The sequence below is a fragment of the Chiloscyllium plagiosum genome, unplaced genomic scaffold (assembly GCF_037043375.1).
Source record: "Chiloscyllium plagiosum isolate Xiang-an unplaced genomic scaffold, Cpla_swu_hap1 HiC_scaffold_38, whole genome shotgun sequence".
In the NCBI taxonomy this organism is placed as follows: domain Eukaryota; kingdom Metazoa; phylum Chordata; class Chondrichthyes; order Orectolobiformes; family Hemiscylliidae; genus Chiloscyllium; species Chiloscyllium plagiosum.
Window position 1 is genome coordinate 18,718,204 of NW_028270176.1, and position 122,549 is coordinate 18,840,752.

At 52.0% G+C, this 122,549-nt stretch overlaps 4 protein-coding genes across 5 annotated transcripts; 1 reads left to right on the plus strand and 3 right to left on the minus strand.

Annotated features, from left to right (window-relative positions):
* The first annotated feature begins 67,029 nt into the window (after positions 1-67,029).
* On the plus strand, positions 67,030-106,494 carry LOC122544235 (uromodulin-like). Of its 2 annotated transcripts, none has more exons than XM_087981009.1 (11): positions 67,030-67,251; positions 73,449-73,503; positions 78,856-78,897; positions 79,446-79,469; positions 80,039-80,167; positions 88,448-88,632; positions 98,895-99,058; positions 100,467-100,715; positions 101,891-102,053; positions 103,140-103,227; positions 103,474-106,494. In XM_087981009.1, exons 1-11 carry the CDS (start codon positions 67,045-67,047, stop codon positions 103,599-103,601), a joined length of 1,434 nt encoding a protein of 477 aa, XP_087837135.1. In that variant the 5' UTR covers positions 67,030-67,044; the 3' UTR covers positions 103,602-106,494. The 2 variants fall into 2 exon arrangements, with proteins under 2 accessions (XP_087837135.1, XP_087837136.1); XM_087981010.1 differs by having other exon boundaries at positions 78,856-78,882.
* Positions 106,311-110,619, minus strand: LOC122544260 (protein FAM187B-like). Its single transcript, XM_043683337.2, has one exon. It carries the CDS (start codon positions 107,891-107,893, stop codon positions 106,700-106,702), a length of 1,194 nt encoding a protein of 397 aa, XP_043539272.2. The 5' UTR covers positions 107,894-110,619; the 3' UTR covers positions 106,311-106,699.
* Positions 110,620-111,978: 1,359 nt separating this feature from the next.
* LOC122544233 (protein FAM187B-like) lies at positions 111,979-115,182 on the minus strand. The gene has a single exon (XM_043683310.2). It carries the CDS (start codon positions 115,140-115,142, stop codon positions 113,583-113,585), a length of 1,560 nt encoding a protein of 519 aa, XP_043539245.2. The 5' UTR covers positions 115,143-115,182; the 3' UTR covers positions 111,979-113,582.
* Positions 115,183-118,210: 3,028 nt separating this feature from the next.
* On the minus strand, positions 118,211-121,502 carry LOC148139014 (uncharacterized). Its single transcript, XM_087981011.1, has 3 exons — positions 121,362-121,502; positions 120,411-121,057; positions 118,211-119,545 (listed from the first exon to the last, which is right to left on the minus strand). The coding sequence occupies exons 1-3, from the start codon at positions 121,444-121,446 to the stop codon at positions 119,510-119,512; spliced, it is 768 nt and encodes a 255-aa protein (XP_087837137.1). The 5' UTR covers positions 121,447-121,502; the 3' UTR covers positions 118,211-119,509.
* Positions 121,503-122,549: the final 1,047 nt, after the last annotated feature.

A 122,549-nucleotide genomic window follows, 5' to 3' on the forward strand; every position in this document is an offset into this window, starting at 1 on the left:
GCTGAGGGTGTGGGCACTGTCGGAGGGTCAGTGCTGAGGGAGTGGGCACTGTTGGAGGGTCAGTGCTGAGGGAGTGCCGCACTGTCGGAGGGTCAGTGCTGAGGGAGTGCCGCACTGTCGGAGGGTCAGTGCTGAGAGAGTGGGCACTGACGGAGGGTCAGTGCTGAGGGATGGGGCACTGTCGGAGGGTCAGTGCTGAGGGAGTGGGCACTGTCGGAGGGTCAGTGCTGAGGGAGTGGGCACTTTCGGAGGGTCAGTGCTGAGGCAGTGCCGCACTGTCGGAGGGTCAGTGCTGAGGGAGTGGGCACTTTCGGAGGGTCAGTGCTGAGGGAGTGCCGTGCTGTCCGAGGGTCAGTGCTGAGGGAGTGCCGCACTGTCGGAGGGTCAGTGCTGAGAGAGTGGGCACTGTCGGAGGGACAATGCTGAGGGAACGGGCACTGTCGGAGGGTCAGTGCTGAGGGAGTGGGCACTGTCGGAGGGTCAGTGCTGAGGCAGTGCCGCACTGTCGGAGGGTCAGTGCTGAGGGAGTGGGCACTGTCGGAGGGTCAGTGCTGAGGCAGTGCCGCACTGTCGGAGGGTCAGTGCTGAGGCAGTGCCGCACTGTTGGAGGGTCAGTGCTGAGGGAGTGGGCTCTGTTGGACGGTCAGTGCTGAGGAAGTGGGCACTGTCGGAAGGTCAGTGCTGAGGGAGTGCCGCACTGTCGGAGGGTCAGTGCTGTGGGAGTGGGCACTGTCCGAGCGTCAGTGCTGAGTGAGTGGGCCCTGTGGGAGGGTCAGTGCTGAGGGAGTGCCTCACTATCAGAGGGTCAGTGCTGAGGGAGTGACACACTGTCAGAGTGTCAATGCTGAGGGAGTGCCCCACTATCAGAGGGTCAGTGCTGAGGGAGTGCCAAACAATCGGAGGGTCAGTGCTGAGGGAGTGCCACATTGTCAGAGGGTCAGTGCTGAGAGAGTGGGCACAGTCAGAGGGGCAGGGAGAGTCACACTGTCAGAGGGTCAGTGCTGAGGGAGTGGGCACTGTCAAAGGGTCAGTGCTGAGGGAGTGCCGCACTGTCAGAGGGTCAGTGCTGAGGGAGCGCTGCACTGTCAGAGGGTCAGTGCTGAGGGAGCGCTGCACTGTCGGAGGGTAAGTGCTGAGGGAGGGCAGCACTGTAGGAGGGTCAGTACTGATTGAGTGCCATAGTGTTGGAGGGTCAGTGTTCAGGGAGTGTCGCGCTGTTTGAGGGTCACTGCTGAGGGAGTGCCGCACGGTCGGAGGATCAGTGTTCAGGGAGTGGGCACTGTCGGAGGGTCAGTGTTCAGGGAGTGGGCACTGCCGGAGGGTCAATGCTGAGTGAGTGCCCCACTGTCACAGGGTCAGTGCTGAGGGAGCGCCGCACTGTAGGAGGGTCAATACTGATTGAGTGCTGTAGTGTTGGAGGATCAGTGTTTAGGGAGTGCCGCAATGTCGGACGGTCAGTGCTGAGAGTGTGGGCACTGTCGGAGGGTCAGTGCTGAGGGAGTGGGCACTGTCAGAGGGTCAGTGCTGAGGGAGTGGGAACTGTCGGAGGGTCAGTGCTGAGGGAGTGGGCACTGTCGGAGGGTCAGTGCTGAGGGAGTGGGCACTGTCAGAGAGTCAGTGCTGAGAGAGTGGGCACTGTCGGAGGGTCAGTGCTGAGGGAGTTGGCACTGTCGGAGTGTCGATGCTGAGGGAGTGGGAACTGTAGGACGGTCAGTACAGAGGGAGTGGGCACTGTAGGACGGTCAGTGCTGAGGGAGTGGGCACTGTCGGAGGGTCAGTGCTGAGGGAGCGCTGCACTGTCAAAGGGTCAGTGCTGAGGGAGTGGGCACTGTCAGAGGTCAGTGCTGAGGGAATGACGCACTGTCAGAGAGTCAGTGCTGAGGGAGTGCTACACTGTCGTAGGGTCAGTGCTGAGGGAATGCCTCACTGTCGGAGGGTCAGTGCTGAGGGAGTGGGCACTGTCAGAGGGTCAGTGCTGAGGGAATGCTGCACTGTCAGAGGGTCAGTGCTGAGGGAATGGGCACTGTCAAAGGGTCAGTGCTGAGGGAGTGCCACACTGTCAGAGGGTCAGTGCTGAAGGAGTGCCACACTTCTCAGAGGGTCAGTGCTGAGGGAGTGCTACACTGTCGTAGGGTCAGTGCTGAGGGAATGCCTCACTGTCGGAGTGTCAGTGCTGAGGGAGTGGGCACTGTCAGAGGGTCAGTGCTGAGGGAATGCTGCACTGTCAGAGAGTCAGTGCTGAGAGAGTGGGCACTGTCGGAGGGTCAGTGCTGAGGGAGTTGGCACTGTCGGAGTGTCGATGCTGAGGGAGTGGGAACTGTAGGACGGTCAGTACAGAGGGAGTGGGCACTGTAGGACGGTCAGTGCTGAGGGAGTGGGCACTGTCGGAGGGTCAGTGCTGAGGGAGTGCTACACTGTCGTAGGGTCAGTGCTGAGGGAATGCCTCACTGTCGGAGGGTCAGTGCTGAGGGAGTGGGCACTGTCAGAGGGTCAGTGCTGAGGGAATGCTGCACTGTCAGAGGGTCAGTGCTGAGGGAATGGGCACTGTCAAAGGGTCAGTGCTGAGGGAGTGCCACACTGTCAGAGGGTCAGTGCTGAAGGAGTGCCACACTTCTCAGAGGGTCAGTGCTGAGAGAGTACCGCACTGTCGGAGGGTCAGTGCTGAGGGAGTGCCGCACTGTCGGAGGGTCAGTGCTGAGGGAGTGCTGCACTGTCGGAGGGTCAGTGCTGTGGGAGCGCTGCACTGTCGGAGGGTCAGCGCTGAGGGAATGCCGCACTGTCGGAGGGTCAGTGCAGAGGGAGCGCTGCACTGTCGGAGGGTCAGCGCTGAGGGAATGCCGCAATGTCAGAGGGTCAGTGCTGAGGGAGTGCTACACTGTAGGAGGTTCAGTACTAACTGAGTGCCGTAGTGGTGGAGGGCCAGTGTTCAGGGAGTGCCGCACTGTCGGGAGTGAGTGCTGAGGGAGTGCCACACGGTCGGAGGGTCAGTGTTCAGTGAGTGGGCACTGTCGCAGGCTCAATGCTGAGCGAGTGCCGCACTGTCAGACGGTCAGTACTGAGGGAGCGCTGCACTGTCGGAGTGTCAGTGCTGAGGGAAAGCCGCACTGTCGGAGGGTCAGTGCTGTGGGAGTGGGCACTGTCGGAGGGTCAGTGCTGATGGAAAGCAGCACTGTCGGAGGGTCAGTGCTGTGGGAGTGGGCACTGTCGGAGGGTCAGTGCTGAGGGAAAGCAGCACTGTCGGAGGGTCAGTGTTCAGGGAGTGGGCACTGATGGACGGTAAGTGTTGAGGGAGTGCAACACTGTCGAAGGGTCAGTGCTGAGGGAATGCCGCACTGTCGGAGGTGCAGTGCTGACGGAGTGCGGCACTGTCAAAGGGTCAGTGCTGAGGGTGTGGGCACTGTCGGAGGGTCAGTGCTGAGGGAGTGGGCACTGTCGGAGGGTCAGTGCTGAGGGAGTGGGCACTGTCAAAGGGTCAGTGCTGAGGGTGTGGGCACTGTCGGAGGGTCAGTGCTGAGGCAGTGCCGCACTGTTGGAGGGTCAGTGCTGAGGGAGTGGGCTCTGTTGGACGGTCAGTGCTGAGGAAGTGGGCACTGTCGGAAGGTCAGTGCTGAGGGAGTGCCGCACTGTCGGAGGGTCAGTGCTGTGGGAGTGGGCACTGTCCGAGCGTCAGTGCTGAGTGAGTGGGCCCTGTGGGAGGGTCAGTGCTGAGGGAGTGCCTCACTATCAGAGGGTCAGTGCTGAGGGAATGACACACTGTCAGAGTGTCAATGCTGAGGGAGTGCCCCACTATCAGAGGGTCAGTGCTGAGGGAGTGCCACACAATCGGAGGGTCAGTGCTGAGGGAGTGCCACATTGTCAGAGGGTCAGTGCTGAGAGAGTGGGCACAGTCAGAGGGGCAGGGAGAGTCACACTGTCAGAGGGTCAGTGCTGAGGGAGTGGGCACTGTCAAAGGGTCAGTGCTGAGGGAGTGCCGCACTGTCAGAGGGTCAGTGCTGAGGGAGCGCTGCACTGTCAGAGGGTCAGTGCTGAGGGAGCGCTGCACTGTCGGAGGGTAAGTGCTGAGGGAGGGCAGCACTGTAGGAGGGTCAGTACTGATTGAGTGCCATAGTGTTGGAGGGTCAGTGTTCAGGGAGTGTCGCGCTGTTTGAGGGTCACTGCTGAGGGAGTGCCGCACGGTCGGAGGATCAGTGTTCAGGGAGTGGGCACTGTCGGAGGGTCAGTGTTCAGGGAGTGGGCACTGCCGGAGGGTCAATGCTGAGTGAGTGCCCCACTGTCACAGGGTCAGTGCTGAGGGAGCGCCGCACTGTAGGAGGGTCAATACTGATTGAGTGCTGTAGTGTTGGAGGATCAGTGTTTAGGGAGTGCCGCAATGTCGGACGGTCAGTGCTGAGAGTGTGGGCACTGTCGGAGGGTCAGTGCTGAGGGAGTGGGCACTGTCAGAGGGTCAGTGCTGAGGGAGTGGGAACTGTCGGAGGGTCAGTGCTGAGGGAGTGGGCACTGTCGGAGGGTCAGTGCTGAGGGAGTGGGCACTGTCAGAGAGTCAGTGCTGAGAGAGTGGGCACTGTCGGAGGGTCAGTGCTGAGGGAGTTGGCACTGTCGGAGTGTCGATGCTGAGGGAGTGGGAACTGTAGGACGGTCAGTACAGAGGGAGTGGGCACTGTAGGACGGTCAGTGCTGAGGGAGTGGGCACTGTCGGAGGGTCAGTGCTGAGGGAGCGCTGCACTGTCAAAGGGTCAGTGCTGAGGGAGTGGGCACTGTCAGAGGTCAGTGCTGAGGGAATGACGCACTGTCAGAGAGTCAGTGCTGAGGGAGTGCTACACTGTCGTAGGGTCAGTGCTGAGGGAATGCCTCACTGTCGGAGGGTCAGTGCTGAGGGAGTGGGCACTGTCAGAGGGTCAGTGCTGAGGGAATGCTGCACTGTCAGAGGGTCAGTGCTGAGGGAATGGGCACTGTCAAAGGGTCAGTGCTGAGGGAGTGCCACACTGTCAGAGGGTCAGTGCTGAAGGAGTGCCACACTTCTCAGAGGGTCAGTGCTGAGGGAGTGCTACACTGTCGTAGGGTCAGTGCTGAGGGAATGCCTCACTGTCGGAGTGTCAGTGCTGAGGGAGTGGGCACTGTCAGAGGGTCAGTGCTGAGGGAATGCTGCACTGTCAGAGAGTCAGTGCTGAGAGAGTGGGCACTGTCGGAGGGTCAGTGCTGAGGGAGTTGGCACTGTCGGAGTGTCGATGCTGAGGGAGTGGGAACTGTAGGACGGTCAGTACAGAGGGAGTGGGCACTGTAGGACGGTCAGTGCTGAGGGAGTGGGCACTGTCGGAGGGTCAGTGCTGAGGGAGTGCTACACTGTCGTAGGGTCAGTGCTGAGGGAATGCCTCACTGTCGGAGGGTCAGTGCTGAGGGAGTGGGCACTGTCAGAGGGTCAGTGCTGAGGGAATGCTGCACTGTCAGAGGGTCAGTGCTGAGGGAATGGGCACTGTCAAAGGGTCAGTGCTGAGGGAGTGCCACACTGTCAGAGGGTCAGTGCTGAAGGAGTGCCACACTTCTCAGAGGGTCAGTGCTGAGAGAGTACCGCACTGTCGGAGGGTCAGTGCTGAGGGAGTGCCGCACTGTCGGAGGGTCAGTGCTGAGGGAGTGCTGCACTGTCGGAGGGTCAGTGCTGTGGGAGCGCTGCACTGTCGGAGGGTCAGCGCTGAGGGAATGCCGCACTGTCGGAGGGTCAGTGCAGAGGGAGCGCTGCACTGTCGGAGGGTCAGCGCTGAGGGAATGCCGCAATGTCAGAGGGTCAGTGCTGAGGGAGTGCTACACTGTAGGAGGTTCAGTACTAACTGAGTGCCGTAGTGGTGGAGGGCCAGTGTTCAGGGAGTGCCGCACTGTCGGGAGTGAGTGCTGAGGGAGTGCCACACGGTCGGAGGGTCAGTGTTCAGTGAGTGGGCACTGTCGCAGGCTCAATGCTGAGCGAGTGCCGCACTGTCAGACGGTCAGTACTGAGGGAGCGCTGCACTGTCGGAGTGTCAGTGCTGAGGGAAAGCCGCACTGTCGGAGGGTCAGTGCTGTGGGAGTGGGCACTGTCGGAGGGTCAGTGCTGATGGAAAGCAGCACTGTCGGAGGGTCAGTGCTGTGGGAGTGGGCACTGTCGGAGGGTCAGTGCTGAGGGAAAGCAGCACTGTCGGAGGGTCAGTGTTCAGGGAGTGGGCACTGATGGACGGTAAGTGTTGAGGGAGTGCAACACTGTCGAAGGGTCAGTGCTGAGGGAATGCCGCACTGTCGGAGGTGCAGTGCTGACGGAGTGCGGCACTGTCAAAGGGTCAGTGCTGAGGGTGTGGGCACTGTCGGAGGGTCAGTGCTGAGGGAGTGGGCACTGTCGGAGGGTCAGTGCTGAGGGAGTGGGCACTGTCAAAGGGTCAGTGCTGAGGGTGTGGGCACTGTCGGAGGGTCAGTGCTGAGGGAGTGGGCACTGTCAAAGGGTCTGTGCTGAGGGAGTGCCGCACTGTCGGAGGGTCAGTGCTGAGGGAGTGGGCATTGTCAGAGTGTCAGTGCTGAGCGAGTGCCGCACTATGGTAGGGTCAGTGCTGAGGGAGTACCGCACGGTCGGAGGGACAGTCCTGAGGGAGTGGGCACTGTCCAAGGGTCAATGCTGATCGTGTGCCGCACTGTCAGAGGATCTGTGCTGAGGGAGTGCCACACTGTTGGAGGGTCAGTGCTGAGGGAGTGCCGCACTGTCGGATGGTCAGTGCTGAGGGCGTGCCTTACTGTTGGAGGGTCAGTGCTGAGGGAGTGCCGCACTGTTGGAGGGTCAGTGCTGAGGGAGTGGGCACTGTCGGAGAGTCAATGCTGAGGGAGTGGGCACTGTCGGAGGTTCAGTGCTGAGGGAGTGGGCACTGTCAGAGGGTCAGTGCTGAGGGAGTGGGAACTGTCGGAGGTTCGGTGTTGAGGGAGTGGGCACTGTCGGAGGGTCAGTGCTGATGGAGCGCTGCGCTGTCGGAGGGTCAGTGCTGAGGGAGTGCTAAACTGTAGGAGGGTCAGTACTGACTGAGTGCCGTAGTGGTGGAGGGCCAGTGTTCAGGGAGTGCCGCACTGTCGGGAGTGAGTGCTGAGGGAGTGCCACACGGTCGGACGGTCAGTGTTCAGTGAGTGGGCACTGTCGAAGGGTCAATGCTGAGCAAGTGCCGCACTGTCAGAAGGTCAGTACTGAGGGAGCGCCGCACTGTCGGAGGGTCAGTGCTGAGGGAAAGCCGCACTGTCCGAGGGTCAGTGCTGTGAGAGTGGGCACTGATGGACGGTAAGTACTGAGGGAGCGCCGCACTGTCGAAGGGACAGTGCTGAGGGAACTGCGCACTGTCGGAGGTGCAGTGCTGACGGAGTGCCGCACTGTCGGAGGGTCAGTGCTGAGGGAGTGGGCACTGTCGGAGGGTCAGTGCTGAGGGAATGCCGCACTGTCAGAGGGTCAGTACTGAGGGAGCGCTGCACTGTCGGAGGGTCAGTGCTGAGCGAGTGCCGCACTATAGGAGGGTCAGTGCTGAGAGAGTGCCGCACTATAGGAGGGTCAGGGCTGAGGGAGTGGGCACTGTCGAAGGGTCAATGCTGAACGTGTGCCCCACTGTCAATGGGTCCGTGCTGAGGGAGTGCCACACTGTCGGAGGGTCAGTGCTGAGGGAGTGCCACACTGTCGGAGGGTCAGTGTTGAGGGAGTGCCGCACTGTGGGAGAGTCAGTGCTGAGGGAGTGCCACACTATCAGAGGGTCAGTGCTGAAGGAGTGGGTACTGTCGGAGGGTCAGTGCTGAGGGAATGCCGCACTGTCGGAGGGTCAGTGCTGAGAGAGTGCCGCACTGTCAGAGGGTCCGTGCTGAGGGAGTGCCACATTGACCGAGGGTCAGTGCTGAGGGAATGCCACACTGTCGGAGGGTCAGTGTTGAGGGAGTGCCGCACTGTCGGAGGGTCAGTGCTGAGGGAATGCCGCACTGTCGGAGGGTCAGTGCTGAGGGAGTGGGCACTGTCGGAGAGTCAGTGCTGAGGGAATGCCGCACTGTCAGAGAGTCAGTGCTGAGGGAGTGCTACACTGTCGGAGGGTCAGTGCTGAGGGAATGCAGCACTGTCGGAGGGTCAGTGCTGAGGGAGTGGGCACTGTCAGAGGGTCGGTGCTGAGGGAGTGCTGCACTGGAGGAGGGTCAGTGCTGAGGGCGTGCCGCACTGTCGGAGGGTCAGTGCTGAGGGAGTGGGCACTGTCGGACAGTCAGTGCTGAGGGAGTGGGCACTGTCGGAGAGTCAGTGCTGAGGGAATGCCGCACTGTCGGAGAGTCAGTGCTGAGGGAGTGCTACACTGTCGGAGGGTCAGTGCTAAGGGAATGCCGCACTGTCGGAGGGTCAGTGCAGAGGGAGCGCTGCACTGTCGGAGGGTCAGCGCTGAGGGAATGCCGCAATGTCAGAGGGTCAGTGCTGAGGGAGTGCTACACTGTAGGAGGTTCAGTACTAACTGAGTGCCGTAGTGGTGGAGGGCCAGTGTTCAGGGAGTGCCGCACTGTCGGGAGTGAGTGCTGAGGGAGTGCCACACGGTCGGAGGGTCAGTGTTCAGTGAGTGGGCACTGTCGCAGGCTCAATGCTGAGCGAGTGCCGCACTGTCAGACGGTCAGTACTGAGGGAGCGCTGCACTGTCGGAGTGTCAGTGCTGAGGGAAAGCCGCACTGTCGGAGGGTCAGTGCTGTGGGAGTGGGCACTGTCGGAGGGTCAGTGCTGATGGAAAGCAGCACTGTCGGAGGGTCAGTGCTGTGGGAGTGGGCACTGTCGGAGGGTCAGTGCTGAGGGAAAGCAGCACTGTCGGAGGGTCAGTGTTCAGGGAGTGGGCACTGATGGACGGTAAGTGTTGAGGGAGTGCAACACTGTCGAAGGGTCAGTGCTGAGGGAATGCCGCACTGTCGGAGGTGCAGTGCTGACGGAGTGCGGCACTGTCAAAGGGTCAGTGCTGAGGGTGTGGGCACTGTCGGAGGGTCAGTGCTGAGGGAGTGGGCACTGTCGGAGGGTCAGTGCTGAGGGAGTGGGCACTGTCAAAGGGTCAGTGCTGAGGGTGTGGGCACTGTCGGAGGGTCAGTGCTGAGGCAGTGCCGCACTGTTGGAGGGTCAGTGCTGAGGGAGTGGGCTCTGTTGGACGGTCAGTGCTGAGGAAGTGGGCACTGTCGGAAGGTCAGTGCTGAGGGAGTGCCGCACTGTCGGAGGGTCAGTGCTGTGGGAGTGGGCACTGTCCGAGCGTCAGTGCTGAGTGAGTGGGCCCTGTGGGAGGGTCAGTGCTGAGGGAGTGCCTCACTATCAGAGGGTCAGTGCTGAGGGAGTGACACACTGTCAGAGTGTCAATGCTGAGGGAGTGCCCCACTATCAGAGGGTCAGTGCTGAGGGAGTGCCACACAATCGGAGGGTCAGTGCTGAGGGAGTGCCACATTGTCAGAGGGTCAGTGCTGAGAGAGTGGGCACAGTCAGAGGGGCAGGGAGAGTCACACTGTCAGAGGGTCAGTGCTGAGGGAGTGGGCACTGTCAAAGGGTCAGTGCTGAGGGAGTGCCGCACTGTCAGAGGGTCAGTGCTGAGGGAGCGCTGCACTGTCAGAGGGTCAGTGCTGAGGGAGCGCTGCACTGTCGGAGGGTAAGTGCTGAGGGAGGGCAGCACTGTAGGAGGGTCAGTACTGATTGAGTGCCATAGTGTTGGAGGGTCAGTGTTCAGGGAGTGTCGCGCTGTTTGAGGGTCACTGCTGAGGGAGTGCCGCACGGTCGGAGGATCAGTGTTCAGGGAGTGGGCACTGTCGGAGGGTCAGTGTTCAGGGAGTGGGCACTGCCGGAGGGTCAATGCTGAGTGAGTGCCCCACTGTCACAGGGTCAGTGCTGAGGGAGCGCCGCACTGTAGGAGGGTCAATACTGATTGAGTGCTGTAGTGTTGGAGGATCAGTGTTTAGGGAGTGCCGCAATGTCGGACGGTCAGTGCTGAGAGTGTGGGCACTGTCGGAGGGTCAGTGCTGAGGGAGTGGGCACTGTCAGAGGGTCAGTGCTGAGGGAGTGGGAACTGTCGGAGGGTCAGTGCTGAGGGAGTGGGCACTGTCGGAGGGTCAGTGCTGAGGGAGTGGGCACTGTCAGAGAGTCAGTGCTGAGAGAGTGGGCACTGTCGGAGGGTCAGTGCTGAGGGAGTTGGCACTGTCGGAGTGTCGATGCTGAGGGAGTGGGAACTGTAGGACGGTCAGTACAGAGGGAGTGGGCACTGTAGGACGGTCAGTGCTGAGGGAGTGGGCACTGTCGGAGGGTCAGTGCTGAGGGAGCGCTGCACTGTCAAAGGGTCAGTGCTGAGGGAGTGGGCACTGTCAGAGGTCAGTGCTGAGGGAATGACGCACTGTCAGAGAGTCAGTGCTGAGGGAGTGCTACACTGTCGTAGGGTCAGTGCTGAGGGAATGCCTCACTGTCGGAGGGTCAGTGCTGAGGGAGTGGGCACTGTCAGAGGGTCAGTGCTGAGGGAATGCTGCACTGTCAGAGGGTCAGTGCTGAGGGAATGGGCACTGTCAAAGGGTCAGTGCTGAGGGAGTGCCACACTGTCAGAGGGTCAGTGCTGAAGGAGTGCCACACTTCTCAGAGGGTCAGTGCTGAGGGAGTGCTACACTGTCGTAGGGTCAGTGCTGAGGGAATGCCTCACTGTCGGAGTGTCAGTGCTGAGGGAGTGGGCACTGTCAGAGGGTCAGTGCTGAGGGAATGCTGCACTGTCAGAGAGTCAGTGCTGAGAGAGTGGGCACTGTCGGAGGGTCAGTGCTGAGGGAGTTGGCACTGTCGGAGTGTCGATGCTGAGGGAGTGGGAACTGTAGGACGGTCAGTACAGAGGGAGTGGGCACTGTAGGACGGTCAGTGCTGAGGGAGTGGGCACTGTCGGAGGGTCAGTGCTGAGGGAGTGCTACACTGTCGTAGGGTCAGTGCTGAGGGAATGCCTCACTGTCGGAGGGTCAGTGCTGAGGGAGTGGGCACTGTCAGAGGGTCAGTGCTGAGGGAATGCTGCACTGTCAGAGGGTCAGTGCTGAGGGAATGGGCACTGTCAAAGGGTCAGTGCTGAGGGAGTGCCACACTGTCAGAGGGTCAGTGCTGAAGGAGTGCCACACTTCTCAGAGGGTCAGTGCTGAGAGAGTACCGCACTGTCGGAGGGTCAGTGCTGAGGGAGTGCCGCACTGTCGGAGGGTCAGTGCTGAGGGAGTGCTGCACTGTCGGAGGGTCAGTGCTGTGGGAGCGCTGCACTGTCGGAGGGTCAGCGCTGAGGGAATGCCGCACTGTCGGAGGGTCAGTGCAGAGGGAGCGCTGCACTGTCGGAGGGTCAGCGCTGAGGGAATGCCGCAATGTCAGAGGGTCAGTGCTGAGGGAGTGCTACACTGTAGGAGGTTCAGTACTAACTGAGTGCCGTAGTGGTGGAGGGCCAGTGTTCAGGGAGTGCCGCACTGTCGGGAGTGAGTGCTGAGGGAGTGCCACACGGTCGGAGGGTCAGTGTTCAGTGAGTGGGCACTGTCGCAGGCTCAATGCTGAGCGAGTGCCGCACTGTCAGACGGTCAGTACTGAGGGAGCGCTGCACTGTCGGAGTGTCAGTGCTGAGGGAAAGCCGCACTGTCGGAGGGTCAGTGCTGTGGGAGTGGGCACTGTCGGAGGGTCAGTGCTGATGGAAAGCAGCACTGTCGGAGGGTCAGTGCTGTGGGAGTGGGCACTGTCGGAGGGTCAGTGCTGAGGGAAAGCAGCACTGTCGGAGGGTCAGTGTTCAGGGAGTGGGCACTGATGGACGGTAAGTGTTGAGGGAGTGCAACACTGTCGAAGGGTCAGTGCTGAGGGAATGCCGCACTGTCGGAGGTGCAGTGCTGACGGAGTGCGGCACTGTCAAAGGGTCAGTGCTGAGGGTGTGGGCACTGTCGGAGGGTCAGTGCTGAGGGAGTGGGCACTGTCGGAGGGTCAGTGCTGAGGGAGTGGGCACTATCAAAGGGTCAGTGCTGAGGGTGTGGGCACTGTCGGAGGGTCAGTGCTGAGGGAGTGGGCACTGTCAAAGGGTCTGTGCTGAGGGAGTGCCGCACTGTCGGAGGGTCAGTGCTGAGGGAGTGGGCATTGTCAGAGTGTCAGTGCTGAGCGAGTGCCGCACTATGGTAGGGTCAGTGCTGAGGGAGTACCGCACGGTCGGAGGGACAGTCCTGAGGGAGTGGGCACTGTCCAAGGGTCAATGCTGATCGTGTGCCGCACTGTCAGAGGATCTGTGCTGAGGGAGTGCCACACTGTTGGAGGGTCAGTGCTGAGGGAGTGCCGCACTGTCGGATGGTCAGTGCTGAGGGCGTGCCTTACTGTTGGAGGGTCAGTGCTGAGGGAGTGCCGCACTGTTGGAGGGTCAGTGCTGAGGGAGTGGGCACTGTCGGAGAGTCAATGCTGAGGGAGTGGGCACTGTCGGAGGTTCAGTGCTGAGGGAGTGGGCACTGTCAGAGGGTCAGTGCTGAGGGAGTGGGAACTGTCGGAGGTTCGGTGTTGAGGGAGTGGGCACTGTCGGAGGGTCAGTGCTGATGGAGCGCTGCGCTGTCGGAGGGTCAGTGCTGAGGGAGTGCTAAACTGTAGGAGGGTCAGTACTGACTGAGTGCCGTAGTGGTGGAGGGCCAGTGTTCAGGGAGTGCCGCACTGTCGGGAGTGAGTGCTGAGGGAGTGCCACACGGTCGGACGGTCAGTGTTCAGTGAGTGGGCACTGTCGAAGGGTCAATGCTGAGCAAGTGCCGCACTGTCAGAAGGTCAGTACTGAGGGAGCGCCGCACTGTCGGAGGGTCAGTGCTGAGGGAAAGCCGCACTGTCCGAGGGTCAGTGCTGTGAGAGTGGGCACTGATGGACGGTAAGTACTGAGGGAGCGCCGCACTGTCGAAGGGACAGTGCTGAGGGAACTGCGCACTGTCGGAGGTGCAGTGCTGACGGAGTGCCGCACTGTCGGAGGGTCAGTGCTGAGGGAGTGGGCACTGTCGGAGGGTCAGTGCTGAGGGAATGCCGCACTGTCAGAGGGTCAGTACTGAGGGAGCGCTGCACTGTCGGAGGGTCAGTGCTGAGCGAGTGCCGCACTATAGGAGGGTCAGTGCTGAGAGAGTGCCGCACTATAGGAGGGTCAGGGCTGAGGGAGTGGGCACTGTCGAAGGGTCAATGCTGAACGTGTGCCCCACTGTCAATGGGTCCGTGCTGAGGGAGTGCCACACTGTCGGAGGGTCAGTGCTGAGGGAGTGCCACACTGTCGGAGGGTCAGTGTTGAGGGAGTGCCGCACTGTGGGAGAGTCAGTGCTGAGGGAGTGCCACACTATCAGAGGGTCAGTGCTGAAGGAGTGGGTACTGTCGGAGGGTCAGTGCTGAGGGAATGCCGCACTGTCGGAGGGTCAGTGCTGAGAGAGTGCCGCACTGTCAGAGGGTCCGTGCTGAGGGAGTGCCACATTGACCGAGGGTCAGTGCTGAGGGAATGCCACACTGTCGGAGGGTCAGTGTTGAGGGAGTGCCGCACTGTCGGAGGGTCAGTGCTGAGGGAATGCCGCACTGTCGGAGGGTCAGTGCTGAGGGAGTGGGCACTGTCGGAGAGTCAGTGCTGAGGGAATGCCGCACTGTCAGAGAGTCAGTGCTGAGGGAGTGCTACACTGTCGGAGGGTCAGTGCTGAGGGAATGCAGCACTGTCGGAGGGTCAGTGCTGAGGGAGTGGGCACTGTCAGAGGGTCGGTGCTGAGGGAGTGCTGCACTGGAGGAGGGTCAGTGCTGAGGGCGTGCCGCACTGTCGGAGGGTCAGTGCTGAGGGAGTGGGCACTGTCGGACAGTCAGTGCTGAGGGAGTGGGCACTGTCGGAGAGTCAGTGCTGAGGGAATGCCGCACTGTCGGAGAGTCAGTGCTGAGGGAGTGCTACACTGTCGGAGGGTCAGTGCTGAGGGAATGCCGCACTGTCGGAGGGTCAGTGCTGAGGGAGTGGGCACTGTCACAGGGTCAGTGCTGAGGGAGTGGGCACTGTCGGAGGGTCAGTGCTGAGGGAGTGGACACTGTCGGAGGGTCAGTGCTGAGGGAGCGCTGCACTATCGGAGGGTCAGTGCTGAGGGAGTGGGAACTGTCGGAGGGTCAGTGCTGAGGGAGCGCTGCACTGTCGGAGGGTCAGCGCTGAGGGAATGGCACAATGTCGGAGGGTCAGTGCTGAGGGAGTGGGCACTGTCGGAGGGTCAGTGCTGAGGGAGTGCTACACTGTCGGAGGGTCAGTGCTGAGTGATTGCCGCACTGTCGGAGGGTCAGTGCTGAGGGAGTGGGCACTGTAGGAGGGTCAGTGCTGAGGGAGTGGGCACTGTCGGAGGGTCAGTGCTGAGGGAGTGGGCACTGTAGTGTGGACAGTGCTGAGGGAGTGGACACTGTCGGAGGGTCAGTGTTGAGGGAGTGGGAACTGTCGGAGGATCAGTGCCGAGGAAGTGCTGCACTGTCGGAGGGTCAGCGCTGAGGGAATGCCGCAATGTCAGAGGGTCAGTGCTGAGGGAGTGCTAAACTGTAGGAGGGTCAGTACTGACTGAGTGCCGTAGTGGTGGTGGGCCAGTGTTCAGGGAGTGCCGCACTGTCAGGAGTGAGTGCTGAGGGAGTGCCACACGGTCGGACGGTCAGTGTTCAATGAGTGGGCACTGTGAAGGGTCAATGCTGAGCGAGTGCCGCACTGTCAGACGGTCAGTACTGAGGGAGTGCCGCACTGTCGGAGGGTCAGTGCTGAGGGAAAGCCGCACTGTCGGAGGGTCAGTGCTGTGGGAGTGGGCACTGTCGGAGGGTCAGTGCTGAGGGAGTGCCGTGCAGTCCGAGGGTCAGTGCTGAGGGAGTGCCGCATTGTCGGAGGGTCAGTGCTGAGAGAGTGGGCACTGTCGGTGGGACAGTGCTGAGGGAGTGGGCACTGTCGGAGGGTCAGTGCTGAGGCAGTGCCGCACTGTCGGAGGGTCAGTGCTGAGGGAGTGGGCACTGTCGGAGGGTCAGTGCTGAGGCAGTGCCGCACTGTTGGAGGGTCAGTGCTGAGGGAGTGGGCTCTGTTGGACGGTCAGTGCTGAGGAAGTGGGCACTGTCGGTAGGTCAGTGCTGAGGGAGTGCCGCACTGTCGGAGGGTCAGTGCTGAGGGAGTGGGCACTGTCCGAGCGTCAGTGCTGAGGGAGTGGGCCCTGTGGGAGGGTCAGTGCTGAGGGAGTGCCACACAATCGGAGGGTCAGTGCTGAGGGAGTGCCACATTGTCAGAGGGTCAGTGCTGAGAGAGTGGGCACAGTCAGAGGGGCAGGGAGTGTCACACTGTCAGAGGGTCAGTGCTGAGAGAGTGGGCCCTGTCAAAGGGTCAGTGCTGAGGGAGTGCCGCACTGTCAGAGCGTCAGTGCTGAGGGAGCGCTGCACTGTCGGAGGGTAAGTGCTGAGGGAGGGCAGCACTGTAGGAGGGTCAGTACTGATTGAGTGCCATAGTGTTGGAGGGTCAGTGTTCAGGGAGTGTCGCGCTGTTTGAGGGACACTGCTGAGGGAGTGCCGCACGGTCGGAGGATCAGTGTTCAGGGAGTGGGCACTGTCAGAGGGTCAGTGTTCAGGGAATGGGCACTGTCGGAGGGTCAATGCTGAGTGAGTGCCCCACTGTCACAGGGTCAGTGCTGAGGGAGCGCCGCACTGTCACAGGGTCAGTGCTGAGGGAGCGCCGCACTGTAGGAGGGTCAATACTGATTGAGTGCTGTAGTGTTGGAGGATCAGTGTTCAGGGAGTGCCGCAATGTCGGACGGTCAGTGCTGAGAGTGTGGGCACTGTCGGAGGGTCAGTGCTGAGGGAGTGGGCACTGTCAGAGGGTCAGTGCTGAGGGAGTGGGCACTGTCGGAGGGTCAGTCCTGAGGGAGTGGGCACTGTCGGATGGTCAGTGCAGAGGGAGTGGGCACTATCGGAGGGTCAGTGATGAGGGAGTGGGCACTGTCAGAGAGTCATTGCTGAGAGAGTGGGCACTGTCGGAGGGTCAGTGCTGAGGGAGTTGGCACTGTCGGAGTGTCGATGCTGAGGGAGTGGGAACTGTAGGACGGTCAGTACTGAGGGAGTGGGCACTGTAGGACGGTCAGTGCTGAGGGAGTGGGCACTGTCGGAGGGTCAGTGCTGAGGGAGCGCTGCACTGTCAAAGGGTCAGTGCTGAGGGAGTGGGCACTGTCAGAGGTCAGTGCTGAGGGAATGACGCACTGTCAGAGAGTCAGTGCTGAGGGAGTGCTACACTGTCGTAGGGTCAGTGCTGAGGGAATGCCTCACTGTCGGAGGGTCAGTGCTGAGGGAATGCCGCACTGTCGGAGGGTCAGTGCTGAGGGAGCGCTGCACTGTCAAAGGGTCAGTGCTGAGGGAGTGGGCACTGTCAGAGGTCAGTGCTGAGGGAATGACGCACTGTCAGAGAGTCAGTGCTGAGGGAGTGCTACACTGTCGTAGGGTCAGTGCTGAGGGAATGCCTCACTGTCGGAGGGTCAGTGCTGAGGGAATGCCGCACTGTCGGAGGGTCAGTGCTGAGGGAATGCTGCACTGTCAGAGGGTCAGTGCTGAGGGAGTGCCACACTGTCAAAGGGTCAGTGCTGAGGGAGTGCCACACTGTCAGAGGGTCAGTGCTGAGGGAGTACCGCACTGTCGGAGGGTCAGTGCTGAGGGAGCGCTGCACTGTCGGAGGGTCAGCGCTGAGGGAATGCCGCACTGTCGGAGGGTCAGTGCTGAGGGAGCGCTGCACTGTCGGAGGGTCAGTGTTGAGGGAGTGCCGCACTGTGGGAGAGTCAGTGCTGAGGGAGTGCCACACTATCAGAGGGTCCGTGCTGAGGGAGTGGGTACTGTCGGAGGGTCAGTGCTGAGGGAATGCCGCACTGTCGGAGGGTCAGTGCTGAGGGAGTGGGCACTGTGGAAGGGTCATTGCTGTGGGAGTGGGCACTGTCAGAGGGTCGGTGCTGAGGGAGTGCTGCACTGTAGGAGGGTCAGTGCTGAGGGCGTGCCTCACTGTCGGAGGGTCAGTGCTGAGGGAGTGCCGCACTGTCGGAGGGTCAGTGCTGAGGGAGTGGGCACTGTCGGAGTGTCAGTGCTGAGGGAATGCCGCACTGTCGGAGAGTCAGTGCTGAGGGAGTGCTACACTGTCGGAGGGTCAGTGCTAAGGGAATGCCGCACTGTCGGAGGGTCAGTGCTGAGGGAGTGGGCACTGTCAGAGGGTCAGTGCTGAGGGAGTGGGCACTGTTGGAGGGTCAGTGCTGAGGGAGTGGGAACTGTCGGAGGGTCAGTGCTGAGGGAGCGCTGCACTGTTGGAGGGTCAGTACTGAGGGAGTGCCACAATGTCGGAGGGTCAGTACTGAGGGAGCGCTGCACTGTCAGAGGGTCAGCGCTGAGGGAATGCCACAATGTCAGAGGGTCAGTGCTGAGGGAGTGCTACACTGTAGGAGGGTCAGTACTGACTGAGTGCCGCAGTGGTGGAGGGCCAGTGTTCAGGGAGTGCCGCACTGTCGGGAGTGAGTGCTGAGGGAGTGCCACACGGTCGGATGGTCAGTGTTCAGGGAGTGGGCACGGTCAGAGGGTCAGTGCTGAGGGAGTGCTACACTGTCGGAGGGTCAGTGCTGAGGGAGAGGGCACTGTCAGAGGGTCAGTGCTGAGGGAGTGGGCACTGTCGGTGGGTCAGTGCTGAGGGAGTGGGCACTGTCGGTGGGTCAGTGCTGAGGGAGCGCTGCACTGTCGGAGGGTCAGCGCTGAGGGAATGCCGCAATGTCAGAGGGTCAGTGCTGAGGGAGTGCTAAACTGTAGGAGGGTCAGTACTGACTGAGTGCCGTAGTGGTGGTGGGCCAGTGTTCAGGGAGTGCCGCACTGTCAGGAGTGAGTGCTGAGGGAGTGCCACACGGTCGGACGGTCAGTGTTCAATGAGTGGGCACTGTGAAGGGTCAATGCTGAGCGAGTGCCGCACTGTCAGACGGTCAGTACTGAGGGAGTGCCGCACTGTCGGAGGGTCAGTGCTGAGGGAAAGCCGCACTGTCGGAAGGTCAGTGCTGTGGGAGTAGGCACTGATGGACGGTAAGTGCTGAGGGAGTGCAACACTGTCGAAGGGTCTGTGCTGAGGGAGTGGACACTGTCGGAGGGTCAGTGCTGAGGGAGTGGACACTGTCGGAGAGTCAGTGCTGAGAGAGTGCCGCACTGTCGGAGGGTCAGTGCTGAGGGAGTGCCGCACTGTTGGAGGGTCAGTGCTGAGGGAATGGGCATTGTCGGAGGGTCAGTGCTGAGGGAGTGCCACGCTGTCAGAGGGTCAGTGCGGATGGAGTGGGCACTGTCGGAGGGTCATTGCTGAGGGAGTGCTGCACTGTCGGAGAGTCAGTGCTGAGGGAGTGTCACACTGTCAGAGGGTCAGTGCTGAGGGAATGCCGCACTGTCAGAGGGTCAGTGCTGAGGGAGTGGGCACTGTCGGAGAGTCAGTGCTGAGGGAGTGGGCACTGTCGGAGAGTCAGTGCTGAGGGAGTGGGCACTGTCGGAGAGTCAGTGCTGAGGGAGTGGGCACTGTCGGAGAGTCAGTGCTGAGGGAGTGCCGCACCGTGGGCAAGTCAGTGCTGAAGGAGTGTCAAACTGTTAGAGGGTCAGTGCTGAGGGAACGCCGCACTTTCAGAGGGTCAGTACTGAGGGAGTGGGCATTGTCAGAGGGTCAGTGCTGGGGAGTGCTGTCTGTAGGAGGGTCAGCACGTTTTGAGTGCCATAGTGTTGGAGGGTCAGTGTTCAGGGAGTGCCCCACTGTCACAGGGTCAGTGCTGAGGGAACGCCACACTGTCGGAGGGTCAGTGCTGTGGGAGTGGGCACTGCAGGACGGTCAGTGCTGAGGGAGTGCCTCACTGTCAGTGGGTCAGTGCTGAGGGAGTGCCGCACTGTCGGAGGGTCAGTGCTGAGGGAACGCCGCACTGTCAGAGGGTCAGTGCTGAGGGAGCGCCGTACTGTCGGACGGTCAGTGCTGAGGGAGTGCCGCACTGTAGGAGGGTCAGTGCTGATTGAGTGCCATAGTGTTTGAGAATCAGTGTTCAGGGAGTGCCGCAATGTCGGAGGGTCAGTGCTGAGGGAGTGCGGCACTGTCGGTGAGTCAGTGCTGAGGTAGTGCCGCTCCGTGAGCGAGTCAGAGGGTCAGTGCTGAGGGAATGTCGCACTGTCAGAGGGGCAGTGCTGAGGGAGTGGGCACTGTCAGAGAGTCAGTGCTGAGGGAGTGGGCACTGTCGGAGGGTCAGTGCTGAGGGAGCGCCGTACTGTCGGAGGGTCAGTGCCGAGGGAATGCTGCACTGTTAGAGGGTCAGTGCTGAGGGAGCGCTGCACTGTCGGAGGGTAAGTGCTGAGGGAGGGCAGCACTGTAGGAGGGTCAGTACTGATTGAGTGCCATAGTGTTGGAGGGTCAGTGTTCAGGGAGTGTCGCGCTGTTTGAGGGACACTGCTGAGGGAGTGCCGCACGGTCGGAGGATCAGTGTTCAGGGAGTGGGCACTGTCAGAGGGTCAGTGTTCAGGGAATGGGCACTGTCGGAGGGTCAATGCTGAGTGAGTGCCCCACTGTCACAGGGTCAGTGCTGAGGGAGCGCCGCACTGTCACAGGGTCAGTGCTGAGGGAGCGCCGCACTGTAGGAGGGTCAATACTGATTGAGTGCTGTAGTGTTGGAGGATCAGTGTTCAGGGAGTGCCGCAATGTCGGACGGTCAGTGCTGAGAGTGTGGGCACTGTCGGAGGGTCAGTGCTGAGGGAGTGGGCACTGTCAGAGGGTCAGTGCTGAGGGAGTGGGCACTGTCGGAGGGTCAGTGCTGAGGGAGTGGGCACTGTCGGAGGGTCAGTGCAGAGGGAGTGGGCACTGTCGGAGGGTCAGTGATGAGGGAGTGGGCACTGTCAGAGAGTCATTGCTGAGAGAGTGGGCACTGTCGGAGGGTCAGTGCTGAGGGAGTTGGCACTGTCGGAGTGTCGATGCTGAGGGAGTGGGAACTGTAGGACGGTCAGTACTGAGGGAGTGGGCACTGTAGGACGGTCAGTGCTGAGGGAGTGGGCACTGTCGGAGGGTCAGTGCTGAGGGAGCGCTGCACTGTCAAAGGGTCAGTGCTGAGGGAGTGGGCACTGTCAGAGGTCAGTGCTGAGGGAATGACGCACTGTCAGAGAGTCAGTGCTGAGGGAGTGCTACACTGTCGTAGGGTCAGTGCTGAGGGAATGCCTCACTGTCGGAGGGTCAGTGCTGAGGGAATGCCGCACTGTCGGAGGGTCAGTGCTGAGGGAATGCTGCACTGTCAGAGGGTCAGTGCTGAGGGAGTGCCACACTGTCAAAGGGTCAGTGCTGAGGGAGTGCCACACTGTCAGAGGGTCAGTGCTGAGGGAGTACCGCACTGTCGGAGGGTCAGTGCTGAGGGAGCGCTGCACTGTCGGAGGGTCAGCGCTGAGGGAATGCCGCACTGTCGGAGGGTCAGTGCTGAGGGAGCGCTGCACTGTCGGAGGGTCAGTGTTGAGGGAGTGCCGCACTGTGGGAGAGTCAGTGCTGAGGGAGTGCCACACTATCAGAGGGTCCGTGCTGAGGGAGTGGGTACTGTCGGAGGGTCAGTGCTGAGGGAATGCCGCACTGTCGGAGGGTCAGTGCTGAGGGAGTGGGCACTGTGGAAGGGTCATTGCTGTGGGAGTGGGCACTGTCAGAGGGTCGGTGCTGAGGGAGTGCTGCACTGTAGGAGGGTCAGTGCTGAGGGCGTGCCTCACTGTCGGAGGGTCAGTGCTGAGGGAGTGCCGCACTGTCGGAGGGTCAGTGCTGAGGGAGTGGGCACTGTCGGAGAGTCAGTGCTGAGGGAATGCCGCACTGTCGGAGAGTCAGTGCTGAGGGAGTGCTACACTGTCGGAGGGTCAGTGCTAAGGGAATGCCGCACTGTCGGAGGGTCAGTGCTGAGGGAGTGGGCACTGTCAGAGGGTCAGTGCTGAGGGAGTGGGCACTGTTGGAGGGTCAGTGCTGAGGGAGTGGGAACTGTCGGAGGGTCAGTGCTGAGGGAGCGCTGCACTGTCGGAGGGTCAGTACTGAGGGAGTGCCACAATGTCGGAGGGTCAGTACTGAGGGAGCGCTGCACTGTCAGAGGGTCAGCGCTGAGGGAATGCCACAATGTCAGAGGGTCAGTGCTGAGGGAGTGCTACACTGTAGGAGGGTCAGTACTGACTGAGTGCCGCAGTGGTGGAGGGCCAGTGTTCAGGGAGTGCCGCACTGTCGGGAGTGAGTGCTGAGGGAGTGCCACACGGTCGGATGGTCAGTGTTCAGGGAGTGGGCACGGTCAGAGGGTCAGTGCTGAGGGAGTGCTACATTGTCGGAGGGTCAGTGCTGAGGGAGTGGGCACTGTCAGAGGGTCAGTGCTGAGGGAGTGGGCACTGTCGGTGGGTCAGTGCTGAGGGAGTGGGCACTGTCGGTGGGTCAGTGCTGAGGGAGCGCTGCACTGTCGGAGGGTCAGCGCTGAGGGAATGCCGCAATGTCAGAGGGTCAGTGCTGAGGGAGTGGGCACTGTCGGAGGGTCAGTGCTGAGGGAGTGGGCACTGTCGGAGGGTCAGTGCAGAGGGAGTGGGCACTGTCGGAGGGTCAGTGATGAGGGAGTGGGCACTGTCAGAGAGTCATTGCTGAGAGAGTGGGCACTGTCGGAGGGTCAATGCTGAGGGAGTTGGCACTGTCGGAGTGTCGATGCTGAGGGAGTGGGAACTGTAGGACGGTCAGTACTGAGGGAGTGGGCACTGTAGGACGGTCAGTGCTGAGGGAGTGGGCACTGTCGGAGGGTCAGTGCTGAGGGAGCGCTGCACTGTCAAAGGGTCAGTGCTGAGGGAGTGGGCACTGTCAGAGGTCAGTGCTGAGGGAATGACGCACTGTCAGAGAGTCAGTGCTGAGGGAGTGCTACACTGTCGTAGGGTCAGTGCTGAGGGAATGCCTCACTGTCGGAGGGTCAGTGCTGAGGGAATGCCGCACTGTCGGAGGGTCAGTGCTGAGGGAATGCTGCACTGTCAGAGGGTCAGTGCTGAGGGAGTGCCACACTGTCAAAGGGTCAGTGCTGAGGGAGTGCCACACTGTCAGAGGGTCAGTGCTGAGGGAGTACCGCACTGTCGGAGGGTCAGTGCTGAGGGAGCGCTGCACTGTCGGAGGGTCAGCGCTGAGGGAATGCCGCACTGTCGGAGGGTCAGTGCTGAGGGAGCGCTGCACTGTCGGAGGGTCAGTGTTGAGGGAGTGCCGCACTGTGGGAGAGTCAGTGCTGAGGGAGTGCCACACTATCAGAGGGTCCGTGCTGAGGGAGTGGGTACTGTCGGAGGGTCAGTGCTGAGGGAATGCCGCACTGTCGGAGGGTCAGTGCTGAGGGAGTGGGCACTGTGGAAGGGTCATTGCTGTGGGAGTGGGCACTGTCAGAGGGTCGGTGCTGAGGGAGTGCTGCACTGTAGGAGGGTCAGTGCTGAGGGCGTGCCTCACTGTCGGAGGGTCAGTGCTGAGGGAGTGCCGCACTGTCGGAGGGTCAGTGCTGAGGGAATGCCGCACTGTCGGAGAGTCAGTGCTGAGGGAGTGCTACACTGTCGGAGGGTCAGTGCTAAGGGAATGCCGCACTGTCGGAGGGTCAGTGCTGAGGGAGTGGGCACTGTCAGAGGGTCAGTGCTGAGGGAGTGGGCACTGTTGGAGGGTCAGTGCTGAGGGAGTGGGAACTGTCGGAGGGTCAGTGCTGAGGGAGCGCTGCACTGTCGGAGGGTCAGTACTGAGGGAGTGCCACAATGTCGGAGGGTCAGTACTGAGGGAGCGCTGCACTGTCAGAGGGTCAGCGCTGAGGGAATGCCACAATGTCAGAGGGTCAGTGCTGAGGGAGTGCTACACTGTAGGAGGGTCAGTACTGACTGAGTGCCGCAGTGGTGGAGGGCCAGTGTTCAGGGAGTGCCGCACTGTCGGGAGTGAGTGCTGAGGGAGTGCCACACGGTCGGATGGTCAGTGTTCAGGGAGTGGGCACGGTCAGAGGGTCAGTGCTGAGGGAGTGCTACATTGTCGGAGGGTCAGTGCTGAGGGAGTGGGCACTGTCAGAGGGTCAGTGCTGAGGGAGTGGGCACTGTCGGTGGGTCAGTGCTGAGGGAGTGGGCACTGTCGGTGGGTCAGTGCTGAGGGAGCGCTGCACTGTCGGAGGGTCAGCGCTGAGGGAATGCCGCAATGTCAGAGGGTCAGTGCTGAGGGAGTGCTAAACTGTAGGAGGGTCAGTACTGACTGAGTGCCGTAGTGGTGGTGGGCCAGTGTTCAGGGAGTGCCGCACTGTCAGGAGTGAGTGCTGAGGGAGTGCCACACGGTCGGACGGTCAGTGTTCAATGAGTGGGCACTGTGAAGGGTCAATGCTGAGTGAGTGCCGCACTGTCAGACGGTCAGTACTGAGGGAGTGCCGCACTGTCGGAGGGTCAGTGCTGAGGGAAAGCCGCACTGTCGGAAGGTCAGTGCTGTGGGAGTAGGCACTGATGGACGGTAAGTGCTGAGGGAGTGCAACACTGTCGAAGGGTCTGTGCTGAGGGAGTGGACACTGTCGGAGGGTCAGTGCTGAGGGAGAGCCGCACTGTCGGAGAGTCAGTGCTGAGAGAGTGCCGCACTGTCGGAGGGTCAGTGCTGAGGGAGTGCCGCACTGTTGGAGGGTCAGTGCTGAGGGAGTGGGCATTGTCGGAGGGTCAGTGCTGAGGGAGTGCCACGCTGTCAGAGGGTCAGTGCGGATGGAGTGGGCACTGTCGGAGGGTCATTGCTGAGGGAGTGCTGCACTGTCGGAGAGTCAGTGCTGAGGGAGTGTCACACTGTCAGAGGGTCAGTGCTGAGGGAATGCCGCACTGTCAGAGGGTCAGTGCTGAGGGAGTGGGCACTGTCGGAGAGTCAGTGCTGAGGGAGTGGGCACTGTCGGAGAGTCAGTGCTGAGGGAGTGGGCACTGTCGGAGAGTCAGTGCTGAGGGAGTGCCGCACCGTGGGCAAGTCAGTGCTGAAGGAGTGTCAAACTGTTAGAGGGTCAGTGCTGAGGGAACGCCGCACTTTCAGAGGGTCAGTACTGAGGGAGTGGGCATTGTCAGAGGGTCAGTGCTGGGGAGTGCTGTCTGTAGGAGGGTCAGCACGTTTTGAGTGCCATAGTGTTGGAGGGTCAGTGTTCAGGGAGTGCCCCACTGTCACAGGGTCAGTGCTGAGGGAACGCCACACTGTCGGAGGGTCAGTGCTGTGGGAGTGGGCACTGCAGGACGGTCAGTGCTGAGGGAGTGCCTCACTGTCAGTGGGTCAGTTCTGAGGGAGTGCCGCACTGTCGGAGGGTCAGTGCTGAGGGAACGCCGCACTGTCAGAGGGTCAGTGCTGAGGGAGCGCCGTACTGTCGGACGGTCAGTGCTGAGGGAGTGCCGCACTGTAGGAGGGTCAGTGCTGATTGAGTGCCATAGTGTTTGAGAATCAGTGTTCAGGGAGTGCCGCAATGTCGGAGGGTCAGTGCTGAGGGAGTGCGGCACTGTCGGTGAGTCAGTGCTGAGGTAGTGCCGCTCCGTGGGCGAGTCAGAGGGTCAGTGCTGAGGGAATGTCGCACTGTCAGAGGGGCAGTGCTGAGGGAGTGGGCACTGTCAGAGAGTCAGTGCTGAGGGAGTGGACACTGTCGGAGGGTCAGTGCTGAGGGAGCGCCGTACTGTCGGAGGGTCAGTGCCGAGGGAATGCTGCACTGTTAGAGGGTCAGTGCTGAAGGAGTGGGCACTTTCAAAGGGTCAGTGCTGAGGGAGTGCCACACTGTCAGAGAGTCAGTGCTGAGGGAGTGCCGCACTGTCGGAGGGTCAGTGCTGAGGGAGCGCTGCACTGTCGGAGGGTCAGCGCTGAGGCAATGCCGCAATGTCAGAGGGTCAGTGCTGAGGGAGTGCTACTCTGTAGGAGGGTCAGTACTGACTGAGTGCCGTAGTGGTGGAGGGCCAGTGTTCAGGGAGTGCCCCACTGTCACAGGGTCAGTGCTGAGAGAACGCCACACTGTCGGAGGGTCAGTGCTGTGGGAGTGGGCACTGCAGGACGGTCAGTGCTGAGGGAGTGCCAAACTGTCGGAGAGTCAGTTCTGAGGGAGTGCCTCACTGTCAGAGGGTCAGTGCTGAGGGAACGCCGCACTGTCAGAGGGTCATTGCTGAGGGAGTGGGCACTGTCAAAGGGTCAGTGCTGAGGGAGTGCCGCACTGTCAGAGGGTCAGTGCTGAGGGAATGCCGCACTGTCAGAGGGTCAGTGCTGAGGGAGTGCTGCACTGTCGGAGGGTCAGTGCTGAGGGAGCACTGCACTGTCGGAGGGTCAGCGCTGAGGGAATGCCGCACTGTTAGAGGGTCAGTGCTGAGGGAGCGCTGCACTGTCAAAGGGTCAGTGCTGAGGGAATGCTGCACTGTCAGAGGGTCAGTGCTGAGGGAGTGGGCACTGTCAAAGGGTCAGTTCTGAGGGAGTGGGCATTGTCAGAGGGTCAGTGCTGAGGGAATGCCGCTCTGTCAGAGGGTCAGTGCTGAGGGAGTGCTACACTGTAGGAGGGTCAGTGCTGAGGGAGTGCCGCACTCTCAGAGGGTCAGTGCTGAGGGAGTGCTACACTGTAGGAGGGTCAGTACTGACTGAGTGCCGTAGTGGTGGTGGGCCAGTGTTCAGGGAGTGTCGCACTGTCGGGAGTGAGTGCTAAGGGAGTGCCGCACGGTCGGACGGTCAGTGTTCAGTGAGTGGGCACTGTCGAAGGGTCAATGCTGACGGAAAGCCGCACTGTCGGAAGGTCTGTGCTATGGGAGTGGACACTGATGGACGGTAAGTGCTGAGGGAGTGCAACACTATCGAAGGGTCAGCGCTGAGGTTGTGCCGCACTGTCGGAGGGTCAGTGCTGAGGGAGCGCCGCACTGTCGGAGGGTCAGTGCTGAGGGAGTGGGCACTGTCGGACATTCAGTGCTAAGGGAGAGCCGCACTGTCGGAGAGTCAGTGCTGAGGGAGTGCCGCACTGTCGGAGGGTCAGTGCTGAGGGAGTGGACACTGTCAGAGGGTCAGTGCTGAGCGTGTGCCGCACTGTCAGAGGGTCAGTGCTGAGGGAGCGCTGCACTGTCGGAGGGTCAGCGCGGAGCGAATGCCGCACTGACAGAGGGTCAGTGCTGAGGGAGCGCTGCACTGTCAAAGGGTCAGTGCTGAGGGAATGCTGCACTGTCAGAGGGTCAGTGCTGAGGGAGTGGGCACTGTCAAATGGTCAGTTCTGAGGGAGTGGGCATTGTCAGAGGGTCAGTGCTGAGGGAATGCCGCACTGTCGGAGGGTCAGTGCTGAGGGAGTGGGCACTATCAGAGGGTCAGTGCTGAGGGAGTGGGCACTGTCAGAGGGTCATTGCTGAGGGAGGGCCGCACTGTCAGAGGGTCAGTGCTGAGGGAGTGGGCACTGTCAAAGGGTCAGTTCTGAGGGAGTGGGCATTGTCAGAGGGTCAGTGCTGAGGGAATGCAGCTCTGTCAGAGGGTCAGTGCTGAGGGAGTGCTACACTGTAGGAGGGTCAGTGCTGAGGGAGCGCTGCACTGTCGGAGGGTCAGTGCTGAGGGAGTGCCGCACTGTCAGAGGGTCAGTGCTGAGGGAGTGGGCACTGTCAGAGGGTCAGTGCTGAGGGAGTGCCGCAATGTCGGAGGGACAGTGCTGAGTGAGTGGGTACTGTCAGAGGGTCAGTGCTGAGGGAGTGCCGCACTGTCGGAGGGTCAGTGGTGAGGGAGTGCCGCACTGTCGGAGGGTCAGTGCTGAGGGAGTGTCGCACTGTCAGAGGGTCAGTGCTGAGGGAGGGCCGCACTGTCGGAGGGTCAGTGCTGAGAGAGTGCCGAACTGTGGGAGGTTCGGTGCTGAGGGAGTGCCACAATATCGGGGGGTCAGTGCTGAGAGAGTGCTGAACTGTCGGAGGGTCAGTGCTGAGGGAGTGCCGCACTGTCGGAGGGTCAGTGCTGATTGAGTGCCTCACTGTGGGAGGGTCAGTGCTGAGGGAGCGCCGCACTGTCGGAGAATCAGTGCTGAGGGAGTGGGCACTGTCAAAGAGTCAGTGCTGAGGGAATGCCGCACTGTCGGAGGTTCAGTGCTAAGAGAGTGCTGCACTGTCAGAGGGTCAGTGCTGAGGGAATGCCGCACTGTCGGAGGGTCAGTGCTGAGAGAGTGTCGCACTGTGGGAGAGACGGTGCTGAGGGAGTGCCACAACGTCGGAGGGTCAGTGCGGAGGGAGTGGGCACTATCAGAGGGTCAGTGCTGAGGGAGTGGGCACTGTCAGAGGGTCATTGCTGAGGGAGGGCCGCACTGTCAGAGGGTCGGTGCTGAGGGAGTGGGCACTGTCAAAGGGTCAGTTCTGAGGGAGTGGGCATTGTCAGAGGGTCAGTGCTGAGGGAATGCCGCTCTGTCAGAGGGTCAGTGCTGAGGGAGTGCTACACTGTAGGAGGGTCAGTGCTGAGGGAATGCCGCACTGTCGGAGGGTCAGTGCTGAGAGAGTGTCGCACTGTGGGAGAGACGGTGCTGAGGGAGTGCCACAACGTCGGAGGGTCAGTGCGGAGGGAGTGGGCACTATCAGAGGGTCAGTGCTGAGGGAGTGGGCACTGTCAGAGGGTCATTGCTGAGGGAGGGCCGCACTGTCAGAGGGTCAGTGCTGAGGGAGTGGGCACTGTCAAAGGGTCAGTTCTGAGGGAGTGGGCATTGTCAGAGGGTCAGTGCTGAGGGAATGCCACTCTGTCAGAGGGTCAGTGCTGAGGGAGTGCTACACTGTAGGAGGGTCAGTGCTGAGGGAATGCCGCACTGTCGGAGGGTCAGTGCTGAGAGAGTGTCGCACTGTGGGAGAGACGGTGCTGAGGGAGTGCCACAACGTCGGAGGGTCAGTGCGGAGGGAGTGACACTCTGTCGGAGGGTCCGTGCTGAGGGAGTGCTGCACTGTCGGAGGGTCAGTCCTGAGGGAATGCCGCTCTGTCAGAGGGTCAGTGCTGAGGGAGTGCCGCACTGTCGGAGGGTCAATGCTGAGAGAGTGGGCACTGTCAGAGGGTCAGTGCTGAGGGAATGGGCATTGTCGGAGGGTCAGTGCTGAGGGAATGCCGCACTGTCGGAGGGTCAATGCTGAGAGAGTGCCGCACTATGCGAGGGTCAGTGCTGAGGGAGTACCGCATGGTCGGAGGGTCAGTGCTGAGAGAGTGCTGCACTGTCGGAGGGACAGTGCTGAGGGAGTGCTGCACTGTCGGAGGGTCAGTGCTGAGGGCGTGCCATACTGTCGGAGAGTCAGTGCTGAGGGAGTGCCACACAATCAGAGGGTCAGTGCGGAGGGAGTGGGCACTGTCGGAGGGTCAGTGCTGAGGGAATGCTGCACTGTCGGAGGGTCAGTGCTGAGAGAGTGCTGCACTGTCGGAGGGTCAATGCTGAGGGAATGGGCATTGTCGGAGGGTCAGTGCTGAGGGAGTGCCGCACTAGGGGAGGGTCAGTGCTGAGGGAGTACCGCACGGTCGGAGGGTCAGTGCTGAGGGAGTGCCGCACTATGGGAGGGACAGTGCTGAGGGAGTGGGCACTGTCGAAGGGTCAATGCTGATCGTGTGCCACAGTGTCAAACGGTCAGTGCTGAGCGAGACGGCACTGTCGGAGTGTCCGTGCTGAGGGAGTGCTGCACTGTCGGAGAGTCAGTGCTGAGGGAGTGCCACACTACCAGAGGGTCAGTGCGGAGGGAGTGGGCACTGTCGGAGGGTCAGTGCTGAGGGAATGCCACACTGTCGGAGGGTCAGTGCTGAGGGAGTGCCTCACTGTCGGAGGGTCAGTGCTGAGGGAGTGCCTCATTGTCAGAGGGTCAGTACTGAGGGAGTGCCGCACTGTCGGAGGGTCAGAGCTGAGGGAACGTCGCTCTGTCGGAGGGTCAGTGCTGAGGGAGTGGGCACTGTCTGTGGGTCAGTGCTGAGGGAGTGGGCACTGTTGGAGGGTCAGTGCTGAGGGAGTGCCGCACTGTCGGAGGGTCAGTGCTGAGAGAGTGGGCACTGTCGAAGGGTCAATGCTGAGCGTGTGCCGCACTGTCAGAGGGTCAGTATTGAGGGAGCGCCACACTGTCGGAGTGTCAGTGCTGAGGGAATGCCGCACTGTCGGAGGATCAGTGCTGAGAGAGTGCCACACTACCAGAGGGTCAGTGCTGAGGGAGTGGGCACTGTCGGAGTGTCAGTGCTGAGGGAATGCCACACTGTCAGAGAGTCAGTACGAAGGCTGTGCCGCACTGTCGGAGGGCCAGTACTGAAGGAACGCTACATGTCGGATGGTCAGTGCTGCAGGAGTGGACACTGTCGGAGGGTCAGTGCTGAGGGATTGGGCACTGTCGGAGGGTCAGTACTGCGGGAGTGGGCACTGTTGGACAATCAGTGCTGAGGGAGTGCCACACTGTCAGAGGGTCAGTACTGAGATGGCGCTGCTCTGTCGGAGGGTCAGTGCTGAGGGAGTGCTACACTGTAGGAGGATGAGTACGTTTTGAGTGCCATAGAGTTGGAGGGTCAGTGTTCAGGGAGTGCCCCACTGTCACAGGGTCAGTGCTGAGGGAACGCCACACTGTCGGAGGGTCAGTGCTGTGGGAGTGGGCACTGCAGGGTGGTCAGTGCTGAGGGAGTGCCAAACTGTCGGAGAGTCAGTTCTGAGGGAGTGCCGCACTGTCGGAGGGTCAATGCTGAGAGAGTGCCTCACTGTCAGAGGGTCAGTGCTGAGGGAGCACCGCACTATTAGAGGGTCAGTGCTGAGGGAGCGCCGTACTGTCGGACGGTCAGTGCTGAGGGAGCGCCGCACTGTAGGAGAGTCAGTGCTGATTGAGTGCCATAGTGTTTGAGGATCAGTGTTCAGGGAGTGCCGCACTGTCAGAGGGTCAGTGCTGATGGAGTGCCGCACTGTCGGAGGGTCAGTGATGAGGGACTGGGCACTGTCGGAGGGTCAGTGCTGAGGGAATGCCATACTGTCAGAGGGTCAGTGCTGAATGAGTGCCGCACTGTCGGAGGGTCAGTGCTGAGGGAGTGGGCACTGTCGAAGGGTCAGTGCTGAGGGAATGGGCACTGTCGAAGGGTCAGTGCTGACGGAGTGGGCACTGTCGAAGGGTCAGTGCTGACGGAGTGGGCACTGTCGGAGTGTCAGTGTTGAGGGAGTGGGCACTGTCGGAGGGTCAGTGCTGAGGGAGTGGGCACTGTTGGATGTGCAGTGCTGAGGGAGTGGGCACTGTCGGAGGGTCACTGCGGAGGGAGTGCCGCACTGTTGGAGGGTCAGTGCTGAGGGAGTGGGCACTGTCGGAGGGTCAGTGCTGAGGGAGTGGGCACTGTCGGAGTGTCAGTGCTGAGGGAATGCCACACGGTCTGAGGGTCAGTACTGAGATGGCGCTGCTCTGTCGGAGGGTCAGTGCTGAGGGAATGTCGTACTGTCAGAGGGTCAGTGCTGAGGGAGTGCTACACTGGGGGAGGGTCAATGCTGAGGGAGTGCCTCACTGTCAGAGGGACAGTGCTGAGAGAGCACCGCACTGTCAGAGGGTCAGTGCTGAGGGAGCGCCGTACTGTCACACGGTCAGTGCTGAGGGAGCGCCGCACTGTAGGAGGGTCAGTGCTGATTGAGTGCCATAGTGTTTGAGGATCAGTGTTCAGGGAGTGCCGCACTGTCAGAGGGTCAGTGCTGATGGAGTGCCGCACTGTCGGAGGGTCAGTGCGGAGGGAGTGGGCACTGTCGGAGGGTCAGTACTGAGGGAGCGCCGTCTTGTCGGAGGGTCAGGGCTGAGGGAATGCTGCACTGTCGGTGGGTCAGTGCTGAGGGACTGGGCACTGTCGGAGGGTCAGTGCTGAGGGAGTGGGCACTGTCGGAGGGTCAGTACTGAGGGAGCGCCGTACTATCGGAGGGTCAGTGCTGAGGGAATGCTGCACTGTCAAAGGGTCAGTGCTGAGGGAGTGCCGCACTGTCAGAGAGTCAGTGCTGAGGGAGCGCTGCACTGTAGGAGGGTCAGTGCTGATTGAGTGCCATAGTGTTTGAGGATCAGTGTTCAGGGAGTGCCGCAATGTCGGAGGGTCAGTGCTGAGGGAGTGGGCAAGGTTGGACAGTCAGTGCTGAGGGAGAGCCACACTGTCGTAGAGTCAGTGCTGAGGGAGTGCCGCACTGTCAGAGAGTCAGTGCTGATGGAGTGCCGCACTGTCGGAGGGTCAGTGCTGAGGGACTGGGCACTGTCGGAGGGTCTATGCTGAGGGAGTGGGCTCTGTCAGAGAGTCAGTACTGAGGGAGTGGGCGCTGTCGGAGGGTCAGTGCTGAGGGTGTGCGCACTGTCGGAGGGTCACTGCGGAGGGAGTGCCGCACTGTCGGAGAGTCAGTGCTGAGGGAGTGCCGCACTGTCGGAGGGTCAGTGCTGAGGGAATGCCATACTGTCAGAGGGTCAGTGCTGAATGAGTGCCGCACTGTTGGAGGGTCAGTGCTGAGGGAGTGCCGCACTGTCGGACAGTCAGTGCTGAGGGAGTGGGCACTGTCGAAGGATCAATGCTGAGCGTGTGCCGCACTGTCAGAGGGTCAGTATTGAGGGAGCACTGCACTGTCGGAGTGTCAGTGCTGAGGGAGTGGGCACTGTCGAAGGGTCAGTGCTGAAGGGATGGGCACTGTCGAAGGGTCAGTGCTGACGGAGTGGGCACTGTCGGAGTGTCAGTGTTGAGGGAGTGGGCACTGCATGGTGGTCAGTGCTGAGAGAGTGCCAAACTGTCGGAGAGTCAGTTCTGAGGGAGTGCCGCACTGTCAGAAGGTCAGTGCTGAGCGGGTGCCGCACTGTCGGAGGGTCAATGCTGAGGGAGTGCCTCACTGTCAGAGGGACAGTGCTGAGAGAGCACCGCACTGTCAGAGGGTCAGTGCTGAGGGAGCGCCTTACTGTCAGACGGTCAGTGCTGAGGGAGCGCCGCACTGTAGGAGGGTCAGTGCTGATTGAGTGCCATAGTGTTTGAGGATCAGTGTTCAGGGAGTGCCGCAATGTCAGAGGGTCAGTGCTGAGGGAATGGGAACTGACGGAGGGTCAGTGCTGAGGGAGAGCCACACTGTCGGAGGGTCAGTGCTGAGGGAGTGCCGCACTGTCGGACAGTCAGTGCTGAGGGAGTGGGCACTGTCGAAGGATCAATGCTGAGCGTGTGCCGCACTGTCAGAGGGTCAGTATTGAGGGAGCACTGCACTGTCAGTGCTGAGGGAGTGGGCACTGTCGAAGGGTCAGTGCTGAGGGGGTGGGCACTGTCGAAGGATCAGTGCTGACGAAAAGCCGCACTGTCGGGGCGTCAGTGCTGTGGGAGTGGGAACAGTTGGAGGGACAGTGCTGAGGGAGTGGGCACTGTCAGAGGGTCAGTGCTGAGGGAGGGCCGCACTGTCAGAGGGTCAGTGCTCAGGGAGTGGGCACTGCCAGAGGGTCAGTGCTGAGTGAGTGCCGCACTGTCGGAGGGTCAGTGTTGACGGAGTGGGCACTGTCGGAGGGTCAGTGCTGGGCGAATGCCGCACTGTCAGAGGGTCAGTACTGAGGTAGTGCCATAGTGTTGGAGGGTCAGTGTTGAGGGAGTGCTGCATTGTCGGGGGGTCAGTGCTGAGGGAGTGCCGCACGATCGGAGTGTCAGTGTTCAGGGAGTGGGCACTGTCGGAGGGTCAATGCTGAGTGAGTGCCGCACTGTCAGAGGGTCAGTGCTGAGGAAACGTTGCACTGTCAGAGGGTCAGTGCTGAGGGAACGCCGCACTGTCGGAGGGTCAGTGCTGAGGGAGCGCCGCACTGTCAGAGGGTCAGTGGTGAGGGAGTGCCACACTGTCGGAGGGTCAATGCTGAGTGAGTGCCGCACTGTCAGAGGGTCAGTGCTGAGGGAACGTTGCACTGTCAGAGAGTCAGTGTTGAGGGAGCGCCGCACTGTCGGAGGGTCAGTGCTGAGGGAGTGGGCACTGTCAGAGGTCAGTGCTGAGGGAGTGGGAACTGTTGGAGGGTCAGTGCTGAGGGAGTGCCGCACTGTCAGAGGAGCAGGGTTAAGGGAGTGTCGCACTGTCGGAGGGTCAATACTGAGGGAGGGCCGCACTGTCGGAGGGTCAGGGCTGAGGGAATGCCGCACTGTGGGAGGGTCAGTGCTGAGAGAGAGCCTCACTGTCGGAGGGTCAGTGCTGAGGGATTGGGCACAGTCGGAGGGTCAGTGCTGAGGGAGTGGTCACTGTCAGAGAGTCAGTGCTGAGGGAATGCCGCACTGTCGGAGGGTCAGTGCTGAGGGAGTGGGCACTGTCAAAGGGTCAGTGTTGAGGGAGTGCCACACTGTCGGAGGGTCAGTACTAAGGGAGCGCTGCACTGTTGGAGTGTCAGTGCTGAGGGAGTGGGCACTATCGGAGGGTCAGTGCTGAGGGATTGCCGCACTGTCGGACAGTCAGTGCTGAGGGAGTGGGCACTGTCGAGGGATCAATGCTGAGCGTGTGCCTCACTGTCAGAGGGTCAGTATTGAGGGAGCGCTGCACTGTCAGAGTGTCAGTGCTGAGGGAGTGGGCACTGTCGAAGGGTCAGTGCTGACGGACTGGGCACTGTCGTAGTGTCAGTGTTGAGGGAGTGAGCACTTTCGAAGGGTCAGTGCTGAGGGAGTGCCGCACTGTCAGAGGGTCCGTGCTGAGGGAGTGCCACACTGTCGGAGGGTCAGTGCTGATGGAGCGCCACACTGTTGAAGGGTCAGTGCTGACGGAGTGGGCACTGTCGGAGTGTCAGAGCTGAGGGAATGCCACACTGTCTGAGGGTCAGTACTGAGGGAGCGTTGCTCTGTCGGAGGGTCAGTGCTGAGGAAGTGCCGCACTGTCGGAGTGTCAGTGCTGAGGGAGTGGACACTGTCGGAGGGTCTATGCTGAGGGAGTGGGCACAGTCAGAGAGTCAGTACTGAGGGAGTGGGCACTGTTGGAGGGTCAGTGCTGAGGGTGTGGGCACTGTCGGATGGTCACTGCGGAGGGAGTGCCGCACTGTTGGAGGGTCAGTGCTGAGGGAGTGCCGCACTGTCGGAGAGTCAGTGCTGAGGGATTGCCGCACTGTCGGACAGTCAGTGCTGAGGGAGTGGGCACTGTCGAGGGATCAATGCTGAGCGTGTGCCTCACTGTCAGAGGGTCAGTATTGAGGGAGCGCTGCACTGTCGGAGGGTCAGTGCTGAAGGAGTGGGCACTGTCGAAGGGTCAGTGCTGACGGACTGGGCACTGTCGTAGTGTCAGTGTTGAGGGAGTGGGCACTTTCGAAGGGTCAGTGTTGAGGGAGTGCCGCACTGTCAGAGGGTCCGTGCTGAGAGAGTGCCTCACTGTCGGAGGGTCAGTGCTGAGGGATGCCGCACTGTTGGAGGGTCAGTGTTGGGGGAGTGCCGCACTGTGGCAGAGTCAGTGCTAAGGGAGTGCCACACTGTCGGAGGGTCAGTGCTGAGGGAGTGCCACACTGTCAGAGGGCCAGTGCGGAGGGAGTGGGCACTGTCGGAAGGTCAGTGCTGAGGGAGTGCCGCACCGTGGGCGAGTCAGTGCTGAGGGAGTGCCACACTGTCGGAGGGTCAGTGCTGAGCGAATGCCGCACTGTCAGAGGGTCAGTGCTGAGAGAGTGTCGCACTGTCGGAGGGTCAGTGCTGAGGGAGTGCCGCACTGTCGGAGGGTCAGTGCTGAGGGTGTGCCGTACTGTCAGAGGGTCAGTGCTGAGGGAGTCGACACTGTCGGAGGGTCAGTGCTGAGGGAGTGGACACTGTCCGAGGGTCAGTGCAGAGGGAGTGGGCACTGTCGGAGGGTCAGTGCTGAGGGAATGCCGCACTGTCGGAGGGTCAGTGCTGAGGGAGTGCCACACTGTCGGAGGGTCAGTACTGCAGGAGTGGGCACTGTCGTAGTGTCAGTGCTGAGGGAATGCCACACTGTCAGAGAGTCAGTACTGAGGCTGTGCCGCACTGTCGGAGGGTCAGTACTGAAGGAACGCTACATGTCGGATGGTCAGTGCTGCAGGAGTGGACACTGTCGGAGGGTCTTTGCTGAGGGAGTGGGCACTGTCGGTGGGTCAGTACTGCGGGAGTGGGCACTGTCGGAGGGTCAGTGCTGAGGGAGTGCCGCACTGTCAGAGGGTCAGTGCTGAGGGAATGGGCATTGTCGGAGAGTCAGTGCTGAGGGAATGGGCATTGTCCGAGAGTCAGTGCTGAGGGAGTGGGCACTGTCGGAGGGTCAGTGCTGAGAGAGTGGGCACTGTCAGAGGGTCAGTGTTGAGAGAGTGCCTCACTGTCTGAGGGTCAGTGCTGAGGGTCTGCTGCACAATAGGAGGGTCAGTGCTGAGGGAGTACCGCACCGTCGGACGGTCAGTGTTGAGGGAGTGGGTACTGTCGAAGGGTCAATGCTGAGCGTGTGCCGCACAGTCAGAGGGTCAGTATTGAGGGAGCGCTGCACTGTCGGAGTGTCAGTGCTGAGGGAGAGGGCACAGTCGGAGGGTCAGTGCTGAGGGAGCGCCGCACTGTCGGAGGGTCAGTGCTGAGGGAATGCCACACTGTCAGAGAGTCAGTACTGAGGCTGTGCCGCACTGTCGGAGGGTCAGTACTGAAGGAACGTTACATGTCGGATGGTCAGTGCTGCAGGAGTGGACACTGTCGGAGGGTCTGTGCTGAGGGAGTGGGCACTGTCGGTGGGTCAGTACTGCGGGAGTGGGCACTGTCGGAGGGTCAGTGCTGAGGGAGTGCCGCACTGTTGGAGATTCAGTGCTGAGGGAGTGCCACACTGTCAGAGGGTCAGTGCTGAGGGAATGGGCATTGTCGGAGAGTCAGTGCTGAGGGAATGGGCATTGTCCGAGAGTCAGTGCTGAGGGAGTGGGCACTGTCGGAGGGTCAGTGCTGAGAGAGTGGGCACTGTCAGAGGGTCAGTGCTGAGAGAGTGCCTCACTGTCTGAGGGTCAGTGCTGAGGGTCTGCTGCACAATAGGAGGGTCAGTGCTGAGGGAGTACCGCACCGTCGGACGGTCAGTGTTGAGGGAGTGGGTACTGTCGAAGGGTCAATGCTGAGCGTGTGCCGCACAGTCAGAGGGTCAGTATTGAGGGAGCGCTGCACTGTCGGAGTGTCAGTGCTGAGGGAGAGGGCACAGTCGGAGGGTCAGTGCTGAGGGAGCGCCGCACTGTCGGAGGGTCAATGCTGAGGAAGCGCCGCACTGTCAGAGGGTCAGTGCTGAGGGAGCGCCGCACTGTCAGAGGGTCAGTGCTGAGGGTCTGCTGCACAATAGGAGGGTCAGTGCTGAGGGAGTACCGCACCGTCGGACGGTCAGTGTTGAGGGAGTGGGCACTGTCGAAGGGTCAATGCTGAGCGTGTGCCGCACTGTCAGAGGGTCAGTATTGAGGGAGTGCTGCACTGTCGGAGTGTCAGTGCTGAGGGAGTGCCGCACTGTCGAAGGGTCAGTGCTGATGGAGTGGGCACTGTCGGAGTGTCAGTGCTGAGGGAGTGCCGCACTGTCGTAGAGTCAGTGCTGAGGGAGTGCCGCACTGTCGAAGGGTCAGTGCGGACGGAGTGGGCACAGTCAGAGGGTCAGTGCTGAGGGAGCGCCGCACTGTCGGAGGGTCAATGCTGAGGAAGCGCCGCACTGTCAGAGGGTCAGTGCTGAGGGAGCGCCGCACTGTCAGAGGGTCAGTGCTGAGGGAGTGCCGCACTGTCGAAGGGTCAGTGCTGACGGAGTGGGCACTGTCGGAGTGTCAGTGCTGAGGGAATGCCGCACTGTCGGAGGGTCAGTGCTGAGGGAGTGGACACTGTCGGAGGGTCTATGCTGAGGGAGTGGGCACTGTCAGAGAGTCAGTACTGAGGGAGTGGGCACTGTCGGAGGGTCAGTGCTGAGGGTGTGGGCACTGTCGGAGGGTCACTGCTGAGGGAGTGCCGCACTGTCGTAGAGTCAGTGCTGAGGGAGTGCCGCACTGTGGGAGAGTCAGTGCTGAGGGAGTGCCACACTGTCAGAGGGTCAGTGCTGAATGAGTGCCGCACTGTTGGAGGGTCAGTACTAAGGGAGTGTTGCACTGTTGGAGGGTCAGTGCTGAGGGAGAGTGAACTATCGGTGGATCAATGCTGGGCGTGTGCCGCACTGTCAGAGGGTCAGTATTGAGGGAGCACTGCACTGTTGGAGGGTCAGTGCTGAGGGAATGGGCACTGTTGGAGGGTCAGTGCTGAGAGAGTGCCTCACTGTCGGAGGGTCAGTGCTGAGGGATACCGCACTGTCGGAGGGTCACTGTTGGGGGAGTGCCGCACTGTGGGAGAATCAGTGCTGAGGGAGTGCCACACTACCAGAGGGTCAGTGCTGAGGGAATGCCGCACTGTCGGAGGGTCAGTGCTGACGGAGTGCCACACTGTCAGAGGGTCAGTGCTGAGGGAGTGCCGCACTGTCGGAGGGTCAGTGCTGAGGGAGTGCCGCACCGTGGGCGAGTCAGTGCTGAGGGAGTGCCACACTGTCGGAGGGTCAGTGCTGAGCGAGTGCCGCACTGTCGGAGGGTCAGTGCTGAGGGAGTGCCGCACTGTCGGAGGGTCAGTGCTGAGGGTGTGCCGTACTGTCAGAGGGTCAGTGCTGAGGGAGTGGACACTGTCGGAGGGTCAGTGCTGAGGGAATGCCTCACTGTCGGAGGGTCAGTGCTGAGGGAGTGCCACACTGTCGGAGGGTCAGTGCTGAGGGAGTGGGCACTGTCGTAGTGTCAGTGCTGAGGGAATGCCACACTGTCAGAGAGTCAGTACTGAGGCTGTGCCGCACTGTCGGAGGGTCAGTACTGAAGGAACGCTACATGTCGGATGGTCAGTGCTGCAGGAGTGGACACTGTCGGAGGGTCTGTGCTGAGGGAGTGGGCACTGTCGGTGGGTCTGTACTGCGGGAGTGGGCACTGTCGGAGGGTCAGTGCTGAGGGAGTGCCGCACTGTGGGAGATTCAGTGCTGAGGGAGTGCCACACTGTCAGAGGGTCAGTGCTGAGGGAATGGGCATTGTCGGAGAGTCAGTGCTGAGGGAATGGGCATTGTCGGAGAGTCAGTGCTGAGGGAGTGGGCACTGTCGGAGGGTCAGTGCTGAGAGAGTGCCTCACTGTCTGAGGGTCAGTGCTGAGGGTCTGCTGCACAATAGGAGGGTCAGTGCTGAGGGAGTACCGCACTGTGGGAGATTCAGTGCTGAGGGAGTGCCACAGTGTCAGAGGGTCAGTGCTGAAGGAATGGGCATTGTCGGAGAGTCAGTGCTGAGGGAATGGGCATTGTCGGAGAGTCAGTGCTGAGGGAGTGGGCACTGTCGGAGGGTCAGTGCTGAGAGAGTGCCTCACTGTCTGAGGGTCAGTGCTGAGGGTCTGCTGCACAATAGGACGGTCAGTGCTGAGGGAGTACCGCACCGTCGGACGGTCAGTGTTGAGGGAGTGGGCACTGTCGAAGGGTCAATGCTGAGCGTGTGCCGCACAGTCAGAGGGTCAGTATTGAGGGAGCGCTGCACTGTCGGAGTGTCAGTGCTGAGGGAGAGGGCACAGTCGGAGGGTCAGTGCTGAGGGAGCGCCGCACTGTCGGAGGGTCAATGCTGAGGAAGCGCCGCACTGTCAGAGAGTCAGTGCTGAGGGAGCGCCGCACTGTCAGAGGGTCAGTGCTGAGGGTCTGCTGCACAATAGGAGGGTCAGTGCTGAGGGAGCACCGCACCGTCGGACGGTCAGTGTTGAGAGAGTGGGCATTGTCGAAGGGTCAGTATTGAGGGAGCGCTGCACTGTTGGAGTGTCAGTGCGGAGCAAGTGGGCACTGTCGAAGAGTCAGTGCTGACGGAGTGGGCACTGTCGGAGTGTCAGTGTTGAGGGAGTGGGCACTGTCAGAGGGTCAGTGCTGAGGGAGTGTGCACTGTCGGAGGGTCAGTGCTGAGGGAATGCCGCACTGTCGAAGGGTCAGTGCTGACGGAGTGGGCACTGTCGGAGTGTCAGTGCTGAGAGAATGCCACACTATCTGAGGGTCAGTGCTGAGGGAGTGCCGCACTGTGGGAGAGTCAGTGCTGAGGGAGTGGGCACTGTCGGAGAGTCAGTGCTGAGGGAGTGCCGCACTGTCGGAGGGTCAGTGCTGAGGGAGTGGGCACAGTCGGAGGGTCAGTGCTGAGGGAGCGCCGCACTGTCGGAGGGTCAATGCTGAGAAAGCGCCGCACTGTCAGAGGGTCAGTGCTGAGGGAGCGCTGCACTGTCAGAGGGCCAGTGCTGAGGGAGTGGGCACTGTCGGAGTATCAGTGCTGAGGGAATGCCACACTGTCTGAGGGTCAGTACTGAGATGGCGCTGCTCTGTCGGAGGTTCAGTGCTGAGGGAGTGCCGCACTGTCTGAGGGTCAGTGCTGAGGGAGTGGACACTGTCGGAGGGTCTATGCTGAGGGAGTGGGCACTGTCAGAGAGTCAGTACTGAGGGAGTGGGCACTGTCGGAGGGTCAGTGCTGAGGGTGTGGGCACTGTCGGAGGGTCACTGCGGAGGGAGTGCCTCACTGTCGGAGGGTCAGTGCTGAGGGAGTGCCGCACTGTCGGAGGGTCAGTGCTGAGGGAGTGCCGAACTGTGGGAGAGTCAGTGCTGAGCGAGTGCCACACTGTCAGAGGGTCAGTGCTGAATGAGTGACGCACTGTCGGAGGTTCAGTGCTAAGGGAGCGTTGCACTGTTGGAGTGTCAGTGCTGAGGGAGAGGGCACTATCGGAGGGTCAGTGCTGAGGGAGTGCCGCACTGTCGGACAGTCAGTGCTGAGGGAGTGGGCACTGTCGAAGGATCAATGCTGAGCGTGTGCCGCACTGTCAGAGGGTCAGTATTGAGGGAGCACTGCACTATCGGAGTGTCAGTGCTGAGGGAGTGGGCACTGTCGAAGGGTCAGTGCTGACGGAGTGGGCACTGTCGGAGTGTCAGTGCTGAGGGAATGCCACACTGTCTGAGGGTCAGTAATGAGGGAGCGTTGCACTGTCGGAGGGTCAGTGCTGAGGGAATGGGCACTGTTGGACGGTCAGTGCTGAGAGAGTGCCTCACTGTCGGAGATTCAGTGCTGAGGGTGTGCCGCACTGTCGGAGGGTCAGTGATGAGGGAATGGGCCCTGTTGGAGGGTCAGTGCTGAGAGAGTGCCTCACTGTGGGAGGGTCAGTGCTCAGGGAGTGCCACACTGTCAGAGGGTCAGTGCTGAATGAGTGGCGCTCTGTCCGAGCGTCTGTGCGGATGGAGTGGACACTGTCGGAGGGTCAGTGCTGAGGGAGTGCCGCACTGTCGGAGGGTCAGTGTTGGGGGAGTGCCGCACTGTCGGAAGGTCAGTGCTGAGGGAGTGCCGCACTGTCGGAGAGTCAGTGCTGAGGGAGTGCCACACTACCAGAGGGTCAGTGCGGAGGGACTGGGCATTGTCGGAGGGTCAGTGCTGAGGGAATGCCGCACAGTCGGAGGGTCAGTGCTGGGGGAATGGGCACTGTCGGAGGGTCAGTGCTGAGGGAGTGGACACTGTCCGAGCGTCTGTGCGGATGGAGTGGGCACTGTCGGAGGGTCAGTGTTGGGGGAGTGCCGCACTACCAGAGGTTCAGTGCGGAGGGACTGGGCACTGTCGGAGGGTCAGTGCTGAGGGAATGCCGCACAGTCGGAGGGTCAGTGCTGAGGGAGTGGGCACTGTCGGAGGGTCAGTGCTGAGGGAGTGGGCACTGTCGGAGGGTCAGTGCTGAGGGAGAGTGAACTATCGGTGGATCAATGCTGGGCGTGTGCCGCACTGTCAGAGGGTCAGTATTGAGGGAGCACTGCACTGTTGGAGGGTCAGTGCTGAGGGAATGGGCACTGTTGGAGGGTCAGTGCTGAGAGAGTGCCTCACTGTCGGAGGGTCAGTGCTGAGGGATACCGCACTGTCGGAGGGTCACTGTTGGGGGAGTGCCGCACTGTGGGAGAATCAGTGCTGAGGGAGTGCCACACTACCAGAGGGTCAGTGCTGAGGGAATGCCGCACTGTCGGAGGGTCAGTGCTGACGGAGTGCCACACTGTCAGAGGGTCAGTGCTGAGGGAATGGGCATTGTCGGAGAGTCAGTGCTGAGGGAATGGGCATTGTCGGAGAGTCAGTGCTGAGGGAGTGGGCACTGTCGGAGGGTCAGTGCTGAGAGAGTGCCTCACTGTCTGAGGGTCAGTGCTGAGGGTCTGCTGCACAATAGGAGGGTCAGTGCTGAGGGAGTACCGCACTGTGGGAGATTCAGTGCTGAGGGAGTGCCACAGTGTCAGAGGGTCAGTGCTGAAGGAATGGGCATTGTCGGAGAGTCAGTGCTGAGGGAATGGGCATTGTCGGAGAGTCAGTGCTGAGGGAGTGGGCACTGTCGGAGGGTCAGTGCTGAGGGTCTGCTGCACAATAGGACGGTCAGTGCTGAGGGAGTACCGCACCGTCGGACGGTCAGTGTTGAGGGAGTGGGCACTGTCGAAGGGTCAATGCTGAGCGTGTGCCGCACAGTCAGAGGGTCAGTATTGAGGGAGCGCTGCACTGTCGGAGTGTCAGTGCTGAGGGAGAGGGCACAGTCGGAGGGTCAGTGCTGAGGGAGCGCCGCACTGTCGGAGGGTCAATGCTGAGGAAGCGCCGCACTGTCAGAGAGTCAGTGCTGAGGGAGCGCCGCACTGTCAGAGGGTCAGTGCTGAGGGTCTGCTGCACAATAGGAGGGTCAGTGCTGAGGGAGCACCGCACCGTCGGACGGTCAGTGTTGAGAGAGTGGGCATTGTCGAAGGGTCAGTATTGAGGGAGCGCTGCACTGTTGGAGTGTCAGTGCGGAGCAAGTGGGCACTGTCGAAGAGTCAGTGCTGACGGAGTGGGCACTGTCGGAGTGTCAGTGTTGAGGGAGTGGGCACTGTCAGAGGGTCAGTGCTGAGGGAGTGTGCACTGTCGGAGGGTCAGTGCTGAGGGAATGCCGCACTGTCGAAGGGTCAGTGCTGACGGAGTGGGCACTGTCGGAGTGTCAGTGCTGAGAGAATGCCACACTATCTGAGGGTCAGTGCTGAGGGAGTGCCGCACTGTGGGAGAGTCAGTGCTGAGGGAGTGGGCACTGTCGGAGAGTCAGTGCTGAGGGAGTGCCGCACTGTCGGAGGGTCAGTGCTGAGGGAGTGGGCACAGTCGGAGGGTCAGTGCTGAGGGAGCGCCGCACTGTCGGAGGGTCAATGCTGAGAAAGCGCCGCACTGTCAGAGGGTCAGTGCTGAGGGAGCGCTGCACTGTCAGAGGGCCAGTGCTGAGGGAGTGGGCACTGTCGGAGTATCAGTGCTGAGGGAATGCCACACTGTCTGAGGGTCAGTACTGAGATGGCGCTGCTCTGTCGGAGGTTCAGTGCTGAGGGAGTGCCGCACTGTCTGAGGGTCAGTGCTGAGGGAGTGGACACTGTCGGAGGGTCTATGCTGAGGGAGTGGGCACTGTCAGAGAGTCAGTACTGAGGGAGTGGGCACTGTCGGAGGGTCAGTGCTGAGGGTGTGGGCACTGTCGGAGGGTCACTGCGGAGGGAGTGCCTCACTGTCGGAGGGTCAGTGCTGAGGGAGTGCCGCACTGTCGGAGGGTCAGTGCTGAGGGAGTGCCGAACTGTGGGAGAGTCAGTGCTGAGCGAGTGCCACACTGTCAGAGGGTCAGTGCTGAATGAGTGACGCACTGTCGGAGGTTCAGTGCTAAGGGAGCGTTGCACTGTTGGAGTGTCAGTGCTGAGGGAGAGGGCACTATCGGAGGGTCAGTGCTGAGGGAGTGCCGCACTGTCGGACAGTCAGTGCTGAGGGAGTGGGCACTGTCGAAGGATCAATGCTGAGCGTGTGCCGCACTGTCAGAGGGTCAGTATTGAGGGAGCACTGCACTATCGGAGTGTCAGTGCTGAGGGAGTGGGCACTGTCGAAGGGTCAGTGCTGACGGAGTGGGCACTGTCGGAGTGTCAGTGCTGAGGGAATGCCACACTGTCTGAGGGTCAGTAATGAGGGAGCGTTGCACTGTCGGAGGGTCAGTGCTGAGGGAATGGGCACTGTTGGACGGTCAGTGCTGAGAGAGTGCCTCACTGTCGGAGATTCAGTGCTGAGGGTGTGCCGCACTGTCGGAGGGTCAGTGATGAGGGAATGGGCCCTGTTGGAGGGTCAGTGCTGAGAGAGTGCCTCACTGTGGGAGGGTCAGTGCTCAGGGAGTGCCACACTGTCAGAGGGTCAGTGCTGAATGAGTGGCGCTCTGTCCGAGCGTCTGTGCGGATGGAGTGGACACTGTCGGAGGGTCAGTGCTGAGGGAGTGCCGCACTGTCGGAGGGTCAGTGTTGGGGGAGTGCCGCACTGTCGGAAGGTCAGTGCTGAGGGAGTGCCGCACTGTCGGAGAGTCAGTGCTGAGGGAGTGCCACACTACCAGAGGGTCAGTGCGGAGGGACTGGGCATTGTCGGAGGGTCAGTGCTGAGGGAATGCCGCACAGTCGGAGGGTCAGTGCTGGGGGAATGGGCACTGTCGGAGGGTCAGTGCTGAGGGAGTGGACACTGTCCGAGCGTCTGTGCGGATGGAGTGGGCACTGTCGGAGGGTCAGTGTTGGGGGAGTGCCGCACTACCAGAGGTTCAGTGCGGAGGGACTGGGCACTGTCGGAGGGTCAGTGCTGAGGGAATGCCGCACAGTCGGAGGGTCAGTGCTGAGGGAGTGGGCACTGTCGGAGGGTCAGTGCTGAGGGAGTGGGCACTGTCGGAGGGTCAGTGCTGAGGGAGAGCCGCACTGTCGGAGGGTCAGTGCTGACAGAGTGCCGCACTGTCGGAGGGTCAGTGCTGAGGGAGTGCCACACTGTCAGAGGGCCAGTGCGGAGGGAGTGGGCACTGTCGGAGTGTCAGTGCTGAGGGAGTGCCGCACTGTGGGAGAGTCAGTGCTGAGGGAGTGCCACACTATCAGAGGGTCAGTGCGGAGGGAGTGGGCACTGTCGGAGGGTCAGTGCTGAGGAAATGCCACACTGTCAGAGGGTCAGTGCTGAATGAGTGCCGCACTGTGAGAGGGTGAGTACTAATAGAGCGTTGCACTGTTTGTTTGTCAGTGCTGAGGGAGAGGGCACTATCGGAGGGTCATGCTGAGGGAGTGGGCACTGTCGGACGGTCAGTGCTGAGGGAGTGGGCACTGTCGAAGGATCAATGCTGAGCGTGTGCCGCACTGTCAGAGGGTCAGTATTGAGGGAGCGCTGCACTGTTGGAGTGTCAGTGCGGAGCAAGTGGGCACTGTCGAAGGGTCAGTGCTGACGGAGTGGGCACTGTCGGAGTGTCAGTGTTGAGGGAGTGGGCACTGTCAGAGGGTCAGTGCTGAGGGAGTGTGCACTGTCGGAGGGTCAGTGCTGAGGGAATGCCGCACTGTCGAAGGGTCAGTGCTGACGGAGTGGGCACTGTCGGAGTGTCAGTGCTGAGAGAATGCCACACTATCTGAGGGTCAGTGCTGAGGGAGTGCCGCACTGTCAGAGAGTCAGTGCTGAGGGAGTGGGCACTGTCGGAGGTTCAGTGCTGATGGAGTGCCGCACTGTGGGAGAGTCAGTGCTGAGGGAGTGCCACACTGTCAGAGGGTCAGTGCTGAATGAGTGCCCCACTGTCGGAGGGTCAGTGCTGAGGGAATGGGCACTGTTGGAGGGTCAGTGCTGAGAGAGTGCCTCACAGACGGAGGGTCAGTGCTGAGGGATGCCGCACTGTCGGAGGGTCAGTGCTGAGGGAGTGGGCACTGTCGGAGTGTCAGTGCTGAGGGATGCCGCACTGTCGGAGGGTCAGTGCTGAGAGAGTGCCTCACTGTCGGAGGGTCTGTGCTGAGGGAGTGCCGCACTGTAGGACAGTCAGTGCTGAGGGAGTGCCACACTGTCAGAGGGTCAGTGCTGAATGAGTGGCGCACTGTCGGAGGGTCAGTGCTGAGGGAATGGGCACTGTCGGAGAGTCAGTGCTGAGGGAGTGCCGCACTGTCGGAGGGTCAGTGCTGAGGATGTGCCGCACTGTCGGAGGGTCAAAACTGAGGGTTTGCCGTACTGTCAGAGGGTCAGTGCTGAGGGAGTGGACACTGTCCGAGGGTCAGTGCGGATGGAGTGGGCACTGTCGGAGGGTCAGTGCTGACAGAGTGCCGCACTGTCGGAGGGTCAGTGCTGAGGGAGTGCCACACTGTCAGAGGGCCAGTGCGGAGGGAGTGGGCACTGTCGGAGGGTCTATGCTGAGGGAGTGGGCACTGTCAGAGAGTCAGTACTGAGGGAGTGCCACACTGTCGGAGGGTCAGTGCTGACGGAGTGGGCACTGTCGGAGTGTCAGTGCTGAGGGAATGCCACACTGTCAGAGGGTCAGTACTGAGATGGCGCTGCACTGTCGGAGGGTCAGTGCTGAGGGAGTGGGCACTGTTGGAGAGTCAGTGCTGAGGGAGTGCCGCACTGTCGGAGGGTCAGTGCTGAGGGAACTCCGCACTGTCGGAGGGTCAGTGCAGAAGGAATGCCGCACTGTCGGAGGGTCAGTGCTGAGGGAACTCCACACTGTCGGAGAGTCAGTGCTGAGGGAATGCCACACTGTCAGAGGGTCAGTGCTGAATGAGTGCCGCACTGTCGGAGGGTCAGTGCTGAGGGAGTGGGCACTGTCGAAGGATCAATGCTGAGCATGTGCCGCACTATCAGAGGGTCAGTATTGAGGGAGCGCTGCACTGTCGGAGTGTCAGTGCGGAGCAAGTGGGCACTGTCGAAGGGTCAGTGTTGACGGACTGGGCACTGTCGGAGTGTCAGTGTTGAGGGAGTGGGCACTGTCGGAGGGTCAGTGCTGAGGGATTGGGCACTGTTGGAGGTGCAATGCTGACGGAGTGCCGCACTGTCGAAGGGTCAGTGCTGACGGAGTGGGCACTGTCGGAGTGTCAGTGCTGAGGGAATGCCACACTGTCTGAGGGTCAGTACTGAGGGAGTGTTGCACTGTCGGAGGGTCAGTACTGAGGGAGTGGGCACTGTGGGAGAGTCAGTGCTGATGGAGTGCCACACTGTCGGAGGGTCAGTGCTGAGGCTGTGCCGCACTGTCGGAGGTCTGTGCTGAGGGTGTGCCGTACTGTCAGAGGGTCAGTGCTGAGGGAGTGGACATTGTCCGATGGTCAGTGCGGATGGAGTGGGCACTGTTGGAGGGTCAGTGCTGAGGGAGTGGGCACTGTCGGAGGGTCGGTGCTGACAGAGTGCCGCACTGTCGGAGGGTCAGTGCTGACAGAGTGCCGCACTGTCGGAGGGTCAGTGCTGAGGGAGTGCCACACTATCAGAGGGCCAGTGCGGAGGGTGTGGGCACTGTCGGAGGGTCTATGCTGAGGGAGTGGGCACTGTCAGAGAATCAGTACTGAGGGAGTGCCACACTGTCGGAGGGTCAGTGCTGACGGAGTGGGCACTGTTGGAGGGCCAGTGCTGAGGGAGCGCCGCACTGTCGGAGGGTCAGTGCCGAGGGAGTGCCGCACTGTCGGAGGGTCAGTGCTGAGGGAGCGCGGCACTGTCGGAGGGTCAGTGCTGAGGGAGTGCCACACTGTCGAAGGGTCAGTGCTGAGGGAGTGGGCACTGTTGGAGAGTCAGTGCTGAGGGAGTGCCGCACTGTCAGAGGGTCCGTGCTGAGGGAGTGCCACACTGTCGGAGGGTCAGTGCTGTGGGAGCGCCGCACTGTCGGAGGGTCAGTGCTGAGGGAGTGCCGCACTGTTGAAGGGTCAGTGTTGAGGGAGTGGGCACTGTGGGAGAGTCAGTGCTGAGGGAGTGCCACACTATCAGAGGGTCAGTGCGGAGGGAGTGGGCACTGTCGGAGGGTCAGTGCTGAAGGAATGCCGCACTGTCGGAGGGTCAGTGCTGAGGGAACTCCGCACTGTCGGAGGGTCATTGCTGTGGGAGTGCCGCACTGTCAGAAGGTCAGTGCTGAGGGAGCGCTGCATGTTGGAGGGTCAGTGCGGAGGGAGTGCCGCACTATCGGAGGGTCTGTACTGAGGGAGTGCCTCACTGTCAGAGGGTCAGTGCTGACGGAGCGCCGTACTGTCGGATGGTCAGTGCTGAGGGAGCGCCGCACTGTCAGAAGGTCTGTGCTGAGGGTTAGGGCTAACGGAATGTCGTACTATCAGAGTGTCAATGCTGAGGCAGTACCACACTCTCGGAGGGTCCATGCTGAGAGATTGGGCACTGTCGGAGGGTCAGTGCTGAGGGACTGGGCACTGTCGAAGGGTCAATGCTGATGGAGTGGGCACTGTCGGAGGGTCAGTGCTGAGGGAGTGCCGCATTATCGGAGGGTCAGTGCTGAGGGAGTGCCGCACTGTCGGAGGGTCAGTGCTGAGGGAGCGCCGCACTATCGGAGAGTCCGTGCTGAGGGAGTGCTGCACTGTCAGAGTGTCAATGCTGAGGCAGTGCCACACTCTTGGAGGTTCCATGCTGAGAGAGTGGGCACTGTCGGAGGGTCAGTGCTGAGGGAGTGCCGCACTGTCGGAGGGTCAGTGCTGAGGGAGTGCCGCACTGTTGGAGGGTCAGTGCTGAGGGAGCGCCGTACTGTCGGATAGTCAGTGCTGAGGGAGTGCTGCACTGTCAGAGGGTCTGTGCTGAGGGATTGCCGCACTGTCAGAGGATCAGTGCTGAGATAATGCCGCACTGTCGGAGGGTCAGTGCGGAGGGAGTGGCCACTGTCAGAGGGTCAGTGCTGAGGGAATGCCGCACTGTCCGAGGGTCAGTGCTGAGGGTGTGCCGCACTGTCGGAGGGTCAGTGCTGAGCGAGCGCTGCACTGTTGGAGGGTCAGTGTTGAGGGAGTGGGCACTGTCAGAAGGTCAGTGCTGAGGGAATGCCGCACTGTCCGAGGGTCAGTGCTGAGGGTGTGCCGCACTGTCGGATGGTCAAATCTGAGGGAGTTGGCACTGTCAGACGGTCAGAGCTGAGGGAGTACCGGATGGTTGGAGGGTCAGTGCTGAGGGAGTGGGCACTGTCGGATGTCAATGCTGAGGCAGTGGGCACTCTCGGAGGGTCAGTACTGAGGGAGCGCCATGCTCTCAGAGGGTCACTGCTGACCGAGTGTTGTACTGTGGAGGGTTAGGGCTAACGGAACGTCGCATTGTCAGAGTGTCAATGCTGAGGCAGTGCCACACTCTCGGAGGGTTCATGCTGAGAGAGTGGGCACTGTCGACGGGTCAATGCTGATGGAGTGGGCACTCTCAGAGGGTCAGTGCTGAGCGAGCACCGCACTGTCGGAAGGTCAGTGCTGAGGGAGTGCCGCATTGTCGGAGGGTCAGTGCTGAGGGAATGGGCACTGTCGGAGGGTCAGTGCTGAGGGAATGGGCACTGCCGGAGGGTCAGTGCTGAGGGAGCGCCGCACTGTCGGAGGCTCAATGATGAGGGAGTGGGCACTGTCGGAGAGTCCTTGCTGAGGGAGTGCTGCCCTGTCAGAGTATCAATGCTGAGGCAGTGCCACACTCTCGGAGGGTCCATGCTGAGAGAGTGGGCACTGTCGGAGGGTCAGTGCTGAGGGATTGACGCACTGTCGGAGGGTCAGTGCTGAGGGAGTAGGCACTGTCGGAGGGTCAGTTCTGAGGGAGCGCTGCACTGTCGGAGGGTTGGTGCTGAGGGAGTGGGCACTGTTGGAAGGTCAGTGCTGAGGGAGCGCCGCACTGTCGGAGGGTCAGTGCTGAGGGAGCGCCGTACTGTCGGAGGGTCAGTGCTGAGGGAGCGCCGTACTGTCGGAGGGTCAGTGCTGAGGGAGCGCCGCACTGTCGGAGGGTCAGTGCTGAGGGAGTGCCGCACTGTCGGAGGGTCAGTGCTGAGAGAGTGGGCACTGTCGGAGGGTCAGTTCTGAGGGAGCGCCGCACTGTCGGAGGGTCAGTGCTGAGGGAGCGCCGCACAGTCGGAGGGTCAGTGCTGAGGGAGCGCCGCACTGTTGGAGGGTCAGTTCTGAGGGAGCACCGCAATGTAGGAGGCTCAGTGCTGAGGGAGTGCCGCACTGTCGGAGGGTCGGTGCTGAGGGAGTGCCGCACTGTTGGAGGGTCAGTTCTGAGGGAGCACCGCAATGTAGGAGGCTCAGTGCTGAGGGGGTGCCGCACTGTCGGAGGGTCGGTGCTGAGGGAGCGCCACACTCTCGGGGAGTTTCAGTGCTGAGAGAGTCCTGCAATGTCAGAGGGTCAGTTTTGAGTGAGTCCTGACATTGTTTGAAAGAAGTTTAGATCAGAGTGCTGCTGGAAAAGCACAGCAGATCAGGCAGCATCCGAGGAGCAGGAAAATCGACGTTTCTGGCAAAGCCCTTCCTCAAAAACAGAGGGAAGAAGTTAATGAGTGATATGGTTTGCCTCCTACAGGCATTATCTATTGCCAACAAAATTTTGAAAACCTATTGTCAAGATTTTAATCATTTTCTGACTATCTTTGGCAGGACTTTCCAGACTATTCATTCTCAACATTACATAAATATCTCACTTTTCAAAAAGCATTCTTTGTAAAAGCTGTTGTGCTATTTAAGTGACAGTTTCCCAACATGTCCAAAATCCGCAGATGTGAGCAGCAGACCTTGGACTAATTCTTTTGGGGTGGTTCTTGTCAGCTTCAGTGAATATAGGGGAATTTGTTTTGCAATGTTTCTATGAATAGATTTTGGCAGAAGGTAATACCTGAAATGGTTGCTAAATTCTCCCCAGGAATGTTGCCAGGAATGTTATAGTTTGACCATATATCTGAACATGCGAGGTATTTGACTGACTGAACCCCATTGTAATTGAAACTATTTCAAATCAACAAAGTTTAAGCTCACAACCTGCCTTATTCAGATGTAAATAAACTTGTTCTTTAAGATATAAACATTCGTCAGAAATGGAAACAAGCCAGATTTTTACTTAACAAGCCCCAGAATCTCTAAAGCCAGAACACATCAAAGTGACTCAGCCTGAACAATGCAATTATTTAATTTGAGTTTATCATGATCTCTGACTCATTTACAAAACAGAGTCAAGAGGGTGATGCTGGGAAGGCACAGCAGGTCAGGCCGCATCCGAGGATCAGGAGAGTTGACATTTCAGGCGTAAGCCCTTCATCAGGAATACGCAAAACGTTGACTCCCCTGCTTCTCAGATGCTGCCTGACCTGCTGTGCTTTTCCAGCACCACTCTGAACTCCGACCTACACCAACTGCAGTCCTCACTTTTACCTCATTTCTAAAACAGCAAATACATGCCTGTAACAGAAGTATGGAATACTAAAGTTTTCAGCATTTATATTTCACTGAACTGGTTAGCCATTCACCCTGTGTCACTCGGTCCCTGAGTAACACGATCCGCTGGACAGCTGTCTCAACGTCAGGTCCTTTGGATCGTCAGGCTCTCAATCCCTCAGTTTCCTGGTTCAGTCAAGGACAGATCAATCTGACCTCAGACTTGGGCAAATTACAGGTACCAATATCCAGAGACAGAATGGGTTGTTAATTGGAAAAGCACAGATTCATCAGGGACAGTCAGCAGGGCTTTATTAAGGGTACAAACATGAGAAATGCTGGAGAAGCTCAGTAGTTCTGGCAGCATCTGTGGAGCAAGGACCAGAGTTAACATTTTGAACCTGATTTCATCATAAGCAGGTTCTGAAAAGGAGTCATATCAGACTCAAAACCTTAACTCTGTTTCTTGCTGTTAAAAAGAAATCACAAGCCAACAGATTTATTTGAAAATGTGTTGCTGGAAAAGCGCAGCAGGTCAGGCAGCATCCAGGGAACAGGAGAATCGACGTTTCGGGCATAAGCCCATGCCCGAAACGTCGATTCTCCTGTTCCCTGGATGCTGCCTGACCTGCTGCGCTTTTCCAGCAACACATTTTCAGCTCTGATCTCCAGCATCTGCAGACCTCACTTTCTCCTCAACAGATTTATTTGAAAGTACAAGCTTTCGGAGTGCTGCTTCTTTATTAGGTGGCGAATGAAGTAATGCTACAATACGGGATAAACTCCTCCTGCTAATTTAAACTAGCAGCATAGAAAAGATTTAAACCATGTGGTAATCAGTGAAAATTCAAGAGGCAAAGAACTATCCCCAAAGCCACTATTTAAAGTAAAAATTAACAACTTTATTTTTTAAAAATATAACAGAGAATAATTAACTAACAATTGCATACAACTCCTTTCTCTAACCTAACTTTTACCTCTACAATACTGGTCTGATAAAAAAATCCCGATTACGATTTACCAGAAAAAAAATCACATTTCAAAACCAGTCACCTTGCCAAGTGTCCTCTGTATTTTCCTCTGTCTCCTTTTCTTCTTTTTAGGGAGTTCTGTTTCACAGGTCGTTGATAGATAAAGGTACCTTTAAGAGAGCTATTCTCTGGGCAGTCTGTATATGTGGGTGGCGTGGCAGTTCTCCCTCAACTGTTCAATTCTTCCCGGTTTTATACTCCAAAGCCTCAGGCAATTTCATTGGTTTTAATATTGTCAAAACACTCAATTCAAACTTGATTGGAGTTTAGTATTTTGGGGCATAATTTAAACTGATTGGCCGAACTTGAATTTGTTTTTTGTATCCAGGCAACCGGCTACTCTAGCTATTCGACCAAATGTTACATGATAAAACCTTTCCAGTACTCTGTGTGCCTCTCTCAGTCCTGGTTAGCTTTTTCACTCTCTGAAAAGTACAGTACCCCTTACACCGTCAGAACATCTCCCCCCTTAATAAAAGAACCATCATAATGAAAAGATGGCTTCATTTTGTTTCCTGTGCTTTCAACATATTACCATAACATATAGAGAAAATGAGGTCTGCAGATGCTGGAGATCAGAGATGGAAATGTGTTGCTGGAGAAGCGCAGCAGGTCAGGCAGCATCTAGGGAACAGGAGAATCGACGTTTCGGGCATTAGCCCTTCTTCAGGAATGAGGAAAGTTTGTCCAGCAGGCTAAGATAAAATGGCTCCCTATCTTTTATCTTAGCCTGCTGGACAAACTTTCCTCATTCCTGAAGAAGGGCTAATGCCCGAAACGTCGATTCTCCTGTTCCCTAGATGCTGCCTGACCTGCTGCGCTTCTCCAGCAACACATTTCCATACCATAACATACAGATAACTTTAATCTAAGTTCACCGTAACTTCTTCCCATATATATAACATTGGATAGATGGATCCTATTTATACTTTATCAGTTAAATTCATAATAACGCTCTGCAATTATATTCATATGACCCACAACATGTACGATTTTTAAATTAAATGTCTGTAACATAAGACTCCAATGAAATAGTCTAATATTCTTGTCTTTAAAATGTTCTAAGAATGTAAGTGCATTGTGATCCGTGTACACCACTGTCTCCAACACATTGCTTGTGACATACACATTAAAATGTTGTAAGGCCAGGACCAAACTCAATCGTTCTTTTTTGGTTGTAGAGTGTTTTCTCTAGTGGATATTGATCTTCTTTGAAAAGTAACCAACTGGCAGTTCAATCCCATCCTCCACTTCCTGGAGGAGGACAGCTCTAACCCCAATGTCACTAGCATCAATGGTGACTTTAAAAGGTTTTGAAAACTTTGGTGCAGCTAAAAATGGTTTGGTGGTTAATATCGATTTCAAATGGTCGAATGCCCCCTGGCATTGTTCTGTCCACCGAAACTTTGTGTTCTCCTTCAGCAATTCGGTTAACGGTGCCACTACACCGCTGAGGTTATAACAGACTTCTGATAGAATCTGCTGAGCCCGAAGAATTGAAGCACCTCTTTGTCGAGATTGGTCGTGGGAATTCCTCGATGGCCTTCGGCTTTGTGTTCCACGGGGTCAATCTTCCAAGACCGATGTTATGTCCCAAGAACTCCAACTCTTGTTTTCACAAATTCCGTTTTATTTCGGTTTATCACCAGTTTTGCTTCTCGTAGTCATTCAAAGAGCTCTACCAACTGTACCATGTGATCATTCCAGGACTTACTAAAGATCACTACATCACCCATACAGACTGCACGGTTTGTTAACCCAGCCACAACTCTGTTCATGAGTCTTTGGAGTGTGGTGGGTGCGTTCTTCATTCCAAAGGGCATTCCTTTAAACTGATATCGCCCATTTGGGTTACAAATGCAGAAATTTCTTTCCCCATCTCTGATAAAGGTACATGCCAGTTACCAGGCAGTATGTCCAACTTGGTGATATAACTGGCTTTGTCTGACTTTCTCGATACAGTCCTCCAATCTCGGAATTGGATATGAGTCCGATTTTGTAACGGTGTTGACCTTCTGATAATCCACGCAGAATCGTTGAGTCCCGTCTGTTTTGGGAACTAAGACGATCGGTGACCTCGATTCACTCTGGCTGGGTTTGGTGATTTCCTCGTTGAGCATGGCCTTTACCTCCATCTGGGCCTGTCTGGCCTTGAAAGGATTAAGCCGATAGGGGTGCTGTTTTATCTGAGCAGTATTCCCTACGTCTACTTCATGTACAATAGCATTAGTCCTTCCCATATGTCCTTATCCTGCAGTCACAAACTCTTCCACTCCGTTCTCTGCTCCTGAGACAGATAGCTTACTAACCTATCCCACTCCTCAAGGACTTCACCATTTTTTAATCTATTTTGAGGCACATCAAAATCCCCATCATCTGGATTTGATTCCTCACTCTGTGGGGCTGTAACTTACACCTGTTTCTCCAGTTCTTTCTCTCTAGTATAATACGGGTTCAACATGTTCATATGACATACTCAATACCTATATTTTTTTCTGTCTGGCATCTTTACTAAATAGTTCACCTGACTCAACGCTTTCTCAATTTGATAGGGACCACTAAACCTGACTTTGAAAGCATCATCTATCACTGGTAATAGGACTAACATGTCATCTACTTGGGAAAACATTCAAGTCTCAGCTTTTATCTGCCAAATGCTTCATTCTGTACTGCCAAATGCTTCATTCCTTCTTTGGGTGCTGTATAGTTAACTCACCTACTCTATTTAATCTCACCCTCACCTCTGATACATAATCTAAGTGTGAGATCTCTGACTTTGATCCTGTCAACTTTTCTTTAATTAATTTCAAAGGGCCTCTCACTTTATGCCTGAATACTAATTGAAGGGAGTGAACTGAGTAGATTCATTTGGAGCATCCCTAATGGCAAACAGTATGAATGGGACTCTTTATCCCAATCATTCGGGTAATCCTGATGGTCTGCTCTCAACATGGGCTTCAGGGTCTGATGCCACCTATCCAAAGCTCTCTGGGATTCAGGATAATATGCACTGGATTTAAAGTGCTGTATACCTAAGCAATCCATAACCTCCTTAAACAGCCTCACAGTAAAATTTGACCCTTGGTTTAACTGAATCTCTCTGGGTAGCCCATACCATGTGAAGAAAGCTACTGACTCCTCTACCACCCTTTTCGCCTTGATATTCTGGCATGGAATTGCCTCCGGAAACCTGGTAGACACATCCATTATGGTTAACATGTACTAGTTCCCACTTTAAGTTCTCGGGAGGGGACCTACACAATCAATTATAACCCGTGTGAAAGATTCTTCAAATGCAGGAATTAGCAACAAAGGGGCTGGTTTTATTACCGTCTGTGGCTTACCTACCATTTGGCATGTATGACATGTACGGCAAAAGTTAACCACATCCTTGTGCATTCCAGACCAATAAAATGTTTTATACCTTAGCCTGAGTCTTTCATACCCCTAGGGTACAGGTAGTTCATGTGCTATCTGTAATACCTCCTGTCTGGATGCTATCGGCAACACACTCTGGTGCACTTTGGCCCATTTCTCCTCCGCATTAACCTGCCGTCATCTCCATTTCTACCTTAGGATTCTATCTTTGTGACTTACGATAGTGGGATCTGGTTACCACACAGTCTGGGAAAATACCAGGAATATTTCTGTTTTAACTCCTCAGTTTCTTGGTCTTCCCTGGGCTTTTCCACAGCAAGAGGGTGTCACTCCCACTTGGATCCTGCCTAATCATTCCCAAGAACAAACTGAATTCCTGAAACTGACAATCTGTCAATCACTCCCACTGTAATTTGCCCAGTCTTGAGTTGGCACTCCAACCTGATCTTACACAGGGGAACACTAAATGTCTGCCCACATATCCCACAAACTACCACAATCTCAGGTAACAGATCAGAAACAGTGCAGATTCACTCATCCCTTACTATCAGTGACTGGTTAGATCCTGTATCTCTCAGAATTATAGCTTCTTGTCCTTCTTCCCTCTGTTCTTTCTGAAGAAACTTTCCCAACAGAGACAAATTCTTTGTAGAGATTAGGTACTAACTCCATACCCAGCCCCTGTCTAGGCTGTGCACTCTCCTGCAGCTCCTTGACTCTCATTGGGGTCTCCTTTACTCCCTTCACTAATGCCACTGGCTAAGCTTCTTTTCCCACATCTTTTCCCACAGGGCCTTTCTTTAACCACCAGCACTGTGACTTTCTGTGTCCTACTTTACCACAGTGGAAACACCTGAGGCCTTTCACCTCCTTTCCACCCTCTTGGGCTTCTTTTTTATCCTGTGGTAAATTCTTACCAGTGCTCTCTACTCTTGGTTTCATAGTGTAGGATCTCTCCTTCTCCTAACTTCTATCCCTCACAGGATGAAATCCTGGCCGGAAGCTTGTCTTATGCACCAACATGTATTCATCTGCTAATCCTGCTGCCCTTCTCACTGCCAGAACTTTCTGTTCCTCCACCTGAATTCTTATCATCTCTGGAAGTGAGTTTTCAAATTCCACCAGTAGAATAATCTGTCTTAAAGCCTCAAAGGTACTCTCTATTTTTAAAGCACTCACCCATCAATCAAAATGACTATGTTTAATTCTTTTGAACTCAACATTAGTCTTGCCTGGTTCCTTCTTTGTGTTTCTGAACCATTGTCTATATGCATCTGGTAGCAATTCATAAGCACTTAAAATAGCCCATTTAACCTCTTCACAATCTCTTGACCCCCTTATCTGACAGCATGACAAACACCTCACTAGCTCTGCCTACCAGTTTACTCTGAACTAACATGACCCATAAATCCTTGGACCACTCCATCTGCCTAGCCAATGAAATAAAGAAGGCTTCAACATCTTTCTCATCAAAATGTGGCAGAGTTTTAACATAATTACATATGTCACCACCTTCTCTTTTAATCTCCATCCTGTTAACTTGACTTTGCTGACTAAGTCACAAACTCTCAAGTTCAAATTCTCTCTCTCTTTGCTCAGCTAAGAACCTTTTCTCTCTCTCTCTGTCTGTCTGTTTATCTTCTTACTCCATTTCCTCAATTGTAGTTTAAGTTTTACGACCTCGACTGCACTTGTCTGTTTCTCTGATACACCTAAAGTGTTTGAGTAATTCCCTGACAAGGTCAGCTTTACTTTTGTTTTTGGTTAAACTCAAATCTAACTCATTAGTTAATTCTAAAAGCATGGCCTTTTTTTTTCCTCCTAAACCTTTTTGGCAAATTTGAGGATCATCTTGAAACCCCAGAACCAATTTTAAGAGCCATTTCTCTCCCTTCTAATTTAATCAACCACAAGTCACCGAAATTAAACTAATTGTCTCAACCAAATTTTATTTAAAGATCTAGAACAATAACCTGCAAGTGTTTAAATCTGCTGGGCTTTATCGAACCCCAAATCTATTCAAATCTGCCTAAACTTGTTCAAATCACGAATCTGAGACCCAAACTGTTCAAATCCTGACAAGCCCCTAAACTGTTATGACACGGGCTAAACCATTCCCCCCCCCCCCCCCCCCCCCACCCCCACCGCCCCAACCCTTCTAATTTGAACACACAACACAGAAAAGATTTAACCGGTGCGGCAATCAGTGAAAATTCAAGAGGCAAAAAACTATCCCAAAAGTCACTATTTAAAATAAAAATTAACAACTTTCTTTTTTAAAGTCTAACAGAGAATAATTAACTAACAAGTATTTGCAACTCCTTTCTCTAATCCATCTTTTAACTTCTCCTCTACAATATTGATCCGATAAAAAAAATCCTTATTATGATTTACCAAATAAAAGTATAATCACGTTTCAAAACCAGTCAGCTTGCTGAGTGTCCTCTGTATTTTCCTCTGTCTTCTTCTTTCCTTTGCGAGTTCTGTTTCACAAGTCGTTGATAGATAAAGGTACTTTCAAAACAGCTATTCTCTGGGCAATCTGTATATATTAGTGACGTGACAGCTCTCCCTCAACTGTTCAATTATTCCTGATTTTATACCCCAAAGTATTGGATCGTTTCATTGGTTTTAATATTGGTAAAACATTAAATTCAAACTTGATTGGAGTTTGGTATCTTGGGGCATAATTTAAACTGATTGGCCGAATTTGAATTTGTTTTTTTTTTGTATCCAGGCTACCAGCTACTCTAGCTGTTTGACCAAATGCTACATTTTAAATTTTCCAGTACTCTGTGTGCTTCTCTAAGTCCTTGCTAGTTTTTCACTCTCTGAAAGATACAGTGCCCCTTACACCTTCAAAACAGCAGGTTCATAGGACATAGAATTTATAGTAAAAGATCAAAGTGTTATATAGCTCATGGGATGTATTGAACAAACCTAGACTGGTGTTAAGCCTTTCATCATTTAGAATAAGGATATCGGTTTGTTATTTTTATTAATGACTTGGATGAGGGAGTCGAAGGGTGGGTCAGTAAATTTGCAGATGATACGAAGATTGGTGGAGTTGTGGATAGTGAGGAGGGCTGTTGTCGGCTGCAAAGAGACTTAGATATGATGCAGAGCTGGGCTGAGGAGTGGCAGATGGAGTTCAACCCGGTCAAGTGTGAGGTTGTCCATTTTGGAAGGACAAATAAGAATGCGGAATACAGGGTTAACGGTAGGGATCTTAGTAAGGTGGAGGAACAGAGGGATCTTGGGGTCTATGTTCATAGATCTTTGAAAGTTGCCACTCAGGTGGATAGAGCTTGTAAGAAGGCCTATGGTGTATTAGCGTTCATTGGCAGAGGGATTGAATTCAAGAGTCGTGAAGTGATGTTGCAACTGTACAGGACTTTGGTTAGGCCACATTTGGAGTACTGTGGGCAGTTCTGGTCGCCTCACTTTAGGAAAGATGTGGAAGCTTTGGAGAGGGTGTAGAGAAGATTTACCAGGATGTTGCCTGGAATGGACAATAGGTCGTACGAGGATAGGTTGAGAGTGCTAGGCCTTTTTCATTGGAACGGCGAAGGATGAGGGGTGACTTGATAGAGGTTTATAAGATGATCAGAGGAATAGATAGAGTAGACAGTCAGAAACGTTTTCCCCGGGTGCAACAGAGTGTTACAAGGGGACATAAATTTAAGGTGAAGGGTGGAAGGTATAGGGGAGATGTCAGGGGTGGGTTCTTTCCCCGGGGGGTGGTGGGGGCATGGAATGCACTGCCTGTGGGAGTGGCAGAGTCAGAATCATTGGCGACCTTTAAGCGGCAATTGGTTAGATACATGGATGGGTGCTTAAGCTAGGACAAATGTTTGGCACAACATCGTGGGCCGAAGGGCCTGTTCTGTGCTGTATTGTTCTATGTTCTATGTTCTATGTTCTAAGTGCTTAAAGACTTAACAGCAGTCGAGGTTTGTTCAATACTCGTATAACACTTTGATCTTTTACTATAAATTCTCTGTCCTATGATCCTGATTCATTAGCTACCTGATGTAGGAGCAGCACTATGAAAGCTAGAGCTTCCAAATAAACCTGTTGGACTATAACCTGGTGTTACGTGATTTTTTTTTTACTTTGTCGACCTTAGTCCAACACTGGCACCTCCACGTTATTCACAGATGCTGCCAAGCCTCCTGAGTTTCTCCAGCATTGTCGGTGCTTGTTTCAGGTTTTCTTGCTTGTTTCAGAGTCCTGAAGAAGGGTTAATACCTGAAACATTGACTTCCCCACCTCCTGATGCTGCCTGGCTTGCTGTGTTCTTCCAGCCTCCTGCTTGTCTACGCGGTTTCAGATTTCCAGCATCTGCAGTGTTTTGTTTTTATTCGAGTGGTTTAATTAGGGGAAAGTTGCGCCTTATTAACTGAACTAAGTGACTTGCTAACTCAGTCAGAAACCCTGTCTTTCAATATTGTCCTCATGCTGTTTCCTGGCCTCTTGCAATTTCACAAGGGCTTTCAGGTTAATATGCTCTCGATCACTAACAGAATGATGTAAATGGGGTTCAGGTGGTCTCTCTGTTGGTTGGATCATACCCAGGCCAATGGAAGAAGGTTGCTGCAGGTAAGTCATCTCAACTCCAGGATATCTGCAGTTCCTCAGGGTAGTGTCCTTGGGCCAAATGTCTTCATTGCTTCATCATTGACCTGCAATAAGATAAAGCCAGTAGTTAGTGTATGGAAAGCACTGGCTAGAAATGTGGTGGGTGCAGGTTCAAGTGAAGCATTCACAAGAACATTGGATGGTTACTTAACTCATAACAATGTGTAGATTGCAGGTAAGAGATTGGCAATAGGTTAAATTGATGAGCCAGTGTAGACATGATGGGCTAAATGGCCTACTTTTCCATCCTCCCTAATTTCTAATAGGAGACCTAACCTGGTTAGACAACTACTTAGGGGTTCAGACCTATCCACCCACTCAAGCTGCTCTGGAGAATGTTGGAGGACGGATCCTGCAGTTTTCTGAATTCAGAGGAGATTATTTTGAAGGGGGTGAGGACATAACTGGCTAGGTTAGCAGTTATTGCCCAGAAGGCAGTTAATAATGGATTCCTGGTCATTGTTAGATTCATAATTTCAGATATTTACTGGATTCGAATTGCTTCATCTGCCATGGCAGGAGTAGAACCAGGGTCCCCAGATAAATAGTCCAGTGCTAATATCACTGGGCCATTGCCTCCCCTTTAAAGTGGGGTTGACATTAGATAATACACTTTGCAGATTTCAACACATCAAACAGAATCCAGAATTGATTTCTTTGTCTAAACCATTGGGTAACAGCCGGTATAATTTAATTCCACAGTTTTGGGTCTTTCATAAGTCCCCTCTGTCCTCAGTCAATAAGGTTTTGACATCATCTTTCATCAACAATAGAATGAAAAAGGCACAATTATATTGTTAACTGTTTTCTACAGACAAGTGGAAAGGGTATATCGAATTACAGAGAGACATCAACATTAGCAGTTATTATGGGGGATGTCAATTACCCAAACATAGACTGAAATACTAGAGCAGCAATGGCAAGTATTTATGGATTGTGTTCAGGACAGTTTCCAACAGCAGTATATGTGTCCAGTGTAATAAGAAAGGATACATTGTGGGATCAGATCCTTGGAAAGGAGGTCATAGAGTTATACAGCATGGAAACAGACCCTTCAGTCTAGCTAGTTCACGCTGACCATGTTCCCAAACTAGGCAAAAGTGAGGACTGCAGATGCTGGAAACCAGAGTTTAGATCAGAGTGGTGCTGAAAAAGCACAGCAGGTCAGGCAGCATCTGCGGGGCAGGAAAATCGACGTTTCGGGTAAATGCCCTTCATCAGGAATAGGATGAAGGGTTGACTCTTAACTGCCCTCTGGGCAATTAGGGATGGGAAATAAATGTTGGCCTGGCCAGGACTGTCCTCATGCTGGGAATGAATTTTTTAAAAAATCCTTATAAATCTTTTCGGAACTCTTGATTTTATCCTGTGTGATGTAACCTGTATGCCTGTTATTTTTTTAACCCCCTGGCATGTACGTCCTTGCTCACCACAATCTGCCTGTACTGCTCACACACAAAGCTTCTCACTGTACTTAGGTATCACATGACAATAAATCAATCAAGTTTAACATCGTCCGATTGTCTGCTCATTGACAATGGCCCATTGTTCAGTTAACTGATCTTCTCTCCAACCTCTTGTTGCAACCAATCCTGCTCAGCTCCATTGACGTACACTCTCTACCGACTGGTTTTTCTTACTCTGGATTGTTACGTGTCATTCTCCGCCCATCCCGATTCCTATGATACAATGATTACTGTTTCCTAATATAACGCACTGACAGTTGGCCCACCTGGAGGTGAGATGTCATGTTGAAGTCATACAGGACATTGGTGGGGCCCCTTAGAACATAGAACATAGAACAATACAGCACAGAACAGGCCCTTCGGCCCACGATGTTGTGCCGAACATTTGTCCTAGCTTAAGCACCCATCCATGTGCCTATCCAATTGCCGCTTAAAGGTTGCCAATGATTCTGACTCTGCCACTCCCACAGGCAGCGCATTCCATGCCCCCACCACTCTCTGGGTAAAGAACCCACCCCTGACATCCCTCCTATACCTCCCACCCTTCACCTTAAATTTATGTCCCCTTGTAACACTCTGTTGTACCCGGGGAAAAAGTTTCTGACTGTCTACTCTATCTATTCCCCTGATCATCTTATAAACCTCTATCAAGTCACCCCTCATCCTTCGCCGTTCCAACGAGAAAAGGCCTAGCACTCTCAACCTATCCTCGTACGACCTATTCTCCATTCCAGGCAACATCCTGGTAAATCTCCTCTGCACCCTCTCCAAAGCTTCCACATCTTTCCTAAAGTGAGGCGACCAGAACTGCACACAGTACTCCAAATGTGGCCTTACCAAGGTCCTGTACAGCTGCAACATCACCTCACGACTCTTGAATTCAATCCCTCTGCTAATGAACGCTAATACACCATAGGCCTTCTTACAAGCTCTATCCACCTGAGTGGCAACTTTCAAAGATCTATGAACATAGACCCCAAGATCCCTCTGCTCCTCCACCTTAGTAAGAACCTACTGTTAACCCTGTATTCCGCATTCTTATTTGTCCTTCCAAAATGGACAACCTCACACTTGGCAGGGTTGAACTCCATCTGCCACTCCTCAGCCCAGCTCTGCATCATATCTAAGTCTCTGTGCAGCTGACAACAGCCCTCCTCACTATCCACAACTCCACCAATCTTCGTATCATCTGCAAATTTACTGACCCACCCTTCGACCACCTCTTCCAAGTCATTAATAAAAATTACAAACAGCAGAGGACCCAGAACTGATCCCTGCGGAACTCCACTTGTAACTGGGCTCCAGGATGAATATTTACCCTCTACCACCACTCTCTGACTTCGACCGGTTAGCCAGTTCTCTATCCAACTGGCTAAATTTCCCTCTATCCCATGCCTCCTGACTTTCCGCATAAGCCTACCATGGGGAACTTTATCAAATGCCTTACTAAAATCCATGTATACTACATCCACTGCTCTACCCTCATCCACATGCTTGGTCACCTCCTCAAAGAATTCAATCAGACTTGTAAGGCAAGACCTACCCTTCACAAATCGTGCTGGCTGTCCCTAATCAAGCAGTGTCTTTCCAGATACTCATAAATCCTCACCCTCAGTACCCTTTCCATTACTTTACCTACCACCGAAGTAAGACTAACTGGCCTGTAATTCCCGGGGTTATCCCTATTCCCTTTTTTGAACAGGGGCACAACATTCGCCACTCTCCAGTCCCCTGGTACCACCCCCGTTGACAGTGAAGACGAAAAGATCATTGCCAACGGCTCTGAAATTTCCTCTCTTGCTTCCCACATAATCCTAGGATATATCCCGTCAGGCCCGGGGGACTTGTCTATCCTCAAGCTGTTCAAAATGCCTAACACATCTTCCTTCCTAACAAGTATCTCCTCTACCTTACCAGTCCATTTCACACACTCCTCTTCAACAATACGGTCCCTCTCATTCGTAAATACTGAAGAAAAGTACTCATTCAAGACCTCTCCTATCTCTTCCGACTCAATACACAGTCTCCCACTACTGTCCTTGATCGGACCTACCCTCGTTCTCGTCATTCTCATGTTTCTCACATAAGCATAAAATGCCTTTGGGTTATCCTTGATCCTATCCGCCAAAGATTTTTCATGCCCTCTCTTAGCTCTCCTAATCCCTTTCTTCAGCTCCCTTCTGGCTATCCTGTATCCCTCCAATGCTCTGTCTGAACCTTGTTTCCTCAACCTTATGTAAGCCTCCTTCTTCCTCTTTACCAGACATTCAACCTCCCTCATCAACCAAGGTTCCCTCACACGACCATTTCTTTCCTGCCTGACAGGTACATACATATCAAGGACATGTCGTATCTGTTCCTTGAAAAAGTTCCACATTTCTACGACATCCTTCCCTGACAGCCTATGCTCCCAACTTATGCTCCTCAGACTCTATCTTGCAGCATCGTATTTACCCTTCCCTCAATTGTAAAACCTACCCTGTTGCACGCACCTATCTCTCTCCATAACCAAGGTGAAAGTCACAGAATTGTGGTCACCATCACCAAAATGTTCAGCCACTAACAAGCCCATCACTTGTCCCGGTTTGTTACCGAGTACCAAATCCAAAATGGCCTCCCCTCTGGTCGGACAATCTACATACTGAGTTAGAAAAGCTTCCTGGACACACTGCACAAACACCGCCCCGTCTAATCTACTTGATCTAAAGAGCTTCCAATCAATATTTGGGAAGTTGAAATTGCCCATGACTATTACCCTGTGGCTTCTGCACCTTTCCAAAATCTGTTTCCCAATCTGTTTCTCCACATCTCTGCTGCTATTGGGGGGCCTATAGTAAACATCCAACAAGGTGACTGCACCTTTCCTATTTCTGACTTCAGCCCATACTACCTCCAAAGGCAGATTCCCCCTCGCACTGCCTTTCTGCAGCCATTATACCATTATACCCTTCTGGAATATTGTGTCCAGTTCTGGTTGCCCTGTTATAGGAAGGATATTATTAAATTGGAGAGGGTTCAGAAAAGATTTACCAGGATGTTGCCAGGAATGGAAGGTTTGATTTATAACAATAGGCCGAAGAGGCTGGGACTGTTTTCCCGGAAGCATTGGAGATTGTGGGATGATCTTTTGGAGGTTTCTAAAATCATGAGGGGCATAGATAAGGTAAATAGCCAAAGTCTTTTCCATGGGATGGGGGAGTCCAGAATTAGAGGACATATTTTTAAGGCGAGGGGAGTAAATATTCAAAAGGACATGGTGGGGGAGGAGGGGTGCGGTGCAATGTCTTTACACAGAATTATACAACATCAGGTTATAGTTCTTGATCAAATTTAGATTAAGTCTTTCATCTTTTAGAATGGGATATGGTGGTTTGGTTCTTTAATATGTAAATCCCAGAATTATATTCTCAAGATGGCGTCAGCTTATCTAATAATAATAATAATAGTCATCTCAGCTCAGACAATGCATTCAATGTGTGAAGCTAAAGTCAGTGCTAATGTTGAGTCAATTCTATTCCTAAAAAGGAGCTTACAGAATCTTACATGGATTTATACAGTTTTTGAGCAAAATAAAGTATAATTCTGCAATTTAGATTAAATTAGGATATCTGGTCAGCATGGACAAGTTAGAGCAAAGGGTTTGCTTCCATGCTGTACATCTCTATGACGCTAATTCTGATAGTGTCGAGGAATATTCCCTCAAATGGGAAAGGTAGGGCAAACAAATCCCAGGATGACAGAGCAAGCAAAGAGTACTTTAGAAAGAAAAGTCATGCTAATCAAAGAGTAATGCAAAAAATACAATTGAGAATCAAGAATACGCCAAATGTTTAGAGAGGAGGTGAGAAAGGACAGGAGAAACAAAGAGAGAATACAAGAAAAGATTAGCAGCTAACAAACAGGGAGTCTTCTACTGGGAGATAAAAAGTAACAGAAAGGTAAAAGGAGGAAAAGGCCAATCAGATATTTAAAACGACTTTTAAACATGAAGGCACCAGGCTTGCTTGAAGTATTAAATGCACATTTTGCATCTACTGCATCCACACAGTTGGAGGGGCAGTGCTGAGGGAGTGGGCACTGTCGGAGGGTCAGTGCTGAGGGAGTGGGCACTGTCGGAGGGTCAGTGCTGAGGGAGTGGGCACTGTCGGAGGGTCAGTGCTGAGGGAGTGCCGCACTGTCGGAGGGTCAGTGCTGAGGGAGTGGGCACTGTCGGAGGGTCAGTGCTGAGGGAGTGGGCACTGTCAGAGGGTCAGTGCTGAGGGAGTGCTGCACTGTCGGAGGGTCAGTGCTGAGGGAGTGGGCACTGTCAGAGGGTCAATGCTGAGGGAGTGGGCACTATCGGAAAGTCAATGCTGAGGGAGTGGGCACTGTCGGAGGATCAGTGCTGAGTGAGTGGGCACTGTCAGAAGATCAGTGCTGAGGGAGTGGGCACTGTCGGAGGGTCAGTGCTGAGGGAGTGCCGCAATGTCGGAGGGTCAGTGTTGAGGGAGTGGGCACTGTCGGAGGGTCAGTGCTGAGGGAGTGGGCACTGTCAGAGGGTCAGTGCTGAGGGAGTGCCGCACTGTCGGAGGATCAGTGCTGAGTGAGTGGGCACTGTCAGAGGATCAGTGCTGAGGGAGTGGGCACTGTCGGAGGGTCAGTGCTGAGGGAGTGCCGCAATGTCGGAGGGTCAGTGTTGAGGGAGGGCCGCACCGTCGGAGGGTCAGTGTTGAGGGAGGGCCGCACCGTCGGAGGGTCAGTGCTGACGGAGTGCCGCACTGTCTGAGGGTCAGTGTTGAGGGAGTGCCACACAATCTGAGTTTCTGTTTTCTGCATTAATTGTTGTACTAATGGCCAGTTTGAGTGTCTGACTGACATGAAAGGGTGTACAATGCCATTCTGAAGAAATGAAACTCTCTGTAGTCAATATTTGTCTTTTGATGAACTTCTCTCAAATGTGATCACATTCCTGCCTGAGCCTACATGAGCTAGTCCTGCCATTAGAACTATGACTGCACTTCAAGGAGGTTATGGACTGAGAAGCCTTGTAACTTATCTGGATGTCAATGATAATCCATTATGGGTGGAAAGGTTGAGATTATTATATTCACAACAATGATCTTAATAATATTGAATTGGAATGGATAGTTAATGCCAGTGGTCTTTACCCTGTCACGGTTTCCCAAATACTCTTTGTAACACTTTAATTCCTTTGACTTGTCCAAGAGCTATAGACTAAACTCCCATGGACAGCCTGGCCCCGTTTATATCATTCTTTCGGGAAGAAGTTCAGGTTTTCCACTGAAGTAACCTTGAACTGTGTTGCACGTAATCATTAACCTTAGATTTCTCCAAATATTTTAATTGCAACAAGGAGAACAGAACTTGCCATGAATCAGATGGAGCAATGAAATAGCTTCCTAAGATAGAAAAATACATTACCAGTGAATGCATGACCAGATCTGTCATGTTGTTGCAATAAAACAAGGAGCAGAGATTTATGGCAGGGAGACACTGAGGACACAAGGACCCCTTGAGCTCAACTCTCAAGTATCCACCTGCCAGATCATACCCTGCTCTCAACCACAATAACGCCTGGACTCCCCATATCACAGTGGGGCACTTGGGGAGGTTGACTGGGTGTGAGAGGGCGGTGAGAGGGCGGTGAGGGGGTAAGGGAGATTTGTGATGGAGGCCGGAGAGAGTTTTGTGAGAGGGGTGAAGAGGATGTTATGAGGTAGCTCGAGAGGGAGTTGTGGAGAGGGTGGAGATGGAGAACAGTGAGAAAGTTATGGAGGAAGTGGAGAGTGGATGGTGAAGGAGTTAGAGAGGGATAAGGGTTTTTTTTTTACAGGGGTGCAGAGGGAGTTGTGGAAGGGATGGTGAGGGTTTTACTTTAGTAGGAATTTGGATGTGGACCTTGCCCCTCGACCAGTGATGTTGTCCACGTGGACTCTGAGCATCTCAAAATGAGATAGCCTTGTTTCACTGCAGTCCCTGAAATCCAGGACATGAATTTATTAATCATGTTCACAGTATCAGACTCTATGGCAATATATTTTCCCCATGTCAGTTCAGAATAATCCATGCCATCAACAATACACTCACTTGTCTGTCTTTCCATCCTATTTCCTAATGACCGTATTATTTTACAATAATCACACTTGGAAGTGTTCCGAATCTCTATAGCCTGTTAAACTCAGCATATTACATTTCAATTGCCGAGGTATGGATAAACCAATACATTTAGTTCAGTACAGGATGCTGTAATCTCACATTTCTGATCAACTCATACATTTGAACTATCAGTGCTGCTGCTGAAGGCAATTTTGAATATTTGGGTGTTATTCCAAATCATTTCTGATCTGAAAGGATTAACCTCATGGCCAATAGCAGCCCAGCAGTCAGTTGGCAGAATGTGAGGCCATTGAGCAGGAGGATTTGAAATTAGCCAGCGGGTCTTTCTCTGTTCGGTAGTTAACAGGAGATTGTGTTTCACCCCCTCCCTCCCTCTCTGATATGGTCTCTGTCTCTGTCTCGGTGTGTGATCCTTGTTTGTTCCTCTCATTTCCTGCTTTGAAATGGGAGAAGTAGGTCTCTTGCAAAAATTGACACAATTACTAGGTGTGGAGGTGGACAATGGGCGATTGACATTGCCTGGCGTGTTAACCTACAGCCGCTATATAGTCTTCTGCATCAGTGTTGGTACAGGAACAGGAACAGCATCTCAAAGACTCCAGAGAGAGACAGAGCGAGAGAGAATTGGAAAGTATCAGCGATTAGCTGAGGTAAGGTTGCTAGCTCAGTTTGTCACCATTTTACCCTGTATACTGCAAGCATTCATCTTCATAGCCCTGTTTAAATATGTTTGAGTATGTGTCTGGGGCTATGTCATTGGAGAAGGGAATAAGTGAAGACGAGAGTAAGTCTTACCAGATTCAGTAAAATCTTTACTACATCAACTGCACAGGTACAGTCTGGAATGTGCTGCCTGGAAATTTGGTGGAGGAGGGTATGGTTGAGACATTTGAGAGGGCATGGGATAAGTGTTTGGGTGGAAATGGTATGCAAGGTGATAGGTAAAGGCAGGAGTCAAGATGTTTCAGAGAGCTGGTGGAGACAACGTGGCTGAGTGGGGCAGAATGAGCCATAAGAATCCAGGCATTCCACCTTCCCACCTTATGCCCGAGATCCCAATCTATCCTTCTCAGTTTTGAGGGTTCTCAGCTCTTATGAATATCAGCTGCTCAGGACCAATCCTGCTCCCTGCCCTGAGGAGCTTTCTCACACTCACTCTCTCTCACTCACTCTCTCTCTCGGACAGTGTGATTCCCTAAAGCAGGATTCAGACTGGGGCATTCCAGGATTGGTATAAACTTCCAGCTCCAGTCGGAGTCTCTGACCTGACCAAGTCCTTCTCCCCTCCTAGCCTCCCTCAGTACCTCATTTACTGTCACTTTTGACAATGGATTTGCCAGGTTTGGAGGGTTTGAGCTGCAGCGAGAGGCTAAATAGGCTGAGGTTGTTTTCCCTGGAGCATCAGAGGCTGACGGTTTATAAACTCATGAGCAGCATGGATATGGTAAATAGACAAGGTGGCAAAACTGAGGACTGCAAATGCTGTGAATCAGAGTCTAGATCAGAGTGTACAAAGTTAAAAATCAAACAACACCAGGTTATAGTCCAACAGGTTTAATTGGAAGCACACTAGCTTTCGGAGCGACGGTCCTTCACCAGGTGATAGTGGAGGGCTCGATCGTAACACAGAATTTATAGCAAATATTTACAGTGTGATGTAACTGAAATTATACATTGAAAAATTGATTGTTAAGTCTTTCATTTGTTTGAATACCGTGATAGTTTCACTTCTTTCATGTGTAAATCACAAAACCTTTTTTTAAAAGTTGCATTCTCAGGTTAGCTGTTAACAATGGGTGATAGCTCGACAATATGTTGAAGGCGTTAGCCCCCTGTATTCTCTGTCGATGACCTGATGTTTAGATTGATTCTAATCTAAAAAGTGAGATAACAGGGTTTTACATAAATTCATACAGTTTTTGAGCTCAGAGTTCTACATGAATGCATGCAGTTTTTGAGCAAAGTACAATGTAACTCTACAAGTACAAATTCACCCCACAAAATATATGTGTGTATGTGGGTCTTTGTCTGTGTGTGTGTGTGTGTCTGTCTGGGTAGGGGGTTGTGAGTGTGAGAAAGTGTGTGTGTAGTGAGTGCAGAGTGTCTTAAGTCTGTGAGGGGGTACTTGTGTGAGTGTGGGAGTGTGTCCGTCCGTAAGGGTGTGTGTGGGTGTCTGTGTGCATGTGTGTCCGTGTGTATGTGTGTATAGGAGTGACTGTGTGTGTAGGAGTATCTGTGTGTGTGTACAGTGCAATGGTGGTCACCTGTAATGTGACATGAACCCAAGGTCCCGGTTGAGGCCCTCCCTATGGGTACCGAACTTAGCTATCATCCTCTGCTCGGCCACTTTTCGTTGCTGCCTGTCCCAAAGTCCACCTTGGAGGATGGTCACCCGAAGGTCCGAGGCTGAATGTCCTGGACCACTGAAGTGTTCCCCAACTGGGAGGGAACCCTCCTGTCTGTTGATTGTTGTGCGGTGCCCATTCATCCGTTGTCGTAGCCTTTGCTCGGTTTCCCCAATGTACCATGCCTCCGGGCATCCTTGCCTGCAACGTATAAGATAGACAACGTTGGCTGAGTCACATGAGTACCTGCCATGTACAAGGTGGGAGGTGTCCCCACGTGTAATGGTGGTATCCATGTCCACACTCTGACACGTCTTGCAGCGATTACAGTGACAACCCAGGGACAGGGTTGTCACTGCAAGACATGTCAGAGTGGGTGGCACGGTGGCCCAGTGGTTAGCACTGCTGCCACACAGCGCCAGAGACCCGGGTTCATTTCCCGCCTCAGGCGACTGACTGTATGGAGTTTGCACGTTCTCCCCGTGTCTGCGTGGGTTTCCTCCGGGTGCTCCGGTTTCCTCCCACAGTCCAAAGATGTGCAGGGTCAGGTGAATTGGCCGTGCTAAATTGCCCGTAGTGTTAGGTAAGGGGTAAATGTAGGGGTATGGGTGGTTTGCGCTTCGGCGGGTCGGTGTGAACTTGTTGGGCCGAAGAGCCTGTTTCCACACTGTAATGTAATCTAATCTAATCTAATAAAAGAAACACTTCAGTGGTCCAGGACATTCAGCCTCGGACCTTCGGGTGGCCATCCTCCAAGGTGGACTTCGGGACAGGCAGCATCGAAAAGTGGCCAAGCAGAGGCTGATAGCTAAGTTCGGTACCCATAGGGAGGGCCTCAACCGGGACCTTGGGTTCATGTCACATTACAGGTGACCCCATTGCACTATACATACACATACACGCACGCACGCACACACACACACATTCCTATACACAGATGCGCACACAGACACCCATACACACCCTTACAGACACACAGCTGAAAACGTGTTGCTGGAAAAGCGCAGCAGGTCAGGCAGCATCCAAGGAACAGGAGAATCAATGTTTCGGGCATAAGCCCTTCTTCAGGAATGAGGAAAGTGTGCCCAGCAGGCTAAGATAAAAGGTAGGGAGGAGGGACTTGGGGGAGGGGCGTTGGAAATGCGATAGGTGGAGGGAGGTCAAGGTGAGGGTGATAGACCGGAGTGGGGTGGGGGCGGAGAGGTCAGGAAGAAGATTGCAGGTTAGGAAGGCGGTGATGAGTTCGAGGGATTTGACTGAGACAAGGTGGGGGGAGGGGAAATGAGGAAACTGGAGAAATCTGAGTTCATCCCTTGTGGTTGGAGGGTTCCTAGGCGGAAGATGAGGCGCTCTTCCTCCAATCGTCGTGTTGCTATGGTATGGCGATGGAGGAGTCCAAGGACCTGTATGTCCTTGGTGGAGTGGGAGGGGGAGTTAAAGTGTTGAGCTACGGGGTGGTTGGTCTGGGTGTCCCAGAGGTGTTCTCTGAAATGTTCCGCAAGTAGGCAGCCTGTCTCCCCAATATAGAGGAGGCCACATCGGGTGCAGCGGATGCAGTAAATGATGCGTGTGGAGATGCAGGTGAATCTGTGGCGGATATGGAAGGATCCCTTGGGGCCTTGGAGGGAAGTAAGGGGGGAGGTGTGGGCACAAGTTTTGCATTTCTTGCGATTGCAGGGGAAGGTGCCGGGAGTGGAGGTTGGGTTGGTGGGGTTGTGTGGACCTGACGAGGGAGTCACGGAGGGAGTGGTCTTTTCGGAACGCTGATAGGGGAGGGGAGGGAAATATATCCCTGGTGGTGGGGTCCGTTTGGAGGTGGCGGAATTGGGGAGACAGGCCGCCTACTTGCGGAACGTTTCAGAACAGTTGGACTATAACCTGGTGTTGTGTGATTTTTCACTTTAATCTAAATAGACAAGGTCTTTTCCCAAGGGTAGGGGAGTCCAAAACTAGTTGGTGTAGGTTTAAGGTGAGAGAGGAACGATTTATAAGGAACCTAAGAGGCAAACTTTTTCACACAGAGGGTGGTGTGTGTTTGTAATAAGCTTCCAAAGGGAGTGACAATTATTCACGTTCCCCCAGCCCAAGATCAAAAGTTGATCCTTCCCATGATACAGGCTGGAGCAGATATCCATAAGAGACTGGGCTTAGTGGCTCAACATTTCAACTCCCCCTCCCACTCTGCCGAGGATATGGAGGTGCTGGGCCTCCTCCACCGCCGCTCCCTCACCACCAGACGCCTGGAGGAAGAATGCCTCATCTTCCGCCTCGGAACACTTCAACCCCAGGGCATCAATGTGGACTTCAACAGTTTCCTCATTTCCCCTTCCCCCACCTCATCCTAGTTTCTAACCTCCAGTAACTCGACTTGTCCGGACTTGTCCGACCTGCCCAGCTCCTTTTCCACCTACCCACTCCACCCTCTCTTCCCTGACCTATCACCTTCATCTCCTTCCCCACCTACCTATTGTACTCTATGCTACTCTCTCCCCACCCCCACACTCCTCTAGCTTATCTCTCCACGCTTCAGGCTCTCTGCCTTTATTCCTGATGAAGGGCTTTTGCCCGAAACGTTGATTTTGCCTGTCCTCGGATGCTGCCTGAATTGCTGTGCTCTTCCAGCACCACTGATCCAGAATCTGGTTTCCAGCATCTGCAGTCATTGTTTTTACCTCGTTGATTTTAGCCCTCAGCTGGAGTATTGTGTACAGCCCTGTGTGCCACACTACAGGAAGGAAGTGAACATAATGGATAGAGTGCAGGAGAGATTTATGACAAAGGTTCCTGGAGACCCTTCAGCTGAAGAAAGAAAAGTCTGGACTAGCTTCCCTGGACAGAAGAGGCTTGGCAGGAGGATTTGATGGAGGTTTCCCAAATCATGAGCAGGCTGGATCCTATCAAAAGGGTAAAGCTGTTCTCGTTCACAATTGGATTGAGAATGAGAGGGCACACGTTTAAAGTGTATTGCAAAAGATGCAAGTGCGATATGAGGAAACATGCACCAAGTAGCTCAGGTCTGGAATTCACTGTCTGAGGGCAAGTTCAATCGAGGCAGTGAGACAGACATTGGATAATTATTTAAATAGAAGCAATTTGTAACGTCGGATATTGGCTTTGAGTTAAAGTGCTCGGAGAGCTGGTACAGTCCTGATGGGTTGAATGGCGTTCCTCTGTACCATAACAGTTCCGTAATCCTGTGACTCTGGATTAATCATTTCCATGACACTGCCTCTGAGATAAGTGAGGACAGCCAGAATAAACAGTCTTTTGAGTTGATTGTTGCAGAGATGTGAATTTGGTGGTAGCCCAATTTGAATGACCTGCTCCAGTAGGAGCTGGTCTTGGGCTGCTGAATATTTTCACTTGGCACTGGCTTGATTCACTGCCAGTACTCTCTTTTACAATTGGATTTTTGCCTCTGTCCATGCCAAGCTTGATAAAGGGTAGGCACTGCTGATATATGACCCAGTGCAATCAACCTGTGAGGAATAGCAAGATCCCACTGCAGGGCCTGGTTTGTGCTGCTGTTGGTTACTGGGTGGCAGCAACTGGTACTCTCAAGCCTTGCCATGAGAGCTGACCTGGTTCTGGAAACTTGTTCAATCGCCCCCATGAGAGGGTAACTTTCTTTTCATATTTGTTTTGTGGGATATGGGCTTCTTTGGCCGGGCCCAGCATTTACTGCCAATCTCTAAATACCCCAACAGCAATGGGCAGCTCATCATATCACTCTGGGTCTGGAGTCACGTGCAGGCCAGGCCAACGGTGGACGTCATATCTCCCGGGTTTTTATGACAATCAACAACAGTTTCATGGTTTTATTCAAATAGCTTTTCATCAGGTTCAAATTTCATGATGTGCCTTCGCACGGTTTGAATCCATCACTGAAAATGTTAAGCTGGGTCCCAGTGATATTACCGCTATACACTGCCTTCCCCCAGTACTTCCAGGATTAGGGTGGACCTGTCAAATGCCCAGCCACAAGACGCTGTATTGACTATGGCACTGAATATATTAGAGAGAGAGAAAGAGGGGAGAGAGAGAAAGAGGGGAGAGAGAGAAAGAGGGGAGAGACAGAAAGAGGGGAGAGAGAAAGAGGGGAGAGAGAGAGAAAGAGGGGAGAGAGAAAGAGGGGAGAGAGAGAAAAAGAGGGGAGAGAGAAAGAGAGATTTCTAGAACCTAATTATGGATTCAATGGGCTGAATGGCCTCATCCTGTTCCTAGATTCTTTAAAACTGAAGTTCTGGTCCATCTTATGGGTCTGTGACCTTATCTTGGGTCGAGAATATTCCCGTCTCATCTGCACAGCCAGCACCTTGCTCATCAGTGTGAGACTCACTCAGGGCGAAATCTCAAACTGAGGGACTGACTGCAGTGACAGCAAATAGCAATCTGTGGATGCTGACATTCTGCCCAGTGTTTCCAGTGAACAATGCGCTGGCTCAGCAACAGGGACACAGTCCAATTCCATTTCAAAAATGTTATTTCTTTTCTCTTTCCAGGACGTTGACTCCCAGATGGGTTTGTTCAGGATAATAAACATGTTGACATACCTGGGTGAGTGGTGATGGAATGAGTCTTATTCAGAAATAGCTGTGATTGTTAATTTGTTTTACAACCCTCTCAGGAAAGTGTGTTCATTCCCCATTCCTAATACTCCTGGGATTTAATTTAAAGATTTAAATAAAAGTTCCACATTTCCCTCCCTGATGGAATCAGGCTAACAGGAAATACCAATGGGTTCCAATAGTTAACAAGAACTATTGCTGGTTGCAGGTAAACAGATAAACCACAGATAAACAACTATCGACATACATACCAGCTGAAACCCTAATCCCTTTTTAAAACCCCCTCACACACACACACAAACAGAAAGACTCAGACAAACAAAACAACATTGGCATTATGGGTGGAGGGAAAGAAAATACTCGGGATCCACAGCCCAGTAGCATCAGTCTACAGGGTTTACTGATATAATTCTTTTCACTTGCCAGGACTTTCTGTTCTTCAATCACCTTTCTCCAGATTCCTTCCCTTCTTCATATGAGGCACAGGGTAGCTGGTACACTAATTATAAAGTCTCTTACTGGTTATAGGCAACAGCTTCAAGCAACTGATGGGAGAAAATAACGAGCTTTCTTCAGACTTGACAACTTTTATTCAAAGAGGCAAAGACACTCAGAACTTACTTTTCCCAAAGTCCACAGGCTTCCCCCCAGCCTCTACTGTAAAACCTTGAACTTTTCATCTGCCCAGCAGCCAGTCAGAGAGCTATTGTTAAGCTGAAGACATCCAACATCTATAAGGGGTCAGACTTGCATAAACCAATCAGCACTCTGTTGCCAGCATACGCACGCAAAATCTTATCTCTCTCCCTACCCTGCACTGCTTGAACAAACCACCAGTGTAAACACAGTTCATATTGAGACCCAGTAAGTTGTTTTGAAAGGGCAGTGCTTCTTTCCTCAGCCATTGGTTGAGAACAGCCCTTTTCCCATTTAGTCCACAATAAAAAATAGAAAAATAAAAAGATGTTTTCAATTTTTTTTTTTGTTTTCTTAGTGTGGTGCTGGATGTGGGTGTTGTATGGGTGGAGAGATCTGAGAGTACAGGTCCATTGTACCCTGAAGGTTGCTGCACAGGTGGATAGAGTGGTCAAGAAGGCATATGGTATGCTTGCCTTCATTGGACGGGGTATTGAGGAAAAGAGCTGGCTAGTCAAGTTAAAATTGTACAAGACATTCGTTCGGCCGCATTTGGAATACTGTGTACAGTTCTGATCGCCACATTCCCAAAAGGATGTGGACGCTTTGGAGAGGGTGCAGAGAAGGTTTATGAGGATGTTGCCTGGTATGGAAGGTGCTAGCTATGAAGAGAGGTTGAGTAGGTTAGGTTTATTTTCACTAGAAAAAAGGAGATTGAGGGGGGACCTGATTGAGGTTTACAAAATCACGAAGGGTATAGACAGGTTGGATAGAGACAAGCTTTTTCCCAGGGTGAAGGACTCAGTAACGAGAGGTCACACTTTCAGGGAGAGAGGTGGAAAGTTTAAGGGGGATACACGCGGCAAGTACTTCACACAGAGGGTGGTGGGCATCTGGAACGCGTTGCCAGCAGGGGTGGTAGAGGCAGGCACGGTAGATTCATTTAAGATGCGTCTGGACAGATGCAGGAGTAGGTGGGGAGCAGAGGGATACAGATGCTTAGGAATTGGGCAACAGCTTTAGACAGTAGATTTGGATCGGCTGAAGCTTGTAAGGCCAAAGGGCCTGTTCCTGGGCTGTACATTTTCTTTGTACAATCTATTAACCAGAGGGTTGTTGATGCTGACTCATTGAGTATATTCCAGACTGAGACAGACAGTTTTCTAATCAGTAAGGGAATCAAGGGGAAAGGCAGGAAAGTGGGCTTGAGGATTATCAGAACAGCCATCTCACTCAATGGGGCAAAGACCCGATGGGCTGAATGGTCATCTTATGCTATGATGTCACTGTCTGGATAATCTAGCCTGAATAGATGCCCTGTAATTCTGCCATACTTTTGCTTTGTAAACATGTGTAACAACCAATCTGCCCCCCCAATCCCAGACTTCCCCCTCCTTCCAATATGTATTTAATTTATTGCCTTCTCTACAGTCGCAGTTACTCAATTTACACTGGTCCCAGCACAGTTCAAGTGACCATGCCACCAGAATAGTTCCTTTCTTTTTCAGCACTGTTGCCAGTGTCACAGGAAGTGAAAGCAAACATATAGGGAGGCTGAGGGGTGACCTTTATGAGACGTTTATAAAGTCATGAGGGGCATGGATAGGGTAAATAGACAAAGTATGGCGGGAGAGTCCAAAACTAGAGGGCATAGGTTTAAGGTGAGAGGGGAAAGGTTTAAAGGGGAAAGGTTTAAAGGGGACCTAAGATACAACATTTTCACACAGAGGGTGGTGCATATATGGAATAAGCTGCCAGAAGAAGTGGTGGAGGCTGGTACAATGACAACATTTAAAAGACAGCTGGATGGGAATATGAATAGGAAGGATTAAGAGGGATTTGGGCCAGCAAGTGGGACTATATTAATTTAGGATATCTGGTCAGCACAGACGAGTTGGACTATAGGGTCTATTTCCCTGCTGTACATCTCCATGACTATCTACACCTATCTTTTTTACATGAGACATGTATTTAATTCCTTGGTTTTATTCCGAAATACCAATTTGCTCATGGTTCAGATAGTAATCCAGAGATCATTACCTTGGATATGCTGCTTCTGAATTTCACTCTTAACTGTTCAAAGTCTTGCAGCAAAAGCTCTTCTCTTGACCTTGCAATGTCACTTGTACCGACATTAATAGCGACTCTTGGATCCTTCTGACCCACCTCCACATTCTTTGCCCGTCTTCAGGACACACGAAGTTATATTTAACCCTGGCATCAGACAGGCCGCACAGCCTTTGGGATTCCCACTCACAGTGAATGGTATCCATTCCCTACCAGCACTACATTCCTGTATCCTCCCCCCATTTGAATGACTCCTTCTGGCAAGAGTCCTGTGGTCAGTTTGCTCATCGTCCATTCAATTCCCATTATAATCTGCACCACCTAGAAGAAGCTTGAAACTGTTGGACAGCTGTTCATGATATTGATCAGGCCACTTTTAGAACACAGCGTACAATTCTGGATGCCTTGTATAGGGAAGATTTTGTTGAACTTGAGAGAGTGCAGGAAAGGACTTTGCCAGGACTGGACGTTTTCGGCTATAGGAAGAGACTGGATAGGCTGGGGTTGTTTTCCCTGGAGATTTGGAGATGCCTGGACCTTATAAGAGGTTTATAAAATCATGAGAGACATGGACAAGATCTTTTTCCTTTTTCACACAAGAGGGTGGTACATGTATGAAATGAGCTACCAGAGGAGTGGTGGAGCCTGGTACAATTACAACATTTAAAAGGCATCTGGATGGGTATATGAATAGAAAAGATTTAGAGGGATATGGGCCGGGTTCTAGCAAATGGTCAGGTTGAGATATTTTGTTGGCATCAATGAGTTGGAATGAAAGGTCTGTTTCCTTGCTGTATACTCTATAATTGCAGGAGAGGAGTGTCCTCGAATGGAATCCTGGGATCCTCATACCTGCCTCTCCTACAGTCACATCTCCTGACCTAATCACAGATTAATTTTGAATTCGTTAATCTGAGGGGTGTAACCACCTCCATTGAGCAAAGCGTGTCGATAATCTGCTCATTCCCTGGCATGGTCCAGTATCTGCAGCTCAGACTCCATTTCCACAATTTAGGTCTGAAGTTCTTCAAATTGCAAATACTAATTAGATTACTTACAGTGTGGAAACAGGCCCTTCGGCCCAACAAGTCCACACCGACCCGCCGAAGCGTACCCACCCATACCCCTACATTTACCCCTTTACCTAACACTATGGGCAATTTAGCATGGCCAATTCACCTGACCCTGCACATCTTTGTGACTGTGGGAGGAAACCGGAGCCCCCGGAGGAAACCCACGCAGACACGGGGAGAACGTGCAAACTCCACACAGTCAGTCGCCTGAGTCGGGAATTGAACCCGGATCTCTGGCGCTGCGAGGCAGCAGTGCTAACCACTGTGCCACCGTGCCGCCCACAATGTGTACAGTCTGTAGAAAAATAAACTAGAGACCTGATCACAAACTTTACTTTAAAGACTAGAGATAGACACCAATCAGCTGCCTTCCCTTCACTATGTCCCTCAGCCACTGATCTCACCGCTGATAGGATTTTCCATTTGGCCCTTACATCCTCTGCTGCTCACCACTTACTCAAAATGTATGAGTCAAATCTTCATTTGGCCAACAGATGCAGACATGATGGGCGGAATGGCCTGTGCACCATAACAATCCTTTCATTTGATTGGAAGGCAACCTATGTCAGGAGAAAGTATACCACTCAGAGAAACAGAAAACAGAACTTTAGCAGATATTTACCAATTAAACAGCTTCTTCTACTGGATCAGAACAATTCTTGAAGGCTGTAAAAGTTTATGGAAAACCAACCCAAAACCTCTTTCCCTTCCTACCTTGAACTCCCTGAGGTGCTCAACTCTATTGTAAATTGCACTCAGGTATTAAGACACACTAAGTTGACTGTTTCCATTTGCCCCTAATACAAAAGGCTTACCTGAGTCACCTTATGACAATTTGATTTCAGCTGTTCCTTCACTGCTGAAAATCACAGTCCTGTATGTGAGTCTTGCAGTACACGGTGCCCACTTTATAACATTCTATTTTGCTCAAAAAGCACACAATCTGCAGGCAGTCAACCCTTGCGACATTTTGTAAGATCCTACTTTGGAAATAGAACCAGTCTGACTCAAGATTGGAATGCAGACAGACTCTAACCTTCCACCTTTAATGCAGTGTCACCTTTATTTTATAAAATATCAAGTTATCTGGGAATTTACCTTGAAAGGAGTTCTGGGATTTACATATTAATGAATCAAAACCTGTAACCCATTCTAAAAGATGAAGGACAACAGTAATGTATCGCATCAGTTGCATGACACAGTGATGTTGTAAAAACAATGACTGCAGATGCTGGAAACCAGATTCTGGATCAGTGGTGCTGGAAGAGCACAGCAATTCAGGCAGCATCCGAGGACAGGCTGTTGTGTTGTATCCTATGATCCTCTCCAACCAGCTCCCTGATGAAGGCTCCAAAAGTTAGTGCTTCCAAATAAACCTGTTGGACTGTAACCTGGTGTTGTGATATTTAACTTACTCTACAACAGTCCACATGCTTTCATCTCTCACACATCACTGAGGAAGAATCACCTTTCCTGTGTGTTAGGGGTCTGATGTCTCAATTCACATTACTGCCCGGGAACATGTTTGTGCAAAAAATGAACTTAGTGTTTCTGATTTGTTGCAGGGTTTGCTGTGGCCCAGGACACCCAAGGTAAAAGTGTGACAGGTGGGGGTGGAGTGCTGAGAGCTTTGTGCATGAGTTTTCAGTGATTAATGGTGGAGGTGATGTTTGGGGGGGGGGAGGTGTAATCTTAACAGAATAGGTAGCAGGATTTATCCTTTTCAAATGGTTAGTTCAGGACTTCAACAAATAATTTAGTTTAATGATTTTCCAGTGATGGGATTGGAGGATCATGGAAAGTGGGGGAGTCAGGCAATGAGCAGGAAATAAAGTCAAAATCACTCCCAGATCAACCATGCTCTTTGCTGAGTGGCCTTCTCCTGATCCTATGTATCAAACTCATCCAGTGGGTTAGGATGCTTTCCTGTCTAGGCATTTATTCCATAAATCAAAAGGCAATTAGTTTCTAAAGGTACTCAATGATCTGGATAAAATTCACTCTTAATTTCCCAGAAGAGACTTTATGAGGGCAGTGTTTGTGTTTTAAAACAGAGGTGTTCATAATCTAACCTAATTGCTGTAAAGGTGATTATCTGTTCTCTTACAGACTGGCTAAAAGTGTTCATTCTGACATTGTTTAAATTCTCTTCCAGCCACCATCTTGCCGACAAGTTCAGGTAAAATTACCCTCCCCTTTATTGGTGTAATTTGTCAGATAATTAATCAATTCATTAACTTAAATACTTCAATTCCCTCAGTCAATCTCACCCACCACCCCACCCTGCCCAATTCTCTCTCACCTCTTTTTCTCCTTCTTTGTGAAATGCAGCTACAGATGAATCACCAGGAGGCAACCAGAAAACACAGGGTTAGATCACTTTACTCTATTAATTTGAAAGTATAACTCTCTCTCTACACTGTCCCCATATCAAACACTCCCAGGACAGGGACAGCCCGGGGTTAGATACAGAGTAAAGCTCTCTCTACACTGTCCCCCCATGAAACACTGACAGGGACAGGGACAGGGACAGTAACAGCATGAGGTTAGATACAGAGTAAAGCGTTCACTCTGAATTTTAACTCCCTCCCTATCTCCACAGCTTTTTTATTTGAGTATGTTGTGTACATCTCTCAGCATTGTCCTCAGTTTCATCGTCTGCTCTTTGCAAACACTTGGATTTTGCTGTATTATGGTGACAGGGTTTTGGGGACTTGTTTAATTTCCTCTGAAAGTTTCCTTTTTCAGTTGGTGGATCCTTCCCAGACCCTTGTGCAGATCAGGGTTGCACTGAGTGGGAGAGATGTGGTCAACGTCATGGGAACATTGGCTGTGTTTGCACTAACCAGACACGCTCCAGGATCGACAACACCTTTGGTGAGTCGCTCCTGCATCCTGGCTGAATATATCATAATCTCACTGGTGCAAATCTTTATCCCCTTTTGTTTTTATATTCAGTTTCTAAACCTTCACCCTTCTCAGGAATTACAGATTCCTTATTTTCTGAAATGCACCTTCGATAATTAGTCTCTTCAGCCTCACTGGAAATGTTCTGAGAAACAATCTTTTCGATCCCAGTCAGCAGAGAATGGCCAATGTTGATATTCAGCTGCATTGAAATAAGTCTCAAGCTGGGAATCTAGTTGATACCCAAGCATACAGCCCTGGCCTGAGGCTACAGACTCTTTGAGGAGAGAGTGAGGACTGCAGATGCTGGAGATCAGAGCTGAAAATGTGTTGTTGGAAAAGCGCAGCAGGTCAGGCAGCATCCAGGGAGCAGGAGAATCGACGTTTCGGGCATAAGCCCTTCTTCAGGAACCCAGGTTTATGCCCGAAACGTCGATTCTCCTGTTCCCTGGATGCTGCCTGACCTGCTGCGCTTTTCCAGCAACACATTTTCAGCTACAGACTCTTGCCAGAGATTAGCATGTAAAATTAAAGCTCATGGGATTGGGGATAGTGTACTGACGTGCATAGAGAACGGGTTGGCAGACAGGTAACAGAGAAGGAATACACAGATATTTTTCCCAGTGTCAGGCAGTGATTAATGGGGTGTCGCAGGGACCCCAGATATTCATGCTATACATCAGTCATTTTAGATAAGGGAACTAGTTGTAAAATTTGCAGACCACACAAAGCTGGGTGGGAGGGTGAGCCGTGACATGGATTCAGAGATGTTGCAGAGTGATTTGGACAGTGAGTGGGCAACTGTATGGCAGATGCACGATAATGTGAATAATTGTGAGGTTATCCGTTTTGGTAGCAAAAAGCACATGGCAGATTATTATCCAAATGGAGATAGGTTAGGGAAAGAGTGAGGTGCAATGAGTTCCTTGTACACCAGTCTCTGAAAGTATGCAGGCAGGTTCAGCAGGCAATGAAGAAGGCAAATGGTGTGTTGGCCTTCGTAGTGAGAGGATTTAAGTACAGGACCAAAAATGTCTTGCTGCAGTTGTCCATGGCCTTGGTGAGAGCACACCTGCAGTACTGTGGTCAGTTAAGGTCTCTGTACCTGAGGAAGGATGTTCTGGTGATGGAGAGAGTGCAGCGATACTTTTACCAGACTGATTCCTGAGAACCGATGCATGATCAGTTGGTATTATATTCATGGGAGTTTAGAACTCTAAACAGTACTAAACAGTGTAAACACCAGGAGGATGTTCCTGAAAAACAGAGAGTCCAGAATCAAATGATCACAGCATAAGGAGACAGGATAAGCCATTTAGGACTGAAGTGAGGAGAATTTTCTTTCTTCATAGAGTGGTGAGCCTGTGGAATTCTCTGCTACAAAAAGCAATTCAAGTCAAAACATTGAATCTTTTCAAGAAAGAGTTATATATAATTCTTAGGGCTAAACAGATCAAGAATATAGAGTCGTAGAGTCATAGAGATGACAACGCGGAAACAGACCCTTCGGTCCAATCCATCCATTCCAATCAACATTTATATGTATTTGGAAAGGCAAGGACTGATTAGGGATAGCCAACGTGGCTTTGTGCACTGGAAAGCATGTCTCACAAACTTGATTGAGTTTTTTGAACAAGTAACAAAAAGGATTGATTAGCACAGAGAGGTGGACGTGATCTATATGGACTTCAGTAAGGCGTTCAACTAGGTTCCCTATGGGAGACTGGTTGGCAAGGTTAGATCTCATGGAATACCGGGAGAAACTAGCCATTTGGATACAGAAGTGGCTCAAAGGTAGAAGACAGAGGGTGGTGGCGGAGGGTTGTTTTTCAGACTGGAGGCCTGTGACCAGTGGAGTGCCACAAGGATCGGTGCTGGGCCCTCTACTTTTCATCATTCATATAAATGATTTGGATGAGAGCATAAGAGGGACAGTTAGTAATTTCGCAGATGAGACTAAAATTGGAGATTAGATTACTTACAGCGTGGAAACAGGCCCTTCGGCCCAACAAGTCCACACCGACCTGCCGAAGCACAACCAACCCATACCCCTTCACCTAACGCTACGGGCAATTTAGCATGGCCAATTCACCTAACTTGCACATCTTTGGACTGTGGGAGGAAACCGGAGCAAACCCACGCAGACACGAGGAGAATGTGCAAACTCCACACAGTCAGTCACCTGAGGCAGGAATTGAACCTGGGTCTCTGGCGCTGTGAGGCAGCAGTGCTAACCACTGACCCACCGTGCCGCCCACTTTGAGATGTTGTGGATAGCAAAGAAGGTTACCTCAGATTACAACAGGATCTTGATCAGATGGGCTAATGGGCTGAGGAGTAACAGATGGCGTTTAATTTAGATAAATGTGAGGTGCTGCATTTTGGAAAGGCAAATCAGGGCAGGACTTATACACTTAGTGGTAAGGTGCTGGGGAATGTTGCTGAACGGAGTACAGGTTCATAGTTCCTTGAAATTCGCAGGTAGATAGGATAGTGAAGGCGGCTTTCCTTTGTTGGTCAGAGCATTAAGTACAGGAGTTGGGAGGTCATATTGCAGCTGTACAGGACATTGGTTAGGCCACTTTTGGAACATTGTGTGCAATTCTGGTTTCCCTGCTATAGGAAGGATGTTGTGAAACTTGAAAGGGTTCAGAAAAGATTTACAAGGATGTTGCAAGGGTTGGAGGTTTTGAGCTATAGGGAGAGGCTGAACAGGCTGGGGCTGTTTTCCCTGGAGCGTCGGAGGCTGAGGGGTGACCTTATAGAGGTTTATAAAATCATTCGGGGCAGGGATAAGGTAAATAGACAAGATCTTTTCCCTGGGATGGGGAGACCAGAACGAGAAGGCATAGGTTTAAGGTGAGAGGGGAAAAATTTAAAAGGGACTTAAGAGGCAACTTTTTCCACAGAGGGTGGTGCTTGTATGGAGTGAGCTGCCAGAAGAAGTGATCAGGATATGATCTAGTAAAAGGCACTAGGATGGGTACATGAATAGGAAGGCTTTCGAGGGATATGGGCCAAATGCTGGCAAATGGGACTAGATTTGTTTAGGATATGTGGTCGGCATTGACGAGTTGGATTGAAGGGTCTGTTTCCATGCTGTACGTCTCTGACTCTAATTGTGGATTGAAACAGTAAAGGGACTATTTCCAATTTAGAGGTTGCAGGGATTGCTACATGCTGAGAAAGTAAGTAATTTGACCCTCGTTGTACAGCATAATTTACACAGCTGCTTGTTGAATCAGCAATTGAAATGTAAATTACAGATAAACTGGAATTGTGTACAAATGGAGCTTTTTTGGCACTGAGCTGATTAATTTGTGGTTTAATGGCCAGTCACACACGTTTGCCTTTATTGGTCAGTGTACTGAGTATAGGAGTTGGGAGATCATATTGTGGCTGTACAGGACATTGATTAGGTGAAAGTGAGGACTGCAGATGCTGGAGATTAGAGTCCAGATTAGAGTGGTGCTGGAAAAGCACAGCAGGTCGGGCAGCATCCGAGGAGCAGGAAAATAGATGTTTTGGGCAGGAGCCCGTCATCAAATGTCGATATTCCTGCTCCTCGGATGCTGCCTGACCTGCTATGCTTTTCCAGGACATTGGTTAGGCCACTTCTGGAATACTGTGTGCAATTTTGATCTCCTTGATATTGGAAAGATGTTGTGAAATATTTAAGGGGTTCGGAAAAGATTGACAAGGATGTTGCCAGGGTTGGAGAGTTTGAACTATATGGACAAAGAAGAACAAAGAAAATTTACAGCCCAAGAACAGGCCCTTCAGCCCTCCAAGTCTGAGCCTATCCAAATCTACTATCTAAACCTGTTTCCCAATTCCTAAGCATCTGTATCCCTCTGCTCCCCACCTACTCATGAATCTGTCCAGACGCATCTTAAATGAATCTACGGTGCCTGCCTCTACCACCTCTGCTGGCAACGCGTTCCAGACGCCCACCACCCTCTGTGTGAAGTACTTGCCACATGTACCCCCCTTAAACTTTCCACCTCTCACCTTGAAAGCGTGACTTCTCGTTATTAAATCCTTCACCCTGGGAAAAAGCTTATCCATCCTGTCTATACCCTTAATGATTTTGTAAGCCTTAATCAGCTCCCCCTCAATCTCCTTTTTTTTTAATGAAAACAAACTTAACCTACTCAACGTCTCTTCATAGCTAACACTTTCCATACCAGGTAACATCCTTGTAAACCTTCTCTGCACCCTCTCCAAAGTGTCCCCATCCTTTTGGTAATGTGGTGACCAGAACTGTACACAGTATTCCAAATGTGGCTGAGCCAATGTCTTGTACAATTTTAACATGACTTGCCAGCTCTTATACTCTGGCAATGAATGCAAGCATACCATATGCCTTCTTGACCACTCTATCCCCCTGTGCAGCAACCTTCAGGGTACAATGGACCTGCACTCCCAGGTCTCTCTGCCCATCAACTTTTCCCAAGGCTCTTCCGTTCAATGTACAATTCGCTCTAGAATTAGACTTGTCTAAATGCATCACCTTACATGTCTGGATTGAACTCTGTCACTTTTCTGCCCAACTCTCCAGTCTATCTATACCCTCCTGTATTCTTTGACAGTCCCTTATGCTTTCTGCTACTCCACCAATCTTCGTATCATCTGCAAACTTGCTGATCATACCAACAGTGCCCTCTTCCAGATCATTTATGTATATCACAAACAACAGTGGGCCCAATACTGATCCATTGGTCACTTTTCTCCATTTCGAGAAACTCCCTTCAACTACTCCTCTCTGTCTCCTGTTGGTCAACCAGTTCTTTGTCCACCTAGCTAGAACACCCTGCATACCATGTGACCTCACTTTCTCTATTAGTTTACCATGGGGAACCTTATCAAACGCCTTACTAAAGTCCATGTATATGACATCAACAGCCCTTCCTTTATCTATCAACCTGGTTACTTCCTCAAAGAACTTTATTAAGTTGGTAAGGCACGATCTCCCCTGCACAGATCCATGTTGCCTATTACTGATAAGCCCATTCTTTTCTAAATATAAATATCCCTCAGTACCTTCTCCAGCAACATTCCCACCACTAATGTCAGGCTCACTGGTCTGTAGTTACCCAGAATATCCCTACTACCCTTCTTGTACAGTCTGAATAGGTTGGGGCTGTTTTCTCTGGAACGTCGGAGGCTGAGGGATAACCTTATAGCGGTTTATAAAATCATGAGGGGCATGGATAGGGTAAATAGACAAGGTCTTTCCCTGTGGTGGGGGAGACAAGCACTAGAGGGCATAGGTTTAGGGTGAGAGGGAAAAGATATGAAACAGACCTAAAAGGCAATTTTTTCACGCAGAGGGTGGTGTGTGTGTATGGAATGAGCTGCCAGAGGAAGTGGTGGAAGCTGATACAATTACAACATTTAAAAGGCATCTGGGTGGGTACATAAATAGAAAGGGTTTAGAGGGAAGTTTATTCATTCATGGGATGTAGACATGACTGGCTGGGCCAGCATTTATTACCCTGTCCCTAGTTGCACTTCAGAAGGTGTTGGTGAGCTGTCTTTCTGAACCGCTGCAGTCCACCTACTGTGGGTTGACCCACAGTGCCATTACGGAGATAATTCTGGGGATATGGGCCAAAAGCTGGCAAATGGGACTAGATTAATTTCAAATATCTGGTCAGCATGGATGAGTTGGACTGAAAGGTTTATTTCCATGCTGTACAGCTCTGTCTCTATGACCAACGCCAAAGACGTCCAGTGTGTCAACAATTATGTGAATGGTTCTCAGCTAGGTAAAAAAAAAAAAGCCTGGGCTGTGAACAAGATATGGAAAAGTCATCTGACCTCCAGCTCAGAACTTTCTCAGTTCTCTGCAATAAGCCACTTTAAATCTGAAGAATACCAGTTTAACTTGCTCTGAACATTGTTGTAAGCTGCAACTTTTCATTAAGGAAGAGACCTTTTATCAGTAAACCAGTCACCCTGTGCCCCTCGCAAACTGATGAATTCTTCCAGAGAAGGACAACTGAGAAGCAGCATTCTGACTGGCAAAAGAATTGACCCGACAACAATCGCTGAGCGGCTTTCCCAGTGTTCTCTCTGATCATAATCCTTTATCTGTGTGTGTGTGTGTGCCTGTTAAGGGGGATTTTATAAAGTGATTAGTGTCTTAATTTGCAGACTTGTATGCCAACAGCTTATAATTGTTATGTGTAACTAAACTCTATTTACTTGTCATTGAGTAATAAACGTCCAGAGCATTGAAAACAGCCCTTTAGCATCGAAAACAGTGGATCGAGTTTTTACTGGTCCAAAACAACCACCTAGTTATTTAAATCCCTTCTAACCAATAGATTTTTGGTTCACTACAGGAACGTGATCCACGCTTTCTGTGAACCTAGGTCTGAAAGGTTGGAAAATTCAGGAATCTTTCAGTTAAAAATCCATAACTTTAATAAATTCAGGAATAATGAGATCTGATTTCCAGTGCACTACCCCAGGGGAGTGTGATAGAATTTAAGCTGCTGTGGTGGAATGTGAATCCCTATCCAATGGCATTAACCTCGAGCTCTGGATCACAAACCCAGTGATATTACCATTAGCAGAGCATGAGGGAGGTGCTGATGTAGTATTAATGTAAGTAGTTATCCTGAACCTCATGTGAATGTGCTGGGGACATGGGTTCAGATCCCACTGAGGCAGATGCTGGAACGTTAATTCAATAAAAATCTGGAATTGAAAATCTAGTACAGGGAGGCACTGCTGCCTCACACAGCAATAAGGACTGGGGTTCGATTTCAGCCTCGGATGATTGTCTGTGTGGAGTTTGCACATTCTCCCCGTGTCTGCGCGGTTTTCCTCCGGCTGCTCCGGTTTCCTCCCACAGTCCAAAAGTGTGTAGGTTAGGTGAATTGGCCAAGCTAAATTGCCCATAGCTTTAGGTGCATTAGTCAGGGGTAAATGTCGGGGAAATGGGGTCTGGATGGGATGGTCAGTGTGGAGTTGTTAGGCCAAATGGCTGTTTCCAAACTGTAGAGAATCTAATCTGGTTCAGTAATGTCCTTCAGGGCAGGAAATCTGCTGCTCCTACCTGGTCTGGTCTACATATGACTCCAGACCCACAGCAATGGGATTGATTGTTCACTGTGCACTGCATGGTTAAATATTGATCAAGCAGTCAGCAATGAAGACTCCAGGGATGAATTCTTTAAAAGGTCTGATGTGAAGCATCTTTTGAAGATGGGAAGCTGTTCCCTGAGCTAATAGCCAGTGAGAGTCTTGAATTTTGGGCACAGGAAGATGCCATTAGAGAAACTGTTTGGCCAAAGTGCATTGGAACAGTGTAGGAATTTAGTTCTGTATCCCTCCATTTCCCAGCATCGGGGAACATCTTCCTTTCTCGGTCCAGGGAAACTCCAACTATCTCCTTGCAACTTGCACCTCTTTGGAGGGAGATCCCTTGGCTGCTGAGGAAGTTGTTCCCCAGTGGAACAACTTGCTTCCAATTTGCAAGTTACCTCGCCCTCGCTCTTGAGTTCTCCAGTCGTGGGATTAATCTCAGATAAAGCTCAGCATATCTGGCAGCACCTTTTGGAGAGAAATCAGAGTTAATGTTTCAGCTCGAGTGACCCTTCCAGTTCTGAGCTTTTCCAGTAATTTCTGATTTTTAATTTTTTGTTTCTGATTTACAGCATCCTCAGTTCTTTCGGTTGTTATGGGATTAATCTTGTTGACTCACTCAGAAATGCTTTGTTGAAGGACAGCCTCTGTAAGCAGGGAACAGTCCTGGCTATGAGAACGGGTGAGGGTCCCTGTGCAGTGAATTTCCAGTACTGTGACTGAAGTATAAAGTTCTTCCACACTCTGGCCGAGACTGCCCGACAATGTCACACATTTATTGAATGATGTCCCCTTGACGGACTGGAGGACAGCTTAATCTCCTTAAACCCAGCGAATGAGGGAGATGAGGAGTTCAGCAAGTTTGTATCTGCTGTAATAATTGACATTTGAAACGCTTTGCATTACCTTGGTCTTGTAACATTCCACATGAGAATCTGCGCGGAGTCTGTATAATCTGTCTTAGTATCTTCACTCTTTTTTTGAGTTCCTGAGTCATTTTGGTCAGTCTTTGAAGAATTCTTTCTCCAGGGTCAGTATACTGTTCCTGAAGTTGCCTTGCTGTGGAATGAAGGACCGAATTGCTTCAGGATTCACTGCCTCTTGGCTGCAGGCACTCTCTCTCTCTCACAATCTGTGTTGCTCCAATTGCAGATTACTCTCTGAGCTGTAACGGCACTGGCAGTGCAGTATCCCTCTCCCGCTGCATGTTGTTTGATGTTGGACTCTCCACCGATAGCTTACATCTGAATGACCCCAGTTGTGTGGGAAGCACTAGCCGAGGCCGAGTGATCTTTCCGTTTGTCAGTAACAGAATCACCTGCGGTAACAAACTCCAGGTCTGGTGCAGTTCAATCATCTGTCTGTGTTGATCCTTCTTATTCCTGGGGGGTGATGGTGAGACGGAGGGTATAGGGTCTTGGGTTCCTACAAGCTCCTGATTTCCATCCAAATAACAGTGGGCCCCTTAGTCCTTTGAGCTCTGCTCTGCCATTCAATAGTTGATCTGTTTGTGTTTCCAATCCCATGTTCCCATTTGCCACCCGCAACTTCCCCAGCTAATAAAAATGTATCCAATTCCACTGTAAAAATATTCAAAGATCCTGTCTCTACCATCTTCTGTGGCAGAGCTCCACTGAAATAATAAAGGGATCAGGGATAGTGAAGGGGACTTGTGCCTGAAGTCAGAGGAAGTAGGGGAGGTCCTTAATGAATACTTTGCTTTAGTATTCACGACTGACAGAGACCTTGATATTTCTGAGGACAGTGTGAAACAAAACAATCTGCTAAAACAGGTTGATGTTAGGAAGGAGGATGTGCTGAAAACTTTAAAAAACATAAGCAGAGGTCAATCCCCTAGGCCAGATGGGGTATACTCAAGATTTCTACAGGAAATGAGAGAAGAGATTGCTGCATCTTTGGCAAAGATCTTTGCGTCCTCATTGCCTACTGGAGTAGTACCAGATGATTGGAGGGTGGCAAATGTTGTTCCCTTGTTCAAGAAAGGGATAGGATAATTCTAGGAATTACAGACCTGTCAGTCTTAACGTCAGTGGTGGGCAAATTATTGGAGAGGATTCTGAGAGACAGGACTTACGATTACTTGGAAAATCATAGTTTGATTAGAGATAGTCAGCACAGCTTTGTGAGGGGCAGGTAATGACTCTCAAACCCTATTGAATTCTTTGAACACATTGAAGAAGGTAGACCAGTGGATGTGGTGTACATGGATATTAGCAGGGCATTTGATAAAGTTCCCCATTGTCAGCTCATTCAGAAAGTAAGGAGGCATGGGATACAGGGAAACCTGTCTGTCTGGATAATAGAATTGGCTAACATATAGAAGATAGAGGGTGTGATAAATAGAAAATATTTAGCCTGAAGCTTGGTGACCAGTGGTGTTCCACAGGGATCAGTTCTGGGACCTCTGCTCTTTGTGATTTTTATAAATGACTTGGATGAGGAAGTGGAAGGGTGTGTTAGTAAGTTTCAGTGGCGTGAAGGTGGTGGAGTTGTGGATAGTGTGGACGGCTGTTGTATATTGCAACTGGACATTGACAGGTAGAAGAGTTTGGTGCTGAAAAGTCACAGCTGGTAAGGCAGCATCCAAGGAGCAGGAGAGTTTGTTATGGGCATAATTCCCTTTATCAGAAATGAGGCTCATGATGCAGAGCTGGATTGATAATTGGCAGATGGAGTTCAGCCTGGAAAAGTGTAAAGTCATTCACTTTGGAAGGTCGAATTTGAAGGCAGAATACAGGATTAAAGGCAGAATTCTTAGCAGTGTAGAAGAACAGAGGGATCTTGGGGTCCACGTTTGTAGATCCCTCAAAGTTGCCACCCAAGTTGTTAGGGTTGTTAAGAAGGCATATGGTGTGTTGGCTTTCATTAGCAAGGGGATTGAGTTTAAGAGCCATGAGGTTTTGCTGCAGCTCTTTAGCTCTCTGGTGAGACCACATTTGGAATATTGTGTTCAGTTCTGGTCACCATATTATAGGAAGGATGTGGAAGCTTTAGAGAGGGTAGACAGACCAAAAAGGGGAGAGACCATTTTGGATTTGGTGCTCGGCAACGAGCCAGGACAGGTGTCAGATCGCGCGGTGGGAGAGCACTTTGGTGAAAGTGATCACAACTACCTCACGTTTAGCCTTGACCTTGGAGAGTGAAAGGAGCAGTTACCAAAGGAAGACATTTATTTGGGGAAAAGCAAATTATGACGCTATCAGACAGGAGTTGGGAAGTACAGACTGGGAGCAATTGTTCCACAGGGCACAGCAGACATGTGGAGACTATTTAAGGAGCAGTTGTTGTGAGTGATGCACAAATTTGTTCCTCTGAGACTGGTAAGAAGGGGTAAGATTAAGGAGCCTTGGATGACAAGAACAGAGGAGCTTCTCGTCAAAAGGAAGAAGGCAGCTTACATGAGGTGGAGGAAGCAAGGATCTAGCCCAGCTTTAGAGGATTACAGGCTTGCTAGAAAGGAACTCAGAAATGAACTGAGGAGAGCCAGGAGGGGGCACAAAAAAGGCTTGGCAGGAAGGATTAGGGAGAACCAAAAAGCATTTTACTCATACGTGAGGAATAAGAGAATGATCAGGGAGAAGGTAGGGCCGGTCAGGGGTAGCGGAGGGAACTTGCAGTCTGAGCAGATAGGGGAAGGCCTAAAGGAATTTTTTGCTTTGGTTTTCACTAAGGAAACGGACCTTGTTGTTAATGAAGAAGACTTCGAGGAGCTGGGATACAGTCTTGACCGGATCAAAATTGATGAAGTTGATGTGTTGGAAATTTTGGAAAACATTAAGATTGATAAGTCCCCAGGACCAGGCCAGATTTATCCTAGGTTGGTCCGGAAAGCGAGAAGGGAAGCCAAGATCTTTGCTTCTTCACTCTCCACGGGAGTCGTACCGGAGGATTGGAGGGAGGAGAATGTTGTTCCTCTTTTCAAGAGGGGTCATAGTGAAATCCCTGGCAATTACAGACCAGTCAGTCTTATGTCTGTGGTCAGCAAAGTTTTGGAAAGAATTAAGGGTTAGGATTTATGACTATTTGGCAAAACATAACTTGATTAAAGGCAGTCAGCATAGCTTTGTGAGGGGCAGGTCATGCCTCACTAATCTTATTGAGTTCTTTGAAGAGGTGATGGGACAGGTCAACGAAGGTCGAGCAGTGGATGTGGTGTGTATGAACTTCAACAAGGCATTTGATAGGGTTCCCCATGGTAGGCTCATTCATAAAGTCAGGAAGTATGGGATAGAGGGAGATTTGGCTATCTGGATTCAGAATTGGTTGGCTGACAGAAGGCAGAGAGTGATTTCAGATGGAAAGTATTCTGCCTGGAGTTCAGTGTTGAGTGGGGTCCCGCAGGATTCTGTTCTTGGGCCTCTGCTCTTTGTAGTTTTTATAAATGACTTGGATGAGGAGGTTGTGGGGTGGGTTAGTAAATTTACAGATGACACATAGGTTGGAGGTGTCGTTGATAGTATAGAGGGCTATTGCAGGCTGCAGTGTGACATAGACAGGATGCAGAGCTGGGCTGAGAAATGGCAGATGGAGTTCAACCTGGATAAATGCGAAGTGATGCATTTTGGAAGGTCGAACTCGAATGCTGAATATAGGATTAAAGACAGGATTCTTGGCAGTGTGGAGGAACAGAGGGATCTGGGTGTGCAAGTACATAGATCCCTCAAAGTTGCCACTCAAGTGGATAGGGTTGTTAAGAAATTATATGGTGTTTTGGCTTTCATTAACAGGGTGATCGAGTTTAAGAGCCGTGAGGTTTTGCTGCAGTGCTACAAGTCCCTGGTGAGACCACACTTGGAATATTGTGTCCAGTTCTGGTCGCTCTATTATAGGAAAGATACAGAGGCTTTGGAGAGGGTGCAAAGAAGGTTTACCAGGATGCTGCCTGGACTAGAGGGCTTGCCTTATGAAGACAGCTTGAATAAGCTCAGATTTTTCTCTCTGGAGAGGAGGAAGAGAGGAAACTTGATCGAGGTGTACAAAATAATGAGTGCCATAGACAGAGTCAATAGCCAGAGACCTTTCCCCAGGATTGACTGGTATGAGGGGTCATAGTTTGAAGATATTAGGAGGGTGGTATAAAGGAGACTTCAGAGGTAGGCTATTTACGCAGGGAGTTGTGAATGCATGGGATGTGCATTGCCAGCTGTGGTGGTGGAAGCAGAATCATTGGGGACATTTATGTGACTGCTGGACAGGCACATGGATAGTAGGGAGTTGAGGGGTGCGTAGGTTAGGTTATTATATTTTAAATTAGGATTAAACCTCGGCACAACAGCGTGAGCCAAAGGGCCTGTTCTGTGCTGTACTTGTCTATGTTCTAAAGAGGACATTTACCAAGATGCTGCCTGGACTGGAGGGCATGGCTTATGAAGAAAGGTTGAGAGAGCTAGGTCTTTTCTCATTGGGGTGCAGAAGCATGAGAGGTGACTTGATAGAGGTGTTCAAGATGTAGAGGGGCATAGATCGTGGATAGCCAGAGACCTTTTCCCAGGGTGGAAATGGCTATCAAGAGGGGGCATAATGTGAAGGTGGTTGGAGGAAGGCTTATGGGAGATGTCAGAGGGAGGTTATTTACACAGAGCAGTGGGTGTGTGGAATGCACTGCCAGTAGGTGGTGGTAGAGTCAGAGACATTAGGGACATTTAAGTGACTCTTGTATAGACACATGAAAGATAGTACAATGTAGGTTAGTCTCAGCTTTGAGTAGGATAAAAGGCTGGCACAACATAGAGGGCCAAAGGGCCTGTACTGTGCTGTACTGTCCTATGTTCTATCTTCTATTAATTAAGGAAACTGGAATTCTGCATAGTGTTGTTTTGATTTAGTTACCTCGATTGTGAAACTTTTTTGTTGAATGTTTAAGTTCAGAATGAATTGTTGTGGTTCTGTTCGCCGAGCTGGGAATTTGTGTTGCAGACGTTTTGTCCCCTGTCTAGGTGACATCCTCAGTGCTTGGGAGCCTCCTGTGAAGCGCTTCTGTGATCTTTCCTCCGGCATTTATAGTGGTTTGTCTCTGCCACTTCCGGTTGTCAGTTCCAGCTGTCCGCTGCAGTGGTTGGTATATTGGGTCCAGGTCGATGTGTTTGTTGATGGGGTTTGTGGATGAGTGCCATGCCTCTAGGAATTCCCTGGCTGTTCTCTGTTTGGCTTGCCCTATGATAGTAGTGTTGTCCCAGTCAAATTCATGTTGCTTGTCGTCTGCGTGTGTGGCTACTAGGGATAGCTGGTCGTGGCGTTTCGTGGCTAGTTGATGTTCATGGATGCAGATCGTTAGCTGTCTTCCTGTTTGTCCTATATAGTGTTTAGTGCAGTCCTTGCATGGGATTTTGTACACTACGTTAGTTTTGCTCATGCTGGGTATCAGGTCCTTCGTTCTGGTAAGTTCGCCAGAACGACTCGCCAGAACGAAGGACCCGATACCCAGCATGAGAAAAACCAATGTAGTGTACAAAATCCCATGCAAGGACTGCACTAAACACTATATAGGACAAACAGGAAGACAGCTAACGATCCGCATCCATGAACACCAACTAGCCACGAAACGACACGACCAGCTATCCCTAGTAGCCACACACACAGATGACAAGCAACATGAATTCGACTGGAACAACACTACTATTATAGGACAAGCCAAACAGAGAACAGCCAGGGAATTCCTAGAGGCATGGCACTCATCCACAGATTCAATCAATAAGCACATCGACCTGGACCCAATATACCGGCCACTGCAGTGGACAGCTGGAACTGACAACCGGAAGCGGCAGATTCAAACCACTACAAATGCCAGAGGAAAGATCACAGAAGCGCTTCACAGGAGGCTCCCAAGCACTGAGGATGTCACCTAGACAGGGGACGAAACATCTGCAACACAAATTCCCAGCTCGGCGAACAGAACCACAACAACGAGCACCCGAGCTACAAATCTTCTCTCAAACTTTGAACACCTTCAGAATGAATTGTCTGTGGTGCAGTACTACCATCTACTGGTCAAGTGACATCTTGCAGCCAGATAAACTGCATGTCAGCCTAAGCTACAGTGCCAGGACAGTCCCCCAGAGAAACACTGAAAATAGGAGCCGTAGTTAAGTCATTGGGTCCATCAGGCATGCTCCACCATTCAACATCATCATGGCTGATCCTCTCAATTCAATGTTATCACTCCTTCAATACCCCTGATGCCTCCACCACGGGGGTAAGTGGTCGAATCTACTCCAGCCAGAATGGCGCTTGGACCTCATGTCTGGAACACTCATCTCTTTATTAGAACACAAGATAGAAACGTACAGCACAGAACAGACCCTTCGGCCCACAAGGTTGTGCTGAGGATTATTGCTAATCTGAAATAAAATAATAGAACCTACTCGCCCCTCAATTCACTGTTGTCCATGTGCAGTTGCTTAAATGTCCCGAATGATTCTGCTTCCACCACCACAGCTGGCATTGAATTCACAACTCTCTGCATAAAGAACCTTCCTCTGACATCTTCTCTATCCCTTCCTCCTAAAACCTTTAAACTATGACCCCTCATGCCAGTCAATCCTGCCCTGGGGAAAAGTCTCTGGCTATTGACTATCCATGTCTCTCATTACGTTGTACACCTCGATCAAGTCTCCTCTCTTCCTCTCTCCAGAGAGAAAAGTCAGAGTTTCGTCAACCTCTCTTTGCAAGACAAGCCCTTCAGCTCAGGCAGCATCCTGGTAAACTTTCTTTGCACCCTCTCCAAAGCCTCTGTATCTTTCCTATAATAGAGCGACAAGAACTGGACATAATATTCCAAGTGTGGTCTCACCAGGGACTTGTAGAGCTGCAGCAAAACCTCTTGGCTCTTAAACTCGATCACCCTGTTAATGAAAGCCAAAACACCATATGATTTCTTAACAACCCTATCCACTTGAGTGGCAACTTTGAGGGATCTATGTACTTGCACACCCAGATCCCTCTGTTCCTCCATACTGCCAAGAATCCTGTCTTTAATCCTATGTTCAGCATTCAAGTTTGACCTTCCAAAATGCATCACTTCACATTTATCCAGGTTGAACTCCATCTGCCATTTCTCAGCCCAGCTCTGCATCCTGTCTATGTCACACTGCAGCCTGCAATAGCCCTCTATACTATCAACAGCACCTCCAACCTTCATGTCGTCTGTAAACAACACCCCGCAACCTCTTCATCCGAGTCATTTATAAAAACTACAAAGAGCAGAGGCCCAAGAACAGAGTCCTGCGGGACCCCACTCAACACTGTCCTCCAGGCAGAATACTTTCCATCTACAATCACTCTCTGCCTTCTGTCAGCCAACCAATTCTGAATCCAGATAGCCAAATCTTCCTCTATCCCATACTTCTGACTTTATGAATGAGCCTACCGTGGGGAACCCTATCAAATACCTTGCTGAAGTCCATGAACACCACATCCACTGCTTGACCTTCGTTGACCTGTCTCATCACCTCCTCAAAGAACTCAATAAGATTTGTGAGGCATGACCTGCTCCTCACAAAGCCATGCTGACTGCCTTTAATCACGCTATGCTTTTCCAAATAGTCATAACTCCTATTCCTCAGAATTCTTTCCAAAACTTTGCTGACCACACACATAAGGCTGACTGTTAGGGATTTCCCTATTACCCTTCTTGAAAAGAGGAACAACTTTCTCCTCCCTCCAATCCTCCAGTACGACTCCTGTGGAGAGTGAGGAGGCAAATATCCTCACCACGGCTTAGCAACCTCCTTTCTCGCTTCCTGGACCAACCTAGGATAAATCTGGTCTGGCCCTGGGGACTTATCAATCTTAATGTTTCCCAAAATTTCCAGCACATAAACACCAGCAATCTTAATCTCGTCAAGACTGTATCCCAGCTCCTCAAAGTTCTCATTCATGATAAGGTCCCTTTCCTTTGTGAAAACCGAAGCAAAGATCTCATTTAGGCCTTCCCCTATCTGCTGACTCCATGCACCAGTTCCCTCCACTATCCCTGACCAGCCCTACCTTCTCCCTGATCATTCTCTTATTCCTCATGTATGAGTAAAATGCCTTTTGGTTCTCCCTAATCCTTCCTGCCAAACCTTTTTCGTGCCCCCTCCTGGCTCTCCTCAGTTCATTTCTGAGCTCCTTTCTAGCAAGCCTGTAATCCTCTAAAGCTGGGCTAGATCCTTGCTTCCTCCACCTCATGTAAGCTGCCGCCTTCCTTTTTAGACGAGAAGCTCCTCTGTTCTTGTCATCCAAGGTTCCTTAATCTTACCTCTTCTTACCTGTCTCAGAGGAACAAATTCGTACACCACTCACAACAATGCTCCTTAAACAGTCTCCACATGTCTGCTGTGCCCTTTCTGTGGAACAATTGCTCCCAGTCTGTACTTCCCAACTCCTGCCTGATAGCATCATAATTTCCTTTTCCCCAAATAAATATCTTCCTTTGGTAACTGCTCCTTTCCTTCTTCAAGGCTATGGTAAACGTGAGGCAGTCATGGTCACTGTCACCAAAGTGCTCTCCCACAGTGAGATCTGACACCTGTCCTGGCTCATTGCTGAGCACCAAATCCAAAATGGCTGTCTACATACTGAGTAAGGAAACCCTCCTGAACACCTGACAAAAACTGTTCCATCCAAACCATCTGCACTAAGGAGGTTCCAGTCAATATTGGGAAAGTTGAAGTCGCCCATAACAACAACCCTACTCCATCTGCATTTTTCCAAATTCTGCCAGCCTATGAGTTCTTCAATCTCCCTGCTGCTACTAGGGCGTCTGTAGAAAACCCCCAATGAGATGGCTGCTCTGTTGCTGTTCCTAACTTCCACCCACGCTGCCTCAGTAGACAAACCTTCATCAACGACCTTCGTTTCTGTAGCTGTGATGCACTCTCTGATTAGCAATGCTACGCCCCCTCCTCTTTTACCACCTTCCCTGTTCTTTTTAAATGTTCTAATCCCTGGAACATCTAGCAACCATTCCTGTCCCTGTGAAATCCAAGTCTTGTTATGGCCACAACATCACAATCCCAAGTACTAATCCATGGTCTAAGTTCATCATTCTTATTTCTGACACTCCTTGCATTAAAGCAGACTCACTTTAACTGACCCCTTTTGTTTCATCACATGAAAAACCTTTCTAATAGATTCACTACATCCTGTCACTGCCCCATCTACAAGTACCCCCCCCCCCCCTCAGATATGTAGTTTTGTCCCCACCCCTTTGCCAAACTAGTTTAAACCCTCCTGAACCACATGAACAAACCTCCCAGCCAGGACATTTGTGGCCCTCCAGTTTAGGTGCAACCCATCCTCCTCCTACAGGTCCCACCTTCCCCAGAAGGGCATCCCAATGGTCTACTAACCTCACGAGCCACAGCTATTCACCAGATATGGACATGACTGTGGAGATCAGTGTTTATTACCCATCCCTGATTGTCAAGTCAGTAAAAGACACCCACATCACTGTGGGTCTGGAGTTATGTGGAAAACCAGACTGGGTAATGACAGATCGCCTTTTCTGAATCACATTAGTCATCCCAAAGGATTTTTAACAATAATCCTCCGTGGCTACACAGTCCTCATGAGGGTAGCTTTTTATTCCAGATTTTTACTGAGCTGAAATTTCATCAGCTGCCCTGGTGGGATTTGAACCCATGACAGCCTCTGTACATTGACCGGGCCTCTGAGTTATTGGGCCAATGACAATACCACCATGTCACGAGCTAGGAAACTGAGTCAAGTAGTCCACATACACCCGCTGACCACACATCCGAAATTACTCTAGTTCCGTTTGTCACCACTTGGCCCATATCCCTCTAAAGTCTTCCAGGTGCCTTTTTAAATGTTGTATTTGTACCAGCCTCCACTACAAAGTCTGGCAGCTCATTCTATATACTACACCCTCTGTGAAAAAGTTGCCCTTCAGGTCTTTGTCCTCACCTTAAACCTACGCCCTCTCATTTTGGCCTCTCCTACCAGGGGAAAGAACTTTATTTATCTCCATGTTGTCACCAGGAGTTACAAAGTCGGGAGAGGCTTCAATTCTCTCCCCTCCTATAGGTGACCAAGAATATTTCCTGTTCTTGGCTTGAATTTGAAGAACTTACAAGTCGAAAGGCATCCTGTTTAGCCTCACTATGAACACCCCTTTCCATGTCCATCAAGTTCTGGACTGGGAAAACCTGCTGGCTCAGAGATTGGGACACTTCCCATTAGCCTCACAAGACCGCCTGTGCAAATGATCCCCAGATGTTAAATGTGAACTGCTCTCAGTTGTACTTGTCTTTGCTGGAGGTGTCTGAGACCGAACGCTGGGTGTCAGTGGGGTGGTTCTTTGATCCAGCTGAGGTGCTCCTCTGGTGGAAATGAACTGACTCCCTCTTCTCAATCATCACCCAAGTCACGGGACTGGTTTTCTTGCCAGTGATCAGTTTGTAGAGGACAGATCCTGTGAATTATTGTCAGATCTGATCCACATGAGGAAGATTCCCTGAACTATCATTATGAGCTGCAGCTTTGCGAAGGAGAATTTGAATTGCTGATGTGAAGTAGGTCAATGATTTGGTAGCTATGGACTGTTGGCTATATGTTTCTGCTCGTGTCCATCCAGGTGAACAGCACACACTTCATCTATTCCAATGCCATCAGAGGGCTAACTGAAGCTGATTCTGGGGCAATCATCACAAGGCAACGGAATGTTACGATTGAATTCTCATGTGCCTATCCCCTAACCATGAATATCTCCTCGTCAGTGGTAATCTCAACCATGCAGAGGCAAGTTTCCATGAATCATTGAAAGTGGGAGGACAGCTGGAGAGTGCAGTTAGTAAAGCATAGTGCCCTTGGCTTTATTAATAGAGGCATAAAGTACAAGAGCAAGGAACTTGTTCAAGACACTTGTTAGACCTCAGTAGGTGTATTGAGTACATTTGTGGGCACTACATTATAGGAACAATGTGAATGCATTGGAGAGAGTGCTGAAGAAATTTACAAGGATAGTTTCAGGGATCAGAGACTTCAGTATAGACTCTTAGAATTTTACAGTAAAGAAGGAGACCATTCAACCCATCATGTCTGTACTACTCCTGAAAGAGCTATCCAGCCATTCCCACTCACCAGCCCTATCTCAGTTGCCCTCTAAGTTCGTCATTTTCAAATATATATCCAGCTCTCCTTTTGAACCTCCTGTAGACTCAGCCTCTGCCACTCTCCCTGACAGCAATCCCGAATCCTGACACCTGTCTGAATAAAGGCTACTCCTAGCTCTCTCGCTCACAATCTGGAAATTGTAATCCCCGAGTTACCGACATACCAACTGGTAAAAACAGGATATCCTTTGCTACCCTGTCAGAATTGTTCATCATATTGAAAACTTCAAAAAGGTCATATCTTAATTTTCTCTGCTCCGGGGAGAGTAAGCCCAATCTCTCTAATCTTTCCTCGTATCTAAAATCCTTCATTCTCCTTTTGAACTGAATCCAGGGCTTTAATATCCTTTCTTATGTAAGGTGCCCAGAACTGAACACAATCCTCCAAATAATTGAGGATAGATTTGGGAAGTTAGGACCTAGCTTGGAGAACAGAACACTAAGTAGATTTGATAAAGTTTTCAAACTCCTGAGCTAGCTGGTTACAGTAGTTGAGGAGAAACTGTTCCTGGTGATAAGTGAATTTAGAACCAGACAGCACAGATTCCTGATGAAGGGCTTATGCCTGAAACGTCGATTCTCCTGCTCCTCGGATGTTGCCTGACCTGCTGTGCTTTTCCAGCACTACACTCTCATCAGTTACATTAACAGCCTAGATACTACTGTACATGTGACTCCAGTCTGCCAAGCTCAGAGTGAGGCATAAAGGCCCAACCGTGGATCTGAGGGAGGAGATGAAGGATATGGGGGAGTAGGAAGACTGTAGGCTAGACAAGAGGATATGGAGGGATGTGGGGGAGGGAAGAGGTAGGGATATGGAGGAAGGGAGCGGGATGGATGGATGTGGGGGAGTGGTATGCAGAGGGAGGAAGGGCAGAGATTGGGGGATGGTAGTGGTTAGAATGCAAGGAACAGGGAGGATTGTTGGGGAAAGGTGGGTTGTGGAGATGGTTGCCAGAACTTCTGGTTTCGTTGTTTGACTCACTGCTGGGTTTTTGTTCATGTCTCGTCCTCCATTTTGCTGCTTTCCTCAGTGTTATAAACATCACCTTGCCAGGTGGTCAGAAGCTCTTTGAATCGAAGATGGTAGTTTATCGTGACTCTGGTTACAGCCAGCCCTTCAACCAGACCCCAGTTGTGCTGGACATCAACAGTAAAATCTACGTCGGAACAATTGTGTCGGGTGTTGATGCCAGTCGATTTGTGCTGACATTGAAGAACTGCTGGGCGACCCCTGGGAGTGATCCAAAGCAAGCAACTCACTGGGTCTTCATCACTGAGCAGTGAGTATTTTAACCAACTTACCACTGAGGGAGTGCAGCAGATATTCACTCCATTGATACAGGGAATGGCAGGACTGTTCTGAGGAGAGATTGGTTAGACTGGCCCTGTATTCATTACAGTGGACAAGGCTCCACTGATTGATTGATTGAAATATGTAAAATGTTATTAGGGTTGGACAGACTAGATGCAAGGGGGATGTTCAGCCTGGGTGGGGGGTTCTGGAAACCGGGGATACAGTCTCAGAAAACTGGTTGGACCATTTAGCATTATGATTTCTTCATCCAGAGGGTACTGAACTTTTTTGTTTAAAGAATCCCTACAGTATGGAAACAGGGCATGCAGCCCAACAAGTCCATACTCTCCCTCTGAAGAGTAACCCATCCAGATCCATTTCCTTCTGACTAATGCACCGAACACAATGGGCAATTTAGCATGGCCAATCCACCTTACCTACACATCTTGGGATCGTGGGTGGAAACCCACACAGACACAGGAAGAATGTGCAAACTCCACACAGACAGTTACCAAGGCTGGAATCGAACCTGGGTCCCTAGTGCTATGAGGCTGCAGTATTGACCACTAAGCCACCATGCCACCCATATGGAATTGCCCATACTGAAACTGAATCTATTCAGGAAAGAGGAAGAGAAATGTTTAGATATTAAAGGCATCAAGGAGTATGTGCAGCAGTGCTAACCACTGGGCGGCACGGTGGCACAGTGGTTAGCACTGTTGCCTCACAGCGCCAGAGACCCGGGTTCAATTCCCGCCTCAGGCGACTGACTGTGTGGAGTTTGCACGTTCTCCCCGTGTCTGCGTGGGTTTCCTCCGGGTGCTCCGGTTTCCTCCCACAGTCCAAAGATGTGCAGGTCAGGTGAATTGACCATGCTAAATTGCCCGTAGTGTTAGGTAAGGGGTAAATGTAGGGGTATGGGTGGTTTGCGCTTCGGCGGGTCGGTGTGGACTTGTTGGGCCGAAGGGCCCGTTTCCACACTGTAAGTAATCTAATCTAATCTAATATGTGGAGAAAGCAGGTACAGGGAATTGAAATAGAGGATCAACCTGATCCTATGGAATGGAGGAGCAGGCTAGAAGTGGTTTCTGTGGAAGAGCAACAGAAGATTTAGCAAATGCTTCCATTAGACCGTTACAACTAACTATTCCTGTGAAATAGGTGCCCAAATGTACACGACAGTTCAGTAAATGTTGAAGAAAGTGGACACTCCACTGTCGCTCGTTTTTCTCTGAGCCTCTTCCAGTTTGTTGGAGATTCAAGTGGAATTTACATTCATTGCCAAATACAGCTGTGTGACGTACAAAGCAGTCGTTGTTTGATGGTAAGTTTGTGCAGAGACATCCCATTTGACATACATGACCACTGGTGAGTTAGTTACCTAGATGAGCATTGAAATTGGGCAGAGACTGGAGACACAAACACATTCACATTCATGATGAGAACGAATCTGGGTTTGCAGACCACCCAGTAGTAGGGCATTGGGCGAGATACTTATCTGATGTTAGTTCCTTCCTTACACTGAACATCTGAAGCTGCTTTTTGTCTGTATTTGCTTACAGCAACTGTACAAAGTGCTGGTGAGACTACATCAGGAGTACTGAGAGCAGTTTTGGTCCCGTTATTTAAGGAAAAATATCTTTTCATCAGAGGCAGCTTAGAGCAGGGTTCGCTAGGATGATCCCGGGGGGGATTGTCATTTGAGCAAAGGCTAAACAAGTTAGGACTCTACTCAGATGGGGTTAAGAAGAATTTGGGATCTAATTGGAACATACAGCATTCTTAAGGGATTTGACAGGCTAAATCCTGAGAGGATGTTTCTCCTCATGGGAGAGTCAACAACCATTGGGCATAGTCTCAGAATGGACAGGTGTCAGTTTAATGCTGAGACCACAGACAGATGGGAGGACAGAGTCCTTGTGTACATTTAAGGCTGAGCTAAATTCTTGATCAGTTGGGGATTCAAGAATTACGGGAAAGTGAACATGACGCATGTTGGATCCTATTGAATGGCAGAAAGGCTCAAGGTGATGAACAGCCTCCTCCTGTTCTTGTTTCTCATGATCTTATGGGCACGATATTGAAAATCTGAAACCTTTGCAACTTTTCTCAACCCACCTGCCAGCCAGTTACCTAAACTGGTGGATTTTTGAAAATAAATTAATTTCGAAGAATGTAGGTGTTGCTGGTGGGTCAGCATTTATTGCACATCCCTCACTGCCCCTGGTGAAGGTAGTGAGGAGATGCCCTCCTGAACCACTGCAGTATGTGCACTGTAGGAGGCCTGCTGGTTCTGTTAGGGACAGGATCACGCTCGGTCCTGCTGGGATTTGGGGCTGTTGGATTTCTGGAAAAAATAGAAAATTTATTCCATTTAATGACTTTTCCATTACTATTATTCTAACTGTAGGAATGCCTCCAAAGAAGAGCCAGTGGAAGCCACAACAATGGGAGCATTCACACTATTGGTCCTTTCCAGTTAAAGTCCCATGATAAAGGTACAGTGCTCTCTTTCAGTGAGATATTATTTACTTTTATTCCCTTCCTGTCTGAGATAAAATACACCACCACCAATCCTAACCTCATGGGTAATCAGCCATACAGGCATCACATCTTAGTCCAATTGCACTCTTCTGTGCACAAACCTCACCTCCACCCTCACCCCACCCCCGCCCCTGCCTTCCCCCCCACCCCCGCCCGCCCCTGCATAATATCTCATTCCTGGTGTGTGTTTTTACCAACAGGAGAATTTAATGGTGCAACTTCCTGGCAAAGTACAGCCTGGGTCACTATGGCAATGCTGTGGTTCCCTGTGATTCTTGGATGTTGCCACGATTGGGCATGGTGTTTCCTTGGGGATGACCAACAATAATTCGAAGAGACTTCAGAAACACAGATGATTTTCCAAGGCAACACAGCAGAAGCGAGTTCTGACTTTCACATTTACCCAGTGTACACTGTATTGCAGAGCTAATTGTATTGATTGGTTTTCCAGAAGAAATACTTTATCCAACTTGATCCCTTGTGTAAATTCACAAATTGAAATAGTCATTCCAATCTAATTCCTTCCTTTTCCCATAATCACCTCAAGGGAGGCGATGGTCTAACGACACTACCGCTGGACTATTAATCCAGAGACCCAGGTCATGTCCTGGTAACCCTGGTTTGAATCCCACCAAGGCAGATAATTTCTGTCTTGAGATTTGAATTCAATCGAAAATCTGGTAATAAGAGTCCCACGATGACCAAGAAACTGTTGCCACTTTTCAGTAGAAAAACACCAGTGGTCACAGATCTCCAGTCAGGAAGACACTGTTCTACAACCACCCTGTCTTCTACAACCAAGCAATTTGTATCCAATGTAACAACTCACCATGGATTCCACGTGATTCAGTCTTCAGGACCAGCTTGCCATGATGGACCTTGTTAAATGCTTTCATAAAGTCATAGAGATGTATACAGCATGGAAACATACCCTTCGGTCCAACTCGTCCATGTTGACCAGATATCCCAAGTCAATCTAGTCCCACCTGCCAGCACCCGGCCCATATCCCTCCAAACCCTTCCTATTCATATACCCATCCAGGTGCCTTTTAAATGTTGCAATTGTACCAGCCTCCACCACTTCCTTTGGCAGCTCATTCCATACACGTACTACCCTCTGTGTGAAAAAGTTGCCCCTTAGGCCTCTTTTATATCTTTCCCCCCTCACCCTAAACCCATGCCCTCTAGTTCTGGACTCCCTGACCCCAGGGAAAAGACTTTGCCTATTTACCCTATCCATGCCCCTCATAATTTTGTAAACCTCTATAAGGTCACCCCTCAGCCTCTGACGCTCCAGGGAAAACAGCCCCAGCCTGTTCAGCCTCTCCCTATAGCTCAAACCTTCCAACCCTGGCAACATGCTTGTAAATCTTTTCTGAACCCTTTCAAGTTTCACAACATCTTTCCGATAGGAAGACCAGAATTGCATGCAATATTCCAACAGTGGCCTAACCAATGTCCTGTACAGCCGCAACATGACCTCCCAACTCCTGTACTCAATACTCTGACCAATAAAGGAAAGCATACCAAATGCTGCCTTCACTATCCTATCTACCTGCGACTCCACTTTCAAGGAGCTATGAACCTGCACTCCAAGGTCTTTGTTCAGCAAAACTCCCTAGGACCTTACCATTACGTGTATAAGTGCTGCTAAGATTTGCTTTCCCAAAATGCAGCACCTCGCATTTATCTGAACTAAACTCCAACTGCGACTTCTCAGCCCATTGGCCCATCTAATCAACTGCCCTAACCTTATCATTCATTGTCACCTCAATGAACTCAAATTTAAAAATAGAAAAAAAATTAGAATCAACTCAAATTTAAGCCCTAAAAAGTCCTTTCTTTTTCAAATATGAGTAAATCCTGTGCTTAAGAACCTTTTCCAATAATTTCCCTTCCACTGATACTGGGTCTATAATTTACCATTGCCCTTCTTACACAAAGGAACAATATTGTCTATTCTACACTTTACTGGCACCTCCAATGGCTCGAGATGATACAAAGATCTCTGTCAAGGCCCCAGCAATCTCTTTCCTTGCTCCTGTCTATATCCTGGGATAGATCCCATCAGGCCCTGGGGACTTACCTACCTTTCATATAATACCTCCTCCATCTTAATATCGAAATGCCCTATTCTTACCATCATCCATGTCCTTCTCCTTGGTGAATGCTGGTGTGAAGTACTCATTAAGGACCCTACACACTTCCTCTGGCTTCATGTATAAAGACCCTCATTTCGTGTGTGGACCTATCTTTCCCTAATTACCCTCTTGTTCCTGATATATATGTCTTGGGATTTTCCTTAATCCAACTTGCCAAGGACAATTCATAGCCATCTTTAGCCCTTCCAAATCTTTCTTTCCTGCTTCCTCAAGGACCTTGTCCGATTTCAATTTCCCAAACCTTACACATTTGTCCTTTTTGACTAAATTTTCAATATCTTTGACCCCTAGGTCCTATGAGACCTCCATCTCAGTTTACATTGAATAACCTTTCTCCTCTCAGAATCCACCCCAGTTGTTTTTCACTACTGCTCTCTGTCTTCAAGGTATCCTTTCTGTCCTCTCCATAGTAAACGGCTTAACAATAGAACGGTTGATTCATTCCTGGAGTACGTACTGTGTGTTGGGGTGGGGCAGGTTCTGTTTGAGGTACAGAGTAGATAGGGAGATATTTTCCCACGTTAGGAGAGGGGGTAGTTCTGAGGTAAGTGGCAGCTGGTTTAGAGAGGATGTGAGGAAGGTTTTCTTTACCCAGAGAGGTAGTAGGATATTGAAGAAGTATTTGGATAGGAACTTGAACTGGTATGGTGTACAGGTTAAGTGATGGAAAATGTGATTAGATAGAAACTTGATGAGCTGAATTCTATGAGCTGAAGGGCCTTTCTCTGTGCTGTAAAAACTCTAATTCTCTAAAAGGGCTAGTGTGGAATGTTGTCATGTCCACTGTTGAACTAATACCTCCCTCCCTCCCCCTGACTACTCACTGTATATTCGACGGTTTGATCAAGTCTTTAAACAATCAGCTGTCAAACTTCTTAATAAATACAAAGAAGGAGGAAATGGATTGTGGAATTTGAGGGCATAAACACAACAGAACATCACTGTTTGTGTGTAAACCTTTATTATTAAAAGAGAAAAGATCACTTTATCACAATTTCTAATAATTGCTTTCCTGAGCTTTGAAGTTTAATTTGAATAAAGGGAATGAAACATTTCAAATGGCCTTTGTGAAACGATTGATGCAGGTTAGAGCCAACACTTTGTCTCCCATTACCTTCAGCATTTCCCTGGCACCGGCACACAACAGCAGGGGCCGGACAATCTTTGCCATTCTCTCACTGTCTCCACTGGGTGTAAACGCTCTCACCCTCTGCCCAGAGGAACTCCCTGCCAAGGGTTATCTTCTCTCTGGTCACCACATTGCTTACCACTGGATAAGCTGGTGACGGCGGGTGTAACTGCAGAAAGCGTACAAGAAGGTTAACATCACCAAGAGCAGCGAAACCACGCCGAGGGATAGCAGGATGTACCAGATCAGTGCCATGGTACGGTGGGCAACGATCATCCTCCTCCTGAATGGTCGGAAGACTTTGAGGTGGAAGGAGGCAGCCAGTCTGTCAGAGATAAAGCACCTGTAGATTCCTTCATCTGCAATCTCTACATCCTGGATGGTATAGGTGCTGCTGCCTATGGCTTGGTCCAGAGAGTGGCTGCCCTCCATTTGCTGGGACAGGCCCCTGCTGGTCCTCGGATGCCTCGTTCTGGTCCTCTGCTGGGTAAGCTCTCTTTGCCAGGTCGCTGGGCTGTAGATGGAGGAGTCCGGGCAGTGGAATGTCACTTTGCTGTGAACATTGACCAGGTAAGTCTCGAAGAGGAGGACCCGGTTGTCATTGTCTAATACCAAAGGGCCACCTGGGACTAAGTGGCGGTGGTGGACCTGGGCCACGGAAGGGGACTGACAGGGGACGTGGCAGGCTTCAAGGGAAAGCTCGGGGCCACGGGGGGGCAGCTTCTGTGGCCCCAGAGACAGCAGGCCACATGGCATGGGGTCCTCAGCCTTACTTGATGATTGGGCATAGCAGAAACCCAGGCGTCTCCTGTATCCTGGGACACCACAGTGGTCACAGCGCCCCCAGGGGCTCCAGACAGTGAACATGTAAACACCCTGCCCCCCGACCTCCGCCCTGAGGTTGGGAAGTACTGTCCCACCCTGCAACCCCCCAGACAGGTGGAGCTGCTTCACATCCTGCACGTCCACCTCATAATACGTCAGAGTCTTGGCCCCTGCACGGCACAGGTAAATGCCAGAGTCCCAGATGGTGGGTGAGTGGAGGAGGAGGAGACCATCGCTCTGCAGGTCCCAGCCAGCTCCTTGGATCTGGTTGGATGCCAAGAGACGGACCTGCCCGGACTCTGGCTCTGAGCTGTTCATGTAAAACCAGGAGAGTTCTCCCTCCTGTCTCGGCCAATCCACACAGACCAACAGCACTGGGTTACTGCTGACCAAAGCAATTTGGCAGAGCCGGTGACGAGAACAGGATATTGCTGTCCCCAACGACACAACCTGCCAACAACTAAACCACAGCAGGGTAACCAGGACAGGCCACTGTACCAACATGATGGAGCACCCACGTCTTGGTCACAGGCTTTGCCCTGGGTCGTCCAGCTCAGAAAACAGACCAGACCACCCCACACACCTTCCTGCCCTCCCCACCCCCCAACCTGCCCCATTCTGTACATCGCCATGGGGACAGCAGTGAGGTGAACAATCTCCTGACCATCAGCTGTTTGTTACAACATCGGACATTCACTGGCAGGCTCTACTCTGCACAGCCAGAGAGATCCACAGTCACTTTGTCCAGCCTCAAGATACAGCCTGAGAATACATTCACCTCAAATAAATCCAAACCTCTCAGTAAACTCCACACCAACGCAGTCAGTGAATTACAACAGGTCTTTGTAGCTGAAATGAGACATCAGATTCAGGCCCACACTTGCAATTACAATCCTCAGGAATTACACATCCAGAACACAGCTACCCAGGAGGGAGTTACAGACTGGAATCTAATCGAGGGGTTCGGGGTGGTTTATATACAGAATAACAGATACCCCGGGGAGGGAGTTACAGACTGGAATCTAATCGAGGGGTTCGGGGTGGTTTATATACAGAATAACAGATACCCGGGAGGGAGTTACAGACTGGAATCTAATCGAGGGGTTCGGGGTGGTTTATATACAGAATAACAGATACCCGGGAGGAAATTACAGACTGGAATCTAATCGAGGGGTTCGGGGTGATTTATATACAGAATAACAGATACCCCAAGAGGGAGTTACAGACTGGAATCTAATCGAGGGGTTCGGGGTGATTTATATACAGAATAACAGATACCCCGAGAGGGAGTTACAGACTGGAATCTAATCGAGGGGTTCGGGGTGATTTATATACAGAATAACAGATACCCCGAGAGGGAGTTACAGAATGGAATCTAATTTAAGGAGTTTGGGGTGGTTTAGATATAGAATAACAGATACCCCGAGAGGGAGTTACAGACTGGAATCTAATTAAGGGGTTTGGGGTGGTTTAGATATAGAATAACAGATACCCCGAGAGGGAGTTACAGACTGGAATCTAATTTAAGGAGTTTGGGGTGGTTTAGATATAGAATAACAGATACCCCGAGAGGGAGTTACAGAATGGAATCTAATTTAAGGGGTTTGGGGTGGTTTAGATATAGAATAACAGATACCCCGAGAGGGAGTTACAGAATGGAATCTAATTAAGGGGTTTGGGGTGGTTTAGATGTAGAAAAACAGATACCCCGAGAGGGAGTTACAGAATGGAATCTAATTAAGGGGTTTGGGGTGGTTTAGATGTAGAAAAACAGATGCTCAGGAGTGTGTTGCAGAGAATTTGAGGGGTTAAATGTTATTTTGATATATAGAACAGGGCACAGTTTGAAGCCTCTTTTGTTGTTTTTTTTTGGATTTTAAGATTAACATATGGTTCAGTCAGCATGCTCAGTATTTCTGCTGATTCCATTAGTTTAATAACTAGCTGTTTACTAAAATAACTTATGGTTCAGTCAGCATGCTCAGTTTTTCGTTTAATAAAATAACTAGCTGTTTTAACATTCACCTGCTTCCCTCAACTGCTGTTTCTATTTTCAGCCCCAGTGAAGCTGTCACTGTGTGTCTGCCACCTTCACACATGCCTTGTTGGCTTTCAATCCAGCTTCCGTCATCACACAGTGTGTATTTATACGCCAGTGCTCCTCCTCATGGACACATGGATTTCCTCCAATTCCCCACTCCTCCCATAAGTACCTGCCTCATTCCAACTGAATGCTCCTGCAACAACCACAGCCGGCAGTGATGTGAAAATGCGCCTTGATGGTTGGCAGGTGAAACAGTCGCAAGCTGACCCCAATGACACAAACCCTTGGGCAAGAGGTCAGGTTTCAAAGCAGCACTTCTGAGAAAGAGAGAGAGACACGTGGAAGTACTAGATAAGAAAATGTCACAGTTTGGAACGCAGCCACCATAGTCACCTCTGGGCCCCTTCAATTCCTGACACAGCTTGTATCAACATTTTTTCTACCACCAGCCCAGCTTCTGATTTTCCAAACCAAATTTCTCCTGGTTTCTTTATAATCGAAAACATTAAGTCATGCCCAACAGCTCTCAACGCAGACTCCCTTTCTGCTGAAGTCTCCAAGTGGGTAAAAGGAGTTCAGAAAGATTCTGGTTACCAATTCGACAATCACCATTATAACCTCACAGGTTGGTAAGAGTGTTAGAAATGGAGCATTCACTTCAGCAGAAGTCGTAGCTGAGTTGTTTGGATGGAAAATGGCTGAAAACTAAGATTACAGGAGGTTTGAGAAGGACTTGGCAAATATCCAAAGGGACAACTGGTAGAGGAATAAGAGAGGGTCACAGATGCTGCTTATTTCCAGTAATTCCAAGTTTAGCTGTTCTAATACTGACTCCTAGACTTTATGGGTTGGAAGTAAACCTGGCTCAGCTATTTTAAATGCAATTCTAATTGTGGTAATGAAAACTAAGTGCAGGGTTGGGGTTGGAGTAGCTATCCCTTGGAATCAAAGAGTACTGCCTGGAGCATGAAGAATGAGATAAGCCACTGGGCAAGTAATCCAGAACCCTGACTACTGTCCTGGACATGGGTTTGAATCCTGAGGAAGGTGGTGAAATTTGAATTCATTAACAATTTGAAATAAAAGGTTAGCCCCAATGGAGACCATGTAGCCACTGTCAATCATTAAAAACACATCTTTGATCACTAAGACCTTTCGGAGAAGGCAATTTGTCATCCTTACCCAGTCTGGATCTTCATGTGACTCCAGACCCACAGAAATGTGGACTTGTAACTTCCCTCAGGGCAATTAAGGATAGGCATAAATCTACCACGTACCAAGATGAAATAATTTTTTAAAAGGTGGGTTTAGGAAAACAATGCACCAAATCCTGGTGGAAAGCAAATCAGACTGCCTACCAAGTGTGATTTGTCGAACAGGCTGCTTGGAGACCATGGGGACAGGAAGCTGTACAGTCATGCAGAGAATTTTGCCTTAGCGTTACGGACTCCTGTGCCAGATTTATGTCATCAGGTCCAAGACCAGTTTCTTTCCCAGCCTCATATCCCAATAGCATTGAATGGCTGCCAGGTATAAAAGAGTCAAATATGGCCTGTAAAATGGAGTGCAGCAATAGGCAGCTTGCTCTCAAGCAGGACACTATGCAGAATAGCTCACAATGAACGACTCCATAGAATAGAGTTGAAGACAACAATCTTGTACTGGGACTACCTACCCAGGGAAGCAGCATGCATATATGGTGAAAAAGGTGCAACATTAATTTAGGGCAGAACGGTGGCTCTGTGGTTAGCACCGCTGCCTCATCCGGCCAGGGACCAGGGTTTGACTCCACCCTTGGATGACTGCCTGTGTGGAGTTTGCATATTTTCCCTATGCCTGTGTGGGTTTCCTCCCACAGTCCAAAGACCTGCAGGTTAGGGTGGATTGACCATGCTAAATTGCCCAGGGATGTGCAGGCTAGATGGATTAGCCATGGGAAATGCAGGGGCAGGGTAGATTAGGGCTACGTGGCTTGCCCTTTGAAGGGTTGGCAGTGAACTCCATGGGCCAAATGGCTTGCTTCCACACTGTCGGGATTCTATGAACTTCTTGTTAATTTTCTATGAATTCTAGGAGGGCAGGTAGCAATTATGAAAAGAGAATCAACAATTTTGAGTATTTTTAAAATAAAACGTAGCGTACCTGAGAAGACAGCCCAGAGGTTAAGAGCAGTTTAAGATGAATAATGCAAAGTACCTACTGGTCAACGAGATGGCACAGTGGGATACATTTTAAGATGAACAATGAAATTCAGTGGTGATTGCCAGAATGAAAGCTAGCCCGGTGCTCCAACCAGAAATGTAGAATTTGCTGCCGCAAGTCATCATGTCTATCGATTTTAAAAGACAATTATAAGATTTTTTGGATATTAAAGGAAGTGGAAAGCGGGTATTAGATATTCAATAAAGAGGTGAACTAATTTAAAATAAATTGGTCCCAAAGTTTTGCTGTTGGGGAAATGGCACACTTACACCAGCACCAGACACTTTTGTATGTGCAGTCTACAGATAGATGGTAGATAAGAACTCAGACATATCCAGAAGTATATGGACTAGATATTTTAATTTTATAAAGTTACCACAGGCTGGTAATGGCTCTCCATCCAGTTAGCTGGTGGAGATCCCCTGCCAGGTCCTGTTTTATTTTATATAAAAATCAGTGACGCTCTACCTGATTGTTCAAGAAAAAATTCATTCCAACTCAGTCTCCCAGTAGAGCACATCCAGGGACCTCAAACATATTTCCATCTCTCGCTCACCAAAGTAACTCGGATATCACTGCTGACATTCATGTAGCCGGCCCAAGGTGACTGTGGTAGCACACTCCTGCTGCATCAGTTGGCAGTTAGACCAGGTCTGACAATTCCAATTCAATCACTCCAAGGTGGTTTGGTAAAGATCTCAAAGAGAATACAGACTGAAAAAACTCCTACCTGCACCAAACAATATCACACAGTAGAAACCAGTTAATACAATACAGTTCAAGTCTGGTAGCTCAAACTGAGCTTGTTCCGAATCTTCCCACTATAGTCAGTCCCGCTGTCTCCCAGATCAATGTTTATAATGGAGTGTGATCTCAGTGCCTCTCCAATACAGTTCAAATTCTTCCATGTACATCAATCACCATCCCTCTAACGCAAGTGAACCAGGGTTGCTCCTAATAAAGCTCAGTCTTACTCAATGTCAATGGCTCTGATGCAGCTGGGTCCCCCAAATGCAGCTTATTCTATCTGGTGTCAGTGCAGCTAAGTCCAAGCATCTCCAATACAGTTCAGCCTTCAGTGCAGCTCGATGCCACGATCTTCAATGCCGCTCAGTACCAGTATCTCCCAGGTAGATCAGTGCCTTCAATGCAGCTCAAAACCAAATATTTCTCAGCTTTTCAGTGTCTTAAATACACCTTCCTGTCCCCAATGCAGCTCATTGCTAATACTTCCAGCACAGATAGGTGGCTCCAATGTATTTCAAATGGTGATCTCTCTAACACAGCCCATTTCTTGGAGGCATTTAGGTGTTAGTATCTCCAATGCAGTTTAGTGTCATGAATACATTCCAATAGCAACAGCACCATCACCATTTGGGGACAATACAGTTCTCTCTCTCTCTCTAATACATTTCATGGCAGCATCTGCAATGCATCCTATCTCCAATGCACGTGGTGTCTCCAATGCACTCCAATGGCAGCATGTCCAGTGCAGCTTCATGTCTTAATTGCACTTCACTGGCAGTATTTCCAATGCAGCCTGGCATCTTGAAGTGGTCTCGTGTCTCAAGTTCATTTCAGTGTCAGTAGCTCCAATGCAGCCTGACAGCAGCATTTCCGACCCATTTTTGTGGCATATGTCCAGTGCAATTTCATGTCTCCAGTGCAGTTTGATCGCAGCACATCCAATGCATTTCAGTGGCAGTACGCCCAGCGCAATTTGATGTCTGCTATATATTTCAGCAGCAGTATTTTCAGTGCATTTCAACAGCAGCATGCCCAGTGCCATTCGATATCTCCAGTGCAGCTCAGTGGGTGTTATCTTCAGTCATTCGGTTGGTCAAGGTGTGTTGCAGGGGTGAGGGAGGAGGTGGAAGGGGTGGTGAGATGACAAGGAGGTGGGGAGTGTGTGTGTTCCCCTGTCCCTTCCCATCTCCTGGGGGGTCCTCACAGCACCTCGCACCAGCACGAATGCAGCAGCTCAGCCAGAGCGCTGAGCACAAATACCAGTGCAAAGGAGCCAATGACAGCCCGCAGGACCCCAAGAAGGCGGCGTGACTGCAGCCGGTGTTGCCGGCTGCCGGTGCCATCGTGGAAGGACGACGGTGGCTCAGGCAGCTCGAGGTGGAAGGCAGCAGCCCGGCGGCCTCTCACCCAGCACCGGTACACCCCTTGGTCGGAGCGCCGCACTCCGGCGATAGTGTAGACACCACCGCCCGTCTCCCGGTCCAGCTGATGGCTCCTGTTGCACGATGAGCGGAGCAACTCGAGGCGGGTGAGCAGTACTGAGTCCCGCTGCCAGGATACCGGCGTGTAGACTGAGGCACCTGGGCACTGCAGCCTCACCTCCTCGTATACATCCAGCAGCAGCGTCTCCAGCAGCAGGGAGCGAGGCTGCAGCCACGTTGGCGGGACTCGGAGATCCCCTCTGCCGGCCTGACCCAGACTTAGGCCCTGGTCCCGCTTCAGGAAGTACCCCGAGCCCAGCAGCTCCCGGGCCTGGGCAGCCAGCTCCTCAGCCCCGGAGGAGCCACACTCCCTCCGACAGATCTCGTAGCGGATCTCGGGGCCTCGGCGCGGCAGGACCTGGCCCAGGCGGAGCTGCATGAGGCCACAGGGCTCCTCCTCAGCCCTACCCTCCCCCTCGTCCCTGTCGTCCTCCTCATCCTCATCCTCCTGCAGGGAGGCCCAGCAGAAACCCAGCCTCTTCCTCTCCCCCGGGGCCCCACAGCGGTCACACTCCTGCCAGGGTCCCCAGCGGGTGTACAGCCTGAGGCGGCAGCCTCCAGCCCCGCGGCCTCGGCCGGCCTCCAGCTGCAGCCTGACGCTCTGGTTACGGAGAGGGGCCTGGCCCAAGCCCCGGTGAGACACATGGAGCCGCTCGGCGTCCTGCACGTCCACCCGGTACTGGGCCAGCCTCGTGGCTCCGGCCTTGCACACATAAAGGCCCGAGTCCCCAGGCCGGGCCTGAGCGACCAGCAGGGCCCCAGCCCTCAGGACAGCCCGGCTGCTCAGCTCTGACAGAGGGCCCCGCCGAGCCCGAGCCCCCCGGGGACCAATGAAGGTGCGGGGCTCCCCCAGCTCCGTGTGCCCTGCGGCTCCCCGCGGCCCAGCCCCAGGCCCAGGCCCAGGCCCAGCCCCAGCCCCAGGCCCAGGCCCAGCCCCAGGCCCAGGCCCAGCCCCAGGCCCCCTCCTGTGTCGCCCAGGCCCCGGGCCCGGCCCCTGGCCCAGCCCCAGCCCCAGCCCCAGCCCCAGCCCCAGCCCCGGGCCCGGGCCCGCGCTCAGGTTCAGGTACTGCCAGTACACCGTGTCGTCCCCGTGCTGCAGGGCCCCCGGGCAGTGCAGGGTGAGCGGGTTCTGGGACAGGAAAGGGACGGTGCAGGGCCCCGGGCCTAAGCCGGGCTCCGGACACTCGGACTCGGAGACCTCCTTCTCCAGGAGCCGGGGTAAGCTGCCGATCAGGGCGAACAGAGCCACCGACAGCAGGACCGCCGTCTGCCCGAACATCCAGGCCCCCGCCTCCCTCCCCGCCGCCAGGAAAACCCGGGGGCGGCCGGCCGGCCGAGGGGGCACCAGGCCCCGTGGGGGCCGGGGGTCACTGTGAGGTCACCAGGGGGTGTGGCTCTGGGCGTCACCAGGTGGAGGTCACCGGGGGCGGGACTACGAGTTGGTGGATCCAAGGGGGAGGGGCTGGACCTTTGTGAGGTCATCACAGAGAGGGCTGTGAGGTCATCAGTGAGAGGGGCTGTGAGGTCATCACTGAGAGGGGCTGTGAGGTCATCACTGAGAGGGAGACTGAGGTCATCACTGAGAGGGGCTGTGAGGTCATCAGTGAGAGGGGCTGTGAGGTCATCACAGAGAGGGGCTGTGAGGTCATCACAGAGAGGGGCTGTGAGGTCATCACTGAGAGGGGCTGTGAGGTCATCACTGAGAGGGCTGTGAGGTCATCACTGAGAGGGCTGTGAGGTCATCACTGAGAGGGAGACTGAGGTCATCACTGAGAGGGCTGTGAGGTCATCAGTGACAGGGAGACTGAGGTCATCAGTGACAGGGAGACTGAGGTCATCAGTGAGAGGGGCTGAGAGGTCATCACTGACGGGCTGTGAGGTCATCAGTGACAGGGAGACTGAGGTCATCAGTGAGAGGGGCTGTGAGGTCATCAGTGAGAGGGAGACGAGGTCATCAGTGAGGGGCTGTGAGGTCATCACTGAGAGGGGCTGTGAGGTCATCACTGAGAGGGGCTGTGAGGTCATCAGTGACAGGGAGACTGAGGTCATCAGTGAGAGGGCTGTGAGGTCATCAGTGAGAGGGCTGTGAGGTCATCAGTGAGAGGGAGACTGAGGTCATCAGTGAGGGGCTGTGAGGTCATCACTGAGGGGCTAAGAGGTCATCATTGAGAGGGGCTGTGAGGTCATCAGGGTGGGGCTCTGTGAGGTCACCAGTGAGAGGGGCTGTGTATAGGAGCTATTCCCTGAGGAGGTGGGGCTCTGAGCATCAGAGGCCATGGGGCAGGACTCTGAGGTCATTAGGGTAAGGTCACTGGTAGGTTATCATATGGAAAGTGAAGCTGGATCAGTAATGTCACAGATTAGAACACCCATCTATGTTCAAAAGACCTAGGTCCAACCGATCAACCACTAGAGTGAAGAGCGACCATTACATCACAGAAAAAACAACTGAGGTAAATTAAGCTATGCTGGCAGATCTGGCTGTTTGGTCTTGAGAATTTTGTTCCTCATGTGGTGTGCAAATGCCACGGTCCAAATCCTGGAATTTGGGATTAAAGTAAATTAATGCTAGATAAGGGGCATGATTCATAATGGACTAAGTGGACTGTTTGCATGCTGTAAAATACTATGTACCTATGACAATTTAACCTAGTCCCTGTTGGCAACATTATGGTGTTTGATTTCTGTAAGGAGAACTTGGTGGGATTAAACATTTTTTAAAATTAGTTTCAACATCTTTAAACTTGTATATAAGTAGTTCTATTTATTCTAATTTCTTTTGTGTAATAAGTTTGCTGATTTTGTTCAAAGTAAATCATCAGCATTGTTTGCCATGTGTTTCAGTGAAAGATCGCCTTGTTAAAGCTAAAGAGAAAAATAGTCTATCAAGGCAGATTTCAGTCTGGATCAGACTTGTCCATTAATGTCAATTAGGATTAGAACATCAATGTTCTAATTTTGCCCCATTAGGGCATTAACATCTCTTAATATTAATACATTTTTAATAATTTTATGATGTGTTGTAGAGCATTACAATAATTAATGATTTTCTGTTAGCGACAAAACCTGGTGTGAATTGCTCTTACCTTGAACAGCAATCAGCAAGATGAATTGGTCATCTCAGCTTTGTTTTTAATAACAGCTTGTGAAGCAGGGGCTACAATTATGGGCACACTCTGTCCTATTAAATGGGTCAGTTCTCCCAGTAACCAATCACACTTTCTTTGATTGAACTGTGGACTAAAAATTGGAAAAGAGAATGTAGTTCGAAAAATGCAATTCATTGTGTATTGTACATAAAATGTCTTATTCAGGCAGTTATGTTGGGTGGATGGCAGGAGGTGATGGTGTTGAGGATATCTTTTGTTCAGGGATGCTCAGCATAGTTCCTGGGCATGAGGCTATAGGCTTGAGAGTGGATAATACTATAGAAACATTGGTCAGTGAAGAGAAAGCATCTCCTTTGTGGGGAAATATAAATGTAAATGAAAATCCCTAGTAGTTAGTTACTCTCTCTCACTTTTCCTCTTTGAGTGGCTCTCTCTTCAGTCCTCTTGTTGAAAGGAAAAGGGGAGAAACCACTGGCAGAAGCAGCAAAAAGGGCAAATGATCAACCGGTTACTCAGAGACTAATGATCAGAATTCTCCAACCTAGTTATAGCTGAGCAATTCATGTTTCTTTCTTGCTATTAATTAAAAACGGTTTGATCACAACAAGTAGTTACTTTTTTACGTTTATGGGAACCTGTATACATCCCATTACCTTGAATCATACAAAGTCAGAAGTCACACGACACACGTCCAAGAGGTTTATTTGAAATCACAAGCTTTCGGAGCACTGTTCCTTCGAGTTGCCCCTGACAAAGGAGCAGTGCTCTAAAAGCCTGTGATTTCAAATAAACCTCTTGGACTGTAACCTGGCATCATGCGACTTCCAACTTTGCTCATCGACAGCGGCACCTCCACATCCCGAATTAAATGGCGAGGTAGAATTAGAGACATTTCGGAGTTTAATCCAATAATCACTTTTGTGATGACCCCAGGAATCGTGCATCTTGATTTCCAGTGAACCAGCCCGGGGAGATGTGACAGAGTGCAGAGCGTTGGAAGATGTTCACTTCTACCCCTGTCATCAGCCTATACTTAGGACTCTCTCTGAATGTTGCAGAGGTGACTGTTTGAAAGATGGAGGCAGGGAAGAACCTCTCTCTGGACCAAGCCAAAGTGTCAGATTGTCAGTGAATTGCACACTGGATTGAGGAGTGTGGTGGCTGTAAAACCTCTTCAGGTTTACACTGTCCAAGATCCACTTCATTGCCAGCTTTGCAGCTCATTAATCAGCTCTGGTTGGCAGGCTAATACAAATATGCTTTTATTGTCCAAATCGGTGAACCTGTACACAGTCAATGTTTTCATTTAGAATTAAAATTCAAATCTTCACAATAGCTGCAGTCCATTTCCATTTTAAAATAAAACTCATAATGGGCCTGTTCTCAGTGAGAATCTACTCGGGCACAATACGTCTCAGATATTATCCACTTATCTCTCACACAACGCTGGACCGGTTTTGTATTTACAAGACAGCAAAAAAACACCACACTATTCTCCAAAGCAAAACACAGAAACAGATTCATTTGTTTGCACATGATAAACCAGTGCACAAAAAAAAAAGGGTAAAGGCAGAAAGACATGGTCCACTTTAAGGTCCTGGAAATGATACGCAGGGAATTCTCTCTGGACATCAGATCTCACTCAATCACACTGCCCAGTTTATAGAACAGCACAGCATGTCGGAGAGAAACTGTCTGGGACACTTGGAGGATCCCAGGAATAGTCAAAAACGGGGCTAAGTTCAGTTCCCTTTAGAATCACATTCTCTAAAGTCTACAGGCCTGATGGGCAAACTCAGCTCAGAACTCCCAGTTTTACAAGTTATACACTAGAATGCCTGATACACTGCAAGGACATGGTGCAAGAGAAAATATCCTCCACAGGGGGAAAGGTATACTTCAAGAATAGCTTGTGGTGTATAAAAACAAGTGTTTCAAATCTAAAAACATTTACAGTTTTTAAAAAAAAATTAATACTAATTGTATAAAAACAGAAAATGCTCCTCCCCTCAGGACCACTGCCTCCTTAATCTATATTTTGGTCGTACCTGGAGGGGAAACTAGGGAGAAACCCTTTGCACTGATCCCCGATAACTGGTGCAGGAGACGGAACTGGGACAGGGCAAGGGATGGTAGAGTGGTGGCAGTTGTGGGCTGGAACAGGGGCACCCTCACCCTCCCTAAACTCCCCAGGTATGGCAACTTCTAAAGGCTCATTTTTCCCACCCTCTCAAGTGTAGGGAGTTTAGATGGAAAATCATTCCGGAACTTTTACTGCAGAAATTGCTCGGAGTTCACAGAAATGTTCAGATATTCCCCCAGTGATATCGGAGATTATAAAGTCTCAAAAAGTATAAAACATTTGAAAAATCAATAATTGAAGAGAAATACAGCTATTTTGACCCATCTGGAGGAGGAATAAAGAATTCGATTGTTAGAGGATTTTGCCACAGGTTAGAGAGTTGATGCTGGTCAGTTTCCATGGAGATCTGTCACTAGAGGGACTTTGATCCTGTATTAATCCTCTCCTCAACCATTAAACCACCAAACTCTCACGACTGACAGCATCATTCTGTAAAACAAACAAAACAATGTATTTATTGCTTGAGAAAGAGAGGCAGCGAGAGACTCGGTAGCTGGGATTCATGTCCCATAAACCCCTAAAAATTCAATATACTCTAACCGTAGGCCAGAGTCTGGACCCCAGGCACCAGGACTGGAGCGAGTCCTGAACTCAGGAACAGCACTGGAACCCAGAGCCCATTGGTTCGTGTTGGTCACTCAGCTTTAGACCATTGTCCGAACAGTTGTCACTTAGCATCAGCAACGGGACTGCCCTTTGTTAGAAGATCCACACAATTCAGACATTTTTATCATTCCCACTTATCCCCATCCCGTGCACCCGAGTTAGAATCATAGAATTTTATACGACAGAAGGAGGCTATCCAGTTCATCGCAGATGTACCAGCTCCTGTAAGAGTTATCCAGTTAGTCCCACTCACCAGCCCTATCGCTGTTGCCCTCTAACTTGATCACTTTTTAAATATATATCCAGCTCTTTTTTTGACCCTCCTGTGAAATCTGCCTCTGCCACTCCCATGGACAGCACATTATAAATCCTAACAACTCTTGAGTAAAGAAGTTTTCCCTCCTCGCACTCTTGCTGACAGTTTTGAAAATGTGATCCTATGTTACTGACATAATGGAAACAGAATGTCTTTCTATACCCTGTTAAAATTGATGGTATTTTTGATCATCTCAATAAAGGTCACTTCTTAACCTTCTCTGCTCCAAGGACAACAAGCTCAATTGTTCTCATCTTTCCTTGTATCTAAAATCCCTCATTCCTGGTATCATTCTAGGAAATCTTCACTGCACTCTCTCTCCATTCTGCCTTAAAGAAGGTGCCCAGAAATCTCAGTTCTGAGTTGACTGACCTTTCTCAGCTTCTTCTCATTTCTACCCCTGGAGGACACGGACTCTGTCTCAGTGTATGGTGGTGGTTGGGGCAGATCCGCGTCTCTCCTGGCCCGGGATCTCGCGGTGGAGCCACTACTGCTGTCCACATCACGGCCTGCACCTCGCTTCTTCCGGAGAACGTCATCCAGGAAGGAATCGTGGTAGCCCCCCGTGGCGTAGTCCCGGCTTCGCTCCAGCTCCATCAGATCATCGCGGCTGCGGCTACGCTTCCTGTACTCTCCGTGGCGGTACTCAGGGGAATAATCTCTGCGCCGCCTGTCATGGGCGTAGCCTCGGCTGGACGCCTCGCTATCGGACTCGCGCCTCCCTCGGCTGCGATCGAATTCCTGACGACCCCGGGGGTAATCCCGATCCCGCCTGCCTATGTCATCAAGGCTCTCCATCGACCGGGCCCGCTGGTGACTCCCACGGTAAACACGATCATCATCGTGCCAACCGTAGTCTCGTCTCGGTGTCTGACGGGACACACTGCTCACAGCACTTTCCTCATCTATGTCCCTGATCGGGGGCATGGCCTGCATACGGACCCTGCCAATGTTGCTGTGTAAGTTATTCCTCGTGTTATGATCTTCGTGCAAGGAAGACACCTCACTCATCGCGGAGGCTGCAGGAGTGGGAAGTGGGGGGGGGGGGGGAAAAAAGAGAGAGAGAGATTTGTGAGACACAAAGCAGTCCCTAGGATTCATGTGGTTAGATTGTAAGCAAGGATAAGGACCAAAGTTTAACAGGTGACCCACAGATGAAAGCCTGCCATGCAACAGCAACAAAAAAAATAGCAGAAAACACAGAACACCAACTGCCCAGAACACCAATCCACCCCATGGTTTCTGTAAATCATTTACTGACAACTGCATTGCCCACTGTACTGTGCGTCTCAAACACACAGTACGCTTTTTCTGTAAACTCACTGTTCTCATATTTCGAGCTGGAGTCACCAGGAGACTTGGGGTCAAAATGGGCAAGTTCCTTTTCCACATAGTACAGGACCCGCATGTCATCGTTGTGCTGATTGGCCTGAATTCTGTAGCCACTGCGCACTGTGAGGGGAGAGAGGGGGGATGGTGGTGTGAGGGTGGGGGTGGTGGAGAGGGGGGCATTGGCGGGGAAGGGGGCGGGGCGGATGTGGAAGAGGGGGTGGTGGGGGGGGGTCGGATGTGGAAGAGGGGGTGGTGGTGTGGAGAGGAGGGTGGAGAGAGAGGCATTGAGGGGGGATGTGGAGACAGAAGGGTGGGGGTGGAGAGGGAGGGAGTATGGGGGGTGGAGAGGGAGGGGGTATGGGGGTGGAGAGGGAGGGGGGATGGGGGGTGGAGAGGGAGGGGGATGGGGGGTGGAGAGGGAGGGGGAATGGGGGGTGGAGAGGGAAGGGGGATGGGGGGTGGAGAGGGAGGGGGGATGGGGGGTGGAGAGGGAGGGGGGATGGGGGGTGGAGAGGGAGGGGGGATGGGGGGTGGAGAGGGAGGGGGGATGGGGGGTGGAGAGGGAGGGGGGGGTGGGGGTGGAGAGGGAGGGGGGATGGGGGGTGGAGAGGGAGGGGGATGGGGGGTGGAGAGGGAGGGGGATGGGGGGTGGAGAGGGAGGGGGATGGGGGGTGGAGAGGGAGGGGGATGGGGTTGGAGAGGGAGGGGGATGGGGTTGGAGAGGGAGGGGGGATGGGGGGGTGGAGAGGGATGTGGGTGGGGGGTGGAGAGGGAGGGGGGATGGGGGTGGAGAGGGAGGGGAGATGGGGGTGGAGAGGGATGTGGGTGGGGGGGTGGAGAGGGATGTGGGTGGGGGGGGTGGGGTGGAGAGAGGGGGTGTGGGGTGGAGAGAGAGATTATCAAACAGTAGCTATTCACAGAGCTCGCCAACAAACTGAGGTACAACTCCATCAGCATTAACCCAGACACACAGATACCCCCTCAGGAGGCAGGTGCACACATCCACATGGATACCCTCCCTGGGTGTCAGATTTATGAGTGAGTGAAAGATAAGGAATGAGGGAGCAGCCAAGTCAAGGACTGAGGGAGTGAGGTGCTTGAGGGGTGAGAGAGTGTGTGGGGGGGGGCATACAAGTGCAACAGGGTATATGGGGACAATGGGGTATGGGGGCAAGGGAA

Bases quoted from the DNA above. Each gene is read 5' to 3' on its own strand.
- LOC122544235 (XM_087981009.1), top strand. From the start codon at position 67,045: ATGGGAGAAGTAGGTCTCTTGCAAAAATTGACACAATTACTAGGTGTG. The intron at 80,168-88,447 runs GTGAGTCGCTCC...CTCCAATTGCAG, and splicing joins CAGGATCGACAACACCTTTG to ATTACTCTCTGAGCTGTAAC. The intron at 99,059-100,466 runs GCAAGTTTCCAT...TGCTTTCCTCAG, and splicing joins GTAATCTCAACCATGCAGAG to TGTTATAAACATCACCTTGC.
- LOC122544260 (XM_043683337.2), bottom strand. From the start codon at position 107,893: ATGTTGGTACAGTGGCCTGTCCTGGTTACCCTGCTGTGGTTTAGTTGT.
- LOC122544233 (XM_043683310.2), bottom strand. From the start codon at position 115,142: ATGTTCGGGCAGACGGCGGTCCTGCTGTCGGTGGCTCTGTTCGCCCTG.
- LOC148139014 (XM_087981011.1), bottom strand. From the start codon at position 121,446: ATGCGGGTCCTGTACTATGTGGAAAAGGAACTTGCCCATTTTGACCCC. The intron at 121,058-121,361 runs GTGAGTTTACAG...CCACTCCTGCAG, and splicing joins CAGCTCGAAATATGAGAACA to CCTCCGCGATGAGTGAGGTG. The intron at 119,546-120,410 runs GTCAGTCAACTC...TTTGTTTTACAG, and splicing joins ATGAGAAGAAGCTGAGAAAG to AATGATGCTGTCAGTCGTGA.